The 124,665-nt window shown below is 42.0% G+C and overlaps 1 protein-coding gene and 1 long non-coding RNA gene across 3 annotated transcripts; one reads left to right on the top strand and one right to left on the bottom strand.

Annotated features, from left to right (window-relative positions):
- Positions 1 to 5,699: 5,699 nt before the first annotated feature.
- On the bottom strand, positions 5,700 to 10,342 carry POLR2L (RNA polymerase II, I and III subunit L). The gene is made up of 3 exons (XM_082485193.1): positions 10,220 to 10,342; positions 9,649 to 9,756; positions 5,700 to 6,174 (listed from the first exon to the last, which is right to left on the bottom strand). The coding sequence occupies exons 2-3, from the start codon at positions 9,741 to 9,743 to the stop codon at positions 6,066 to 6,068; spliced, it is 204 nt and encodes a 67-aa protein (XP_082341319.1). The 5' UTR covers positions 9,744 to 9,756; positions 10,220 to 10,342; the 3' UTR covers positions 5,700 to 6,065.
- On the top strand, positions 6,209 to 79,918 carry LOC309673427. 2 transcript variants are annotated; one of them, XR_014269313.1, is made up of 4 exons: positions 6,209 to 6,235; positions 6,364 to 6,450; positions 39,535 to 39,566; positions 79,858 to 79,918. It is a non-coding gene; the product is annotated as an uncharacterized lncRNA (long non-coding RNA). The 2 variants fall into 2 exon arrangements; XR_014269314.1 differs by lacking the exon at positions 6,209 to 6,235 and having other exon boundaries at positions 6,298 to 6,450.
- Positions 79,919 to 124,665: the final 44,747 nt, after the last annotated feature.

Raw genomic sequence — 124,665 nt, 5'->3', positions numbered from 1 at the left:
ACTGTCCATCAGCAGTTCCTGCAGTGGGCTCTGCTCACAGTCAAAAAGCACTTTTTAAAAATCTGTTTAAAGGTATTCCATTAGGATTTGAGGGCAGTATATGATAGGGGGTCCTTGATAAGAGGGAAGCAAGAAGATACCTGGGGTTGAGTGAGATTAAGCTCCTCCTTGTTGCCCATCTCTGATGGTTTCTGAAGGATGGGATGAGTGCCATCTCGGAGTCACAAGCAGGGAAACTGAGGCACTGCACCAGTGGCTTGCCTGAGACTTGTGTAACAAGCCTATTTACTCTTGTCAAGGCCTGTCCCTAAATATACACCATAAGGTGAAGCATTTTTTTCTGCCTTTGAAAGACATGAGCAATGATACTGTATGGAGATGGACAAAGGGAGTCTTCCCTTGCTGATGTGACCAGCCTGGGGAGGGTGGAATGGGATGGACTCAAAGTACACCAGTGTGGGAGGAAAGATTCCCGTTGAGCTTCATGCACTTGGATTGGGTCTCTGGAGAGATGTTGGTAAGGACAGTGACGTTTATGTTAATCTCTGAAGTAATTCAAAGCTTGTAGATGCTACTGTGGTGAACCACTAGAAAATGTGGAAAGCAGGAGCTCAAGGACAGTCAGCACCTAAAGGTGGGCGCTGAGCACAGCTGTCCTACTGTTGCACCAAGGTATTTCATATATTTTTTAAAAGCAGTTCATTTCTTGGAGTGCTGTAAGTGGCCCTGTTTTTAAAAAAAGAAGGTCTGACTCCTAAGGAGGTGGTATTCGGTATTCATTCTTCCTAGCTCCAAATCCAGCCCTCAGGGTGGATCATTAGTGCCTACAGAAAGTCTTGACCACAGCCATTGTCACTCGCATTGAAGTTTGCTGTTAACTGCCGGTTTCTTGTGCTCCCCAAAGTATACGGGCTTTTAGCTTTTTGTCTGCTGTTCCATGCCTTTCTTTGATCACTATTTGTTCAGCTCCTGAACACAGGAAATAATGAACCCATTTTATTAAAACACTTCCTTTGTATTTGGGAGGGATAAATGAAGGACTTTCCTGCATGAACTTTCTAGCTTGGCTGTTACAAGACATAATGTTCGATGCAGGAGCAGATGCATCAGGAAGGAAATTGTGGGGAAACTCGTGTGGTGCTTGGGAGCTCCATGCCTTCACACCAGCTATGTGTGACATACAAGCATGAGACAAGGTGTGTGTCACCAAAACAGGTGTCTGTCAAAGTTTGGAAGACATACATTTGTGTAGAAGGAGAAATAAAATCGGGGGTAGGAAACCTACTACTTTCTGCATGTCTTGGCTCTACATCCCCTACATTTCTGCAAGGAGTGTCAAGGAGAAAGATATGAGGGTTTAAGGGAGACCTACTCCCATGTAAATATTGTGCTGTTTCCAAGCACTAGCCCAAAGCGAAGCTGGTTGCCTTGCAGCTCCACCTAGGTGGCTGGAGATGCTAAAGCCAAAGATAACTTCTTACCGTTTTGGTTTTTTTTTTTTTTTTCAGGGCCTTATGTGCTGGAGGTGCACATGGCTGAGGTCTGCAGCAAGATCTGAAAGCTCTTTGAGTATCTAAGGCTTGGGCACCTCAAACAGCTTTTCTTAGCGGAACTTAACAAAACGAATTAATCCTGGACGCTCAAGTGGTGTAAGGCACCACATGCCACCAGACCATTTTAACTCACATTGAATTTAATGAAAAGACTCCCACAGACTTCAGTGGGCGACACATCAAACCGTGCAGCACGGCAAAGCCGAAGTCTCAGCCATGTGCTTCCTGTCCTTGGTTTTCAAACATCTCTATTGTGCTGTCCCTATTGAACAATTAAAAATGCTTCCTCACTAGCTGGAGGAATTGAATAAAAATTGGATCTGAAAACAAAGCCACAATGTAAATCATGGTTCCCCCACTGAAGGGGAAATCAAAGCTGTGTTCATCATCTGGTCAGTCAGAGCCAGGTGGAAACATTATTTTGGAGATGCCTCAACCGGGCAGTTCCAGGAGTAAGAAAATCTTGCTGGCTAATTAAGCTCAAATGGATGTACATGGGTCTGCTTAGAGACAGGACTAAGTAGAAGTGCTGTTTTCTTACTAGGATCAGTACTGAAGTTAGAAATTATTTGGAATTAAACTGCTTTAAGAGGAAAATGGCTATTTGGTTTTGGGTTGTTTTTTTTTTTTTTTGGTGGGGGAAAAATTGTTATTTCCTATAGAGCTATTTGCAGGGAAAGAGGTAGCTTGTGTTCTGGATCCTCACAATTTATTACCAATGAAACGTAGATTTGTAGCCACAGGGCTAGTTAGGCATCTCTATGGAAACATACATCTACAGGGTTTGTGCTCTGGTTGTAATCAGGGTTTTCAGAGTTTTTCTTCATATAGACAAGAAGCATAGATAAAGTCAGACTTTAGTATCCAATTCCAGGCTGCATTTGGGGAAAGGTCATGGGAAGAACAAAAACCCAACACGCATCTCTCAGTAGATCAGCCTGGGGTGAGACCCTTATAAGAGGTTGTTTTTCAGAGCAAAACTCCTTTTGAAATATAAGGCTTGAGGCTCGTTATGGATAGGCACAAAAGCATTTCACTTCCATCCTGCAGATGGACTCAGAATCGTGATCAAGAGGGTTGTTTTTTTTTTTTGTTTAAAACTGTAATTTTAAGAAAAAGAAAGCTTTCCAAGCACACACATACCTTGGTGCCAATGCTCTGGGTAGAAGCAGGACGCTGGACTCCACAAGCAGATTCCTCTGTACTTTCATGAGGTCATCTTCCATCCTGTGCTTCTCAGGAACTACTTCATTATTTTTATATGATGGTGACGTGTAAAAGTCCAGCCTGAGGCCACCCTGCCCAGGCAGGCTGCAGCCTGGGTGACGGTGGTTCTTCGGTGACACTTCTGATTGCGCTTGCTTACTTCTCCAATACCAGGTTAGCGTGATCCCTGCAATGGACTTGGAAAAATGTCTGAAATGCTTTATATATAAAGTGAATAAAGGACTGCAGACAAGTGGTGAGATTTTTGGTTTGTTTTTTTTTTTTTTTTCATCAATCTTCCAATTGACAGATTTCTGCATGTAATTAAGGGCTGCATATTCAGTACAATTTATCTTTTTTTTGCCACTTCTGCCTATCTGTTGATAAGGGCTTCTTTTTATTAAGATTCAGGAAAAACTGAGGCACTTTTTTTTTTTTCCCCCTGTGTATATGCATGTCTTTTACATTGGCTTTAAAAAGTACAGTTGTAGTAAGTATATTTAATGGTTCTTCTCAAAGAGATCTAGCAGGTTAGAAAGCAGATCCAATATGCTTATGTTATTAACAGCTGCAGATGCCAGTGCAGGAGAAATGACAGCAAAAAGGGAATTACTTTCCTAGTTACCAAAGAGCAGGGGTGAAAGCTGGGATTTATAGAAATCCATGGAAAAATTCACTGACTCTTTATGGAACAGGATTTAAGCTCTACTTCTGCTCCTAACCCTCCGAAGGACAAAACTCTTAAGACAACCTTTTGTATGAATGCATTAAACTGTTCTCTTCGCCACGTTACAGAAATGGCTTTTTTGGTCAATGCTGCGTTTGCAAACTCCTGAGGAAAAGCTGTGATGCAGACAGGTTGTCATGTGCTGCATGAGCTAATATTAATGCCTGCTGTGACAGTCTTGCTACTCAGTTTTTTGTTTTGCTGCTCCTTGTGTAACATCTGTCTGACAGAGCGATACCAGACTGTCCTTGCCTTCCATTGCACCCCGTTTTCTACCTGAGAAACAGTAATGAGAGCGACCAAGGTGTTTTTTCTTTTCCCTTTGAATTTTTTGAATGAGGCCTGCTGTGTTTTTGCAAATTGCATCTTCGTTGTAAGTACTTAAGAGCCATAGCTTTTCATATCAGACAACTTGGCATCAGCTTTGAAAAGAAACATGTTATTCTAAAACAGAAAACTAGATTAGAAAATTGCTTTTGCAGATAGAAACGAAGTCCTGTCAGCTCGTCTAATCCAGTTCTTTGGCAACGGTGCAGGGCAGCTTTCCGCATGGCATTATGCACGGCTGCCTCTGCCAGACGTGCCAGCCTGGGCGGCTGCGCTTTCTCAGTACAGCTCACAGAACGAGCGCTGGGCCCAGCGTTTTGATCTTTTTGAGAACAAGCTGGCACGTATCTCCATGTAACGCTCCACTGTAACATGGAAAAGTGTCCTACAGGAGTTCAGTTTGGAAAGGTCATCTTATATTTCATAGTGTCCCTTTTAAAAAATAGCCTGAAAGAGAAGAAAAGTTGGTTTTTTTTTTTTGAGTGCATTAGGCTAGCTAATACAGCAAGCATGCAGAACATAAGATATCCAACCAACTATGAAATAAGTGCTAGAATTAATTGCTTAATTCTCTTTGCATTAGGATAAAGCATATGGTTTTAAAACGCCTTCAGTAAAGAACTGCTGAATATGGGAAACATCTACTATTGCCTTGTACTAAATTGAAAAGCAAGTTCAAGTGTAAAGATTGGTGGGGTGATAGCTAAAGGCAAGCTGTCCTGCAACTTATTTTGTGAGACAATCTAGTTTTAATGTTTGTACATACAAGTTTGACCCAGTAAGCACATTAAATAATTACCATTTCTGGAAACACAGATTTTGTTCAAACCAACTTCTTTCTAGTTCTTCAACTATGAAAAAGAAGCCACAGAGATACTTCTTACCCAGCAGCTGATACGTGAGTGCCAAAAGTTTAACTGTACCGAGGAATAACAGACTGCAAGCTAAGGGATTATCATCTGTTCCAGCCTGTTTTCCTATAAGGCTGCTGTAATGATGATTTGTCCTATGTTTGCATAAGGGCTAATGCTGCATTTGAACAGAATCCTGAGCATGCAGAGATACAGGAATTGGCCTCCTTCATTTTCAGGTAAGGTGGGTGTGTCTGCCTGTGCACAATCCCCCCCCCCCCCCCCCCCTTTCCCCTGCAGAATGATGCATTTTTGGGGTGCCAGAGAACAGCATGAAACATGGTCTGTTTTTCAAGCTGATAGTGCGACAGGAAGGTGAGACCTTTTGGCAGGGCCAGTGCTGGTCTCTCAGTGTAGGTAACCTTCATGAGCCCCGCATGTACAGCTGACCTCTCGGTGTTTCATTCCACCAGGAAAGCACAGAGCACTCTCTCTTTGGCCAGGCAGTACCACAGCACACGCATAGCACAATGTGAAGGCAATTAAATGAGTAACAAGTGGAAAGCTTGCATGCGTACCAGCTACAGAGTGGTGCAGGTGCTTGGCAAGATCGAGACTTTGATCCTGTTCACACCAGCATGTGTAAATTCTCACATCCAGTGCTTTCCGTGGGAATACTCAGACATGTTTTTACCTAAATGAAGGGCACAGCACCATCTGATTCACTGTTTTTTATAATACAGCAGCCCCAGTGTTTTATAAGAATTTGGGTAGAGACCGCAAGTTGACTTTAACTGCAGCGGAAAGCGTGCTCCACTAGCTCCAGAAACTTTCAGGAGTAACGCCACATTCTTACAAACTTACCCAATTCCCTGTTGCTGGAACCCTGAACTTCAGTCCCACGTTTCTAACCCCCTCACCTGCCTAGCACAAACCACTGAACTGATTACTTCACATCACTCCTAACCTCAAAGTAACCAGCATGAACAAATGGCAAGACCCAAGCACACAATAAACTCTACCCAGAAACTGGAGGAAAGCTACAGGGAAAGACTGCCTTTATTTCAACATTTTTATGAAATATATCAATTTTTCTACATGAAGAAACATTTATTTTTGCTGGCAGAAGCATCTAAAAGTTCACAAAACAACTCCACAGATTTAAAAAGAAGCATCCACACTTTTAATTTAATCTCTAAATCTTGGTTAAATGGACTTCATCTCTTTCCTTTGTTTCCTTGAAAGAGGTTAGTGGCTCGGGGCAGTATTTTCTCCAGAAGGTAAACATCTCTCAATGGTTGCACTACAGGTGGCTTTCATTCTTTACTGCCTGAAGTCCAGTTTCAAGTTTAGAATTAGAGATATGTTCCACATGGCTTGCAGCACTGTACTGTTTTCATCTCATTTCTCCAGGGGTGCATAATTCAAAAGCTTCTCAATCAGATCCACGTGGGCTAGGAGCATTCTGCGGCAGCAGTATCTCTTCAAACCAAGGGCATCCAGGGCATCTCTATTAATGAACAAGAACAACAGTAAAATAAAATAATGGATGAAGTGAGTCAGAACCACTTGTAAGTGTTCCTAAGCAACATACTGATTACTTTGAGCTTAGTCATAGAGAAAAACTTGTTTGCAGTTCAAAGAAATAGAAATTTAGCATGTGCTGTTAATGTTCTTTTCCATTTACTGCTGTTGACAGGGTGTTTGCCTGTTCTCCAGCCTGCAAGAGCACACGATCTTCTGTTGAAGATGGTGTCTAGCTGACACAACTACTGAACTTTCAGAGGTGAGTCTGCAGAACTCCCATAGGAACAGAACTGTAACAGACTAATTCTTACGAATTTCCTCTTCTGAACTACTCCACTTGTAACTCAGTCTTCCTTTTACCAACACCAGTCTGCAGAAAAGAGAGGAGCTGGTCTGGTTAAAAATCTGATCAATCAGGAGGTATGAATGTGGTAACAGGAAGACAGTTCAGAAACATAGGAAGTCATTCATTTCCACTCCTCTTAAAATCCTGGACAGTCCCTAATTACCTGTGCTGGCTACAGCTCCTGCTGGTTGTATGGTAGAAAGCAGCATGAAGGCACTAGATAGTCTCCTGACACAAGAACAAGGAATAGCATCTCTAACCATTGTTATCCATGCTATTGTTAGTATCTCTAAGCACTGTTGTAACACAATGTTTTTGTAAATTGAGGATGATACTTGCCTACTTCACAAGCCACATTAAAAGGCTAAGTCATATACAGAAACTAAAATAACACAAAATGCAAACTAACCTACATATGGATGGGATGCTAATTCTAAGGAAGGCTAAAAATCCTTTCCGGTTCCCATATAAGAAATCATTCAGTTATAAAACCTGTTCCCCACAAATATACAAGTAAGGATGTGCAGACTACTCAACAAGAAATTTGTATTTTACACTCTTTCCACTTAATTCCTTCTGAGTGACAGTACGAGATTCTTACAGTTGGGCAGAGATGCATGAGTCATCCTAGCTTAAACCACTGCGTGTGTCTTTAATGGCTATCTCTATCAGACCTCTTGAAGATACGTGAAAGTATCCAAGCTCTTTAGCACCAACCTATTAACCATATAGCCAGTCTGACACTCCTTCAGAATTTGAAATTCATGAAATACAACTGATCTCACCCCTTTAGATCTATATGATAAAGTGCAATGATCCAGCATTTGCTTAAAACAAATGTATTTTCCTGAAACCTGTAATTCTCCTGTAGGAAGAAGCTGATAGATACTTTTCTAAAGTACAAATGACTAAAAGGAAGCCTCTGCATAAGCTAGAGCATGGTAAAAGGTTGTTCGGTCTCAAGTAGTACAGTCTAACTGTATAGAGTCAAACTCCAGCAGCTTCTCTGATGACGTCAATTAGTCCTTGTACCTATTAACAGTTCTTCAAGGGCTTAAATAGCAGGACTATTCATTTTAAATAACTTTTGCAAGTGCTAGTCCTAAGGGAAGTATATGAACAGTGTATTTTTTTTAAAAAGAATGTTTATAAATAACATCACATGACATCTAAACTTTCCAAAACACTTGAGAACAAATGAATTTAGTGTCTGTTGGTATGTAAGTTTTAAGAGCTATCTGGAAAGTTCTGAACTTTCAAATGCAGTTAGAGATGCAAAATGCTGACATTAATCACAACTTTAGAAATCATACTGTACATTTCAGCTAGAACAACTTCAGCTGTATTTCCCTTTTCCTCTAGCTTCCAAGAACTTATGTAAAAAGAGTAATTTTAAGGAACAAACAGAATGGTGTGGGTCTTTTTTAACTACAAATTCTTTAGACAAGTTTATTTTCCATTTTGTCCATCCATTTCTTAAGCCACCATTAACAGTGATTCTGACACTGCATTGTAAGATTTTAACTGTTTGATATTTGTAAATTCTGCTTCTGATTTTACAAAACCATAACTGCATTAGTTTGAAGAGGCATCCAAGAATCACACCAGTGACCATTGCATTCGTTTTCAAGTGAGCATTTATCAATAACAATGTACATCTTCCTGTCCCATACAAAAGCAGAGGAATAATGAAGACAAGAAAAATATTAAAATGTAATACTTGGTAAATAAGTCAGAAGTGCTACCAGAATAGCTCTGATAAATTTCAGTATTAGTGAGAAATTATTAGCAATCCATACTATTTTAATGTTTTTAACTCCATAAATGAAAGAAAAAAACCCACCACCTTGTTTTGTAGGAGCTTTTCAAATACCTTTAGTTTAGCAGCTGCAATAGTCTACTCAGCTATGTTTGACAGGTTCTGGGATGTAAATGCACTCTAAAAAGGCCACTCACAAAAGTAATAAGATTTAGGAAAAGTATTGAATGATTTTCACTGGACACTTTTAAATGAAGTTGATAAACGGTGGGGGGACAGGATATCTTTTCCCTGCAAACTCCACATCAAGCAGTGAGAAACAGAATAATTAGGACTTCCTACAAGTTTAGATAAGGCTCAAAACCAAAGCTTTCCTTCCCTGTTTATTCTGTGCTCCACTGTTTAACATTTGACAAAACAGTATCCAAAACCGTAAGAATGTTTTCAGATTTACTTTAGAGAAAAGGCAATGAAATCTGTGTTGTTACTATACATTCTTCTGACAGTTCACAGACATAAGTCCATTAAAAAACCTATTAGTAATCCTAAACATTTGAATGCAAAGCAAATACTCTTTTCTTTCTACTTAACAGTTTCAACATCACTTCAGGAAGTCTCCCAAACTTCTAACATTTTTTTTCCCCACTCTTTTGAATTGCAAAAATTCCATGTTTGTTTTTTTTTTTCCTTCATACTTGATGACAATGTAAATATTTCTCAGGAGTTACCTTCTCAAACCCTTCTGAAGTAGTCCCACGACAACTAGACCCCCCTCAAACTATTAAAAGAAAATTCTGACTATGCAAAGCATGCATAGACTTCTTAAAATGGAAGTGTTAGGACTATCAGTCAGGTATCTAGAGCAGTTAAACTTCCCCTTCGCCCCAGCAAACCAGTGCTTTCAAATAAGGTTAGCAATTCTGGGGAGTGAAGATGAAAAGCTTTTAAGAAAACCTAAAAGAGGTATACGTTGTTAACGTTAGTTACTTCTTACACTTGTAACTTCTTTCTTGCCCCTTTAAAAAAACCCAAACATTGGTGAAGTTGACTGTACTGCTTGTTTCTTTCGTTCCCATTCCATCCAGAGTTAAATATTTAAGACTGTTTTGGGTGTAAAGGTTACGACTTGGCAACTTCCATACTACTACCCAGACAGATTCAGTAGGGAAGCAAGTACCTTCTTACCTACTATAATTTTTAACCTCTGGTTAAATAGCTAGCCTCAGAATGTATCTGTAGTTTTTAGCCTCTTTACAGCTACTTTGTAATGCCACGATCCTGCACTTATATACCTTATGCACTGTGCAATCACATCTAAAACCTAAGTCAAAGAACACAGAAATAATACCCACCCTTCTGTATATTCTGCTTGCAGAAGGCCAAGATAGGCTTCCCACTTGTTTCCAACTATTTTGCCACATGTGAAACATCTGACTGGGATGATCATTTTTGCACTGAATCTGTAACATTAAAAAATACAGTATCGCACCTCTACAAAATGACTAAATACCACATTCAAACATAAGAAAGAAAACTCAGAACTTGTACAAGTCTCAAACGGCAGCTCAACAGGCGACGTGAGAGCAGGCAAGAGAAGAGGCCGCGTTACCGAGGTGCTCAATGCCAGCGGCATTGATAACATCTCGCCACCGTCGGTCCAGCCCGCACCAACTCCCCCCCCCCCCGCCCAAGCCCGGGAGCGGGTTATCCCTACCCCGCGGCCGGCAGAGACAGGCCTAGAGGTGGCGTAAGAGACGGTTGTCGGGCGGAGGGACCCCGAAGCTGAGGCCTCTCTCAACAGGCCGGGCCTCCCCGAAGGAGACCGGCCCCGGTTCGCCCGCGAACCCCCACCCTAAAGCGGCGAGGAAGCGCCTAGCCCCACCAGAGCACTGAGAGAACCGCAGCCCATGAGGCTACTCCTACCGTCACGGCTGCCCCGCGCGCCGCTAACGGCTACCGGGGCGCTACCAGTGCGGCGAGGCGGGGGAAAGCGTTCCGGCGCACCCCTGCTTCTGCGCGGAGGGGCGGGATGGTAGCGGCCGAGCGTACGGTGTCTCGGGCGGCTCAAGAAAGTGCGCTCGTGGGGCGGGCTCGTTTTCGCGTTTCGCGTGTGGCGCTCTGAGTGGCAGCTGGGGCGCCGGGAGCGCAGAGCGGCGGCACCGGCGGTGCGAGCGACCGAGCGAGCACGGCGCCCGCCCCTGATCCTCCTGCTCCTCGTTCCCAGGTGGGTGGGTACTTGTTGCATTGCGAGAGGGCTTTTTCGGCGACGGGACTTCTCATCCCATCCTGGCTGAGGTACCGGAGCCGTCCGGGGCGGGAAGCGCAACTGGTGGCTGCAGCCCAGCACCCTCCCGCCCAGTCCGGCGGGGGGGCGGTGGGCGCGATGGGAACACCGGCGGGCAGGGCTGTGGGACGGAGTCGGGGTACCCTGTGACAGCCAGCTCGCTGGTCCGCTCCCTTACGGGCAGGGGCCCCGCAGCGGGCAGAGACCCCCGCCGCCTGACTGAGGAGCGGCCGGCCGGGGGAGGCCGTGAGGGCATCCGCGAGGGAAGAGGGGGCGGCGGTTGGGACCCCCCCCAACGGGCGGCTCCTGGCGGTTGGGACCCCCCAACGGGCGGCTCGCGGCGTCGCTCGTCGCCGTGTCGCCTGTCTGGAAGCGCGGCGCCGTGGCCCCTCTGCGGGCTGTTTCGCTGCTGCTGTTGGCGCTCCCTCAGGCGGGAGAAGGCAGGAGCGGCTGCCGCCCGCCTTTATAACCCGCTCCCGTTCCCACCGCCCGTCCCGAGGGGTTATTGTTTTTTTTTTTCTCGTTGATCGGCAGAGCCCGGACAGTGTTTATTTCTTCGGCGGTAAACCCGCCGTCGAGTCCCCAGTGAAGTTGTGGGCTCTGTCAGGGCCGCAGGTTTGCTGAGAGTTTTTTAAACTCGGGGGTCGATGGGACTCGACGCTGTCCCGTTTAACTTTTCAAGTTGCTCCGTCTTGCTGTGACCTGTGCGTGGCTAAAACAAGAACGGAGCGGTTCAACAGAGCTGCCCTTGAGGTACTGCCTGCTGTTCAGGGGCAGTGCCATGCATGAAACGGAGCGTTTTCCCCGGAATCTCAGGGAGGAGGGAAGCTCCCCTTGCTCGGGAGGCAACGGCTGGCTTCAGGCAAAGCAACCGCTTTTATTGGGTACCCCACGCCGGGGAGGCTGGGTAGGAGAGGATAATGCATCTTGAAACTGTTTACTTGTATTTCATTGATCTTAAGGGTTGGGGGAAGCATTAGGCATAGACTATGTCTGCTTAGCAAAGGGAAGCACGTTGTGATGGCTACAAACTTTGGGGACAGACACTGCTGTTCTGGAGACTCTGCGATGAAGCATTAGTCTGAACACTGTCAGTCCTTATTGTTTTCTTGTTACAGTGTTAGCTTTATGCTAATTGTCCTTGGGCAGAGCAGAAATTCTCCAAAAGTGTTTTATTTTCCTGCGAAAGTATCTGTGAGTTGATACAGTGCACGGCGCAGAGTCATTACTGTCAGGCATATAAATAATTGTGTCTTAATGCACAGCTTATGTTAATACGTCTTTCGTGACTATTTTTTGAATGACTGGATTATTGACCCTCTGCACAGAAATGCCAGACCTAACTTGAAACGTAAAAGAGCAAATAGTTTTGTTTTAACAAATAAAGATTTGAGGTTGTTTGAAAGCATTTTTACAATTCTGATTGCTAGTGAAAAGACAGTAATTTTTGCAGTCCCAGAAACAATTATACACAGTTGTGAATGGAGCCAATTGACTTGGCATGCAGGGTAGATGAACCTCCTGTGATCTCTAGATTATTATTGTTATCGTTGACCAGTGGGAGTCTTTTCTTTTTGTCCTTTGATTTCTTTTATTTTTTTGGGGGGGGGCTGAGAATTTGGAGATTGTGCTTTGATGTGTTTTCAGCACCAGGGCTCCAAAGTAATTTTCTTACTGAACTGTGCACTGAAAGACATTTGTGTTTGGACATGGAAATTTGCAATTGGGATTGAGAAAGAGGGGCTGTCACAGGGGCTTCATGGCAGAGCCACATGATTATATGTAGGTTAGTGTCTTATATCTGCCTTGCAGAAATGTGCTTGCTTATTTCTTAAAAACAAAACTGAATTTTAACTTTCAGACCTAGTTCTCATATCTGACTTTGCTTAGCATCTTTTTTTCAAACATAAATTTACTCAGTTTGTTCTCACAGTATTACTTTAACTTTGTTATGCCTTTTCTAGATAACCTGCTTTGGCTGGGTGATGGGCTTAGTGAACTAATAGGTCTTTTATGGCTGTAGCTTCTTTGATCATAGAAAATATATGGATTTTTATGATCTATGACCTGGAGAGACCGCTACATACTGAGAACATTCTCTGCTCAACTTCATGTATCCTCTGTTTAGTCTGACCGTTTGCCAAACTGCAGAAGTCTGTTTAAAAGTGTTGGGGGGGGTGTGCGCACACATGTGACTGTTAGGAATCAGTCATGTTTTATGTGCTGTAGCTCATAGGGGTGACTCTGCATAGTGAGCCATTTGTGGCATGCCACCTTTCAACTCCTTTTTTTCAGGTGAGCTGGGTACTGCTGAAACTCAGCTGTTGCAGTTTAGTATTTAGTCAAATTTGGTCTCTTCATCCTTCTGAAGACTGGAAGAATCAGGTCTCTTTAAGCATCCCTTGAAGAAGGATTGTAAGAATCGGAGACCTATCTCCTAGAACTAATCCTAGAACTGTATGAGTCACACAGTCACAGGAAGTTCTTGTCCTGTTTCTGGTTTCTTGCCACCTTCAACAAGCAGTAGTCCCCAAACTGCTGATTCTTTGGGCCTTCAGGCAGCCTGGTGGCTAGGAAAGCCATCGGGACACTCTTTAGTGCTGAGCAGAAGAGACTTCCCTAGAACTAATCGAGTTGAAGTAAGTTTGAGAACTGTGGACTGCTTTTCTGATATGCTTCTGGAGCAGCTTGTGTCACGTGAGGTTTTGTTGTGGGGCACTGCAGATAATGTATCCCGCTTCTTGGTTAATGCAGTACAGGACTTCATGTGATATGAACAACTTTTGAAACCTGACAGTGTTCTGTCCCACCATCAGTGTTGAGTTGAGGCTTGTTCTTGGCATTTTTTTGTGGAGTTAGACCTACAAAATGCAGATAGGTATGACAGCTCCATGGCATTGTTAGTGATGAGTACTGAAATCATAGATAGGTGACTAAGGAGTACATCCTGCTTCCTATTCTCCCATCCACAAAATATAAGGGAAAATATTGCTGCTTGTTTAAAAAACAACCCCCCAAAAAAGTCAGTGAAGTGACCTGACTGACTGAACTATGCTTAAAATACTTTTATAGCTTAAGTGGCCGTATGACCTCCTGCAGCTCATGTTGGCAGATTGTGTCTTTTGTGACCTTGTCTCTGTAATTAGGGCTGTAGGAAGGAGTCATGGGATCTCTGCTCTTGTACTGGTAGCGTGAGAAACCAGTGGCTGAGAAATCTTTTATTTTTTTTTTTAATTTTTTTTTTTTTTTTACTTTGTGGGTTGCAATAGATCAAGTTTAGGTGTGCACTCTCATGAGTCTGGAAACTTTTCACCTTTCACTGCTTTTCACCATCTGCGCTTATTCCCCTTCTTCTGACTTTGCTTGTTTCTGCATGTGTGTAGTTAATCACCAGAACTGAAGATTTGAATCTTTAAAGATCTGATTTCCCAGTTAGGTAGCAGTTGTGTTCAAGGGTAGTGAATTGTTACTTAAATTTAGGACTTTTTAGAAGAACTTTTCAGTGAAGGATTGTTTTGGTACTATTAATCATGACTTGCAATCTTCTATAAACCTGTGGATACCCCTGTTGGCTCTGCCTGGAGTTAAAAGCTCTGTTTGGTGTTGCTTTCTGTGGTCATTTAGAGAAAGAATGTTATCAGTTTTCACTCCATCTCTGACTAACACCTCAGAATCAGGTACATGATTGCGAAAGTTCGTGGTACCATATTCAGTGTTGTACGCCTGGGATCTCAAAGCCAGAGAGAGAAGAATCCTAAGAGAAAAAGACTTGCATGAATCTTGAAATCAGTGATTAAATAAGACATTAGTCAGGAACTGAAATGTGACATGGAAAACTTAAATATGTAGCAGTAAAGAGCCAGAGTGAGAGGGGAAGATTAAAAAAAAAAAAAAGGCAAGCAAGATGAAGCTTGGCTGCTGTTTTCTCAGGCACATTCTCCACGTCTCCAAGTCTATTAAATCCTGCAGATTTACTGTTGGGCTTTCTCTTGTCCTGGTTAACTACTCAAAAGTGTGTCATTCATCCCGTTCCACAACAGGGAAAGAAAAGTGGCTCCCTCTGGAGCTGGCTAATGTGACTTTGGAATGACTTCCCTCCTTTCCCTCTAAAGCTTGCAGGCTCAAGGAGCAAAGACTAAGCTGGATTCTTGATTTGTTTTCTCCTTGATTTTTTTTGAGTGGGTGGCTTTCTGCCTCGTTATGTGCCCCACCCCAATTGGATATAGCTTTACACGTGATGGTAGGGAAGTGGAGAAAGACAAGAAGGAGAGGTAGAAATGATGGAAGGAGGAAACGCTTGTCTACTCTGTAGAGCTTTGCATTGTTTAGTTGCCCTGCATGCTGTTTAGTAGCTGCTCAGGCCCCTGGATTTCGTGAAACAAATACAGAAGCTGCTAAGTAAGTAGAAATGAAGAGAAACCTCTCTAAGCTGGGGATGTGACTGCAGCTTCACTGTAATACCAGACAAGCCTGATGCTGCTGATTTCATTAAAAGCAACATTTGGGGCCTCAAAGCAGGGTTTAATACTTGCTATATATTTCTTTTAAATATGCTGACCTTATCTGGTAAGCCTGTAATATTTGTTGCAATGAAGAGCAGCTGCTGCATAAATACATATATAATATCAGTTGCCAATTCTGAAAGCTGTGCTGAGACTGTGACTTGTTTGAAGTGGGGTTGTTATTAAGAGGCAGGTGGCAGGATGTTTATTTTACACCTTGTTAATTGCTTGTTTTTCCTGCTGTAATTGGCTTCCTAATGGGGGCAGAATGCACTTGGTTTTGCACACAAAGCTTCATTAGTGACAACCGATGGAAAGGATTCAGAGGGTGGGATTTATATGAAATATATATATTGAGTAACAGATGTCTCTGCTAAATAGAGCATGTGAGGAAGTCCCATAGATACGTCCAAAAATACAAATGTTTTTCCATAAAACAATTTAAGGTGTCCTTGTGTTAGATGTAAAGATCACTGCCTATTACTTGAGAAGGGGGCAGAGACTTTATCTTGCTATTTTTGTGGGGCAGAGACTTTGCTCTGCTTTACTGGACAGCAGTTAGGATGCTGAGATGGTGCTCTGTATTTGGGACTCTGACAGAGTACATGTACTTATAAAGATATCTTTAATGATCTCTGTGACATATCTAGCGATTGCTCCTGGTCACGAACTGGGAGGAGATGGTGAGCAGTGGTGGTGTTTAGCAGCTTTCTAATATGTATGGAACCTTTCCTGCTGCTTGTGTATGTTGGTGCTATTTTGGGTGTCCTCCCATTCACACTGGGCCCTTGGAGGCAGGACACTGCTATGGAGAAACACAGCTGGAGCATCTGTATTTTCAGGGTGATCCTGGTTGTGCTTAGAAGTGAGAGCTGAGGTGTTGTTCTGGCTAGGGATGGGTACTCCACAAAGGCAGTTCTTGTTTTAATAATGACCTTTTTTATGTGGTGTAAGGTTCCTTTGTATAAGAACCTGGTCTAAGAATTGTCTGTTGATGGTCATGTCATCATGATGATCATTGGACACCATTGTGTCTGATGCCATGAACAGAATTTTGTGCTGTTTGGTTTAATATGCAATCGTACCTGTAGAGGTTACTGTAGGTGGTGGGTGAGTGTAGTTTTGTATATGTGTACATACATGTATATACTTGTACATACATATAAAATGCAAAGGTAAGATCGCCCTTCATGGAAATGGCTTATCATCCTTAACTCCCCCTACCCCTACTTTTTTTTTTTTTATTTTATTTAAAAAGCACTGAGATGGGATTGGAAAAAACAGTTGTCTATTCCCCTGCTTCTCTGCTTCCTCAGATGTCAGTATTTAACTAGTTTGGAACTGGTTTTATCTGTCATGTTTGTTCTGAGTAAGGTCACTTCAAGGCAAAAGTATAAAGTTTGCCAGTCTTGGATTGACATATTTTATAAGAAAAAGCCTTTATTACGTAAATATATCACAGCCTAATTGACTGTTTCATGTTGGGGGGGGGGAGGGAAGAGTAATATCCTGAGGCAGCATTTTAATCAGAAAGATCACAGGAGCTGCCCATCAGCTCTGCTTTTCCATGCAAGTGTCCTCAGATGACAAAATAATCCCCTTTCTTGGGATAATGCTTTTCATTTATGTAGAATCTTTCCTTCCAGAGTAAAGGATAGATTGTGAAGTTGAGAGGAGGCCAGGGCTTGTCAATTAAAGGGAGGAGCCCGAAGGTCTTGTCCTTCCATGGTGAAAGCAGTATGTGTGTTCCCATTGAGCTCATGGATGTGCTTTTGTCTCTGATGTACTTCCTGTCTTTTTAAATAGAAATAAGTCTTGATGGGAGAAGTCTGCAGCAAGCTGGTCCTCTTGTAGTAGTTTGCCCTGGCATCTATGAATCTCTGAACTCCAATGAAAAGGAATGGGGGGATTTTCTAACTTATTTTTGAAGTCTTATCTCTGAGACTTTCAGAAGTGATGATGGATGTATTTGGAACAAAGAATTAAAGAGCAGGCTCTGCTGAAGGCTATCCTTTGGGCCCTTTGGGAATGCTTATGTCTGCATTTAAACTTGATGCTTGGACTTTTCCTTCCATCTGTCTTATGGCCGGCCTTGCATCTTGCAAGCCTTCATGGGAGTGGGAATAAAAGATGGTGGTTATAAGTAGGAGCAAAGATCCATCTTGCTGAGTAGCTTGTCTCTGACAGTGGCCAGTAGTGGCTACTTAAGGAAGCAGGTAAGCTTAAAGCAAGCATGCAGTAGTAATACAGTGGTATACTGGCACTTTGTTTCATGAAAGTCTGTAGCTGTAGTCTTGTTCCAGAACTGACCAGTCGGGAAAGAAAATGCAGGTTTTTCTGATTAAAACCACTTACTCAGCTTGGGCATGTTAGCCCGTTGTGTCCAGATTAAGGTTCTGTATGGAAGCTGCATGTCCTAAACCAGCTTCAAAGCTGCCCCCTGCTATGTGCAGCATCCTGGTGAAAGACAGCTATTTCTGGAATAGTCTGTGTTAGTGTGCAGAGCCTCAGACCTCCCAGCGTACAGTGCTTCCAGTGAGGACGTGGGGACGAGGATAGAGTCGATGCATAGGATATCATGTTATCACTTGGATGAGTGGGCTGCTGCGCACCTAGCGTTGTGCCATCCACAGGGAACATTCAATTGCTTTGTTTATTGAGCTGCTGTTTTTAAAATTAAAAACAGCCAAATGTTTCATAAAATATTAAGAGGCACTGCTTTAGCGTCTCTCATCAGATTAAGTATGTCACTTTGTGTGTCCTTAGGGTGATAAAGCCAATCAGCTTGGTTATTCTCTCACCTTGAGGATGCATTAAGGTGACATGCTTCATCTCACAAGAGATGCTGAAGCTATCATGCTGCAGAACTGGTAACCGTAGGGGTCCTGCACTTTAACGGTGGACACTCAAATGAAATTTTGCAGAAGCAATACAGTTTGCTTTGTACGAGTGAATTCCTTTTTGTTAGAGAAGCACTTCTTGAAAAAAATATTGAGGTAATACAGTGGTAGACACATGCACAGTGACTGCTCTGCAGGAAAGGAAGAAATTGCAGCATGTTTTGTATGAAGGACCAAGAACTGTTATGTTTCAGTGGGTAATGGGGGAGAAGCCTCTACCTTCTTCAAATGTTCTTTATGAATATGGATTTTGAAGCCGTTTTCCTTGCAGGTGATTTTCTTTTTCATTCAGGAGCCAGTTCCAGCATTTTAATCACAACACAGTGGCACTGGAGTAGCAGAGGGTTGGGAAACTGTGGGGTGTAGTAGCCTCAGGACTAGAAAGCTGAGGAAGGGTCTCCAGCTTGCAGCAGAGAAGCCCTGAGGCACCAGGGCATACTGGTGAAACACAGTATGTTAGAGCTGGGACCAAGCTGTAGAGAGCTGGCTTTTGCTGAGTTTTCCGTCATCTCTTGCCTCTACCTGTCAGTTCTAGCAGTTTTCAGCACGTGTATAGTACTTGGGAATGCTGGAACATACCAGGTTAAATAATCATGGAGTTTTAACAAACTCGAGATACAAGACCAACTTGACTTCTGAATGTCCTGGTTGTTTTCGGTTATGTTGCCTCTTTAAACTCAGTAAGTAATGGCACATGTGGCATGTTACTCTTGCATTCCCACTGCACACAGCTAAATCACACACACGTGCACATCAGGGAGCCGTTATTCAGGAGTCTGTTCTGAAGGGCAGCAGTTCTTTTGTCTGATCTGATACGCTGCTGCTGCTTTGCTTGGTGGTGGTGTGAGGGAATAATAAAGTAAAGCCTTCAATCATATGACCTGATCAGAGAGGGTTGTCTGTAGTGATTGATAAGTCCTGTTGGAACAATAGGCTGCTTGAGCTGTGCCCAGGGACTGCTGGGTTTGGTTGGGGTTTTGCATTCATTTTTGGCTTGAATAAAAAGAACATTGAGATCAAGGTTGCAGTTTTGTTTGCAGCTTGCCTTCAAATCCCTGCCTGATCTAAAATGGTACTTAACTGTATATACCTCTGCTCTCCCCAAAACTATTTAGAGACCACTTTCCCCATCTCCTTTAGGATATGCTGAGTATTTTGAGGACTCCCAAATTATTTTGTTTCCTTAAATAGGTACTCTCTCAAGGAAGCATAAACCAAAGACATCTTCCCACCCTGCACCCCCCTGACCTGATAAGCGGCATGCTGAGCAAATGGACATGGGTTCTCTTCCCTGGGACAACCCCCAGCCAGGGCTTTTTCCCACAGGCCTCTTGTATGACCTTGTGAAGCTACTTCACTTATTTTCTTGATTTATGACATTTGCCATTCTCTGTAGAGAAGCTAAAAAGCTTAATATTAAAGAAAATGCTTTTATTCTGTGAAAGATAGCTTTTTCTGTTTGTATTGAAAAACCTCTGAAGATCAATGTGTGTATGTATGTGCGTGGATTCTGCTTAGCTCTGTAATAACTGAATTGTGCAGTGGTTTATCTGTCATGTGGGTGAATGTTAGCCATGTGTGGTGTTACATGAAGGGTGTTACCTGTTTGCCTCTGGGCCAGAGGTATATTTGGATGTATTTGCATTTCTGCAAAGGAGGTGTATTTTTCTTCTTCTCTGAGTTACGTGTCCAGTGTGTGGGGTCAGTTTAAAGCAGAGATGCTCAGTCGTCTTAAAATGCATGCTGAAAAAATACACTTTCCCTTCTATCCTGAAGAACAAAATGATATGTGGGTGAAAGAATGGCTTTCCCCCCAGCATATGTGCAGACACTTTACGGATCAAGGAGGAGTTTGTGGAGCACAGAAGAGCTGTTGCTGCTGTAGAGAAGTGCTAGTTCGATGCACTCTTTCAAGGATTCCTAGCTTCAGCCACAGTGGTAGTGGGCTAAGGCTGTACTGCAGTGCTCTGCCTGTACTGCTACTGCTGCTTAGGCATTCTGCCTTTGTCAGAGTGAATCAGGACATCTGGAGAAAAGGGACCGTGGGATGACTAGGACTTTTCTGTCACACACAAAAGAAAATTTCTTACTTGGAGAATGGATAATAGAATAATATTTCTTTATACCAGAAAGCAAGAACTGCCCAGAAGATCCTGCTCCTCTGCTAGAGGTGAGGACACAGAGTGCTATGCTGAGAAGTAGAAGAGATTTCTTCATCTAGATGCAGTGGTAGGCTTAAGAAACATTTGTTTTCTGAAAGTTGTCTGTGATCTCTTACTGTTCTATTGGGGTTTTATGTTTCTTTGCTCTCTCTGTCAGTAAATGACCATTTCATTTTGGCAGTGCCCTACTGTTTAAATTATGGTCAGGGCCAGTTTGTTGCGGACCTGTTTAGCATCAATTTTATTGCTTTCTTGCATTCCTGCTCTGCTGCAGGAATGTCATTGCAGTGCCTTTTGGGTATCCTCTTTGCTGTCAACTGGCCCGACTCCTAGGGCTTGAAAAGCTTTTTGGGGATTCCTTTGGGAGCCTAAGGGAGTTATTGGAAGGAAGTCAAATTCTCATAAGTTCCTGAGAAAGCTGTCATAAGCCTTGTGGCTGCTGGGTTATTGCCAAATCCTTTATTCATGGAACCCATGATGAGCCATTGCTAGACAATAATGGTTTCAGGTTCCTTTGTACTGTATTATGAAAGGAGAAGCAGTTGTGGGCCATTGTTTTGTCCAATATAAGAACACACAAGATTCTCTGTATCAAAGCATTTACAGTTTAATAAGCCTTGTTTTCTGGCCTTTTTTGCCCTACTATGGTTCTTTCTCCATGCACCCACTTTACCTGTTGCAGATTCAGTCCTAGCAATGATTCATCTACAGTCAGACTGCTTTTGCACCCTGTGGCTTTTGGCACCTGAAAGTCCCATTTACTGTGCACAGTACTGATTCTGGTGGTGAGTGCTGCTGTGAACGAGCCAATTGTCCTTTACTGCTGCCTAAGTTACTTGTTACAGTGAGGAAAATGGTTTTGAAGACCCCTCATGGTATTTCCTTAGTGTATGTGTAACTATATATGCGCATACACACACCAAGTGTATGTATTAACCCTGCTTTGCCTGCTGGTGACTAGTTCTGTTGGGCAGGCGTTTGTATAAGTTGCAGAGTTAGCTCTGACCCTGTGTGTTTGCCCCACATCCTCAAAGCATTTGGCAGTTTGTTGTCCCCTTATTTGCCTCTGCAGTGAAAGGGGTCAAAGTCACCAGAAGAACTACAGAAAGTCACTAGAAAGTCACAATAAGAACTAGCTTATTTGACCCATGGTGTTTTCTTTTTTTTTTTTTCTTTTTTTTTTTTTTTTTTTTTGCTGCTGGCTTGTGACTTTGTCCTGCTTCACGGTGGACAGTGTTTGATAAAAACAAATTTTGAATAGCTAATGGCTATGGAAAGGTGCTACTCCACCCAAGCAGCTTTCATTCTGTGGATGTCTATCTTGGTGCAGTCTTCTGTTTTTACTTTAGTCCAATTGCACTATACTCTAACCACTTAGTAAAAAATGGGTGGATTAAAAATTTATCCAGAATAGTATTGAAATGTCAAGAATGTCCATTCAAAGTCATTTCAAATACTTAAATTTAAAATGAGATGTATTGGTGCATTGAAATTGTTTGATGCATCTCTGTGTTCGGGACTGAGCTGGGATGGAATCCAAACCAAACTATGTGAGATCCCTGGAGGGAGAAGTGCAATGCAAATTGGAGGTAGAAAAGTCAGTCTGAGCTTTGGTTTGGCTTTGTCTTTGCAGTCTCTGAATGTGTGCCAGCTATGGATGAACAGCAGTAGGACAAATATTTAGGTGCTGCTGTATAGCCTATGGAAGCTTTTATTCAGTGGCATGCATTACAGATTTCATACCAGATCTGAAAAATTGCGTTTCTGTCAGAACCAACGCTACTTAATTTCAGCACAGTGTTCTGCCAGCCCTGAAACGTGTCTGCAGTTGCTTGCAGAGAGCTTGCTCGGATGGTTCCGTCTATTTCTCTCTTTTCTTGGCTTGCCTTCTGCAGATATAATAATAGTAATAATAAAAAGCCCCAGAAAAATCCTCTCCAAAATGTTGCTATTGCAGCTGATATATTGATGATTTTAGCAGTCATTTAAGTTGTTTGTGTTTGGTGCTTGTTTGTTTGTTTTTAATTTGGGACTTCTAATTTTGATTTGAAGTATATGAAGAATCACATATGATAGGAGTACAGTAGACCCAAGCATGTGGTCAGCTGAGTGGATATTGGCAAACAAGTCATGGGAGATGTTTCTGAGCCACAGTTTGGAAGAGCTGTAGCGTAAGGGACTGACTGAAAGCTGGAAGTATTGGGGGGAAAAAGAAGCTTTTCTGAAATCTGGTATGCCAAGCTGCCTCATTGTTTATTAACTCTGAAGGGTTAGAGTGGACACAACAGATTTGAGGGACTGGGAAAGGAAGAAGTCACAAAGGATGCAAAAAGCCAGGCTGGTATTTAGCACCTCTGTGTGCAAATGCATGTGTGTGTGCAGATGATGAGAGCAGTGCGTGACTGTTAGTAGTTTCTAGATTTACTGTGGAACAGTTTGCATCACTGTAGATGCACAGAAAGTTGCTGCTTACTAGCCTGGTCTTGACTTTTAATAGCTGCCCATGAGCCTTAATGTCAGCAAGGATCACTGATGTGCGATGGATCTGGTACTGTTCACCCAGGACTTGGCCTGCAGCTTGAGCTGAGTGGCATGTACTGTACTGGGTGTAACAGCAGCAGAGGAGATAATGTCAACAGGGTGGGAAAATCCTTTTGTGACTTTATAGGGCAGACTGCTGTGGAAATACGAGGGAATGGGGAGTTGAAAGTCATGACGAAAGCAAAACCAAGGTTTTACTTTGATGTAGCAGCACATGAATGATGGGAATCGAAGGCTGAAGATTCGGACTGTAGATGTGTCCATTTATCTTCGGAAATCAAAGGTCTCCCTTGGAAGGTTTCCTTCTAAGACAGGGTGTGTGTAACGTGCACACTGTGTTATGACTGTATGATGTACACATGTAAAATTGCCTTTCACAGTGTCCTGCTGCTGCAGAGTGGATCAGACTGGCTGTCCTTCTCTGCTTATGCCAATGAAAATAAATTGCCCCATCATACTTGAGAGGAAAGCAACGTTCTGTAATCCTGTTTATAAGGCCACTGGCCAGCAGTGTCAAAAACAAAGCCAGTCCTTCCTGTGGTGTTGGATGCTGCTTCTAGGCAGGTCGCAGAGCCAGCTGGGCAGGGAGGCAGCAAAGCTGTCACTTCTGCAACTTTCTTACTTATGGCTGCTGAACGGGGCTCTTCTCTGAAGCGTGGACAATGTGTTTTTCTTCCCCTTTCCTCTCCCCTCATCCACTGATTACTTAAGATAGCCCTGTTGCTTCTGTCAGGGGAGGTGCTGTTTTCTTTTGCAGTTCACAGAACAGGAGAAGAGGCATTGCACATATGGTATTTTGTTCCAGACTCTTTACACCCCTCCCATTTCATTTCAGATCTGTTTTCTCATTTTAAAAGCTTCGCAGAGCAAAAGATGAGGCTCTAATGACGCAGGAGGAGGGAGGGAGGAGGAACCTTCCCTCTTAATTTTTTGCTGCTTATATATGTCACTGACGAAATAGAACATAGTGTGAGTGTCAGTGTCTCTGTACGCACAGTGGTGTGGAGCAAGTGCCTCAAATTTGAGTCATATGGGGGAGAGCTGAAAGGGGATTGCATGAGCAGGGCTGAAGGAGAGAGGCAAATACTGGAAGCTGGAGCTCTGAGCAGCTGAGAGAAGGGAGCTGACCTAGCTCTGTCCCTTGCCTGTTTCTTCTTTTATTTTCTTTTTTTGGCAATTCTGATAGCAGAGCACAAGAACAGATAGAGTGTGATTTAAGGGGGCAAACACGATCCTGAATGCTGCCCTGTGCTTGAGAGAAGACCTCAGGCCTTCCAAGCTTGTTTGCGCTCTCTCATTTCACATTAGTCATGTGCTGTTCTTGGTGATCAGCCTTGCCTGCTCTCTGTTTTCTCAGGTTTATACAGCTGCTTTGTCTGTGAGTTTTCCTGCAATATTTGGGATGTTTCCCTCGCTTCCTTTCTGTGTATGTGTATTAGGGTTGGGAGATGTTGGAACCTGAAATCTCCTCGTACTGTTTTCTTTGTCACCAGTATGCCACAATCAGCTTGTATTCTGAGAACACCTACTGGTTGTCAGTAATGTTCACCTGTAGGTCAAACCTCTGCTAAAAGAGGGCTTATTTTGAGATGTGAGAAGTGAGGTGCACAGCAACTCAGTGAAATGAGCTATGGCTTGAGTCCAGCTTGTGCTGCCATATTGCATCCACTTAGCTAGCCTGTGACCTGTTTGCCTTCGTTGTTTCCCCTGAGCATCTGAGTTGATACTTGGTTGAACACAAGTGAGTCACCGTAGTGTTTCTGAGTTACTGGTGTTGCTGTATTTCTGAGCTTTCTCTCAGGGAACTAAACTATTCTTAAGTCTCTTACGGTAGAATGATCACAGTAAGGTTACCCATTCATGCACTTGACCTATTACTTTTCCCTGATGTTTGTCCCTTGCTATGATATAGTTGCTATTTCCAAAAAGCACCGTTTCCTTAGAAAAATGATAATTCAATTCTAGAAAAGAGTTTGATGGAACTTGACTGAAGGTTGCATTTGTCTTTATGCATGTGGTATGGGTTGTAAACAGTTTTCCCTGCTGCTTTCAGAAGGAGCCACAAAGAAGCTTAAAATATGCATTTCTGTCTCTGGAGATTACTGGGCTTTCACCACTTACTGTCATCCGAATTGAGCTTTGCCTCTCAGATTTAACAATAGTGCAGGCCGAGTAAGGGAGCATGATATTAATCCTGTTGAGTTGGCCCTCTGTAATCTAGTTGTTCCTAATATACTTTGGCTTGGATTTATGCCACTTAATTGAATGGTCTAAAATAAGAGGTGCAGAGATCCTTTTGTCTAGATGATGACTTCCACCTTATTTGGAGGAGGTGTCTGTCTCTATCTGTTGACCTTAGGGGAAGCTGACTGATGATCTGCTTAACTTGGGTATTTCATGAATGCCTAAAGCTGGGTTGCATGGAGTCAAGCCTAATGTTGGAGAGCCCATGCAATGCATGGGAGATCCACTGTGCATGCCACCTTTTGCAGCTTCGCTGCTAGTTGGGTTTAAATGAAACTCTTGCTTATAGTTTTGTAGAGCTGCTAAAAGCTTGTTTCAAGTTTGATCTATTTTCCTTCTCTCTTTTTCTAGTATACAGTCTGGTCCTATTCTGCTAGTAATGTGAAGGGTGGTGCCTTACTTTTGTTTTGCTACAAATCTTTTTGTAGATTTGTTTCTATCTTGATCTTGAGTTGTTGTATGTCATTAAGTCTTCTTTAAGCCAGGAAGCATAGCTGCTGCTGGCAAGGGTAGTAGTTCAACAAGGAGCATTTAGATGCCATTTGACCTTCAGTGCAGCATACCACTTGCCTTATCGAAGACTACTAGTAATGGTTACCCAAACTCAGCCAGAGACCTCAAATAAAGCAGAGCCTTAACTGCAGGGACTTCCTGAGGAATGGCAGAGCACAGGAAGGGCCAGAGGATGTCAGTGACATCTACAGGCACAACATAAAGCTTGGTGTGAAACATTGCAGATTCCTCCTTTCTCTGAACTTTCTTGCCATTTGTCACTCATTCAGAATCAGGTCTCTTTCCAAGACCTCCCTATCCATTCCCACCCCCCGTCTGAAAGCAGAGGTGAGCAGAGCAGCATCATGTAAATCTGAGATTGTACTAAATAAATGAACTAGGAGGTTGCGCTCCCTAACGTTCTCCTTAATTATACATGCTTGTGATGTAACGATTCAACCACTGGGTGTCTCTGGGCCATGTGGAGCTCCAGGCAACATCTAGTCCTTAGAAAGCTGGCACTTGGGCTATGTTTGTTTTAGGCCGCAGTTTGTGGCTGTAGTTTTGTTATTGTTTTGAAGGGCATTGTGTTCCCTTCTAGGTTCGATGCTCAGAATGGCTTCCCCACTCTTACAAATGGAGGGGGGAGGCACTGTGGGTTGTGAGTAGTACCTGTCTTGTCCCCTTTAAAGGGCAGTGAATTCGTCAGCCTGATCTGGCTTTATTGCTGTTTCTGAACACCGTACCTCTCTTGTTGCGCTGAGCTGTGCAGAAGGTTTAAGGGAGGAGAACATTAGCATAGCAACTTTGCTACCTTTCCCTAAATGATTGGCTTTTTTCTTTTTTCCCTTAGCTGTGACAAGCTTACTCTTGCATGCACACTCAGGTAGATAATTAATCTGTCCCTCAACAGGGCTCTGCTAGCCACAGTATTTTCTTCAATTCCATGGCAAAAGTTACTTTTTCATTATGATGCTGTGAGGGTGTAAGGTAGCCTATTCTCTATTTCAAAAATGCCGTGATAGAAGGTAAAGCTTTCATTAAACATGTCTGGCTGAATTTATACACTTAAGTATCTGAACTGTGGCTAATATCTTTTGAATGAGAAGGAAAGAACACAGCTGTAATAGCCAGCCCTTTTTTTTTTGAATGGTTAATCAGTAGTATTTTCAGTAGTACAAAAAATAATTGAATTAATTACTTCATAGATCTAGGCCAGAAAAAAAAAAAAAAACAACAAAATATGAATGTCTGTTTCTGTAGGGTATTTCTATCCTTCTTTCCATCTTACAACCACTTAGGAGTGTTGACATCTCAGTGGTTCACAAGTGATGGTATCAGTGTTGTAGCTTTCTTCGCTGTTACTAACTTACCTGATGGAAGATTTGCAGTGTAATAGCTGGTGAAACAGCTGACTCGTACCAGGAGCTCTTTCCTGCTGATTTGGCTTTGAGTGGGTACATGGTTATGCTGAACGGTGTTTTGTCATTAAATAGGTAAACTTGCTAGCAGCCAGACACGTTGTTTGGTCCCATCACTTGCTTGTTTGCTGTTTGTCGCAGACTTCAGTGCACTTTTATGGTGCATAAATGGTGAGATAGAATTTTGCTGGACTCAAGCTGTGATTTGAGCCTACCTGAGGTGGTATTGGTAAGTTTTGGGAGTGGTCAGGGTATTACTAACTCAGTGCTTAGCTGAGAGATGTCTGGTGGAACAAGCCCCAGGCCTGGGATTAACTGATTTTATAGATTTCCGACAGTGATTGTAGTAAGATGAGTGAAGGTGGGTGTGTCATGTTCAAGACTGAATAATAGTAGTAAATTTTTTTTTTTTCCTGAATTGCTTTGGTGGCAGCACTCAACTCCTGCAACGGATAGAAAAAATACACTGCAAATCAGCTGCTGGATAATAATTTTCTATACTGTGCAGAGCAGCATGCTTTACAGGTATATGGGAGCTGAAAGTTTTCTCACTGTACCACCAAAATAATTTTGATCAGTTGCTTAGTGGCTTGTGTACAGGGCTTAGGGGCTTAGTAACATAAACTAGGGTTCTGTTCATAAATTAAGCATTTAGCTGTGTGTGAACAAGTGTAATGTTCATAGCTGGCCCTGCCAAAAATTCATTACAAACTCGGTTACAAGTTGATGTGTAGAGACAGACAGAGTGTTTGGCTTGGATAAATACACCAGTTCTGGATACATGGGAGGGGTGGTTCTGTGCTTGCCCAGACCATTTGGATGTAGGATAGAGGTTCACAGTCTGTGGCAGAAGACCAGGATCTGGGAATCACGTCAATGACAGCATTTCCATACTACGGATGTCTGATCAAATAAGATGGGGAACCCAGGACTCTTGGAACAGTTAGGGTTGAAAACCACAAGTCTGGCAATTGTGTTGCAGTTTCAAAAAGATGTTTTTAAATCTGCCCCTTGTCTTGCCTTGGAAACTTTCAACACTCAACCACATGCAGGTACTAATATGAGGTACAAGACCTGACCTTGGTTTCTGTTTATTCCTTCTTCATTTTCAGTCTATGGAGGTTATTTTACTTCCATGAAAGCAGAAGCTTATATTTTACTGGCACCAACCCACGTGGCTGCCTGCAGCTGTAATTGGGGAGGAAGGGTTACGCTGCTGAAGTTTCTTGTCACCACTGTGTCTCAAATAAAGGCCTGATTTGGCTGTTTGAAGGTGCAGTATAAACTTTTTTGTTTAGGTAGTTGAAAATATCACAACAACAAAACATTCCTTGTATCACCTGCCAAACCCATAGAGTAGGAGCTGAACTGAACAGGTCTGTGTGAATGTAACCAGATAAATAGCCACTGCTGAGGGGGTGAAAGACAGGGGCACTGTGAAGGAATTTTCAAGGTACAGAAAATAAAGATCCCGTATCGTTTGTTCTCCTGTAATCTGGGTCCCTACTCAACAAAGTACTGACAAATCCCTATTCAGCTAAGTATTCAGAGTTGTGTTTCCAAAGGGTTTTCAAATCTATGAAGGCACAGAGAGCAGCACTTCAAAGGGATTTCAAAACGCGTGTCCTATAGATGCCCTTTACCCACAGAGTCCATGGAGAATTTCCTCCTAGGTCCTTGCTAGTCTCTTTCCTTGAACACCTTGGCTCCAAGATATGTCTTGCATTGGTCTGGCTTAGCCAAGGCAGAGCAGCACATGTCAAAGTATTTCTCTGAACTGAGGCCTTTATGATATAACAGATCAAAAAAAAAAAAAGAAAAGGGGTGAAACAGTGGCCAGAACAGGGTTGTTAGTAGGCCCAAATGACTGTGTAACCATGCAGATAAATAAGGAGGCCTGCTGTACCAGAGGCCCAAGCTCACTGCTGTCTAGTGGCAAGATTGCCCAGGATTTCAGCAGCTCAGGAGTTTGCACTGGGCTGGTGGAGGCAGACGCACGAGGCTGCTTTACTTTGTGCAGATGTTCTGCATGAAATACATCATAGAGATTTGAAGGTGTTACAGTGATTAACTAAATGAGAACTTGAATAACAAAATGATCCTGTTACGCTGCTTAGACTTGGCAGAAGGAGAGGTGTCGGGGTGCTGCTGCAGTGCGTTTCAGAGCTGTGGGAGTTTGTGACAGAGCAGAGCAGGTGTGAACACTCCAGATCATGACTAAGTGATGTCTAGGCTGATGAGTGCTGTGTTATTCCTTTCCCTTCAATGTTTTCTTCCAAATCTAATTTGCCTCAATTATGTATTTTTCTATCTTATTTACCGTTACGGATGGCTTGCAGTCTTGTGTCAGCCTGTTCCTGTTGCAGGCATGAAGAGGAAGGAATTAGACTTTGCTCTGCTGGTTATTGGAGGCCCTGTAGCATTAAGGCACTGCACAAGGAAAGAAAGCTTGGATCCTCGGGAACATGTGCTCTGAATGGAGGAAGACGGGCAGGGAGTGTCTGTAGCATACTGGGAGCTGGGAATGGAGCCTGGGTCTCTGGAGCATTTAGTCCAGCCTCCCAGCTACTGATGGGTACACAGGCTTGTGTGGCACTCTTTGGTCTGCTGATTTTTGGTCTTTGGTGTGTTATATGTTTTAGCTGCTGTTCTCTGGAAATAGCTGTTCTGCTATGTCTATTCAGCTGGAGAATTTTTGAACTTGGGTGTGCAAATAAATGGAATGAAAATAAGCAAGACCCCAGGTTTCTAGTAGAAGCTGGGATTCTCTTCCTGATGTTTTTGGAAACCTGTGGATTGACACAAAGTCTGGAGGAGGGAGGTTTACAAATGTCTTGCTTAGGTTTCCAAAATTGTCCCAGGCTGCAGATTTGACTTTTTTTTTTTTTTTTTTTAAAAAAAGTATTTCAGTACTGAATTCCCATACAAAGGGGCATTAATGCAGCTGACATCTATTTTCCTTATACAGTTTAATAGTTAGGGAAAACCAGAAAAGAGTAGGGTGAGGAAGACCTCATAAAGGATTTCTCTTGCCTTTTTGGCTTACAACCACTTCTTTTGAAAAGTACCAACAATGGTTTCCTTAATCTATGTAGGTTTACTGACCACTTCTTAATGGACTGGGTCAAGGCATTTGAAACAGCTAGCCCAAGTCATTAAGAATAGATGCTCCTTCATTACGCTTAGAATTGGGATCTCATACTGCCTCTCTCAAAGGTATGCATGTATCCATAGAGAGGAGATAAGCTTGACTTCTGGATAAAAAGGACGATACTTATTAAAAGAGGCTTTTTAGTCATTCTTATTTTCCTCATCTGAAAATATATACATAAAACCAATCACTTGCCTTTTTGAGGCATTTAGATTTTCAAAGATGGATGTTCTTATTCGAGTGTGTAACTTAAGCACTCTGTTCTGGATCTAGCTGTTGTAGAAAGTCTGTCCAGTAGAGAGTGAGAATTCTTGAAGACCTGACCTTTGAGGATGGAAATACGTACCTGATTTTCAGTTGATTGTATAACATCCAATGCTATACATGTGAGCACAAACACTGCCACCCATATGTATATATAAAAATATTTTTCCTGCTAACCTTAGGCTTTGGATAGTTAGGAAAGTGTATGTTAATGTTCATTTTTTCTATAGTCAGAATGCACACAGAAAACACTAATATTGGCCTTAGAGTCCTTTTTGGCAGAATTTGCTGTAAAGAACCCCAGCAAGATATCTGGTTGGAGGACAGGGCATTGTATATTAGCATATACATTTTTGTGCTTGCTGAAGTGTTACCTAATGCTGCAATTAAAACACTGGACTGGTAGCCAAAGATTTATCTTTATTGAGCCTGACTTCTACTTAGTGTGTCTTCTTATTTCTAACCTGCTTGTGTCCTTTAATGTGTTTTAAGAACAAGTACTTCCATGTCTTAACAATGAAAATAATTCAGATGCCACTGAGGTAGAAAAATTAAAATATGCTACTTGGTATAATTTCTTTCAGTCACTTTTAAACAAGTATTTTGGAAAAGATACCAAGCCTTTTGTGTTTTGGGGGTTTTGAACAGATACCAAACTTCTGGGAATTACTACAAGAGTATTTTGTGTTCAGGTTGGCCTACATTGCTTTCTGCAGAGCGCGTTGCATCTTCCAAGTGTGTAGTACTGGCCATTTGCAACAAATGGAGTGTGAATTAGACAATGGGTTTCTGTGTTTGCACTGATGTTGGACAGTTAATTTGCATTAGGAATGCATGTTGTGAAGCTAATTCTCGTGATTGTCCCACCTTACTGGACTTGAATAATGGAGTAGCTTCAGAGTGTGTATTTGATTCTTATTTGGATAAAACTAAACTGGAAGCTGTGTTCCAGGAGCACATATGATACTTACAGTCTAGGCCAAAGTACTGCATCCCAAAATGCTAGTGATGTGGGTGATGCGGGCCCTTAGGAACAGCTTATTTGCTTTACAAGTTTGTTCCTATTGGGCTGCATTTAGATAGCTTGCATCTGCTTGTGGTTAATGGGAATAACTTGGATAAGGCTAGCAGTGCTCATCTGGGCTGTATGTGTGATGGGCTAGTTGAGGGGATAGAAAGCACTGTGAACAAGCGTATAGAGCAGAAGTGGAAGGCGTTCTGCTTACATATATACTTAAACCAAGGAAAGTTGGGGATATGAAGGCTAGGCACAGCCTTGGCTGCAGTCACCATGAGTTGGAGCTCAGGATCCTGAGTGGCAGAAACAAAACAAAAAGCAGGATTGCAATCCTAGACTTGAAATGAAGTGCCAGTAAACCTTCCTGGAGCTAAGCAAGGTTTTGGTTATATATATTGAGTGCTCGGAGAACACTAGACTAAAAACTAAATCAGCAAAACCTTTAATCTACTGGAATATAATCTGCCTTTTTAATATGTTGATATTCGTGTGTAGTTCATAATTTTCTTGGGAACACTGTTCTTTTACTACTTGCTGCCAAGAAAACCTGTTAGGATCTGGGACAAAAGATGTGCTTTATTGGGGTCAGATGCATGTGAAGGAGGGTACAGACTCTGGCTGTTGCTAGGTTACGTTTTTGTGCTCACATAGGACAAGAAATCCTTATATGTTGGGAGTGTCATATGACGGGGCAAAATATTTCTCTTGCTATATGGTGTCAGTCACTGCTATTGTGTAATGTGTCGATCCTATGGTTAATTTTTCGTGTGATTGGCATTAGTTGAACTCGCTTCTGAGTCAATCTAATATATGCAAATCTTGCTTGATTCACACATTGAAAGTGAATAATGCATTTTTCTTCTGGGAATTTGCATTTCTTACAAACTACAATAGGAATAGCAGCAGTTCTGAATAAAGCAGATCTATTTTTATTAAAAGAAATGTAAATTGGAAGTCTTGTTCAAAACTTTTGAAATATGCTGTATAGATCATGTGTCATTCTCTGTCCTAGCTTCAATATGAATCAGCATAGGAATCCTGTTTTTAAGCATATGCCTGTACTACTGCTATTTGCGTCTCTGTTCCGGAATTCAGAAGGCAATGGCCAGCTTGCCTTTACCCTGGCAAGAAGACGCAACAGCACATAGAAGGCAAAAAGTCTTACATATCTTGTCTCTGAATATTCTTCCATCACGTGCTATTGTCCTTGAGAGTATATACTGTATAATCACTGGAAGACTTGCTAGAGGTTAATCTTTAACATATGGGATATTCGGGAGTAACTGAGCAGTCCTGCTCACCCAGTTGAAATGCACTGCTGTTGTCTCAGTACAAGTGTCCTGCTTGCACTGTGGAGGGATAACTTGAATGTCTTCCAAACATAACTTTTCTTTGTCCATGTGTCTGTCCTGAGTGATGTCCTGTGAAAAGCCTGTGATTCCTCTGTGCCATCTTACAGATTTTTATTTTTGGTTTCAGCCCTGCGATGGTGCCAGTTATTGCATGTTTAAGTTTAAAGCTGCATTAAGAAGTACCTATAGGTTATGCCACTGATAAAACAGTAGGTTTTACCTCCTCTGAGACTTCTGGGCTTTTATTCTGTTTATGGGCTTGATGTCTGTCTGGAATAACTTCTGGTGTTGGGACAACAGTAATACAGCAGGCACAAAACCATTAAGTAACGTGGTTTTGTCTTACAAGGGGGTGTTTTAACTTTCATAGGATGCACATCTTTTACTTCCTGTCCACTTCTAAATCAGGTATTGTTTTCTTGCTCTCAGTAGTAGTGTTTGGCTTTGAAATTCACCTGCTGCAAGGCTGAAGCTGTAAGTGAATCTCTTTGGAAACTATCATGCTTCTCTCGTTCTTGCTTAATGCACCTATTAAAATAGGAAATAAAACCCTGTCTAGGGAGCTGTGTGTGCTGTGGCTCTTGATCGTGAAATTTCTGCTTTTGCTTGTTGGACTCAGCTGAGCCTTGATGTGACCAGCATGGCTGAATTGAGATCTGCTAGTCAAACTAAAAGCCAAAAAGGAAATACACAGTGCAAGCAGGGACAGGTGTCCTGGGAGGAGTATAGGGACACTGCTCAGTTGTGTAGGGATGAGGTCAGGAAGGCCAAAGCACAGCTGGACCTGAACTTGGCAGGGGATGCAAAGGATAATAACAAGGTATGACATACAGGTATGTCAGCCAGAAAAGGAAGGTCAAAGAAAGCGTACCCCCCTAATGAGCAAGACTGGCAAACTGGTAACAACAGACGAGGAGAAGGCTGAGGTACTCAGCTTTTTTGCCTCAGTCTTCACTGGCAACTTCTCTTCCCGTGCATCGCAAGTGGATGGGCCTCAAGGCAGGGACTGGGGGAGCAAAGTTCGTCCCACTGTAAGAGAAGATCAGGTTTGTGACCACTTGAGGAACCTGAAGATACAAGAAGTCTATGGGACCTGATGAGAATGCATCGCAGAGTCCTGAGGGAATTGGCTGATGGAGTTGCGAAGCCATTCTCCATGATATTTGAGAAGTCCTGGCAGTCATGTGAAGTCCCCGGTGAGTGGGAAAAGGGAAACATTGTACCCCTTTTTAAAAAGGGTAGAAAGGAGGAGCCTGTCAGCCTCACCTCTCTGCCTGGGAAGATCATGGAACAGATGCTCCTAGAAGCTGTGTTAAGGTAATACGGAGGCCAGGGAGGTGATTTGAGACAGCCAGCATGGCTTCATCAAAGGCAAGTCCTGCCTGACCAACCTAGTGGCCTTCTATGATGGAGTGACTACATCAGTGGACAAGGGAAGAGCTATGGATGTCATCTATCTGGACTTCTGTAAGGCCTTTGACATGGTCCCCACACTACCTTCTCTCTAAAGAAAGAGATTGGAAAGATATAGATTTGGACAGACTATTTGGTGGATAAGGAATTGGTTGGTTGGTCACATCAGAGGGTAGTGGTCAATGGCTCAGTGTCGAGATGGAGATTGGTGACAAGTGGTGTCCCTCAGGGGTCTGTATTGGGATGAGTACTGTTCAATACATTCATCAGTGACATAGTGGGATGGAGTGCACCCTCAGCAAGTTTGCTGATGCCACCAAGCTGAGTGGTGTCGTTGACATGCCTGATGAGATGCCATCCAGAGGAACCTGGACAAGCTCAAGAAGTGGACCCATGTGAACCTCGTAAGGCTCAACAAGAGCAAATGCAGGGTCCTTCCTCTGGGTCAGGGCAACCCCTGGTATTAGTGCAGGCTGGGGGTTGAGGGGATTGAGAGCAGCTTTGCTGAGATTTAGGGGTACGGGATGATGAAAATCTGGACACGAGCTGGCAATGTGCGCTCGCAGCCCAGGCAACCAGCTGTGTCCTGGGTTGCATCAAAAGAATTGTGGCCAGCAGGTTGAGGGAGATGATTCTGCTCTTCTACTTTGACAGTTGGGGTTGTTCAGCCTGGAGAAGAGAAGGCTTCAGGAACACCTTATTGCGGCCTTTCAGTACTTGAAGGGGGCCTACAGGAAAGATGGGGACAAAGTTTTTAACAGGGCCTGTTGTGATAGGACAAGGGGTAATGGTTTTAAACTAAAAGAGGGTAGATTCAGACTAGATGTATAGAAGAAACTTTTTACAATGAGGGTGGTGAAACACTGGAGAGGTTGTCCGGAGAGGTGGTAGATGCCCCATTCCTGGAAACATTGAAGGTCAGGCTGGATGGGGCTCTGAGCAACCTGCTCTAGTTGAAGATGTCCCTGCTCTTTGCAGTGGAGGTTGGACTAGATGACCTTTTAATATGCCTTCCAATCCAAAGTATTCTATGATTCTGTGATCTAGAAGATGCTTAAAGCCTTTCAGCTGAAAAATACGGTACTGCTGTGTTTGCCAATGAAGGCTCTTAGGGAGGTAATGAAGGACTGTTAGATGCTCTGAGTGCTCTGTGGCAAAATAGCAATGCCTCCTGCGCTTGAAGAACATGTAACCTAGAAGATCAAGTCTTTGCTGCCCCTGCATTTTTAAGGAGGACAATGAGCAGGAAATCCCTTAGAAGTTTAACATCATGAAGGAAGAAATTCCAGTCCTTTCCCAATCACTTTTGAGGGTGATTGTTTTGGGGTTTTACTTTTTAAAAGCTAGCAAGAACACTTTAGGGGTGTGATATCTAAACTATAGCTATTCTTGGTAAATAAGTATTTTAATCTTTAATTCAGTTTTCTCTAATTATCTCCTTTTGGTATGGATAGAGGAAGAGTAAATTGACAGCTGTAGGAACTTGGGTAAAAGTGACATTTCAAGTAAATTTTGCCTATGAGGATTGCTAACAGCTTTATCCTCATGCATTGCTTGAGAGATAATGGGACTGTCACAATGTTAATATCTACTACCATTTGTTTTCATTGTTTAATGTGCATGGTCACTGAAGCTCGTAATTAGAAAATAAGTTCCTTTTAGGAATATGCCTTATAAAGTAGAACTCAAAAATTAGTATTCATTATGAATGCCACTGTGTGTGTTATTCAAACAAATATGAGCACCTAGCCATTGTTTGCTTTTTTTTCATTTGCAATCGTATTATTCCCCTTGTGGCCCTTAAATGTTGGCCTGATTTTGACTTCTGTAGATAATTGTCTAATACAATTCCTTGGGAAGGGAAGCTAGCCACCAAGTTAATTTCGCTCTCTGAAGTGTTCTGCTTCTTAGGCAGATCTATCTTTACAGGCTTAGGTTCTTGCTGTAATGACTAAACCATTGGGGAATATTGCACACACAGAAGTGAAAACGTTCACCCTCTTACTTGTTCAGGTTAACCTCCTGTGTAAAGATGGACTTCAGAATGCAGCTTGTTGGTGGCTTTCGTCATCCACTTTTGTTTAGCATTTTACAGTACTGATTTGTGCTTTTATGTGGGCTAGACAACTTGGTAGTCTAATCTGTGTGTCTGTGTGTCAGCTCACTGGTTTTGTGTGTGGATTTTGCTGGAAATTCTCTTTGTACACGCATTCAAATCTTCTGCCTTTCTTGCAATTACTATATTGGCTCTTTTGATGAGAACAAAAGGTGTCCCATGGGAAAAGTGTTGGCAGAGGAGGACTTTGGATGCCTGCAGCAGGACTGTTTGTAGCCTGACTCTTCTCACTTCCATTTGATGGCACAGTACCAGGCTTGTTTGAAGACTTTGGTCAATTAATTTGTTCTTTTCTGTTCTTGAATTAGAAACTAATTGACTACTTGTGAAAGGTGCCAGATTAAACTCTATTTTTTCTTGGAGTGCCAGTGAAAATGCCTTTCCCTCCCATGTTTCCTTAGGAAACTATACTTGAAAAAATTGAGCTTACACAATCATGTTATGTGTGAGGTTGTCAGGCACATGCAGACAGTCACCCCATGCTGATGATGTTTGACTCTGTCAGCCAATTTTAATAAAATTTGTCAGAAAGTGGAGGTCCCACCTTCCCACCCAAGTCCTCTTTTTGTGTCTAGCTTTGTGAAAGAGCTGTCTTTAGTGCACTGATGCTACCATAGGAAACCTAATAGGTGTGACCGTCCTTGTCTGTTTTTGATAGGAGAGACTCAAAGTTTGGCCACTCCTTCAGACAGATCAGAACCATCTTCTGTGAATGTGTGGTGTGACTTTGTCCCCCTTCTCTTCTTCCCCTTTTCAAACTACAGTCCTGGCTGTAGGGAAGAGGTTGCCGTTACTTGAAGCTCTCGAGCAACATTTTTGTCAGCATTTTAACTTCGTTTTCTTTCTGCTGTGGTAAAGATGAGTAATTTTAGCCTGTGGTCTGGCATAAAATTTTCTTACTTAAACATTTTCTTATTCAAAACTCACACCAGCATCAGACTGTGTTCCTTAATGAAGTTTGTAAGCTATTTTGGTGAGTGACAATGACTCTCTTGCACTGCCTTGAATAAAGTTCTCCCTCGTTTCTTGAGATAAAGAATGTTCTCTGATTTTCATGGATGTCAACCACCACTTTCCTTTCTTCCAGACTACTGGCTGGTATGGCCATGGAACAACAGGCAACATATGTAGTCCAACACTGAGGCCAGATCAGTGAGGCCAATCAAAGAGTTCAGGAATTGCAGGATCTGCATGTTTCCTTATGTAGACAGGTCTGCTCCTTTGCAAGCTTCATGGGACACACAGGAGTACAGAATCTAAGATGGGACTCTTTGTTATTCTTTGCTTTGGCAGAGCGTGGGGTTTTGGTTTGGTTTTGGTGTTTTGGGATGAGAAGAGCCTAATAAACTGCCAGGTGTGTTATTATCATAGAATCATAGAATGGTTTAGGTTGGAAAGGACCTTGAAGATCATCGAGTTCCATCCCCCCTGCTATAGGCAGGGACACCTCCCACTAGACCAGGCTGCCCAAGGCCACGTCCAGCCTGGCCTTGAACACCTCCAGGGATGGGACCTCAACAACTTCTCTGGGCAACCTGTTCCAGTGCCTTATCACCCTCAAAGTGAAAAATTTCTTCCTAATGTTTAATCTAAACCTGCCCTCTTCCAGTTTAAAGCCATTCCCCCTCGTCCTATCACTACATGCCCTAGTAAAAAGTCCTTCCCCAGCTTTCCTGTAGGCCCCCTTTAGGTACTGGAAGGCTGCAATAAGGTCTCCCTGGAGCCTTCTCTTCTCCAGGCTGAACAGCCCCAACTCTCTCAGCCTGTCCTTGTAGGAGAGGTGCTCCAGCCCTCTGATCATCCTCGTGGCCCTCCTCTGGACACACTCCAGCAGGTCCATGTCCTTCTTATGTTGGGGACTCCAGAGCTGGATGCAGTAGTCCAAGTGGGGTCTCATGAGAGTGGAGTAGAGGGGCAGAATCACCTCCTTTGACCTACTGGCCACACTTCTTTTGATGCAGCCCAGGATACAGTTGGCCTTCTGGTCTGCGATTGCTCATTGCTGGCTCATGTTGAGCTTCTTGTCAGTCAACACCCCCAAGTCCTCCTCCTCAGGGCTGCTCTCCAGCCATTCCCCGCCCAGCCTGTATTTGTGCTTGGGATTGCCCTGACCCAGATGTAGGACCTTGCACTTGGCCTTGTTGAACTGCATGAGGTATTTGTAGAATTGGAATACAGTCCCACTGGAAAAGGAAATGCAGCCTTTATAGAGGTCAATGGGGTGTTGTGGTGTGGACCGCCCCTTCCATCACAGAGGGAAATGGTTAGGAAAGGAGGGAAGGAAGATGGTTAGGCTTTAAGAATCTGATGGGTTTACAAATAAAAAAATCTTGTACTCCATTAAATATGCAATAGTTTTTCTTCTTTGTAGTATGTGACATCCCATTTCTTGCCATCCCCCCCACCCCCTTGCTTGCACACTTTAATCTTTTTGCTAGGAAATCCAGGCTGTTTTTTTTTTTTTTTTTTTTTTTTTCATTTAATGTAAACCAGCTTTGTTACCTAGATATTTTATTATTATTACTTTCTGAAATGCTTGAAAAATGTCTAATGTTCCTGTTTGCCTAGGATTAAATGAATAAGCTGGAATAAAGAGGGTAAGTACTGTCTTCCTGCTTTCTGAAGAGCACTGATATATTTTGGTACCTTGTCACTCCATCACCAATACATGAATTCTACATCAGTTGTCCAAAGAAACCCATTGAAATTTTTTTGCACTAGTATGTTCCTTCAGTTTCTGGGCTCCTCTTCTTGTGAGAAAACAAGATCCTTTGTACAATTTTGTAACAGGAAAATGTAGAGGAACCTGAGAACTATGAGAAGAGGAAGATGTTTGTTAGATTTGGGGATATCTGTGTGTGGCTGCTGACTTGAAGACTTGCACTTCAGCTTTAGAAAATTCTTCATGGGGGGAGATTTGTCCCTCCCACCCCTATCAGACTGTCCTGTGCTAATGACTGACTGTTTCTTTACCAAGGCCCTTTTGTGTGGAGTTTTGTTCTGGGGAAGATGCTTATTTTAACAAAACACTAACACACAAACAGCCATGCGAGGGAGAGGTTCTGGAGCAGGAGTGAGGTGCAGTAAAGGCAGGAAGGGTCTTTGCTATGGATAGCAGTGCTGGCTTGCATTGGTACCTGGAACCTGCCACAGCCATGTCTGAGTGGGATGTGTCTCTCATGAGGAGCTGGCAAAAGGGATCCAGGCTCCAGTAGTAGTAGCAGCAGCTGTCTAGCACTAGCTATGGTCCCTTTCCTATAGGATTAACTACAGGGAGCTCCAAGTGAGGGTGCGTCTTGCTTCTCTTGACCTTTGAGGTTGTTTATTTCCTTGACACCCACAGGCAAATGTAATGCTTGCTTTTTTTTCTTTTTAAAGGAGGAGAGCAAGGAGTGGAAGCTACTGTGGAGGTATTGCAATATAACTTTGAGAAAGAAAGTGCCAAGGGAGTATGTACTATTTCCCCCCTGCCCCCTTTCTCTGTTTCAGAGGTGATGTTACCTGGCCTGCCTGCTGGGTAGCTGGTATGGGATGGAGCGAGTGCAGAATAGAGCAGGTTCTGTGGGAGCACTGACAGCTGGTGTCAAACACAGAAAACAAGCAGTGATGCGGGAACAACCTTTCTGTTCTGTCGTGCATTTCTCTTGAATGTTGTAATGCTAATGCCATTTGTTCCTAATTCATGTGGTCTTCTGTCAGGCAATGCATGACATGACAAATGAAGCCGTAGGAATTTCCTTGAGCAGTGTTTATTTTGGTGACTAACATGCCTTTACAAACTCATTAACATGCTTTCAGATCTTGCTCTCTAACTGCATTGAATTAGTCTGTGGTCATACAAAGTTGCACGGTATTCTGATTTAAATGAGAAAATCCCAGCGATGTGAGTAGGACTGTGGCGGTGTAACTGAGGAGACCCTGGTCCTGTCTTATCTGATGGTAAGTCTGCTTTGGGCCATCATGACTGTAGTGAGGACAGAGAGCAGCAGCAGACTGGCTATTTTTTATACAAGTGTTATACTGCTAGTTTTCCGGTCATTCCCCGAGGCAGACAGGATGTTGCATGTGCACTCTGACCGCTAGTTCTTCAGGGGCAACTGGCCCAGTGTCAATTGTTAAAAGCTGTGGTAAAAGTTTAAAGGAAGAAGAATCTGATACTTGATGTATGAAAAGTTGCCCCTAGGCAGGTAGAACTGAACACCCAAGTTGAGTGTACATAATCTATGCATGACTTATCACTAATACAACAGGCGTAATAATGAAACTGTGAGGGTATTTCAGTGTAATAGTTAGGATGTGAAGCAGGAGCCGATGAATTCTAATAAGTAAAGCATTTTGATCCATTAAAGCCTTTGCCTTCCCTGGAAATATTTGTAATCTTAAATTCTTTGTTGGATTAGGGTAATACCCACTAAATAACCTGGCTGAAAGAACAAAGGAAGGGAACTTTAGGAAAGTATAAGTATCAGCAGAAATTGGATTTTTTTTTTCAATTTGCTTCTGAGGTTAAAATAACAGGAACCAGATGTAAAATAGCAGATATGATGAGGGCTTGAATTCACTTTGTGAATTACCATGTCGTGGCTCAGAGAGAGAGGGAGGCAGAAAGAGGCCTGTGCTCTGCCAAATGGGCAGGAATTTTAAATTTTCTTTGGTTTTTCACTTCTGAGAAACTGAATCAAAAATACCTGTTGCTTGCGTAAGTATCTTTGGCTCATCTACTTGAAGATAGTTTCCCAAAGGAAGCGTAGTGTTCATAGTAATTTTCATTGGATAGTGTGCATTGTTTTTATCTACAAGTAATTGAAGTTCTATAAATGTTAAGTAGAACAACTGTAGAAAATGATAGACAAACCCCCCCTTATTTTCAGCATAGAATCATAGAATACTTTGGATTGGAAGGCATATTAAAAGGTCATCTAGTCCAACCTCCACTGCAAAGAGCAGGGACATCTTCAACTAGAGCAGGTTGCTCAGAGCCCCATCCAGCCTGACCTTCAATGTTTCCAGGAATGGGGCATCTACCACCTCTCCGGACAACCTCTCCAGTGTTTCACCACCCTCATTGTAAAAAGTTTCTTCTATACATCTAGTCTGAATCTACCCTCTTTTAGTTTAAAACCATTACCCCTTGTCCTATCACAACAGGCCCTGTTAAAAACTTTGTCCCCATCTTTCCTGTAGGCCCCCTTCAAGTACTGAAAGGCCGCAATAAGGTGTTCCTGAAGCCTTCTCTTCTCCAGGCTGAACAACCCTGACTGTTCTCACAGCAGAGGTGCTCCAGCCCTCTGATCATTTTTGCGGCACTCCTCTGGATTTACTCCAACAGGTTCATGTCTTTCCTGTACTGAGTGGTCCAGAGCTGGATGGAGTATTCTAGGTGGGGTCTCACCAGAGCAAAGTAGAGGGGCAGCATCATCTCCCTCAACCTGCTGGCCACATTTCTTTTGATGCAGCCCAGGATACGGCTGGCTGCCTGGGCTGGGGGTGCTCATTGCCGGCTCGTGTCCAGCTTTTCATCCACCAGTATCCCCAAGTGCTCCTCAGCAAGGCTGCTCTCAATCCCCTCAACCCCCAGCCTGTATTGATACCAGGCGTTGCCCTGACCCAGAGGCAGGACCCTGCACTTGCCCTTGTTGAACCTTATGAGGTCCCCCTGGATGGCGTCCTGTCTCTCAGACATGTAGCAGAAGCCTTAAATAAAAGCTGTATAAACTTCTAGGCTACTGTCATTTTAATGATACTATAATTCATTTGCTATATCCTGCCTCTTTTCTAGAAGTTGGAAGCTCAACCAAAATAATGTTTGGAAGATGAACAAAAGGATTTGATTTGCTGAGAGACATAAACTCTTTTGGGGCAAAGAGTGAACCATCGCTTTCTGGTATTTCCCCTGAAAAACACTTCCTTCTCATTGCTGTAGGTCTCACTCAAACTACTTTCCTGCCTCTCTCTGTCTTGCCAGAGTCTGAGTTTGTAATGTATGACACTAATAAATTGCAGTGGGCTGGAAAGGAGAGACACTAATGGAGTTGTGTCAGTCAGTGGAATGTTGTGAAAGTGTCTCTTCTAGGGCTGTTTATCTGAATTTTTAAGGGGTGTTGCCTGAAAGGGATGATAAATATTCCTTACACAAAGAGATCTTTTTGCATTAAAAATCTGTGATCCCTGTCATAGTGTGTACCCCACAGAGGTCAGAAAATTACTGACAACCAAAATATGGAGTTTTGTTTTGTTTTTAAATCAGCTCCCTTTCTTGGGGATCTCTGAGTACTGATTAGACCAAGTCCTGCATGAAATGCAGTTGCTAGCAGGTAGAAATGAGAAAGACGTGGACTTTTTTTGTGTGTGGCAGTGAACAGCACGGTGATGTGGTGGAACAGTAGTGCTGCCTCATTGCTTGCAGTCTAGTCATTACTGCTCCATCTTCTCAAGCTGATGAAGCAGGAGAGATGTATTTCATTCCCTTGCTCCTGAATCAGAGTGTGCTGCAGGAGCATGATGTTGTGTCATCTTGCAGCAGCTTCGACTGGCCAATTAAGAAAAATCATTAGTGAGGGAGCTGAAACTGTGAGATGAGGCATGCCCTTGGAAAAGGGAATTTGGTGCTATATGAGTGATGCCTTTGCTTTCAGGAGTGGAGTCATCTGTATGGCAAAGGAAGGAGAGGAGGGGACTTTCCCTGGGCTCACTACACTGCAGTGTTTCCTAGAGCAGCTAGCTCTCCAACTGACTGAAAAATATGCAGAGCTTTATTTCTTGTCTTCCTTGGGCTTCCACCAACCCAACTAGAGAAATTACAAAGCAGGGTCTTGCTGAGGAACAAAAAGCTCCTAGTGAAATGATGTAAGTACATGTGTTACAGTTAGACTGCGTTGGGGTGTTGAGGGAAGAGGGTAGCAAGGGTCAGTTCCTAAAGAGAAGTGTGTGCTCTTGTCTTGGAGATGACATGAGAGCTAAATCCTGTTCCTAAGGGAAAGAAATGTTGTCTTCCTGAATCCTGTTAGCTGAAAGGAGGGTAGCATTGTGGAAAGACTCCCTACATTGAATCAAGTTTGTGTTCTGTCTCTTCAACTGCAAAGCTACGGACACATCCCTTCCAATCTTGTGTGTGTGCAAGATGGCTCTCTGGAGACCTTAATGTTGTGGTTACCAGGGGAGCCAATTCAAAGTGGATTGTCATGCCATCAGAACTAAAAGATTTGTGTAAATTCTGTTGTACCATTTTGCAGAGGCTTGGGATTTTTAATATTTCTTGCAAGAAAAGCATTTCTATTACTTACATGGGGATATAACTTTTTGTTGAGCATTTCTGAAATCAAACAGGCTCTCTGATCGAAAGGACAGCATGGCAAAACAAGTCGGACAGCCTGAAGTGGGTACAGGTAGAAGAATTTTAACTTGGCATACAAGTTTCCCCTGGGAATTGATGTTCTGTTTGGTTGTAGTGTTTTTAAGTTACCTTGATATTCATATAGTACACTCATCAAAATCCAAGAAGAATATTTTTTCCTTACATATTTATTTTTCCATCCTTTCCATTGCCCTGCTTGTGTTGGCTGATACTTTTTTCTGCTGCAATACTTGAGAAAAGTCCTCAGCTGAGACTTAGAGGTGTTCATTTTAGAGAAGGCCACTGTGGTGAGAGAAATGTGCTGTGCACCTTGCACTTGTTCTATGTTGTTTTTTTTTCTTTTTTTTTTTTAATCCATGAAAATCAGGTGGTTATTCATGCTGCACTCCCACAGTTTAAAGCATCTGTTTGTCGCCAGAACTTTTTCAGTGACTTTGGACTTAACAGCTTGGGGGCTGAGCTCTAGACCTCCAGGACCCCTAGGTTCCTGTGCTGACAGTGCTTCAAGCACTCACAGCATCTCAGTCCACCAGCACAGTGGAGATGGCAGATGTGCTTCTTTGGAAACTTTTTTGTGTGAAGCTAAATCAAATCTGTAAATTTTAATTGCTAATTTATTTTAGAAAGAACAGTTTGTCTCTGACCTACATATGGGACTCAAATGTGACTTTCTGGCTCTTAGAAGACTTTTTTTATTGTTGAAAATCTGAAATAGTATTAAGACTACAGGGATGCTGTTGTCTCTTTTCTTGTAACTTTTTTTTTTTTTCCCTTTTCTTTTCTTTTGTGCTGGTAGTGTGGACTCTAATTCTTCCTGGAGAAGAAAGCTACATCAACAGGTGGATAGTTAGGGATTGTTTTATGGATTGCTGTTTGTAGGTCTGGTGGGGAATTATAGGAAAGCTGGTTTTGAGCAGAACTGATTATTTTTTTTCTTATGCTGTCTCTGTAGGAATCTTTTTTTAATTGCTCTTGTTTTTTGTCTTTTTCTCAATACAGAAAACATTCTGGTCTGTTAACAAGAATATTTTAATATTAAGGCCTGTAGATTTTGATGACTTGTCAAAAAATAGTAACAAAACCCTCAAACACCTCTGGAAACCATTCCTGTCTTGTGCTAAAGTTCTGCATTGAAAAATCTAATTCTTTGTTCCAGTGTTATTGGAATTGTTTAATCTGTTTTACTCATTTCTAAGGAGGAAGTGTTTTCTGTCCATCAAATGCACAATCTATTAAGAAAACTGAACTGTATCATTTCCTAGAGATATGGCATTTTCATAATAACATTACTATTCAGGCAATTTCATTCAGATTTTTTCAAATATTCTAGGCAGGCCTGTTTCAGGAACAGAACATTCCTGTAAGGATAAAGATGTGCCCAGCTGAAGGAAGCCAAATGAGAGTGGTAAGTACAGTATTGCCAAGGAACTGGAAAAGACTTGTTTTAGTTCAAAGAGCTAAGAGGTGCAGGTGACATGAAAATGAGAGTCTGCAAAACAGAGAGGAAACAAAGGCTGGTATCCTGTACCAGGTAAGAAATGTGTACTTTCTCTTATTCGGGGATTCCAAAATACTTTACAAGCATCAGTGAATGATTTGGTTGTACAGTCATGGTGTACTTCAGCACTAGTGTGTGCCATAAAAACTTCCATGGATGTAGGACAGTGGTTGATGATTTGGCTTTCTATTCAGTAGAACATTGTTCTAAAAGGATAAAGCCATTCTTTGCAGAAGAGACTGTTTTAAGGGAAGGGAGAGGAGGATATTGGTGCAAGTCTGTGAATTGAACTTTTATTGTGCGTGATGTGTCTGAGCACCTTTCATTCAGGGCATATGCTTTTAGCTTCAAAAAGAAACTGTTTGTACCTGTTTAAAACCTATATGCTCTCAAAACAATTCGTACTGTGGTGCATATATTTCTCCCTCAGGGAAGACAGAGAATAAACTGAACATCAGATATTAGCTGCAGCACTTAGTGCAGTGCTGGGAGGCACTTGGATACGACAGTGATACAGGCAGTGTCAGAAGCGATGTAGCACAGAAGAGAAAGTGTCTGTGCCAGCAGATTGTTTGATGTTCACTACAGTATTTCTCTAGAGCACACCTATGTTTAAGCACCTAAGCCAAAAGCATTTTTGTTTCACAGCCCCCAACTACTCTGTAAATATAGCTAGAGCACCTTGTGGCTCTAGCAAATGCAAGAAAGTTGGGAGGTAGCTCTTTTTAAGATGGAGGCAAGCCATCTCTGCCAGGAAAAGTCACCTCAGCATAGTTGGCAAGCTCCTCCCATCCCTGTGCTGTTTGCTAATCAAAGAAAGCATAAGTCTGTGAACTAATACAATACAAGTTCTTGATTGATTTTTATGGACAGGATTTTTCCAAAACTTTCTTTGGGATTTAGGAACCTACTTGTCACTGACTTTCCTTGGGGCATGAACATTGATTCTCTAAGGCTATCTGGAGAGCATCTGGATGCTGTTACAGCATCCTTCTGAAGATGCTGGCAATGCTGTATAGGCAATTCATGAGGCCTTGTAGGCAAGGGAGAGAAATGGTTTTCTTATATATCAACTGTGTACCTGGGTGTGTGTGGGGGACTGCTGTCTGCACAATCCCTACAGAGTAGGCTATAGCAAGGGTTTGGGACTTGCAGTGGAAAGTGCGGCCAACTGAAGAAAGTATGTTGATATTGCAAGGTGTGCTGGTGTCAGAGAGTACATGCTTTATATAGCGGGTTCTTGGTCATTACTTTTATGTAAAATTCATGTTTACTCTGAAGTCAACTGCAGGTATCTAGATTTTGGGCAGCAATAGAGATGTTAAAAGGCTATGGCTTTTCCATCTTTTTTTTTTTTTTTTACTATAACAAAGCTACTAGGTTCAATCTAGGCTTTTGATTTTTTTAATTCATTTCTAAAAAGGCTTCCTGATAGAGACTTTATATTCCTAGCTGTGAAAGATTCAGCTTTAGAAACACTGTTTTAATTTAAGAAACTTGATCTTTAAAAATGCTATGTCTGCACGGGCAGTGTATGTTAGCACTTTGGACACGTTCCTGTGCTGATTTCTTGTCAAAGACAGGCTTCTCCCTATATCTTGCTCAAAGAGACTTTTACTTCTTTAAGACGCCTGAAGCCAGTACTGTCATAAAATATGATAATGTCTTCAAACTGACAATTACCTGGAGATATTTTTTCTTGGATAAAATTTTCTGCCTTTATTTTCCTGTCTTGTGTGCAGAAACAAGACAGCAGTATAATTCTTACCTGCTTTCTGGTTTGTCTGACCCTGTTTTATGGAAATCCTTCTTCAAGGGTCACAGTCATGCATTTGAATTGGGACACCGTATGATGTTCTCTGCTGTGCTGGAAGGGCAACATAAAAATGACAGAAGCAACGAGACAAAGTGCAGTGTGAACAAGCTCCAGTAGCTTAGTTTTGAAAAGCTTTGTTCAAAGCATCACATAAATATGACAGAAGATAGTTTTATGGTTTAAAAAATGAAAAGAGAATTACGTAGGTAATCTTTGCAACCAAGTAAAAATATCATAGTACGCAGAAACTGAAGTGTTACATCTTCCTGTCATCTAAATTGGTATCTAATCTTAGTCAGTAGGTGAAACAACGCTTGAGGATGTTGTTCATAGTGATTGCTTTTTTTACCACTTAAGAACAAAGTGGTGTTTTGAAAACCTTCATTATGTGAATCAGGCAAATAAGGCATTTCACATAATAAGTAAAATATCTGAAGATCAAGGAAACTCCATGCTTTACATCATATTTATAATTGGCCCAGACCTTTATTTTAATATTCTGAATTGAAGTCTGAAAACAGCATTGGGGGAGGAGGGGAGAAGTAGTCTGGTTATTAAGAGCAAAATCTCTTTCTGTTTAGAGCTTAAAACTGTTTTTTGCCTATTTTCCACGGTTGTTGTTTGTTTGTTCTGGGGATTCTTATTGTTGTTGGTTTGTTGTGGTTTTTTTGTTTGTTTGTTTTTTTTTTTTCCAAATCAACAAGTTGCTTTTCCTGCAAAGGAGATGCTTGGCTGCTAGAGGGAGTGCTCCAGCTGTGGAGCAATTCTTTACTGGTCAAGAGTAAAACCTTCAACTTATGTTAATTCTGTGTAACTAAAGCTGTCTAAGAATTAAACATCTAACCATTCATTTAGGGCTTCCTCCTGCATATGGAAGGGGAGAAGAAAGAGAAAGGGAACTTGGAGAGGGAGATACATCCCACCTCAAATAGGGCTTTCCTCAAGATGGGCTATATTGGAGTTGCTGTTTCTTTCCTTTGGCTGTACAGGTAGTCAACGTGTCCCTCTGAGACTGCATCTGGCAGTTAAATGGCTCAAGTTTTGTGCAGGTGTTTGTGCGTGTGATTTGAATCCCAAGCATAGTCCTTAGAGCAATAACTGACTTTGTTACAGATGGTGTATCTTGAGATCAAGCATCATTTGGAACCAGGGACATTTTACTTTGGAGGCTGGTGCTCAATTTGTGGGGTTCTCATGCTGGTAGCTTACATGTATTTAGTTGAGTGTGATGGTAACTGTGTGAAGGAGACCCAGCTTCAGAACCTGCTTCTCCTTTTGGACAGACAGAGTCTATGTGCAAAGACTTCACAAAGTGCTTGGAAGAAGCTCGGTCTGTTTGCTTGGACAGTTAACTGCTTAGTGTGGTAATGAAGAAGACAGGTGGATTTTGTCAGCATGGTACAACAAAATTTTCGTATAAAACAGAGTGACCGCATCTTAAATGGAAATAGGCCTTTTTGAAATAGGAGCTTATGTTACATAGAATCAAAAGTTGCGGAGCTGGGAGTCAACTCTGGGTTTTAGAGTGTGTTTTCCTCCCCTGAATTCACTAAGTAATTCAATTGTTGTCCAAGTTTTACAGACTTTTCAGGGTCCAGCTGGCATTCCTTCTGGTAGCTTGTCACTCATTTGGCAGCTCAGCTACGGGAGTTAGTAGTTATCCAGCTGTTCTACCATTTTTTGTCAATGTGGGTATATTTTCACTTCCAGTCTTGTGTCCTGGAGCTGGTTAAACAGTGCATGAGGGGCCCTGCTGTAAAGGCTCCAGTTCAGAAGGGTTTTTTAGCCTCTCGTGTGTGGGCTCTTTCTTCTTCTGTAACAGTGTGGTTTTCCTTTCTTCTCATCCAACTTTTTTTTTTCCTCAAATGAATTAAAAAATGCTAAAACTGATAGATAAACAAAAGCAAAACTTAGTCTCATGCACTTCAGTGGTGAGCTGCAGACTCACTGTTTGACTTTGATTAAGCCAGCTTGTCTGTCAGACCACTTACCTGTCTGTGAAATGAAGATAGCTGTCTCCAAGGGGCTTCTGAAGGTAAGTACAGTCAGGATTTTGAGTTCATATACTGACTGCCCGTAGGAGGATGGAGAAGGGGAAGGTATTGCATGTTTCTACATAACCAGAACACTTAGTGAAAAGCTGCATACAGCCAGTCTTGCTTTTTTTTCTTCTCTCTCACTTCAGTGTTTTAGCTTGAAAGTTCTGAAAACATTTCACTGACAAATTGTAACTTTGAATAGAGATGAGATTTCATTTGTTTTGCTTTTTCTGTGAAATTTCAGAGCATCACAGCATCGTAGGCTGCTAAGCTGACAAAAGAAAGATCAGTAGGAGAGTGAGTTTCTCCAGGCAAATTTCCTGACCCAAGACAAAGGCAGCAAAGAACTGTCAGGATATGTTTTTGTCACAGGAACAGAAGAAGAAAACTGGACACCTCTCAATTGGTCTTCACAAGTGAATTGCTCTGAAGAAGCATGGCTCATTCCAGCTGGAGCCTGGGGTTCTGTGCTAGGCCTGGAGTGATACTGGTAAAAAGGATTGCTTTCAGGGACTGTCATATCATCCTTGCTGTGCTAGGTGCTGGCAGTGTGGTGTCTTGATGGAGGACAGAGAAACCTCAGCTTTGCACTGAAATGACCAACGAATATGATCTCTTTTCTAAGAGAACAGTGCCTTTCTCTTCTCCTGCGTTTTTCATGGATGAATTGAATCTCTACAGAGCCTCTCCACTGTGGCCTGTGACTGTCCAGGCCAATCACTTGCACATTCATGTTGCTACAGAGCTAATTCTGCTTCAGCTATGGATGAGGAGTTCTGCTGAACCTGTGGTTGATTACCAGCTCTGTTTACCACAAGGGAGCAGTTATTAACGTGCTCTCATTTTAAGCCTATTATAACCCCTTCACTTTGATTAATCTCATTGTGGAGCGCTCTATTCTTTTAGCCTGCATAAGATGTAAGGCTGGTGGTAGAAGTGCTTCCATTTTTTCCCTCCCAGCAGGCAAAAGGGCTATTGATTTTTATATAAAAATGAGTTTAATGAGAATTGGAGGTTGGGCTTGATCAAAGGCTTACTGGAGTTGGTGATCAGTCATTAGATTTCAGTGGATTTCAGGCTCTGGTATCTGACTTGCTGCCATGGTGTTCAGCTGTCTGTGGAGTAGGGGGTTTGCAGGTCTTCATCAGTTGTTCAAAAGCAGCAAACTATCATGGTGAGGGAGTGCAAGGGGAAGCAAGCTGACCAGATACTTAACAGCTGCTTCTTTAATTCTTGTGGTCCTGTTGTCTCATCTTTCTGCACGTTTCAACCTTGAATATGTGGTCATGGTGCATGTGATAACAGTTCATGATGAAGCACACAAATCCAGACAATGCAGCAGAGCTTTAGCAACAAGCTTTCAGAGGGAAGAGGTTAATATCTCGAATTCTGAGATGAGTTGTAATTTGGTAGGTATTAGTACATATATTTTAAAAAATGAATATTGTAATGTGAAGACCAGGGAATCAGATAGAGATAGGAAGGGTGTAACAAACATAGGTGTGAACTAGTGATGCAATTCAGAGGTTCAACTGTGTCAGCAATTGTGCCAGATGTGGCCTATGGGCCAGTTCTGTTTTTCTTGTACACATGTTGATGCTTTGCCTATGAGCTGCTGCCTTTTTCTTTAAGAAGCAAAGATTTCTGTGACATGGAACAGAGGATGGCCCACAGCACTGCCCCCAGCCAGCTTGTGGTAGGCATCCCCAAAAGATCAGACCTTCTTCTCAGCCATAATTCTCTCTGCAAATGACTGCTGCAGCTCAAGCTTCATTTCCCCCCTCTCCCTCTGCTTTTTCTCTACTGACTTTTGATTGACTGGTACTCTAGGTCAACCAAATGCCATCAGTTTCCCTTGACAGAAAAGTATGTGAACAGTGCATCACTCTTACCTCTTCAACTCCCGGAAGCTTGTTCTGTACAGAAGCAGACTTTTTCTATGCCTTGTTCTTGCAGATGTCATTTTTTTAGGCTTCTTCACTATGCATTGTTAGGTAATGTATTTTCAGCTGGAACAAGTTGGTATGGCTGTCCATTAAAGTTAAGAATAAATGTATTATATCACCACAAGATGCCATTCATAGAAATGGGGAGAAGAGAAAGTTATCCATGCATCTGTCTTTGAAGGAATGCAGCTATTTCTAAGGTCTTTGTAAAGACAGATTCAATCTTTATGTCTAAAATGTAGTAAACCTAAAGTAAACAGCAAAATGGAGTATCTCTTCTTGGAGCTTATTCTTTTCTGTCAAGCATGTGGAAGGAAGACAGTTGTTTTTTGTGAGAGAGAAGGATCATGAAGTATTGTTTATCTGCTGTGTTTACCATTAGCAGTGGAACTGTACAAATGAAAGGAACAGAGTTCATGTACCCTGTTAATCCTAAATGGGAGTAGGATCTATATAATAGCTATTGTAAAATTCATCTATTACCTTTGCTAAAAAGCTGCTGGGTGCCCTCTCAGATACATCATTCAATTTAGTGATAATGAGCATCTATTTAAACTAACAGCTTTAAAACTCAGGACAGAACTAGTACTTTGTCCTTGACTCTCTTATTTGTTGCTGTAACACCCAGTGAGTCCCCCTGGTCTTTTCTCCCTGTTGTCATCAGGTGGCACGTGCAACGCCATTAATGGACAATGCAGCCAGCAGGTTTCTCTGAGACTATAGGCCTTTCTGCAGAGGCTGTAGTTACTCTGTATCTCAGTTTGATTTAGCCTGAAGTGTTACGTAGCTGCCCAGAAATGTACTGGCTGTTGTGCTCATATGGAGCTGTTGAATCTCTTCAGGCAGTCTGATAACTTGTACACACAGATTTGTGTTTGAGTGAAATGACAATGTGAAGAGAGCTCCTTTTCTGTTGAGAGTAAACTTGCTGAGGTGGGAATTTCAAAACCTCACACCTGAGCTTTTCAGTTTTGTCATGCAGGATTTCAACATGGTGCTATGTGCCTAGTAACTCTTTCTTACCATTTGTTGTTCCCAGTTTACAGGTGCAGTAACTCAGACTAGAGGTCAAACTGGAGGAGAGGAGTGAGGCAGTGGTCTACCAAGGCCTGCTTGTGAAATAAACTTCACGCACACCTCATGAGAGTGAGATGAACGAGGCAGCTCTAAACTTTTTGCACACTCCAGAGGGTGCAGCACTTATGTTTGCTTGTCATTTTGAGGCTTGCTTGAGTGTCATACATTTTTGTGTAGAGTCTGTATATACCCTACCTCCTCACCTCCAAAGGAAAAGAAGGTAAAAAGATTGTAGAACTGAAGAACGGAGAAAGGGGGAGGGGAGAATGCTAGTTCCTTGTGTGTGGTTTTTTTTGTTGGTTTTTGTTTTGTTTTTTTCTTTGAGTAGAAGACCCTGACTGGGACGAGTAGAGGGCATCTGAGGGCACAGAGATTTTGTATACATGTTGAGGATGTGTACATGCTAAAGGCCAATACCCAGCATATATATAAGTAGTTGTGTGCTGGTCGTTTGAGGGATGACTCTCCACATAACTGAGTGCTGTTGTCAAGACTCTATATATTTTCCTGTGGGTGCAAAGGCCAGCAAACCTGAGTGTACATTTGATTTGTTCTGGCTGCTGAGCCTTCATTGAGAACTCAAGCTGCAATTGTTCTGTGAGTGAGAGGGGAAGGAGGCTATAAATGCATATTATTTCATAGCTTTTCTGCACTTCACAAAGATATTTCCTTTTCCAGTATTGGTGTAACACTTATAACTGCATTAAAAAAAAAAAATCCCACTCAAAACCCCCGTCTATAAAACACCACAAGAATTGATTTCATTGGTATATAGAAAGAAGAGTGATTAAATGTGTGTGTTTAAAGGGAGAACTAAATGTCTCCTACTGATTAGGAGCTTAATTGGAGTACTGTGATAGCTATTAAGTTTTACTGATGTCTTGAGTATGTGATAAAATAGAAAAGGTTGCTTTTTATATTAAGGGCAGATGTATTTGAAGAAAATGAAGACATTGGATGAAATGGTAGCTCTGAAGTTCATGTTTCTGGGATTTCCCCTATAATTTTACATTTAAAGTAATTGCATTATTGTTTGGTATGTCTTCCATGTCAGTGTAGTATCTGAACACCCACTAGCATGTTAAGTGACATGATTTTAACATGCATCTTGGTTCAGTTTGTTCTCTTTTTCCTCTGTGTGTGTTTTAGTTAACAAACAAGCAAATTGATCTTATGCCAAATGCTAATGGTTGGCAGCCCCTCTAAAATCAAAATGTCTTCTTGCAACTCATTGGGAAGCATTTGCTACTAGGGAAGCAGGGCTTTTAGGGGAGTAATATCGGAATTCCCAATAAGGAGTACAAATATGGAAGTGTATCTTATAAACATCTTAGGTCATGTAGAGAAATAGTAAACATCAGAGATTATATTGTTTTCTCTTCTAAGACTAGTGTGGCTTTATTTCAGCTGACATATTTAAGAGATTTTTTTTGACCTAAGAAGAAAATGAGGGGTCAGCTGCTTAAGTGGTGTAAACAGCCAGAGCTCCAGAGAAGACAGGGACGCTCTTGGTTTAGCCAAGCAGATAACTACAAATTTTGTGTTGAGTGTGTATATTCCCCTATTGGCTCAAGTGAGTATGCTTCAATATTTTTTTCTTGTATGTGAAGATTTGGCACTGCAAATTCAATTTATATTCTAATGGGAGCATGACTAGAGCTGCATAGATGATATCTGCTTCTGCATTAGAGTCGTCATCTATGGCAAAGATTGCAACGTGGATTTTTACCTTGCAAATGAACATCCTGATGGCTGGCCACATGCTAATATTCTTCTTTCTTTCCTGTTGCCTCTGGACACCAAGTGTGGACTTTTTAGGCTAAATAGCACAATTTCTCTGGGAGCAGTTGAGAGACTTGCTCCAAATTGCCTAGTTGTTAATGTACTCTACTAGATTGTGGGAGACTCTCGGGCTCAAATCCTTGCTCTGTGTTGATATGGGAAGGATTTGACCTAGATGTTATGACTGTCCTGGCTGTGGGAAAAGCATCAGCTCAAGCTCAGTCTTTGAGATACTTGAGAATCAAACTACAAGGCACAGCAGGGACAGAGAGGGAGGCTCTATTGCCCAGGGCTTGTTTTTTCTAAGCCAACAAAGCCTGGCAAATTTAACCTAAATGCATCAATAGTTTTGGGTCAGTCAGATGATTTTTCACCACCTTATTTTGGTGGAAGCATTGTTTGCCTGAAACTTAAGAGTTTATGCTGTTTCTGGAGAGAGCTTCCAAGAAGACAAGCACAAGGAGAATTAGTAGTAATAACAAAGATTCTCATCCTTAGCTTCTGACGAGAATCCTCTGAGATAATTTCCTTTCTTCAGGAGAGAAAAGTCCAAAGTTACCTTTTCCAGGCAAGTAAAGAGACTGACAAATGTGCACACAGATGTTAGAGATAATACAAATGTAAACTTATGAATGTATGTATTGTATTTCATTACTGATATGTATGTATTAGAAAATACTAGAAGAGGTTTCTTATTTCTCCGCAAGTACTCTTCTTTTTTTATTATCTAAAAATGAACTTCTACAAATTTATATGAAATACAGCCCCATCTAATGAACTAATCAAGCCTCTAGTTAGAGACTATATTTTCATCTTTTGTAAACTGTGGAAAATATTTATACTTTCAGGAGTCAATGCCTGATAATAAAGTTATATAGTTTGGTCAGCCATATTGACCTATAGCTGAAAACTTTGAGCTGCACAGACATTACCTCTGTATGTCCTGTTTCTCTCTCCACCTGATCTGGCCAACTAGCATGATGAATCATCTTCCACTCCTTGCAAATCATAAGGTATTTGTGAAGACCTATATGTGTGCATGTGATATGTTGGGAGATATACAGATTATTTCTGACACATACACCCCCCAACATTTACAAGGAATCAGTCACACGTCAGAAAACTTTCTGTTAGATTACACCAGACTGAAAAGAGCATTACAGCATTTGTGGAAGGGCAGGTCCTAGGGAACAAATTTTGGAAGTGACTGTTGTCTCCTGTTGAGAACAGGAGCAGAAGTTGGTGTCTTGGCTATGTATAGTTCAATGAATTGCAGTGAATTCCTTCACCATGCTGAGGGATCTAATTAAATGCATACAGCTAGTGGGAAGACGGAAGTGTTTGCAGCAACATGGAAAATGAGAGACTTCCCCTGCTGTCATTTTGGTGTAAACTGATGTCATTGGGAATCTGCCAGTAACCTCCCTATAATTCACATAACAGGATCTGGCCTACGCTGGATCTATGCACAAAGGGCCGTATGCCTCCTAGAGATTATGTAGCTTCTCTTTGCAGAAACAGAGTTTTTAATTGCTTTGATTGGATCTATCTACTGGACAGTAGATATCTGATTCTACTAGTTTGTCTGCTGCTAATGAAATCTGTGGTAGGGAATCGTTATTTAGAAGTAGTCTATTTTTAATAGTGCTGCTGTAACAATAATTTAAATGCTCTGAGCCGTATGTACAGGGCATAGACACTGGTGGGCTTTTTGTGTGTGTTTATTAGATGGGAACAGCTGGGTATTTGAGAACACAATTTCTTACAAGGGTAAGAAAAGGTGGTAAAAGGCTGTGGCTGTTCCCCCTGGCTCCTCTGAAGTTTGTTATGAAACCAGACCCTGTTGTATGCTTTTCCTAAGAAAATCTGAAGAGGAGAATATTGTTCCTGGCTCACTAGCCATCTCGGCCACTGCTCCTTTTACAGGTTGACCCGACATTGAGGGTTGGAGAGGATACCCTGAAGCAGGTGCCTGCTTATTGGTCTGTCTTCTATTTGTAGGTAATCTGTCAGGTTTGTCCAGAGCAAGGAACCTTAAGACATTGTTTCCTGAAGAATTATGAATTCTCTGCTGTGCTAGTTGTCCTTTGCACAGGGCTGTTGCCTGCCTTTCGTTCTGTTTCTGTGAACAACGTGTTGAAATTGCAAGGTTGAAAAGCCATGTTTGTAGATTCTCTTCTTGTCCTGATGTCAGTGCAGGGCACTGTCTCCTTGTGTCATTGTGCAGATCTGGTGATAGTAAATGGGTCAGAATTAGTGCTTTGTAACACAGCTTGACTAAAAAGTACAGCTGTCTAGTGTTAACTTGTAGCACGTGATTTGTAGGGACATGGGGGAAGTGGCAATATCTTCTAACCTTTTCATCTGGGAACTGTGTAACCATTTTCCCTTACTACTACCAGAGCTGATCCTCCTACACCCGCCTGGTGGAAGCAGGTGCTACTGCAGGGCTGCTTTCCCAACCATTCTTCTCGTCTTCATGTGAGTTCAGGAATAAGAGCACCCTGTCCAGAGTGTGTGACAAACCCTGGGGCCCAAGTAAGCATGTACAGGATAGAGTATCCCAATGCAGGTGGGATGCGTGTGTTATGCATTGTCTTGAATTCAAGAGTGCGATAGGCTCTCAGATGCTTCACTCAGTATTTTGTTGTGTGCTTGCAACAAGCGTACAGAAATGTAATGGTTGAAATTACTTTGGCCTTTGTCAGGATTTTGACTGTTCTATTACTACAGGATTTCTTGTGCTGGGTTTTGTGCTAAGATGCATCAGCACAAAGGTCCTGACTGAAAAGCTGTCATTGCCATCCAAAGGCCTGTGTAGGCTACGTTGTGAACAGTTATTGTTGCACCCAAGTTTTGGACTGGTAACCGCAGAAGCTCAGAAGCAGTAAAATACTTCAAACTTTTTTTTTTTCATTTTAAAAAACACTCAATCCAAACAAAATCAACCACGGTAAACTTCTCTAAGAGAACTGAGAAATAAAACATGTAGAATGCAGTTGATTTTCTCCATCTTGCTCCAAGACTTATATGATCATCATGTCCTCAAAGTTCTTTTAAAAATGCTGGCTGTTATTTAAGGATGTTATTAAAGTCCTTGCTTTGGAGACTTTGGATAAATGTAGAATTTAATTTAATTAACCTTCAGCAGTCTTTCTGCATGAAAAGGTGACCTTTATAAAATGCCAATTACATGCCCAAGAGCCTGCTGCTTGCATTCTTCTATGTCTATATATATTAAAAAAACCCCAAATGTGTATATATGTATATAAAGAAAGGGCCATTAAACCATGTTTAAACATGTTTTAGGTATTTAAGGACCCTTTCATTTGAACAGTGGTGTATTATACAGAGATACATGGGAAAACTGTAGGCAGTGGTAGGCACAGGCTGTTCTAACCATTATGTGGTTAACCAGATTCCCATCAGAAAATGGGTCTAGGCCTGGGGAGGTTGAGGTCTGTCATCTAGAAATCAGGTTGGATGTATCAGAATTATAGCAGTGCTTAGAGACCTTGATAGAGGTCACGATGGCTGTGGACTAAGCCCTGTACAGGTATATAGTAAGAGACATTCTCTGATCCAAAAAGAAGTGTGTAAACTCACTAGGCTGAACAATGTTGTGAAGACTGCAGCTCAGAGTGGGGAAACAACTGTGCAGGTCACATTGCATGACTGCATTTCTTCTGAACCTCTGATAAGTGTGCTGTCCCCTAGACTGACTGTCTATTCTCGTTCTTAGATTAATCACTCATTCACATGCACAATTTTTCCTTTTTTTTTTTTTTTTTTTTTTTCATGCCAGGCAGTCTAGAAGAGTGATATCTGAAAAGCTTTCCTCAACCAAGACAAGTGTGAATAAACACGTTTTTTGGAGAATATGAAGTCTAATATGCTTGTTAAGTTCTCCAGAATGAATTTGCCTTTAATATGCTCTTGGGGTTGGATTTCAAATATATTTAAGTTTCTAAAGATGTGAACAGGTGCTTAGTAAGATTTTCAAAGGCTTTTAACTTGCTTAAGTGCATTTGAAAATCTGTTTAGGTGTCTGTGTGCCTTTAACCTACTCAATAAATTTGCAAATCCTTAGAGCCTGTTGTTTAGCATTCAGTACTTGAACAAGGTCTGGAGTCTCTGCCTTTTGTCCATATTCCTGCGGGTATATTTATTGCAGCTGGGAGACTTGCATGCTGACTATAACTGTGTAAATGCAAATGAGTCTCAGTTTTAAATCTGACCCTCAATAGTGCAGGTGTATGATGTTCTCGGAATAATTGTTTTAGACACAGAGGTATTGTCAATTTTGTAGTTGGCATCCATTCTGTTGCAAAGAGGGGATTCTGCTCTCATTCTTTGAGAAAATCCCCTCTTCAAACAAAGTTTCTATAAAAGAGGGGTTACTTGAATGTTAAAATATACTAACACTGATTTATAGCATCATACAGCTTGCACACAATTGCACACAACCTCACTTTCTCCTGCCAATGGAAACATGATTGTGAACTAATGTGTATTTTAGGGGGAGGGATTCACCTTGGTGTTTGTATTGCTCTGTTTCTTGCCAGCTCACTGACTAACTTACAGTGGAGATGGATGGCAGACCTAGTGCAAAAAAAATGTACTAATTTATCCTTGAAATCCAGCATACTTACTGAGATTACTCAGAAATGTTCCTCCATGGTTCAGAGCTGAAATCAGTCCCATTGTGATGATAGGTCAGTGGTGGAGGGAAAGAGCTCTTAAGTTTCAGGCAGAACAAAAAAATGATGGATTTCTTTCCCACAGTGTGCTTGGTTTGAATAACTTGCATTTGGGCTGCTCATTTTAGGACCCGACTCCATTTTAGAACTTGATTTTGAAGCCCATTAGCTCCACTAAGCTTTGGAAGAGATTGCCAGAATATGCAAGAAATACTGCGTGCCAGGCAATGAGTGTAATGAGGTTTGGTGTGATAGCTGGGTACTGGCCCATTGCTTTAGGGAAGCTGCATCTCGTGTTAGAAGCAGTCTCCAGTGTTTCTTACAGCCAAATTATTTTTTTTGTCCTTTGGTAAATGAGTATGAGGATGATGTCAGTTAGGATCATGCAGGAAATTTTAGCAAATTTACTAATTTAGTAAATAGGGTAAAGGATATCCACTTGCCTGCAGTGTGAATTTTTATTTTTAAGTGGAAATGTTAAGGACTTCAGTGTCAAATGGAAGCAGTGTGTGGATAAGTCTCCTTAAGAAAGCTAATCTGCCAATTAAGTTTTGTTTTGAGAACCAGTTAGTTTGTTACTTTTCCCAGTGATAATTTTTTCTTTTTTCATTTTGCAGGGCTCTGTTTATGTAATTAAAAAAAATGACTATTAACCCAATGCAATAAAACCTTGCAAATGATGAAATGATTGCTGGGAAATCATTGTCTCTGAAATTTGTACCATACACTACTTATTTTGTTCCATCATGTCTTGTGGGTGCTCCTTGTAGAAAATGAAGTTACAGTAAAAAGTAATGCATCCTTGTCTAGAGTATGCACTAGATGATTAAAGAAGGGACCTTTGGAGGCTGAATTTAGTCATGCTGTAGCCTATTTTACTTCTGAAGTTCTTGGTCTGTCTTCCTCTGAGATAATGCAGTATATTAATTTCTCCACTTCCATTATTGCGTAATGGTTCTTATCTCTAGTATCCAACACTGGGACTTTTTGAGAGTTGGTGACAGTTTATTTTGACAGCTTTTGGGGGGGGGAAGAAAAGATCAAAGTGCCTAAGTCAACTGGAACTTTCCATTGACCCCTGTCTCTGCTGTGTTTTGCATTATACCCTGGAAGGGGCCTGTGATGGGACTACTGTACTTGTTCCTAAATTGTTGTGCAAGTTGGGATTAAGTCCTGGCACTGAAAGGACTCTGTGCCGCTTAGACTTGTGCTGTCTCAGCTTGGTCTTGGGAGCCTTGTTACCCTTAACTGAAGGCAAGCGACTGTTCTATAGTATGGTGAGGAACCATGATGGAAAAATGTTTGTCTGATTGCAAGGGCCAGTAGATGTAGGTCAGTGGAGGGAGAGAAAAGAGCCTATGGGAACGTTGAGCCAGTTCAGTCAGATCTGTTGATTTTGAGTGGATATTTGTATCTTAAGGGTGATGTAGTATTTGAATAAAGTCTCAGCTGATTTCTGTGTAATGTCAGTTTGCTTGTAGCTATTGCTGTTCCTGAGACATAGATAAGCAGGTTGCTCTGGTACACGTGTAAAGGTATTACTTTCTCTGGGAGCTCACTCTTGCATAGAGAAGAGCTGTTCAGATCCTTCTACTTAATGGATCCCATGTTTCCTGTAACCTTTCTGGTGAAAAAGGGCGTTTTGTGCCCCCCCCGTTTTCTCCCCCTTTCCCTTCCCCCATCCCCCATCTTGGTGGAATCCACTTCCTTCTACTTCAGACTATTCTGCAGAGATGCCTTGACTTCAGATCCTGGTGTCAGGAATACAACTCTGGGATACTGCAGGCTGTCTCTAGTCCCTCATCGCTACTACATCAGCACCTTGCTGAAGAGGTCTTGCCGATTAAGAGCTGCTATTCTAGTTCATCTGCCTGCCAGTGCAGTGTCCCTCCGTCCAGGGTCATTCTTGGCCATCTGCAGTAGTAACTCAAGATCTGCACGCCATCTGGATGACACTTCCCACAATATAACCTAGCAATGATTTTTGTTGTTTATTGGGTCATGTTGTAAACACATATGGCTGTGCTTATCTTTTGCATAACTGCAGCTGCAGCAGTGAGAATGGTGGTTTGTGGGGCTGAGGAGACTAACCTCTGCTGCTACCTTGCTCTGTGAACTAAGGTGTCTCTTTGAATATAAATTTTTTTTAAGGCTTGATTTGAAAACTCTTAAATCAGTGTCTTTTTTAAAGTCTTTAAATAAATTTTGAAAATGGGGCCCTCTGATAGCGTTCCTCTTATGCTACCTGTCTTCATATTGATGATAAGTCTTTAGATGTGACTGCATAATATGTTCATAGTATGCTCAGAAATTCTGCTTGTGGCCTGCAACACCAGCAAGAGTTTTGTATATCTTAATCCAGCTGCAGATCAGGGCTCCAGCTGAAAAGATGGAAGTGTTTCATCCCAGGTGGGGTGATAGATTTACTGTTGGCAATGCTATCAGTCATATTCATGGCAGAGGCTCTCCAAAGCTGGCAGAGAGTGTTGGTCACTGCATGTTTTACTGCAAGACACATAAAAGCTAAAATGCTTGTATTGCCATTTATTAAGCTGTCTGTGTAGCGCCCTTGTTTTTCTGTTGTGCTAGGTTACATCCCAGAACACTTGGGAAACATGTGGTGCTCATTAAGTATTTCTCAATAGGTCAACAGCAATCCCAAACTAGTGGAGGTCTGTGGTAACAGACAGAGATTGCCAAATTGCTAGTGTCTGACAAAGCCAGACTGCTTGCAGGGTGAGAGCCAGTTCACCTACCGTAGTCCTCTCAATTGCCAGTCTTGGAGACGACACTTGCTCCCTGTTATTTTGAGAATTTGCATTGGTTTTCTCATCTCTTGGTGTCCAGCTTGGGAATGCTGTCAGATGTTAGCAGCAGCAGGGAAATCACAGGGAAGCAGAGGTCCACTTGCATGTAGTTATGCAACCATGGAATGAGTGCATGATTTTTTAAAAAGATAACTGTGTCTGATCCTTGAAAGACACTTGGTTGTCCGTTTTAACGTGAAACACATGAATACATTTGAATGGAGACTGAAATGACATCCATATAATACTTTAATTTTAGTTTCACTTTAACTTATTTTCCCTGCACCTCCACCTTTCATATTTTGAACGAGGGTTAAGAAGAGGGGACTGGGAGGAAGATTGATTTATTATAACATGTCCAGCATATAACATTAACTAAATTTTTAAACAGAGCCATTACTAGGTGATTGTTTCTGGTCACAAGGAGCTTGACTTTCAAAAATATTTTGACGCTATAAGATGCAGTGAGGCACTAATTTAAAGAAAAGACAGGTCCTATGACATGTAGGCTTCTAGAACAAGTAAATTTCTGACTTTTCCACCTTGTTTGTAGCTGTAGAGCAGGAGAGAGAAACAAACTGTCCTGATTTTTGAACTCTCTATTTTTCAAGTGAAGTATTGACATTTTGGGAAAATGCAAATAGGAGCATTCACTCTTTGGTACTTACTGAAAGCAGTACTTGACACTGTGCTATATTTATAAAGCTTGAGATAACCTCAAAAGTCAAAGCTGTATTATGCGTGCAACTTTAAAAAGAACCTTCTGACACTGAAATTTGGGGTGGGCATTGTTCTCTGGAGTACTTGAAAGGTTATTTGAATGAAGTAGAATATCAAAGAATTAGGCTATTACAATTCTTTTTAAAAAATCCTCTTAAATTTAAAGCTAGGTTTTCATTCTAAAAATAAGAATTAAGTAAGGATACTTCATGTTGCTTTAAGGAAATAAACTGACTGCTTTTTACTGGTCTTACAGTGAAGACCAGTGTTGTTTGTTTGTGTTTTAGTACAAGCTTGGAGGAGAAGGAATAACAAATGCCTCTGTCATGGCTTCACTCTAATAAGATATATGAAATCAACATTAAAAGCCAGTGCATCAGTGCCTGTCACTGGCACACTGCTCTGCCGCTGTATGGCCATGAGGGGAAGATGAATTAGCTGAGTGAGGAAACAGGTTTCTAGGATATTTTTCTGCTGTCAGCAAAGTTAAGCAAGATGACAACACTCAGCTTGGTTTGCTGTATTTTACTCATGTATATTACTGAGGTACCTAGAGTTTGAAATACTCAACACCCAAATAAGCTTGGGAAAAGCTGATTTGTATTTTTCAGGCTCTGCTAAAGTGTGTAGGGGAAAATCAAAGCCACACTGAGTAAAAGGTCCTCAGCAGGGACAAATGTTTCCTTGTAATATACTTAGAGCACTTCATGCTCAATGGCTGTAATCTGCATAAGTATCTCGCACTGCTCCAGTTCTGTAGGTTTCTTAAATTTTTTTTTTGCTTGCATCACAAAATCTTACCCTTAACATGCCAGTGGTGTGGCTTGGGATTTTAAGTAATTCTGAGCTCTCTGAGATGTTGGGCCTGGTTACAGAAAAATCTCCATCAGAATGATCCTGTTTGCTCCTTTGCATAACTGATGTCTGCTTAGTAAAAATTATTTTTCCTTTTTTTCTGCATATGTTAACTGGAGATTCTGAACCTGCCTTTTGGCATTAGCAATGCATAGTAATAAAAAGGAAGGTTGAGAGAGGCTTTGGAAAAAAACCCCAGGCCCTTCCTCTTGTACCAGCACACAAAGCAGCAGAATTTATTTTTAAGACTTACTATCCAGATTGTGTTTGAAAGAAAATTTTCATTCACCAGCTGCATAAAATTGTACCAAATGAATTTAATTTGCTGCTTTCGATTATCAGGGTCTTTGATCCAGTGTGTCAAAATCTAACCTTTGCACCCCTCTTCTCAGAAATGTTCATGTGTTAAGGAAGCGGTAGTAGGCAGAGATGCAGAAAGACTGATCTGCCTCAATCAGACACAGGTAGCACAGAGAGTGCAGCAAGATCCGGATCTACCTGCAAGGTGTTGCATGCGCTCAGCTGCCTTTGTCGGAAGCAGTTTCTCTTGGCATGGAATGGATTTGATTATGTTAAGTTTAACAGTATGTGATCTTGCCTTAAGAGTAAGTCGCTTATCATTTTAAACCTAAGACATGAGGTGCAGGAATCGGCTGGAGTAGCCAACCTGGAAGAGCGGGCTCCTGCCAGAAGGACTGTTGGGCACTGCATAGGCTATGATTGTGCTGTGCTTGCTCTGGAGTTACTAATGTTTTGGATTATAAATTACCCATTCTGGGAACATTGGTGAGCCCCAGCAATGTGCTCCATTAGCCATATACAGCTCATAAACTGTGGGTTATACTTATAATTCATTCATTTTTCTAATGGCTTTTAAGTTCTTGTCATTTGAATTGCAGGAGTGCTTAACAGGTCTGAACTGCCACATGTAGAAGGGCCAGTCCCTTCCCCAAGACAATGTACAATTTAAACAGAGAAAAGGGATGGAAAATGAGACATAATTTATCCACAGTATATGAAAAAAATGTGAAGAATGGGACCAAGGCATTAGTAGTGAGATTTGCAAAGGTGCCGGGTTGGTGGGGTACTTGGCTTTGCAGCACCAGAGGGAGTTAGACAGCAAAGAGATCACAGAGTATATTTTCCATGCATGGGTACGGATTTCGGTCTCCCTTCTGACAGCTCATGTGTAAGAACTTGGAAGGCACGCAGTGGTCTCTGTGTACCACATATGATAATGAAATTATTAATGGAAGCGAAGACCACAAGAGTTGAACCCAGGCTGTGTATATTATTCATAGCCTTCTAAGGAAGGGCTTCCTCATTTTCTGGATTAATTGAAGACGCATTTTTCTCCCATTTCACTTCAGCTTTTATTTTGTTTTTGGGAGGTCTTATTTTGCATGGTATTTTAAGGCTTAGGTGAAACAAAATTTTTATTCTATTCCCTTTTTACCTGCCCGACAGTCCCATTTTCTTACAGTTCAATTGTAAAATTTAGTGTAGGAAAAGCCAGTAATATTTCAAGATTGTGATTATCAATTGATATGTTTAATATTGAGTTGCAAAGGGAAATTTTTTTAGCTGAATTAATGACCAATGGCACTATTAATGTTAAATCAGTCCATCAAGATCTTGTTGTTATAAATGTCAGGAATTAAACATGATTAGGCTATTAATTTACAGTTGCTACTGTCTAGTAGTGATTGATGTTGATTAAAAGGGACGCTGGTAGGGCTGGCAGGTGAAAAGCTTGACCCAATTCTCAAATTTTTAAGTTGTTCAAAAACATTTGGCAAATTCCTGAAGACAGAGTTTGAGTGCAAACTTGAATTTTTTTAAATCTCAAGTAGTGGCAATGACAAAAACAAAACACAGTCTAGTACCAACTTTGAATCTGAGGTAATTCTTTGACTTATAGTTTAGGTAGTCAGTTTGTCTTCAACTGTTAGTCTTCACTGAACACTTCTATGATCTTATGTTTGCATGCTTGGGTTGTAACCTTTATATATTAGGGATTGTGATTATTTTTCTTTATTAGGTAAGGTATAGGTGTGTTAACCCAGGCATAAGAGCCTGATTTGAAGTTTCAGATATGCTCTGTCTAGGATTTACTGTGTGACACTTGAAAATTTGCTTGGATTATAGCTCCAGGGATTGCTTTTTGTAAGGAACTTAAAATGCTTTTGCAATGTAGATCTAGAGTACTGCAGAAAGGGATGGTCCTGAATTCCTCTTGCCTGTGGCTGTGTGGTGTGTGTGTGTGTTTTTTTTTTTTTTTTTTTTTTTTTTTCCCCCCCCCCCCGAGTTACCAACTTCACAGCTGATTTTGAACGCTAGTGTCAGCATGAGAGAGGAGATGGGTAAAGAGCAGGTAGGCAGTGGGTAGTGTGAGCCAGATTGCCTTTCAGCAGCATCCTACACATCGATTAAAGTGATGATGGAACTACCTCAGAGCCAGGCTCTTCTGACTGTGTCTGTATGCTCTTAGCTGTACCCAGGTACAACTGAGCTTGTTGGAGTACGTGGTGCAGACTAGTTTTTGTGCTGATTGAGTTTGCACCAGCAAGCTAGTGTTGCAAACCAGCATCAGAGGCAGTGTAAGTAATCAGAGTGGGTGGTCTACTCTAAGGCCGAACCTTGAGGCAATGTGAATATATCAATATACCTGTATTTTCTGGTCTTCATAATGGTGAGAACCTATGTCTCACAGATGAGAAAATGTGTAGTAAAGACTAAGATGTACAAGAATTATATCTTGTGGCCGAGGCATGTATAAACTAAGGCATGCATTTTAAAGGTGGACAGGTACGGTGCCTTGTGTAAAGGAGTCATGTTCTTTCCTGATGCTCGTCTTCTACATAGTACATGTAATAAAGAAGCGATTATAATAATGTGTATGTACAAGTATACACATGAACATGCACCCTATCAGTTCACATTTCCACACTGTTGTGCCTGCTTTCTTCACTGCTGTATGAAATAACTGAAGTATTGTAGACTGAGGATTGGTCTGTGGTAGAAGCTGGTCTCGTTGGAGCATGTTGCACCCCACATACAGAAAAGAGTTGTCCTGTTATCCAGCAAATGTCTTTAATTGCTGGTTTTCCAGAACTTTGCTTCTCCTGAGGTGAAAGTTTTGTTCAGTAGAGAGCCTCTCTGGTACTCCTAAGCAGGGCTACCTCTGCTTGGAAGAATGTGCTGATGACTAGTGCAACAGGCATGGAAAATGTGCTGTGATGCACCTAAAGGGGGGAGCAAAGCTGAAGCTACATGGATAGTGTCACAGAATCAGCCTGGCTGCCTTGTGACCTGGTCTAAATCTCCTTAGCATTGACAGGCGTTAGAGGATAGATGTTATCCTTGGCATGTGCTCCTGTAATCTATGTGTATTCAACATAAAAATGTCACTGGGTGGCTGTGCTGTATAATGTGTGCTTTATGCTGTCTGCAGGGCTTGCAGATATATTTATAATGCTAGGGGAATCGGAGAAGCCACCCACATAATTTAAATGTTTTCAGGAGATAAAGGCTATTAAACTGCTTGAAAAGACCAGTTGGGTCTCTAGAGGGTGAAAAGCCAGTTTTGACATTATGGAAACTTTACTTGCTGATCTTACAAAGGAAGCGTTAGTAGAAGAGAGAGATAAATCTATAATGGAATTACTTTCTGCCTTAAAAAATGTGTCCAGTAGCAAGATCCACAAAAGTTTTGTGCTCCTTAAAAAAGAAAATGGGAATTGAAGGGTAAAGCATGCTTTCTTCTCTTCCCCAATGGCCACTCCTTTTGTAGAATCCAGCTCTTCACATCCACACTGTTTAGCATTCCCTTGTCTGGCAATGAGACCATCCCAAAATATGTGATGATGTTTACATCTGTGATTTGAAAGGGAGGGCGAATACTTTACTCAATAGATTATAACATTTACTATCCCTGTTAAAGGAGTATGAATGTACTTGCTCTAACTGTATTTTGTAGCAGTACAAACTATACCAGTATCAGGCATTCTTATTCTGGGATAATAACCTTAGTGGCTATGAACTGGAAAGCCGTTTCAGTAAAATGTTATTTCTCTGTACTTGGACTGGTTCCATTACTGCAAGATTACCACCTTGATTAAACATTGCTTATTTCTTATCGGAAGAGAAGTACTGCAGTGTATTTGCTTTTATTAAGCTAGTATCTTTATTTAAACATATTGATGCTTTTCTGAAAAGGCTATTCTTGCACCCATTGCAACCCTTTTGTTTCTTTCCTGTCACTGTCCTTATTGAAGAGAAGAGAATCTTTTGTGTGCATTTACTGGTACAGTGGTAGATGGGTACAACTAATAGGGAGAGGGAAGTGTTCATTCAGAAAATATCCTTGTTACTTGATAAATTGGCCAAAACAATGCTTGCTTTTGTATTAATACCCTGACGGATGCTGCTGACCAATGTAAATATAGTTCCATTTAGCAAGTGAGAGATGAGAGGAACTTGATGAACTTGTTTTTTATGTTGTCTCTCTGTCTTTGCTCTGGCTTTTAAACTGGAGTTGTTGACATGGGGGTAGAACTGAAGCATGTGAAGCACCTCCAGTTGGTGACTTAGGGGGGGTGTGCGTGTGTGGATTGTTATTCTCACAAAGACTCTAAAAAAAGGAAAGACTCTGAAAAAGCACATTATGATTTTTACATAGTGCAGTAGATGCTAACCGTGAGGTTATAGAAATTGTCCTCAAGTTTGCTAATTTGCTAACTTCATTCTCATTTCAAAAGTGCCTGTCATGTTCTCTGTAGAAGTTTATATGTAATTATGGCCAGCTAGAGTTGCTGAGAGGCTCCTGGGTATGAAGATGGAGAATGTACTACCTCGTCTGGCTAGTTCAGAATACAAAGTGGAGTGGCTTTTGGGTACTATGGCAAAGGCATGACTGGTAAAGTGGATTCCTTAAACTTGACTTTCTTGAAGGTGCAGGACTGAAGGGATCAGAGCTGTAGTTGGAATCACTTCCTCTTCCTTGTAGCGTGTGGCATTGCAACTTTAGGTTTATGGCATGGCATTTATGCTGTTACAGTGGGGATTAGGGTGTGGAGGCATGAACCATTGCATGCGTCTTATGAAGTTGTTTTTATGCTATGAGAACACAAGATGGGAAGAGTTGTACTGAGCTGGTGAGACCAGCCTCCTCCTGCATTCAGTCAGCGTTATAACAAAGAGTCAGTGAGCTTCACTCTCCTGTTATTTTCTTGCTTGCTTGAATCTTCTACTCAAAAAGGTATCAGCCCTGGGCTCCCTTCAGGTAGCTTCCATGAGGGAATAAATGCAGGGCTTTGTCAGTTTGTTTTGCTGTATTCTTTTCCCACTTGCCCACCTTCCCTCCCCTGTTGGTTAGTTTTTTTTCTTCACCCCAGGACCTGTAGACCGTTAGTTTATTTTATCTTGCAGACACAATTGAAGGAGGTTCCAAGAGGAATGGGTCTGCAGGAATTATTTTTGCCAGTCGTCCTTCTTATGTGGGCCTAACATTCCATATATTGCTATACATTCAAACCTGTTAATTTACAAGGCAAAGAGTTGGGCAAATGAGCCTGGGACTCCACTGGGGTGTTTTTGTGGGGGAATTTCTTACAGTACTCCAGTGTCCTGGTTCCGGCAGGGATGGGGTTAATTTTCCCAAGGAGCTGGCAGGGGAGGCAGGTATTCCATTGCACATGACCCATGCCCGGCCTATAAGAGGAGCTAGCCAGAGAGGGGGGGCAGTTGCCACTCAGGGGTGGGCTGTGGTGGTCCAGGTCCGGTCGGTGTGCAGCGGTACTGTAATTGTGTCTTTATATCCCTGTTACTGTTTTTTCTCTTCCCTTTTGCTGTTCTGTTAAACTGCACTACCTCAACCCACGGGTTTTGCCTTTTTCTGCCAATTTTTCCCACGGCTGTGGGAGTTGAGTGAGCGGCCGCATGGTTCTTTGTTGCTGACTGAGGCCAAACCACAACAGTCCTTTTTGGTGCCCAACGTGGGGCATGGAGGGTTGCAATAACGACAGATCTGACCAGAGCTTGTTAAAACGAATTTCTTATATGCATTTCTCATATTACTCAGATTGACGCCGGTTACAATGTTGCTTTGTTTGTTTGCGTGGCTGTGTTATGTAAATTCTTATATGCTCTATGTACTCCCTGTGATGCTGTTTGTTATCTCAGGGAGAGGGATCAGGATTATCATTTTCCTGTCCTGTGCAATATCAGCTTATGATATGATAACATCACTATTCAGGTGGCTTTGTTGGGGTCTCTATGCAGTATTGCTGTCCTGTCCATACCTTGGTTACTGTCTCTCAGAAGTTATCAATAATCACACCCAATCTATGGGAGAAACAGGGGGAGATAATTTCCCCAGCTCTTTTGCCTCCCTTTTCTCCTTTGGGCCAGGTATGGTACCTCTTGAGAATTTCGAATATCCTTGGGATGCTCAAACCAACATGTTCCTATTGCTATGTCTCCTGAATGTTTTTCAAGTCTTGTTCAGGGTTAAACAACTGTTTAAGACTACCACCCAGAGATCTGCCCCAAGGCTGGGTAGTCAGGGGTGGCATGGGATGTGGGAGAATATGTGCAGGTATCTAGAGAACTTCTCACCACCAATGGTTTAGGACTTCACCCTTGAACAACTACAGGACCCTGATAAAGTGATAGAATATTTGAAAGGAAAATGCTGTGGCTACTCCAGAGATGCACAACTTATGGCACTGTGCTGGGCCCTGGCCAGTATCTACCAAACACTGCTCAGTATTATGCAGGACCCTCAGGGAAAAGAGGGGGAAATCAGACTGGCAGGAAATGCGGCCACTCCAGCCCTGGTGGCAGGCACTGCAGCTGAACCAGACAACCAACCTGTGCCAGTATCAGCTGCTCCTATACAGAAGGAGAAATACACCAAGAAATCAGTTCACTTAGTAAGGGATGATGATGAACCAGGGCCATCAAAAGAACAGGAAGAAGAGATGGAACCAGAGATCATCACCTGATCCCTATCCCTGAGTGAGCTGCGAGATAAGTGACAAGATTTCAGTTGAGCACATTGTCACCTGGCTGCTCCAATGGATGCTGGGATAACGGGGCCAGTAGCTTGGAATTAAGAGGGCAGGGAAGCCAAGCAGGTGGGATCCCTGTCTAAGGAAGCGGACATTGACAAGCCGATTGGGAAAAAGACACAAGCCCTCAGCCTCTGGAGGCGACTCCTGTCAGGTGTAAGGGAAAGGTATCCTTTCAGTGAAGACGTTGTATGTCGTCCAAGCAAGTGGACCACTGTGGAAAAGGGTATCCAGTACCTGAGGGAATTAGCTGTATGGGAGATAATTTACTTCGACCCGGATAATGCACAGTTACCCACAGATCCTGATGAAGTCCAGTGCACAAGGCCCATATGGCGGAAGTTTGTACGGAGTGCACCATCATCATATGCCAACTCCTTGGCAGTGATAGAATGGAGAGGTGAAGAGGGACCAATGGTGGATGAGGTGGTTGGATAACTCCGTCAATATGAAGAAAGCCTATCTTCCCCCCTCGTTTCAGCTGTGGAGAAACTGTCCCAGAAGTTCCAGCAACTTGAAGAGAGTATGTCCTACTCCCCACCTGTACAGGCCAGCATCTCAGCTTTAGGAGCAGGCGTTTCCTTACTCAAGAGGGAGAGTACAGGGGGTACACACCACAAGGCACCCTGTGGTTTTACCTGCGTGGCCACGGAGAGGACATGAGGAGGTGGGATGGACAACCTACCTCCGGGCATGGGTACATGAGCTGCAAGGAAGAACTATCACAAAAGGGGATCCCTCTAGGAAAAGTGTTGCTCCTGTTTATAGCAGACAGCTCCCCAGACTGAGTGGAAGGCCTGATCTCGCCTCTGATCCTCTTGTAGGGACTTCAAAATCATTTCTGCAACAAGTGAGTAATGGATACTATGATCAGGATTAGAGAAGCCCTGCCCCCAGCCAGGTGGGGGAAAGGGACAACTGGGTTTATTGGAAATTATTGGAAGTATTTCCAATAAATTGGAAATATTATTGTGTGGATTTGATGGCCTGGCACATCTGAGGCACAGGAGTATAAGGCTCTAGTGGACACTGGTGTGCAGTGTACCTTAATACCATCAAATTATAGAGGAGCAGAACCCATTTGTATTTCTGGAGTGACAGGGGGATCACAAGAGTTGACTGTACTGGAAGCTGAAGTGAGCCTAACTGGAAATGAGTGGCAAAAGCATCCCACTGTGACTGGCCCAGAGGCTCCATGCATCTCAGGAGAGGATACTTCAAGGACCCAAAAGGATACCGGTGGGCTTTTGGCATAGCTGCCTTGGAGATGGAAGAAATTGAACAGTTATCCACCTTGCCTGGTCTCTCGGAGGACCCATCTGTGGTAGGGTTGTTGAGGGTTGAAGAACAGCAGGTGCTGATTGCTACCACAATGGTGCATCGGTGGCAATATCACACTAACCGAGACTCTAATTCCCGTCCATAAATTGATTCATCAATAGAGACTCAGGGAATGATCAGCAAGACTTGCTCACCCTTTAACAGTCCCATATGGCCAGTGCGAAAATCTAATGGAGAGTGGAGGCTAACAGTGGACTATCGTGGCCTGAATGAAGTCATGCCAACACTGAGCGCTGCTGTGCCGGACATGCTAGAGCTTCAATACGAACTGGAGTCGAAGGCAGCCAAGTGGTACGCAACAGTTGATATCACCAATGCATTCTTCTTAATCCCTTTGGCGGCAGAGTGCAGGCCACAGTTTGCTTTCACTTGACCAAAGAACTGTTACCATCAGTATGAACAGGACACACCTCATTTGTTGCAGATAGAGCTGTAACTGTTTGTGTGTGACATTTACCTGTGCATTCAAGTCATGAAGTCCAGGAAAACATGATCACTTCTCCTCAGGTGGGGGAGAATGAGAGAAAAAAAGTCTGTCTGTGACCAAAGTCCTTCCTGACCTCTTATGGTAAGAAATGACTGAACACACTGCTCTTGAAAAGAAGTGTGTTATTGGAGTCATACTAATGAATGGAGATTAAGACTTCAGTTCTTTCTTACTTCTGCCAATAACTTCTTTGTGTGATCATGAGCAAGATTCTTAGTCTCCTGAAAACCTATAAATGAGGTAAATTTGTTTTTCTTTTCTCCCAGCCTCATCTGTTTAAATTGTGATGTCTGTGAGGCAAGGACAGTACATGTTGCACAAATTTACAAGAAATAAAAGGGCCCAAGCTATCCTGTCCTGTCTGCTCCATTGTACCAACTGTTTTGTGGTAAGTACAGCAGCAAGGGCATGGGAGAGACTGGAAGAAATGGAGAGGTGGAGTGACACTTTGAGGACTGTAAAGAGGTATTAGTGTAGAAGGGCATAAGAGAATATCTTTAAGTATTTAGAATTTAAGAGATTGTGAAAGGTGTAGAAAAACTTTTTTGTTGTTGTTTCCTCATGAATCCAGGCTGTCTTTACTCACGTGCCTTTAAAAAGTGAGATAAATGCAATATTTTAAAGGTGAAAAGGAGAACTGGATGGTTCATGGAGGAGGGAGGGAGGGAGGATGTCAGGCTTTACTTTGGGATCATGAGGAGAGGAGAGTGCTTTTGAGTTTATTTTTACTGGAAGCGGTACATGTGAATTTGTGTTAGCAAAACCTTTACAGTATGTGAGTTGCTGCTTTGTAAATGCTGGCAAGTAACACTGTTATAGATTGCTGGACAACGCACAGGGTGCTGATCTATAGATGTTTTTTTCCTAGTAAGGGACATCTTCAATGCTAGCTGTATTTAAAGGCATAGAAAAGAGTTTTGAAAAGTTACACACAGCAGCTGTCACAATGTACCGTAATATCCTGCTGATGCACTCATCCTAATGAGTGCATCAGTTCCTTGGGTATGTTGAGCCAGGCCACTGGTCGGTATAAACTGGCCTTGCTTCATGGAACTGGGAGGAGTTTCAGGCATTTCACCCCACCTGAGAACCTGTGTCCTAACAAGCATGGCAGGGCTGTGAAGGGCTGAGGGGAATCTTGAGATACATTGTAGCTTTGTTAATATGCTGGACTGGCACAGATGAATCTTCAGGGTAATCTGTGCTTTCTTTGCTTGGAAGGAGGATGGCTTCCAAGTTCTTTAAGTCTCATCCTCCTCTTTTCCCACACTCTTCCTCCTTGCCTCCCCCAGTGGTTGGGTTTCCCTCCTCCAGGTGCAGGGAGGACACAGCTATACATGTGTGTGTGGTGAAGAGATATCACCAGTTCCTTGTATCAGGAACTGTCATGTAGTTGTAGCTATCTTAATCATATTTGTAGGGAAGCAGAAGTAAGTGGGAATAGGTGATGGTTGATACGAGTCACCTACATTGAGAGATTAAGGTATAGAAAGGAGATAGTATGGAACTGCTGTCTGCGTTTGCGTTGACTGGAGATGAAGTTGTGTACCTGGCTTAGTGTTGGGAATATTAAGGCATTGGTGTATCATGGAAAGCATGGACGAGGTACAAGAAATAACTTGTATTTCTAAATTTAGGTGTTGTTTCTTAAGTCTCTCCCCTGCTGTGTAGAACACGAGCAACTTTTATCAGCTTACACTTCAACAGCCTGCCCATAATGAGGAATTACTTTCTTCCAGCCAGTTCTAGACTTTGCTTTACTTCCTGTGGCTGACTTACGGCTCTTGTTCCCATCCAGCTGTGAGGTATCATCCCTCTGCCTTATCCTCCCATGGACTGCCTAATGTTAAAGCAGACCAGAAGCGAAAGGATGTTATCTTCACAGCAGGAGTTTACTTATATCTTAAGTGATACAAAGTTTTGATACAGCCACAGCGTAATTCTTAAGTATAGTCTCACTGTAGGTAGCAACAGCAGCATTTCTCATAGCTGAAAATTTAATATGTGCTTTGGTTGGCCATCTGCTCAGGGCAGGGACCAGTTAACTCATGGGCTTCAGACAACCCCAGTGCATCAGTGATGCTTACAGCGCTGTACGAGCAGGCATTTCCGTAAGAGGCCTGTTTGCTGTTGGGTTCTAGATTTAGAGGTGTTTTGTCTTTGTTGGAGTAGTGCGTGCTAGTTATAATGGATGGGCATCAGCCAAGCATTGTGTTTGCAAGAACTTGTTACTGGGCCTGCTTGTGAGTGTTACCCAAGGCATCCAAATTTTTGCAGGACTTAAAAAGGATAGGGCAGCAGGTTGTGAATTTCTGGGGATGCTCTGTGACAAGACAAGGGAATAAGTGTTTCAATAAGGGTTTGGCTGGAAGCCAACTGAATGCGAGTGCCTCAGACAGATGGAGACATGGGCCTGGGAGTCTGTGGGGAAATCCAGCAGTTAAGACTATCAGAAAGTTGCTCAGAGCAACACTTGTCAAAGTGAAGAACTCTTTGGACAATGTGACTGGCTGCTGTCCTGGCCCAGATAGAACTGTGCTTTATTTCGCCCACTAGGTTGCATCCAGTGCTCGCACCATTGCCAAAGACCAGTGCTCTTAAATTACTGCACAGCAGCTTGTCATTTACTACAAAGTGCCTGCCATTGCTGCAGCAATTCTGGCCCAGCAAGAGAGTGTTATTTTATAATAGCTGGCTGATGTGCTTACAGCCGATGCTACGTTGCTCTGCCAGCACAGGGGCCTGTGGCCAGATTCGGTTACTCTGTGGTCAGATGGAGGATCAGAGCAGAGAGAATTGCTACAACCCAAGATGGAAAACTTATTTGATTTGTGTGTTTTGGATGGCTGGTTTAGGAGAGCAAAAGATCTAGATTTGCCTCAAAATTGGGAATGTATTGCTTTAACTCTGTGAAGTTATCACAAAGGGCAAAGATAGGATAGATGTGTCTTTTCCCTGAAAATACTGGGGTAAAAATGGTATCATATAGTTTACTGCCTTGGAGACTTACTGGGAGCAAAATGTGTGTCTTGGTGTATCCACAGCAACAAAACTAAGATAAGTCATTTAAAGTCACTAGCTTAAAAGGAAAAGCTGAAAAGCTGAAAAGCTTTAAAAGAATAAAAAAAAAAAAAAAAAAGAGGAATGAGTACCTTGCAGAAATTACAGCACTAGAAAACTTAGTGCTGTGTCCTTAAGTGATTCAGTTGATTGATTGGGATAGGAAATTAAATGACATGTAAACTGCTGGTAACACCAAAATTTCCTTTGCCTACACTGACCATCTACCTTGCTTCTCCATGGGTGATTTTGAGTGTTTGCTCAGGGCATGCTTGTGGAATGGCATCTACCTGGCTGTTGCTCCCTGTGGAGCTGGATGTTCACTGGGAGTGTGGGAGTACTTGGTTCATCTCCCAGCTCTGCAGCAGACTCCTTGGGAAGGTCACTTCTGTCTTCCTGCATGATGTCAAGTGTTGTGGATGATCTCAAGGTGGCTTGCAACGTTGCTGCGATTCAATGTCATGCCACAATATTAGGTGGGTGTCTGAAAGAGTGTGGTGTGACCCTGGACCTAGCTAGTAAACCATCAGTTAGCTCAGCCAGTGCTACATTCCCCTTGCTCTGAGAGAGCTTGGAGAGTGGGGAGGATCCTGCTGTTGCTGGTGTTGCCTTCCTCACGGTGTCTCAGGTTCATGCCCATCGCAGCATGGAAGGATAGTCCTTCTTGTGCTTATAAGGGTGACAGAGGGACAAATGCATGCAATATTGTGGTACTATAAGAGATGTATCAGCTCTCTGGGAATCAGAGTAACTCCTTTAGAAAATATGTATGATCTCTACTTAAAGGCTTATGAAGTTGGCTATGTTTACTGACGATATATTTTGGGAACTAAGTACCTGTCATATTTTAAAACCACCTTATGTTTCTGAAAGCCCTGGAACAGTTTTAAGAATGAGTATTGGAATCAATGTATTTAAGCAGTGCTATGTCTATATTTGTGTGTGTATACAATTGTATATGTGAAATTAAATGTATTCTCTGAAAAAAAACCTCTTCAATGGTGAATTTGAAATAATGACAAATCAGGTTAAGATTTAAACTTTCCCTAACCATTTAATAGCACTTAAATTAAAAAGTATTACCAGTGCAGGTTTGGCTAGGGCATTAAAGGAAAATGAAAATGCTCAAACTGCAGGAAATCAATGGTTTAATTGTGTGGAAAAAGAGTTCACTGCAGTGCCAGGATAACCTGAGAGCAGTACCCTATTCTGCAGGTGTAGGGACCATATTTGTAATTTAAGTTTTACAGCAATATCAATTCCATGATGGGCAACTTGTGAAGTTGTGAGACTGATCGGGAATTAAAAATGTCATATAGCTTGGGTTGGGGAGGGATCGAACAAAGTCTAAATGAAGGACGATGAGATATTCTCTTTATTCTGGTAGAGTCAGTTATACTGCCTTACTTTCTGTCACTATAGACAATACTGTTTTAAAAACAATTTATAATTTAAAGTTTGTTAAACCTACTTTCTTCTCTTCATGAGCCATCAAGTCTGGTGCAGTTTAGGTAGTAAATAAAGGCTGTTTCTACAGATTTTAGTTGGGTTTCAATTTTTCTCCAAGGACATCTTGACATAAAGTAAAAGTTAAACAAAAAAAACCAAAATAAAACAAAAGAAACAAGCAAACAAAAACCCCACCCCAACTTTAGTAAAAAGGAAATCCGTCATTCATTCATCTAAAAATTGCAGAAATTGAAACTTGACTAAATGTATTATTTATTGCATAACTGCTTAGTTAAATGGATGGTGATGTATCTTCCTTAACAAATTTGCATGCTGAACTTCAGTGCATGGGGTGTTTTAATCTAAATGTCTATCTAGTTACACTAGATACAAAAGCAGACGTTGCGAGTTAGATGACAATGATGGAAAGCAAAGCCTGATGCAGAGAGGCTTTCAGGAGTCTGCTGTGTTTCAGCATCCCTTGTAGGTTTACCTGCTTTGAGGAGTAACTGCCTGCTCAGGCCGCACTGGGACAGTTTCATCCTATGCCAGTGATGGGTTGTTCATGTTGCTGATCCCATCCAGAGTGCCCAGGGTACATAAGAACTTTAAGCCTCATGTTTCTGCTCTGTATTTGGGAATAAAAATGATAAAAGTGAAAGCTCCTCTGCAGGAGAAGAAGGAACTTTCTCATGGGTGATACTGATACTTGGGAACAGTGAAAGGAGGATCACTGATCTTGCAGCTTTCTGTGCTAAGGGCTGAGCACAGATGCCTTTGTGAGCAGAAACACAAGGTGCAAATATTTAACAAAACCTTGTCAAGCTCACATACAGGATGCAGAGTGCAAGTGGATATTTAAGGGCAGAGTGCTTGTGCTCATCAGTTTAAAAGTTGATACGCAACTGTGCTACAGTCCCAGATTCTGGACTTTGTAAAGAATAACTCCAAAGAGTGAAATTAATCCAGTGGTTTTCAGAGACAAGAGTGAAACGTGTTGCAGGAGTATGGTTGGAAGAGTTAGTGCTGATATAAGGAAGATAGGCACGACATCCTTGTCTCTAACTTGGAGAGACATAGATTTGACAGACGAACCATTCAGTGGATAAGGAACTGGATGGATGGCTGCAGTAAGAGTTGCAGTCAACAGCTCGATGTCCAAGTGTCGACCAGTGACAAGTGGCATTCTTCAGCAGTCATTAGTGGGACCGCTGCTGTTTAACATCTTTGTTGGTGACATGGAAAATGGGATTGAGTGCACCCTCAGCAAGTTTGCCGACGACACCAAGGTGGGTGGTGTGATTGATAATCTAGAGGGAAGGGATGCCATCCATAGGGACCTGGACAGGCTGGAGAGGTGGGCCTGAGCAAAACTCATGAAGTTCAACAAGGCCAAGTGCAAGGTCCTGCACCTGGGTTGAGGTGATCCCAAGCACAAATACAGGCTGGGCAGAGAATGAATTGAGAGCAGCCCTGAGGAGAAGGGTTTGGGGGTGTTGGTTGATGAGAAGCTCAACATGGCCCAACCATGTGCACTTGGAGGCCGGAAAGCCAACTGTATCCTGGGCTGCATCAAAAGAAGTGTGGCCAGTAGGTCAAAGGAGGTGATTCTGCCCCTCTACTCCACTCTGGTGAGACCCCACCTGGAGTACTGCATCCAGCTCTGGGGGTCCCAACATAAGAAGGACATGGATGTGTTGGAGCGGGTCCAGAGGAGGGCCACAAAGGTGGTCAGGGCTGGAGCACCTCTGCTATGAAGACAGGCTGTGAGAGAGTTGAGGTTGTTCAGCCTGGAGAAGAGAAGGCTCTGGGGAGACCTTATAGCAGCCTTCCAGTACCTAAAGGGTGTCTGCAGGAAAGATGGGGAGGGACGAGGAGTGTAGTGATAGTATGAGGGGTAGCGGTTTTAAACTGAAAGGGTGTAGATTTAGATTCGATATTAGGAAAAATTCTTTACTGTGAGGGTGGTGAGACACTGGAAGAGTTTGCCCAGGGAAGTTGTGGATACCCCATCCCTAGGTATGTGTTCAAAGGCAGGTTGACTGGGGCTTTGGGCAACCTAGTCTAGTGGAAGATGTCCCTGCCCATGGCAGGGTGGGTGGAACCAGGTGATCTTTAAGGTTCCTTCCAACCCAAACCATTCTATGAAGTAGCAGCAAGCTCTGGGCATATTAGGTCACTGAAAGATGTCCTGCATCTAGAAACCAGATTCCTTGACCAATGTGCAGAGAAATGTAAGCCCCAAGGAACAGCCGTCCTGGGTCACAGCAGAAAGTCACCTTGATCGCTGTCTGACCGCAGTGCCAAGGGAAGAATGCAAGTACAGGTGTTTCAAAGCAAGAAAATCAGCAGGACTCTTGTCTAGTTCAGGGTGTCCAAGTTCCTGGAAAGCTGAGCTGTCTGTGACATGTCTATAATTAGAGAGTTTGCATTTAGGCGTTAGGACTCAGTTCAGTATCTCTTGCTAAGCTGTAGTTTTCCCCCTTAAGAACCTGTAATAATAGCCTGAAAAAATATCCTTAACGGTTGGGAATTGTCAGAGACTTGTCTTTAGATGGACTCCAGGTTGTGTGGTGCATGCCAGAGATCCGGGAAGCATTTGGCACAGTCCAGGACAGAAATATTAAACACATGCCTCTGGCCTCTGGAGCAGGATGTCTGGTGTAGCTGGGTTTGAGAGGAGCCTTGTAGCACTAATTGGAGTTACACTGCAGCTGACATTCCTGTTTTTATTAAAGTTAATACATAGAAGCCCTGTTGTGTTCAGCAACACGTGATAAATAGACATAAACATCTTGCAAAAGAAGGTCCCTGGTCAAAAGAGGAGATGAAAACAAACAAACAAACAAACAAAAACAACACCAAAAAAGGAACCTGAGAATGAAAATGGGACACAAGCAGACAGAATGTTTTGCCTGGGGTTATACAGCAGGTGATTTGTGGAGAGGGAAGTGGAGCCCTAGTCTCTCTGTTTGTAGTGCCAGCACCTTCTTTGCTGAAACTGTAGTTGCCTGGGCTTGTGTGTTGGACAGGTCAAGGGAAGTCTGTGCAACGATTATGATACTCAAAGAGGAGGATTTTGATTGTCTTCTAGACTTGAAGACTAGATTTAGATACAGCATACTGAGATTGCATCCTGTCATTAGTTTAATGCCATCACTTCTGATAGCAGTGACAACCTCTGTTTCAGGAGGCAGGATTGCAGTCTGAATAAGCTGTATGTGACCTAGCTTTTGTTGACATTGTTTTAACAGGCATGATAAAGATGTGGTGGTACTGGGTTATATATGACTACACAGGCTTACTGGAGGCAGTGTTCTGTGCATGCATCTGCATCTTCTCTGCTTTGTCTCTTGAGCTCGTTGTCAACTGTGTTGAAAGCATGTGTGACTCCAGCATAGATACAGTTTCAGATACATGGTTCCTCCAGCATTCCTATGGAAAAGATAAGACATGAAATGTGTTCCTGTACATCTGTGCTTGTGCTTACTGTACTGTACTCTCTAGGGATGCAAACGAATGGTGGGTCAGGGCAGTAGTCTGTCTAGCTTATTTTCTTTTTTGTAGGAGCCAAGAGCACCTGCTGAACCAGCCAACACCAGACCACAAAAGTCACGGGGAAAGAAGGATTTGTTTGCATTGTTATTACAAAGGCTTCTAGCTTGTTTTTGCTTCATGATTGAATTTGTTTTTTTAGGAAGAATCTTTGCTGTTATGAGTCACTCTGGCTTAAAAGAAGGATTTTGCGTTCAGCTGGCTTTTGCCTTAAAAGGTGATGTTGCTTCTGGTATTTGTCAAGTTTAGGAAAAAAACCCCAAATCTAAAAATCATCAGGCAGCTCTCTCTTCTCGGGAAACAGTTGATATCTGTTTCCTTAGTTCTTTATTTTAGAAAAACCAAAACAAAGCAATGTTTAGGGACTTGCTAATTCTCCTTTGGGGCCTGCTTGATTTATGTGGCAGTGAAATGTCAGACAGCAACACTCCTGCACGTAACAGGGATATAACCTGCTTTCTGTTGTGCTAGATCTCTAGACCACCTGGAAATTAGTGGCATTAAGCACCTGAAATAGCAAGATTTAAAACAAACAAACAAACAAACAACGAAACAACCAAAAACAAACACAAAAAGCCAATCAAACAACAACAGGAAAACCCAACCCCAAACTAGGAGTTACACTATGGCAAATGAGGCACAGTTGATCTACAGACCAAATGTCTTTCAAGTGGGTAGATAAACTGCAGTTTTGGTTATCTGTGGTCAGTAAGGATATCATAGTCCTTTTGTAGGGGTTGGCTTTTTAACCCCAAGTAATTTACAGTGGGACTAACTGCAATATGCTTAACTAAAATCCTTCTGCAGTTCCAAACTTAATGCTAAGGAGATGTATACACTAGCAAAAACCTGGTGACACAAAACAGTGGTGTAATTCATTATCCACTGTAATGTTAAAGCTGCAATGGAAAAGGTAAGAGATGTTTTTTTCCGAGAAGGTTTGTCTACAGTACAGACCTTACTGCTGCTTCACTAGGTAGATCTAAACTGTTGGTTGATTATGGATTTGAATGTTGCTATGCATTTGACTATAGCTATAACCTTACTTTTCCAGCATCACTTTGTGCAATTTTACCACTCCTAGCAGAAGATAGTTTTCATTTGTGGTTATTTGCATAAACTGCTTCCACCAGCTGAGCTTGGTTTGTTGGCAGTTTTCAGTCTCAGAAACTCAAATGATTAGAAATATTTATCAATTTTACTCTCCCTTGCCGTGACCTTCTCTCTGCATAGGAAACATAAGCTTGTGCTCTCTTCTGAATGCTTTTTGTGTGTTGTTACCAGGGAACAACAAAGCTTGTTTCTTGGAATGCTGGTGACCCATAAATTAGTGTGCTGCTCTGTAGGCACTCTTTACCTGAACTCTCTTCTGCATGCCCAGCATGCCTTAGTCTCTTGCCATTGCATGTTCACTCTCACTTTATTAGTTTGTCCGTGGATTCAATGAGAAAAATTGAAATTTTTTGTCTTTCGTCTTGAAATGTCTTAAATGTTTTTTTAATTTTGTGTTGGAAACATGCAAGAAGATATTTCCTCCAATAAGTCAGTCTTTATTTGGTGACTTGAGTTTCATTTTAGTAACTAACTTCATTGTGGTTGAAGACTGTGTGGGGAAGTACAGAGGGGAGGAGAAGGGGATTGTAAAGGAGAGAGCTTTAATCCTAGATTGAAAAATCTGTTCCTGAAGTGACTCCTGATCACCACCTGCCTGTTTTACTCATGAATGTGTTGTTTTGTGTCTTGCAGTGGCATCCCTGAAGGGCTGGCTGTTATTGCTGTGGGAGATCAAAAGCTACTTCCAACTGCATCTTGTGTCATCTGCAAAACAACCAGTCACAGTGAGTTTCTCCTACACACACTGTTTTCCCCAGTGAGGATTTGTTAGCTGTAATCTGTGATAATAATCTTTTTCTCTATTTACACTTTGCAAGTTCACTTACTACTACAAAAAGATTTGATTTACCACTCCCAAGATACATACCTCCTGTCCCCAAAAGCTCATACTAGAAGCTCAGCATTGCAAACATTCTTTTCTGGCCACCTGCACATCTTGTGGTGGGAGGACAATGGAAGTCTATGCACTTCGAGTGTGTGTTCTGGTTATTCATCTAATGGCCAGGATGAGAATTGGACAAAATATTTTGTTCCTGAAAACAGCTTCAGAAAGAAAAAAATTAAAAAAAGAACGAAAACTATTGCTTGGGCAAAGAAGATTAAACTTCCCTACTCATTCAGAGTTCCAGAAGCAAACACTTAATACATGTATGGCATCTAGTCATAGGCAGTGGCAGGTGAAAGGAGGAGGTGTCTTAGTGCTGGAATATTCTTGAGTCTGTTCCTAGGTGTACTCTTAAAATGAGAGGCTGGAATTTTCTGAGCAGTGTAAGAGAGCTAGCTAATTCAGTGCTATTTGGATACCAAAAGAAAACTCTTGAAAATCCTTATACCCTCAAACTTTTTAATTTCTACCTGAAAGAAATACAGTGAAGAAAATGCTTCCCTACTCCTACTAGCTACCTGTGAATGTCCTTGTAACTTGCCTGTGATTCTTTTGTAAATAATTCTCTTCTGCCAATAACTCAGTAAAATGTAGTCAGGTGATTTTGATATTTCGCACTCTTTAACATGATGGCATAATAATTGCTCGCAAAGCCATCGCTGGTTTTCAGACAATTATTTACCTGTGTTGTGCTGTTTGGGAGAGCTGAATATTTCAGTCGTGTCTCCTGTGTGGAATCCATCTGCAAGACTAGAGGGGCAGGAGCAAATCTATGCGTGTGCAAGTCTTTGCTTTGAGGAAAACTTGAGGACTCAACAAAAAAAATGGTAAGTGCTTAAGGTAGCATAGGACACTTGTACAGTTAAATGGCATTGAATGTTGACATGGTGTACGTTTTGGGTTATGGGGTTGGGCAAAAGGGAAGTAATTGTGCTTAGGTAACCGATTCTCCTAAGAACTAACAGCAATAGCAGGAGGAAGCAACACTTTAAAAGTAAAATGCCCCAAAATCTCTGTTGAAAGGTTATAGGCAAGAGAATTGGACAAAATGCATATTTCTAGCCTTTGTCAATATTATGGATGCATAAATTATATATGACTTGTAAAAATAAGAAAGGTTGCTTCTAGTGAGCTGTTGTGTTTTGCCTGGAAGGATAGAGCCAGCTTGTAGCCTATGTAGAGAATAATACCTGTCAGAAATTGAATATTGAGTGAAAGTAATTGTTTTAATCAAAAGTAGTTAAAAGTGAGGCTGAGTTGAAAGAAAAAACAACTGCTCAGCTGGAAGACTGCTTCCAGTGCTGCAGACATGCCCTGAGACGCGTATTTTATGTATTAGGAATATTGATCAAGACCGTAGTTGTACCTTGCATTACCACTATTCTTCCTGATCAAGATTTCTTAACTCTTTGAATTCCACTCCTTTCTCTGTGACTAAGTACAAAGCACTTGGTGCTGGTGTGATGGGGACCTTAGCATTGTATGAGATGGTTAGCTTGGCCCTTCTTTCCTTCTGAATTAATATTGTGCAGAAGTGACTGTTTTAATCACAAAAAAAAAAAAAACTAAAAAGCCATGGAGAGCTTAGTCTCTGTACTCTCTTCTGAGGTTCTCTAGTAAACCTGCAAGTGACCTTTGCCTCTGCCGAAGGTAGCATGATCTTGTCACAGAGGTTGCCTGTGATTTCCCTCTACACACCCTCTTCCCCTGTTAACCACTTAGATCTTTGATCCTGCCTGCAGACATTTTCCCCGATACATGGATCTTGCTGTGGGCAGTGAATTTTGGCTGGGTAAAATGCAGGTGGGAGAAAAGGTTTAAGTGAGATCTGTCCTGTGTCAGCTGACAGAGAACACTGCTCAGAGGAGAAGCTTCTTGGTGTATGGACAGGTATTTGGCTGAATCTACTGGCTGTGGCAAAGACGTGCCAGTTTATCTCAATTAGAATTCCTGACAAATCATCTGTAGCGATTGGATGTTTTCCTAAGAGTAATTTTAAAGGGGTGTCACTGGGAACAGTGACTGTATGCACAATCTGAGATACACTGAGCTGAGTGCTGTGAAGGAGCCCTAGATTTGTGTTTCTACAAAGATACAGCCTAGGCTGCTTTTTGAGGTTATTGGCTTTCAGATCAAAAGCAGGATTGCTTCCACATGCTTAAGCCTGCTTTCTATTTCTCTTGAGTCAATGTCCTTTTGCTTCTGATTCTTTACAGTGCCCTGGGATAGCTGAATCCCAGTTGAACCCATGGAAGCCACCTGTACCTGCATCTGTTAAAACTAGCTGGCAGAAAAGGCTGAGGTTGCGGATGAGTGATGTCAAAGGCCTTTTCTGTGCTATAACATTTGGCTACCGCACCTTTGAGAAGGCAGGAGTCTGCAGTTGTACCTGCTTGAGCTCCCTGGGGAGCAAGTCAGCTGTGGTGTGATGCTGGATGCATAGTAGATGCTGCACTGGCAGCCCTGCTGATGCAGTTGCTTCTAACCTTGACCCGCACCACCCTTGACTTTCTGGTCTGACTTGCTTTGTTCTTTTGTTTAGTCACCAGACTTTGAGTGTGCCGCACAAGTGCGTGCTGGCTGGTATGCCTGGTGAAAGGAGAATGATCTGGTAGCTAACTTAGAGCTCTGCAAGTCTAGTTTTAGCTCCCTGGTCTGCTTGCAGATTCCTTCTGAGAATTCAGTAGCATGACAGTCTATGTGTCAATTTCCTTTCTGTTAAAGGACACTTTCCACCCTGGATGGGTACTGAGGGTAAACATAGAGGCAGCGGATGCTCCAGTATAGTGGTTGAAGAAGTAACATAAGTATTAACCAGGATATCTTTCTCTAATATTTCTGCACAGCTCAAATAGTATCCCTGAAGTCTGTTTTGCAGTCAAAATGAGATGATGAGCACAGTGTATGGATGGGAAATGCAGGATTGTATACCATACCAGTGATAGTGAGGTGTAAGCATGAGATCCCAGCATCCACTGTTCTGCTCTGATCACTGAGTGCACTTCATCTCTCCAAGTGAAAGTGCTTGCTTGGACCTGGGACACCAGAGGTTGCGAACAGCTTGGGTTCACGTTCCTCACTTAGGGTTCCAGTAGAAGATGCTGCTTTGTTCCTCATGTGTCTTTGCCTTGTGTAATCACATCTGCTTAACTCAGCTGGCCTGCTTGTTGTGTGTTGGCTTTAAGCATTTACTTTAGGGTTGCAGGAAGGTCTTTTACCTTGCTTTCCAAATGTCACCAGGTGAAGTTCTTTTCAGATCCTGGCTATTTCATGGCTGCACAGCCTACCTCAAAATAGTTGCTGTCCCTGGTGTGTCAGTGAATAGGACCTTGATAGGATTGACAGCTATAAAACATTCCCTCTGAACTCTGAGATGAAAGTGAGGCATTTCCTTTCTCCTTCCAGAGGGCACATCTGTGGTAAGAGGAGGGAGGTGGTTTTCTTTTTTAAAATGTAATTTGTATCAGGTATCTCAGCAGTGTCTATAGGATTCCAGGGCAGCATGCTGTGATGCCTCATGCTATGGGAAACTGGGAGTATAGAATGAAAGGCAACTCTGCCAAGAGGCTTCTATCTGCACTGATAGTACACGTGACTCTTACAGCATTACCTGAATTTCACTGGTGATACAGTGGAAAAGGAATATGGTAAAATTAAGTTAGGGTTCAAATATTCAGATTGCAAGTACAGTCCGTGGGTTTTGATCTGCTTGCTTGCTAATAGTGTAGCAGAGGGAACAGAATAGATTAAAGAAGTATGTTTGGCTCTGCACGACAAATATATAAGCCAACCTTGCTTTGGCTCCCAGCCCAGGGTGAAAAGGATGGCTGATCACCCTGCTCTTTCAGTGTTGACAGCTATTGCTGTCAGGGACAGATGTGACTTGAGTCTAAGATAGGGATAACAGTGCGAGAGCTTTTTTCAGTGGGAAGGTAGATTTTAGGAGATAATGCAGTTTGTCTGTTCCACAGTGAAGGGGAACAGCAGAAATGTTTTTATGTTTTCTTGGTGCTTTTTTCTTAATTTTTTTCATATTAGTTCCCAGGATGCAAGGATATTGCTCAAATAGTCTAGCAGTTAACAATCTTGGATTGTATCTTCGATCTTCGGTTCATCCAGTCTCATAACCTGTTCCTCCTCATGCCAAAACCAGTTGCTGTACTTGCGAGGAAGTGGGCAGTTCTGGGATACCACTGGCTCTGCAGAAGTAAGTCTGTGTGTTTGATCCTTATGAAAATGTTTTGAAGAACTGAACAAGAAAGCAGTGTAGGAATTTGGTGGGCAGATTAATTGCATTCCTGTTTCAGGCTGTTTATTCATAACCTTAACTTTTTTAAGGCAAAAAGGAGGCTATTTTTAGCTTGCTTTTTTCCCTTCCCTATTAACCCAAACAAATTTACCTCTTGGAGGAGAGGGTGGAGTTGGGAGGAAGGAAGGGTGGAATTGAAACTGCTTCATTGAATCAGTTTCAAGATCATCAACACACAATTTAGTTTTCACGTTACAGTTCTGAGCACTCAAAAGTCTCTTTACACTTTCCAAAGAGGAGAGGCTTTGTGTACAGAGGGGGAGAGTGAGGGCCTCTGTGACAATGATGTGTTTATGGAAAGCTTATGACTTTTGCTTGCTGAATATTTTTTTTTATAGCTACTTCTGTTAGGGTTAGTCTGTTATTTCTAAGGAATGATGTGGCTTGGTGATAGTTTGCTCTCACAGCTTCCAACTCCCAGTAAATGCCTCGTATTGCAAGATGAAGGGAAGGATTCTTGTATAAGCAGGAAGGTTGTTTAGATGTTGCTAAGCCACTAATGGTAGATATTCTCCATGACATCCCTGTGTATATCTGGTAAGAGATGGAACCTGACCTAAAGAGATGAGACTAAGGGTAGGAGGTGAATTGTCAGAAGGGTAACCAAGCTCTCCTGAGTCCTAATATATATGTTTTGATGGTTTTATGGTAAATTGCTTCTGAAGTGGAGAGAGCAACAGCAACTCTAACACCTTCCTTACTAGGTGGATGTGACTTTGGCTTTAACTTTCATATGATTACTGACCTCGGTGTGCTGCAGAAAGGGTTGCTGAATCCAGGTCCCATGTATCTAGTCTGTAGAAAGAAGGATACATACTTTGAGATTGACAACCCAGGTGCTGCCTGGCCACTGCAGAGCGCTGCTGCTTTCTCTGTTTCTCTGAATCTCTTGGGCTTCAATGTTGGTTCTTCAGTTCCTGTTAGTTTCCCTTCCCTCTGTTGATAAGAGCTAAAGAATACATCTGTGAGGTCCATCTCTCGTGGTGAGGGAGTGTAGAACTACTCGTGCTGTCCTGTCTGCGCAGGCTACTCAAGGTTGGATCCTAAATTATCTCTTCTTGCCATGTGTTGCTCCTGCTGTGTGTTCTCCTGAGGTGTTGGAGAACTGATGAAAAACAGATGTTACATTTGTGTCTAAAGAAAATAAAAACTTTTCTGTTCTAGAAATAAACAGCAAAAACCCCCACCCCAAGTAAATCCTTCTCTTCCAGTAATAACTGGTTACCAAATTATTGTACTCTGTTTATGAATTCAGAGCTGGAAAGGACAATCTGACTTTCCAAGCCTCAGTCCCAGGGAAGACTCCCCACTGCTGAGGGATCAACATGGGGCAGGAGCCCTTTCTGTGGACTCTCGGGTTCTCTTTTTATCTGCTTACTTTTCCCCCTGGGAGGCAGCTCCAGATCACAACTGCTCCATACTCAGATTTTTCTGACCTCTAGCCTGGAAGCATTCATGGTTGGTTTATCTAATTTTTGCAGCAAGATAATCCTATGGTTTGAATGGCTCTTCTTGTTTCTTGCTGCTCCCCCTCCTCAAGTGTATTTGCAGGCAGTGATCCTGTCCCTTATCAAGCTGTGTTTTGCCAGCTTAAACAAGCCAGGTTTTCCTGAGATAGGCCTCTTGTCCTTACCAGCACTTCTGTGCACCTATTGTTGATTCAGTTAATCATCTTTGAATTTTGGTGTGACCAGAACTGATCACAGTGAGAGTGTCTGGGAAAGGGCTGCTTTCATTAACACCAATTTCAGCATCTAACCATTAAATGTGGCTTAGGCTAGATCATATATTTGAGAAAGATCCTCTAGTCTTGCTTTGAAGATATCAAGTAATGGTGACTTTTTCTGCCCTAGGGGAGTTCTGTCAATGGTTGGTTACTTTGATGTTTAAATAGGTACCTTAATTTGAATAGGCTGCCTTTAGCCACTGCATCTTGAAATGACTTTCTTTGATAGTTTACGAAGGCTTTTGTTATCACAAATCTGATTTTTCTTGAAAGTGCTCTTATACTTGTAGACTGTGTAAAGCAATTAGTAAATCACTAGAGTCTGAATTTCAGAAACTGGACACTCCTACTCCAAGAAAAGGTCCCTTTTAAGGTATGTTTGAGTACACAAAAATAGCTCACTATCGGCTTACATCTCCAGATGACACTGGGCACTGCACCCAGCAAGAGTATATGCAAAGAATGAAAATAAAGTGCGTTATTTATGACCCTCTCTCTGAGCTTCCCTGGCTTGTGTTAGGAAAGTGGAACTACTTGGAAATACTTTGCCTCCCCCTGGATTTCTGGCTTCTTTGAAGGTTGTCTTGATCTTTGTGAATAATCTTTGGCTTATACATTTGATTTCATGCCAGCAAACTAAATCTTTCCATAATGTGTGTTCCTTCAGGCTTTGTATATCATGAAGATTTGAGGGATTTCTCCCACTGTTTGGTGTAGTGCCGTTTTCCTTCTACTGGCACTGAAGAATAGCAGGATGTAGTTGTGAGCAAGGCACATCCTGCCATGTGCAAAATCAGGGTTTGTTACCTGGCTGTGCTGCAGATGCTCTGCCTGTCCGTGAGTGAACTGCACAATCCCTTCCTGTATCTGTCCTTAAACTGGGGGCAATGACACTTTGCATGACCCAGCTGAGCTCTTGTGCTTTCCTAAACCCTTCTGATGACACACTCTCTGACTGCTTAGCCATTGGGCTTACAGTGATGGTAGCACAGGGCTGCTAGTGAGGATCAGGTTGTGGTCCCCAAAGCCCACCTGAAACGATGATCTAGCTGAGCTTGACACTCTCACTGTCAGGAGTGCGCATGATAGGGTGCTAGTCAGGCTGGTTGTGGTTTTCTTTTTTGTTACTTGTGCTTTCGCAGTCTCTGTGGTTTGTTCCACACTATCTCTGTCTCTTGTAATATACTCTAATTCAGTGGCTTCTAACCTTTTGGAACAATGGATTGTTGCCAAACACGAAGTTTCTGGCAGACTGAGCTCCTCGTTTATCATACATCACTGTTCTCATATTCAGGATGCACTTAATTTTGCCTATTGGAGAGGCTACAAACATTTATTGTGGCCCTGTGAACTGGTGCTGGGGAACAATTGTGTTACTCCTAGCATAAGGACTGTTTTTTCTTCTGCTTCACGGTGCCTTACACTAAAGCCTTGATTAAGGTGTAGTAATACACCTTGTCCTAACATCGGTTGAATAAATGCCTCATACCCCTCTTAAAAAACAACCACAAAACAACCAACACCCAAATACCAATGTATATAAGTTGCCTTGTGGATTTTAACTGAAATATTACCATGAGAAAATGAATTGCTCTTTCCTTCATCTTGGAGTTTTATTCCAGACCTAAATGATCTTGGCAAAATACTTTCAGGCATTTAACTTCCATGATCATAATTTTATTTATAATAATTAATAAATCCTTTCACAATGACAAGCTTTTGCCTTTAGAAAATGCCTGTGAGCCCCTCCTGCTAGATTATGCTGCCAGTATATGTATATAATTTATCAGACATGTATGTTAAGAAAGCATGTGCGTTCAATCTATTCTAAGATGGCAGCCATCCTTATGCTCTGGGCATCCTTTACATCGTTTAAAGTGTATCATAAACTCAGCAATTAAAATAACTCACCATACATTCCATTGTACTTGAATAATTTTTCACATGTGCAATTATAGTGCCTTCTACCTTCTGTTTTCAAGTTTTTTGGGGGAAGAAAGTGCTCTTCTGCTTTTAAAAGTATTTTCCTGCCCTGTCACATGTAGTGTTAGTTCATTGTGCATTTCTCTTCTAGTCACTTGCTATAGTCCTTTAAAAGTTCAATTACATAATTTATATAAATTTAGCAAGGGAAAGATGAAGATCTCTGTACCAGTCTATTTTTTTTATTCTCTGTGGAAGCTAGGAAAAATTCAGATGAGTATTCTGGAAAGTAATTAGCATTTGAAATGGAGGTTAAGATTGGACAGTTTTTCATGTGTGCTGGAGGAGATGTTTCTGGAGTCCCCTTGCCTTTCATTGGTAGGAGTAATCTCTCAGTTTTAATAAATGACTACTTTGGAGTCCTGAAGCAGCTTCCCCATAGCTATTTGTCCTTGCCAAAGGAGAAGGTCAGTGTCTTGTTTACTTTGAATTGAGGGGTTAGCCCAGCCCTCTGTATTCAGTCTGGAATGTGGGCAAGCAAACAGCCGCTGCTTTGGAATTTGGTCTGAATAAGGCTGATTTTATTTGTTTGTACCACAGCAGTGTTCACGAGCCCCAACTGGCAACTTATGCTATGTAAGCACTGTACAACTGCAGGATAAGAAAACGGTCCCTAATCAGAGAGGTTTCAGCCCATGTGGAATAAATGGCTATTGCATTAGTAAACGCTCCTGCCTGAATAGAGACTTCATCCTAGCTGTGCCCAACCCTTCCAGATAGAGGGAACATACAGTTCATACTACAGGCTGGTGAGAGCTGTACTTCTTGCATACACGGTACAGTTTCTTGGTCTATAGTAGTTGTCTAATGTTTTCCAGATATGAACATGCACACAGGATGCATCTCTTCCTGAGTAGTATGTTTTGAAAGATGGTGACCAGCAGTGGGCTGCTGGCATCCTGGTGAATGTGACCCAGTGCTGCCTGTGCTTTTCCCAGAGAACCCCTTGTAAGTGAACAGGGAGAGGAGCTGTAGGCTGTGTGGATTGTTGTTGCAACCTGCTCCCAGCTGCCTGTGTTATGGGACAAAACAGCACCTGGCAGGAGAGGGATAAGGGAACAACTTAGAGTTCCCCTTTTATCAGGGGCTGTTCAGTAAGGGCTATATGAGCTTTCTGCCAGGTCATGAATTTGGTCACTTGCAGTCTACATCATTAAGTTATATTTTACGACTCATTTGGCTTGTTCACCAACAAAAATAAATGTTGTTTTAACAGAAGAAAGTGGATTCATTTTCGCAAACACCGTGTCTGTACTTGAGTCTCAAGTGAGGTGCTGCAGTCATTTTGATGCTTGGTGAAATGAGTCCACCATTAACTTCAGATGCCTACTAACCAGGTGTCTGCATCTGACTGAGTTATATGGACTCTTCTTCCAGATATTTTAGGACACAGTTCATCTGACCCTGTTTTAGACAACTGCTTGAGAAACAGATGAATACTGCCCTGCAGGTGCCTGTTTCTCTCCATTGACTCTAGTCGCAGTCTGGATAACTAGCGCAGACATTGATGTCAACATTTGCTCGTATGAATCCCATATGAAATATTTTCAGTTTTAAATTTAACTGATTAGGCATTTTTTACTTCAGTAAAGCATACTCTCCAACCAGCAAACTTGTCCTGGTATCCAGGGAGCCGGTTGTGTGCTATAACTTTTTCTACTTTTATTCTCCAGCTCTTTATCTAGAGAATGAAAATTATTCCATCATGACAGGCACACTGGCCTTTAGAAAGCTACTTTTATCTACACAAATACTTTCTGTGGTATTTTTCCACTAGTGTTGGCCTTTTGCTTATCCATCTTAGAGCTAGATTAACTTCAGAAAGGCAGAAGTGCCTTGTATGGAACTCTGAGGCACATTTATTTCTTTGACCAGTAAATCAGTATTATGCTTTCCTGGGGACTGGAAAAGAGGGTATTATTATGGAGTTATACTTCTAAGTCCACTTTCCGAATGCTGAATTTCCAAGGAAAAGATATAAATCTCCTTTGTGAAGGAGAAGCTATATGAAACAGACTTCAGGGGCCTTACTCTCTTTGTGTTTATGCTTGCTCGCCTCTCTTTTCTACTTTCTTCCCTTTCCTCAGGTGCTACGGTATATTACTTAATCTGCTTTGAGGTAAGTATAGCTTCTTTGTCACTGTATGGAACACATTGGTATTCAGAAGAGCTCTTTCCTGTGTCAGAGCCAATATTTTGTTTCTTTGTAACACTAACCTCCTTGGAACTCTCTAGCTAATATTTTTCTTTTCTCCTGTCTTTTATTGACTGTGCTACATTGGGTATTGCTTCCCTCCCCAGTAATTTTTTCGTTTTTATTCATGACTAATACGTCCATTTTATGAAGCCATGAAACCTATTTACAAAGGAAAGCGAAGCTGCTTGCAGGGGCTTGATGGAAGTGACAATAGGAAGCACACACTCTTGAGTCGTGCTTGCTGTATAGGTGAGATCTAGTATGCAGCAGAGAGGCACAAATTCTGTGGCTCTCCAGGATCCTTCTGGCTGTGTTTAGATGTTCTTTTCTACAGTCCATCTGGGAAGGGTTGTGATGAGGCTAGCTGGAAAGGATTTAGTTGAGCAGAGAGGGTGACAAACTGTGGTCCTGTTATCCCCGTTGGTGCTAGAGCAGTGGAAATCCCAGCTGCTTTGTGACCTCTGCGTGTCTCTTCCCTCACCATTCCTTGTCTGCTTGCACTGCAACTATTTCAAGAAGAAATTCTATTCCTGCAACGCCAGTACAAAAGATAGTGCATGGATTCTGCCCCCTCCTTTTTTTTTTTTTTTTTCCTTCCCTCTATGTTATGCAGTCATTTTAGGAGACACTGTTGGAGTTCCAGTAACGGAATCTAGTTTTCATGTTACTTTTCTCCCTTTCCCTCCCCTCATCACCTTAGTCATGTAGTCTTCATGCAGTCTTATTGTATGCATGTTTTAGAAGGCTAGGATTTCATCTGGCGTGCAAGGGAGGAAGGATGACTTACCTGCATTGCAAGTATTCATCAGTATGTTCACGTGTGGAAGCTCTTATTTCATTTCTGCCAGGATCTCATCCACTGCAGATTTTTGGACTACAGAACTGACACCTATGGGGTGTAATGTGCAGGAGCACCTGGGTAGTTTGCTGGGGTGGAGAGGGGATCTTACCTGCCGCTTTGGTTCTGGTCTGCACCCCCTGAAGTTCTAGGGAGATAATATGCTGGGTTGTCTAGGTATCATGGTAGTGAATGACTAAGAAAAGTGGACAGCTGATTGTGGCTGTCAAAAGAAACATTAATTTTTGTTTGTCTAGGGATATTATTCCAGTGTGCCCTTGCTTTTGTCATAGATAAAATGTGAATATAGCTTCTCTGGGTTTCATCTCATGTGCATGGGGCCTGGATGAAATGTTCACCTGTGATTCAGAGTTGAGAACCAGTGTTGTAAGTGTCTGTTCTGGCATCTTGTATGCAGAGTTGTCTTGTTCACAACGGGTCTCTTCAAGGATACAGCTAACTTTTCATATCCATGGTTATTTGCAGTGGGGTACAAAGCCACACCTTCAGATAACATTTTTCAGTAATCCACATTTTGATAACTCTCAGCCTTCTCTTTAATTAGTAGATAATCCAGTCTCAGTTTTGCACCTCCGTGTTGGTTCTCTCCCAGCCTTATAAGTATGCTGTCCGACCAAAATTGGAAACAGTGGCTCTTTGTGACCAGTAAGCTGTTCAGAAAGTTTTGATTCTCTGCTTTGAAAGAGCTGGAAATCTAGTACGTAGATGGCAAATCTGGCCACCTAAGCAAACAAACAAAAAAACCTAAACGCACCAGGGTTTTTCAAGATGACGTAAAGCTCTGACAGGAAGAGAGCGGTAGGAGAGAGTTGTAGTGGGGAAATCTGACAAGTTAATTTATTTTTGATGTTTTAATTGGAGAGGTAGGGAGACAGGAAAAGAAAAGATGCTGCTGGAGACAAGAGTCACAGAGTCCTGGGAAAGGGGGAGGGAAAGTAATTGTAAACATAACCAGCAAAATAATCTACTTCATGTGCAAAGTCCATTTAAATGTAAATTACCCAAAGTGATTTTTTTAGTGGCATTTTTAGCAGCATGGTTTAGAAAGACAGAAGTATTTTTCCTCTTGTTTAAATATGTGATGCAGACAGCTGTAGAGAGTTATAAACATCCCCCATCTCTCTACCTCCTCACACCCACTTCTTTCCTTTAGCCTGCTTGGAGCTGTTCCCTGCAGCAATGCTTCCAGGTAGTGACAGTTAGGATGTTCACTTCAGTAACCAGAGCCCTGTCAGGGCCAATTAGCATCCTAATGACTGGCATGTACCATCTTGATAACATTCAGTCTGTGCTCTGTACCAAGGGACCTAGCCTCTTAAGAACCCATCTTGTCTCATCTGGCCCATACTAAACCTTTTTTTTTTTTTTTAAAAAAAAAAAAAAGGCAAGAAGAAGAAAAATTTCCATTTCATCTTGTCTTTTGAGTCCCAGGGGTTTCAGCACAGAACAAATATACTGTCCTTTCCTTTAGCTGGAAATGATGAATCTTGGCTTGGGGGAGGGGACTTAAATCAAACTGCTTCTCTTACAGGTACTGAGGACTTTGGGACAAGTCTGAGGCTAAGCAATGCAGGACTAATTCTGTGTTGAATAAGACCAATCAAAGACCCAGCCACATAATCTTTGAATATTCAGTACCTGGCCAGTATGAGGACTTTTCTGAAATTACTGCTACCTGTTGCTGTTTGGCTGTCTGCTGCAAAATCCACTTGATGGTAGACTATCATCTGTGATCAAAACTATGCTTTCGTCGTTCAATCAAACCAGGGCTGAATGCTCTGCAGAGATGTTTTCTGTAGCACAGACCAGGGCATGCAGGTGACCACATTTATGGGAGGTTTCACAGCTGCTCAGCAAGGTCTGAGCGTGGTGGAGTGTCCAGGGTGTAAACCTGCCACTTGGGCACTCTCTATCAGTGTGGAGATTCTTGAGGCTTTGTACTATACTGTGCCAGGCTGGAGGGGGAACAGACGCTCTGGTAGTGGCAGAGTTAAATACTGCAGCATGAAATCACCCCATTTCTGTGCTGTGTTTTATTGTTTAGTGACAATATACTTTCCAGAGAAACCTATGCATCTATCTTGATTTCCAGCCCTAAAAGTTAGTGTTCCTTCTTATTAACATGGCATTGCTGTCTAATCCTGCCATGTCCTAGCTGTTCAATGTCTTTAATGAATTGCTGTGATGCCAAGGCCAGCTGGTTGGCACATTGTGTTTCAGCTGGCATAGCCACACTGGGTCATCTGGAGAGAGAGGTCAACAGTTTAATGGTCCTTAGGAGGAGCCAAATTACCTGTGAAGCTAAATCAGGCCAGAGAGTGGCTGAAGGTTAACATATTGCAGTGGTTGGACTGAAGCTGCAGTAGGGAGGATTTCAGTTTATGGTGCTGTGGAGGTGGCACCTTTCAGTGGTAGCATGACAACCTTAACATTGTATTATTTGAAATGGCATTGCTAAGATTCTGAGGCCACAAAAAGTTCTGTTCCCCATTAGAGACAGCAAATCTTAAGTGTGAACTCTGGAGAGCGACTGAGCAAGAATTATTTTTAAGGTCATAACTATTCTTGAAATACACAGAAAAAAATACCCATGCTGTCCTCCAGCTCAGCCTGTGAGTCTGAAAGACAGCACGTTAGCATATCCACATGGTGCACATGTTATTTTTAACAGTGCCATGAGAGTTTTGTCTTTTCCTGAATTTTTTGAATGGCCTTTGCATTACTATCACAATGCTGTCATACTGCTACCATGACTATTTTAATTCTAATCTTAATGTTTTGATGTGATCTTCTGCGATGTCACAAGCACTTGATGGCTAAGAAGGCTGCAGGTACACAGACAGGAGCACTGACATTTGTTCAAGTATTTGCATGTATCTCTTGCCTCTGCTGGACTTGTCACCAGCAGACCTAAGCCTGTGTCCTGGAGCCCCTTTTCAGAAGTGCCGCTTTGAATGTCACGGTATCTGTTACAGTCTGGTTTATATGCACTGAGCCTGCTGACATTGTGCACGAGGTGTAGTAAACCAGAAAGGCTGACTTACTGTCTGCACACAAAGTACCCAAGAGTAGAAGCTCTCCTAAAATGGCCCAGTGGTTTGAACTCTGCCTCTCTTGTTTTCTTATGTGCATGACTTTGTAGATACCCATGAGGCTGAATCCCTCTGTCCCACCCTTGTGGTCCCTGAGCATCCCCAAATCTGATGTTATAGGCCTCACAAAATCACAATATGCTGCTTTCTCCAGGTCTTTGTGCATTAAATGCTACTCAAGGTCACACTTAATTTTTCTTTACAAACATGAAAGCAAAAAACTTAATCTAAAACATAACCTCCTATAAAAGAGTGATCATTGTATAATTATCTCTCTTGAGAAGCTTAGGTGATTAGTCAAGTGTCAAGTATAGATAAAATGGGGATAGTATTTCCCCACATTAGTCTGCCTATATGCCTAATCCTGACCTAGAGCTGTTCTGCTTCCCCCTTCAGAGTAAGGAAGTAGCTAGGTTTCTGTGGCCTGTTTAACAAATTAATAGTGCCCTGCAGCTTTTCAAAATGTGTGTTAAAAGAGAGCATGTAAGGCAAAGGAGCTGATACAGATTTTGGCAATTATGCACATATATCACCTGAAAGCCAGGGACTGGTTAGTTGTCTATGCTGTGGAGAGCGGCAGACCCGTAGCATGAGCCAGTCCTCTGGTCCTCCTGTACTGGTGGAGCTTCCCAGCCTTCAGAGCCATCCAGTTTTTAAGATTTAATTAAGATAGAAGCCAGAGACTGAGAGTTAGGGCTTCAGGTCTGAGGCTGGAGGGTGATTCCCAACTGCTCAGGAAAACATAAATCTTGTTGGTGTGACTGTGGACATATCTTTTGAGGCCAAATCTGCAAAAATCATGTAGATCTCTAGTTCCCACTGATCTCAAGAGGATTGGGCGTCTACATGGCTCTATATATCAAAACTCTACCTGCTTCAGTTCTCCTTTTGCAAAATCAGTAAAATATTACCTTTTCTTTTCACCTCCTAACTTGGCTGTGTAGATTTATCCTGGCCAAGGATTTATCCTGAGGATTTGTTTTTAAAACAGTGGGGACATGCTCTCGGTTGGAGCTCTCATCACAGGGTAGTTATTGCCTTATGTCAGAATACAGAGCTGTCACTCAAAGATTTCTGCTCAAGCACATAGTCAAAAGTCAGAGTCTGCAGCTCAAAGTAATGTGTGGTCAAATCAATAATCTCTGTGGTTTTCTGTAGTCTAGGGCAATTCCCAGAGATTAATGTAAATGTAAAAGCCTTTCTAGTGGAAGCAAACTGCAGGACTGTGTGATTGCATTAGACATTTAAAATGGTTGTGTAAAGGCTTGGCAACTACATATTTTTGAAACACATTTATTCTTGGTGCAGCTCAGATCCTAGCTCAGTGATGAATTACTTTAAACTTGAAAATGAACTCCTTGTCCTGGTGTCAGGATGGATTATAATCTTAAAGGTGACTTGTAAGAGAAAACAAATATTTATTTGGCTTGTGAAGTTCTTTTGTCATATAATGGGTAAAGAGTGCATGAAGAGCAGATAATTCTTGAGTCAGTGATGGCTGAAGGACTACTAAAATAATGACTCTTCCCCAGCATTTCTAAATATCAGATCCATGCAGTTCTTTGAGACTTGTAAAATCTGCTTCTGAGTCAAGTTTCTTTTCTTTCATGTCTGCTTTAGTTAAGCATTCTAGAAAAAAACCTTTAATTTGTTTCAGAGTTTGTCCTTTCCAGATAAGGTGCAGGAGCTTGCAACATCTATTCCCAGGATGCTTGTGGAGGAGACTTGCAGTTGGCTTTGCTGTTTACTAAAGCTGGCTGCTAAAGAGGTAGGAAGTGGAGAGCTTTGGAAAAATGTATCTTGTGCTTATTAGGGCAAATGTTTTGTCATCAATAACCTTAGATATCAATAGTGAATTAGTAACTTATGCTCATATCTTTTATTGAATTTGTGGTCCACGTGATTCCTGGTGTGGCATTGTTGTGTGGTATTTAGACAAAGCCTTTTGAGAAGTGAAATGCAGTCTCAGTCTGACTTCAGCCTTTGGCATGTTGTGGGGAGAGCTGTGATAACAAATTTCTTGGTCTGCCCAGCTCTAAGAGACCATAGCTACATGGCTGAAATCTCCTGTGGTTGCAGCAGGTTGAGAGGACATGTGAAAAACTACTGTTAGGTACTATGACTCAGCTAGGACACTGCAACCTGCTTAATGTGCTGATGGATCTGACACCCTGACATATATCCCTTGGCCACTCATATCTGTATTCTGTTGCAAGCTCTGGGAGTACTGTGGAAACTACTAGTTCTGCAGTGGCTCTGCATGAAGTAGAGAACATAACTGCATTTGGTTGGGTATGGAGTAAGCATCAAGTTCCAGTGGGTAGAATTGCTTTTCTATTAAAATATATTCACGCTCTGTTTTGAGTATTTTCAATTGGCTACGGATTTGTTGTGAAACAGTATGACTTACTTGTGGCCAGCAAGGAGAGGACTTCTGAGCTTGGTATTGGGATCAGTGCATAAGCTGGAGGTCTCCGTGCCAGGGTTCTGGAGCAGGATTGGTAGCAGGACTGCCATGCAGCTTGTGGTCTGCTGATCTCTGGATGAAGACCTGCCAAGATATGGTAGTCATGTTGCTGATGAACAGCAGGAAAGACTGTACTTCTGGTGTTCTTATGCTTCTTGAGCTGTCTCTCATCCTGACCAAGGACTCTTCAGTTTAGAGTCAGATGGACTAGTTCCTAAGCCTGTGCAACTCTGGGTGGCTTGGGAAACGAATGGGGAGCATGGAGGAATAGTGGCTAGAACATGAGCTTTGAGGACCATACTCTATTGTTGTAAATTAGACGAAAGTAGGTTAGTTTCTTTTCTGTGTCTGGGAGGGACAACAAAGAACTGAAATGCTGTCACTGGCTGCCTGGAAGGCAGCTGTGCCCTTCTGGTCCATTGTGGCTGGCTGGCTCCAAGCTCAGACATAACTTAAAATGCAGTCCTCCTAGGTTTTTCAAAGTTAAGGCTCCAGGGCACAGTTCTACAACAGTGATCTGCAAAATTTCTATCTGTGCAGTTCATTCTAGGCTGTGTGGCTCCTGAGACAGTTCATTGTCTGTCAGAGCTGCATGTTTTTTCCCTGTTCCAAGAGTGTGGTTACAAATACTGTATTTCTGGCTTATTGCTTTGGACATTTTTTCTGCCACCTCACAGGGCTTCCTTTTCCACCACCCAAGTGCAAAACACTCATCTTCATTGTCAGCTCTTCATATCCTACCCCTGCTCTGCATATCTCATCCAATGTAGCACTGAGACATCACCCCCCGTTTGCTCTGTCAGTCTCGAGTGCTCATTTGTCATGTGTTTTCACAAAGCGTCCTTCATGTTTTCTTCCATGTCACATCTGGCAACCAAGAGGAGTCCTAGTTAAAGGTCAGCTTTGTTGACAACTTTTCTAATTCTTAGTCTTCCCTTAGCTCTCTCCTCTGCCAGCAACAAGCTAGGAGATGATGAGCCAGCTGCTGCATGGGGAATACCTGCAGAGCCAGCTCCAGATATGGCCCTGGAAGCAGTTGCTCAAGGAAGCAGCTGCTGAGAGTGATAGAAGTCGTCCACGTTCCCCTTTCTTTTCCCATGGCAGTACCCTGTTGCTGACCAGGGAGGAGAGGGTTTGGAGGGTGGGAGAGCACTGTCTGCTGGGGCTGGCATGATCCCTGCTGAGACACTTTGCTCCTGTTCCTCCCAGCAGCAGCAAGGCTGCCCCTGCTCAGCTCTCCTCAGTGTTCAGTAAGGACTGCCCTGCTAAGAAGCTTTGAGCTAGCAAGTGATGCCATCATGACAGTCTTCATACGCCTCCCTCACAGCTGTCTGAATCTGTTCCTCTCCTGGGGACTTAGATGACAAGCCCTTTGGAGAAGGGATGATGTCCCCGTAACTGTGTACCCACTGTGTTTGGCAAGGTGCTTAGCAAAATATGCAGGAACCCTGAGGTACTGCTGTGGTTTAAATGCTCAACAGTTCTTTCAGTACTTCCACTGCTGGTCACTGTATGTTGATTCAGCTCTGTCCTCCTCGCTTGCCCTCAAAAAGCACAGTGAAATTTAAATTTTGCATAAGAGGGAGTGCACGTTTCCTCGTTAATGAGAGAAATAGTGCCAGCTGTGGTTTCAGCAACCAAAGGCTCCCTAAAAGAAAATTCTTCTCCCTTCCTCTCCATTGGCAGACAATTTTATGGACTTATTTTTATCTCATTATGTTTTATATGCCTCAGTTGTTTGTATACTTTATAAAGCCTCTAAAGTAGAATTATTGAATAAACAGCATAATGTTGGACCCATGTGTTTCTCATGGCTGGCTTCACACGGAGGTTTTTTTTTTTTAATCTTTGTTTACAGGACACAGTGTATTATACCCCCTCCCAATGCTTTCACTCCCCCAGAAGAGCCAGAATCTGCTTCTAATTCTTTTTGTTTAGCTGACTGTAGTTCTGTTCTAACCTGGGATTTATTTCCTTTTAGTGTGGCAAAATAATATATCCAGCTCTGTTATTGATACGTGTACATCACAACTAAGGGTCTGATTGAGAATCTTCATGGGACTGTGAATCTTTCAATTGATTTTTCAATAGGTTTTGACTGTACCTCTAATTGCCTATCATTCCCAGTGAATCTGTGCTGCTCTGTTTACTTTGCTTGATGAAATAAGGATCGTTCTTTTCCTTGGTGAGATGTATTCCCAGCAGTCTTCCTTTTTTTTTCACCTGTACAATGATCACTTTATATTTTAGCAACCTGATGCTAATAAGTGCTGCAGCATTAGCTGTGCCTTGGAGACAAAGCTGCTGTAGCGCAGAACCTTTGTGCCCATGGGTCTTGCATGTTCTTCTTGGCCAGGGTGTAAATGTGTGACTGTGGCTGCCCTCAATCTACATCAAAACTCCCACAATATTACTTTTGTGAAGGGACGACGTCACTTTGCCCTTTGCTTACCTTGCCCATCTTTTGTTGTCCTTCCTTGTCAATTCCTAGTTACTATTTTGGGTTTTCTCTGTGCTGCTCTTTACCTTATGTCCCATTGATATTTTTGCAACTTCTTTTTGTGTGTGTTTGGCTTTTCTGTCCACATTTTTTCCCAGTGGTTTCTACTCACAACTGTGTGAATGTCACTTTCTGTATTGCTCCTTGGTGTTTTATGACTTGTTTTTATCTCCTGTAGAACTGGACAGGCAGCTGGCTCTCCTTTGTGGAGCTGAGTGAGTGCTTTGGGTGTGTATCCAGATAGACAAAGATCATCAGCCATCTTTCCTCACAACGAGGGGGAAGATTAGAGGAGCAGGATTTGTATCAGGGTGGTTCACTGGTAGTCACAATTCAGGCACTTGTTTAGGTGAGTGTTCACAGGAGCAGACTACAGCCTGGTGAGCCTGAGGAACCAAGCAGCTGGACCAAAAGCAATGATGCAGAACCAAGATGCATCACATGTGCTTTGTGACCTTGTTGCAAGGTCCTTGATCCTGTTTTGAACACCAGGCATACTCATGTAACCCTCTACTTCTAGTTAACAGTCTAGGTTGTGAAATTTTAAGTATTGAAAGCAACTAGCTATGTGCTGACATGGGCTGTGTGACTGCTTGCTGGAGCTCTGCAAATCTTCTGTCCCGATTGCTGAAGAAATGCCTCTACATGAACAACAAATGGTCTTCAGATGCCTTAGCACGCTGCTCATGGTGGAAGGGGAATGACTGAGGCCATTATATCTTCCAAATCTGCCCTTGTGATTCCCCTGTACTGGCAAGCCTGCCCATCAATGTCTGATGTGACTGCCCCAAATCATGAACATAGCCTTAGTGATATCTGATCCTCACTATCTCCACTAGTGACATCATCACCTTCTGGAAGGGCTGAACACATGCCTGTGTGTCCATTTTCTGTGTTTGTGTCTAGGGGAACAACACCGCATTGTTTGATGCTTGGATTGTGTCGGGAAGATATTTCTGTGCATCTCAGGGAGTAGCTAAGAAATCTTTATTTCTTGAGAAAGTTTAGCTTCTGCAGAATCTGAATCTTATCTGTAGCCCACATTAATTTATTGCATTTATGTATTGAGCAGGCTGCATTCAGTATGTCGATTGAATGGAGAGATGATTTAAAAACATGAAGTGTTCTGGAGAGAGATTAAACTGTTTTCTTGTTCAGTATTTCATATCTCTCTGCCTGCTGTGAAAATTGAAACTGCAAATATTAATAAATTAATTGACACATTTGCTAATCTCATTGTTATGATACAGCCAATCCACAAGCAGTCAAATGAGTCACACCTTCAAAAGCAGGAGATATTTTTTTAAATCATGAGGTTATTTCACAGTGTTGGGTTTTGTTTTTCATTTATCCTCTGCTTTATGAACATTTAGGGTTAGTATTGCCAGGCTTTCTTCTGCAATCAGGAGGAGGAGAAACTTAGTTTTGTACTTTTTTTAAAGACCAGGGCACTTATGCTTAAGAGGAGACTTATAACAGTAAAAGTTGATGCATGTACAACTTTGTGTGTATCCTTTCAGTTGTTATTTAAAGCCCCTTAAAGAAACGGCTCCCTGTAACAAGTAATGAATAATGTTAATTGAGGATTCTTGAAACAGATACATAGTTGACACTTTTTCTCCCATCTTTCACCTTTTTTTTTTTTTTTTTTTTCCTTTTATTAAACTCAGAAGTTGTTATAATAACATTGGCCACCACTTCCTCAGTGTACATGCACCAGGACCACAGCACTTTGGACAGGAAACCTGAGTAGGCTAAATTTATTAATCTTCCTTAAAGACCCTGTTGCAATTTTTTATCTTTGTTTGATCCTAGCCATTTGTGTGGGAGAACTATTTTCCTAATGTTTTGATGGCTATGTTAGAGCTGTAGTACTGTGCTAGAGTCTGGTACTAATAAAACATGATGGTGTTATAAAAATAATCAGCGGTATCCAGATTTAAAAGCAGTTTAAAGTTTTGCAGAGGTTCTCTCAATACTGGGTGACCAAGTGATAAAATGACAGTTATAATGTATTGTCAGTGAATGCAAAATATTGCATGTAAAAAGAAAACAACCTTCTCCCCTTCTCTACCGAAACTGCCCCAGAGTACTCAAGGGTAGTATTGATGAGTCATACCTCAACTAACACTGCTTTGTGAAAGTTGGTCCTAATAAGTCTTTGGAAGCATTAGCTCCACGTTCAGAGATGATTAAAGAGGCAAATAAAATGATTTTTTTTTTCTACTGTTCATGAATTCAAGAATTTCTAGACTCCTTAGCCTGCAAAAGAGGTAAATGAGAGGTTGCGGGAGAAGGCTAATGAAACCACAAAGAAGGAAGAAAAGATAAATTAGTGAATGATTGTTCACTGCCTCGTAAATCAGGTATTAGAAACCATCCAATGAAATAAGTAGCTTTAAATAAATGAAAATATATTTTCCTGCAACACAGAATGGAGCTGTGGAATTCATTGCTACATCATGTTGTTTAACCTAAAAGCATACGCGGACTAGAGAAATTCATGGAGGAGAGATTAATGGGCTATTAAACAGGGTAGTTCAATCCCAGCCTCTGGCTGAGAAGCCACAAGCTTGTAGTAGTCAGCTGGAACGCTTTAAGGAAAGGGATGCACCAGGAGGAAGGTCGTGCTACTTTCTCCTAACTTCTGACTCATTCCATCTTCACTCCCACCTATTAATTATTTGGGAGTGGATAGTGGGCTGGTTACACTTGTGTTTTCCTGTGAGGATGGCTTCTTCTGTTTCTAGTTACTTGTTTTGTCTTAAATCTATGTATCTGAGCAGCTTTACCAGGTTGGGAAGAAACAACTTAGAGTCACTTGAGCACATTCACATTCTTCATGTCTTCACATATGAGTACACAAATTTTCCTGGAAATCTTTTCTATGTAATTGGACTGCATCTGTTTTATTTCAATGAAATAGGATCTTGATTCAGATTATGTTGTGCAGAGAAATAAATCCACGGAGATGCACTTACGAAAATCTCCACTAGTTGTCACTCGATCCCTATTTTAAAGCTGACTTCAAGACCAATTCGAGCTCTTTTTAGCTTCTGTAAAAATGATGTCCTCGGCCCCAAATAACAAATATCTGTGACAAATTTTGCCATGGAGTCTTTCTGAAACGTTGAGGTAGGAATCGGTTTAAATCCAAGAGATGGCAGCCTCTGTAAGTGTTGTTCTGTGGGTTTTGTCTTTCTGAATAATTATTCTTAACAGCGCATTGTCCGAGATCCAAGCTAGTCTGGGACCTGGTGTGTCAGCTGCTATATGCATACTGCGTGATAACTCCTCTCCCTGGAGAGGTGATGCTCTCAATGGACTTGTTCCCTCCAGGAACAGACGAAGTTATGGAAGAATGAAAAGGCTATGGCAATGCCTCTGTCAGCTTGGGTTTAGTTTTGATCAAGGTTTTGTTGGGTGGAAGTTAGCAGGATTGAAAAGGAGTGTGGTGAAAGGGTGCCGGCAATGATGAGGAGGAAGGAAGGTCCTCTGGAGAGGTGTTAATGCAGCTTATTCCCAGAATGGCTTCCTTTCTCTGGTTTCTTTCAGCTAAAAATCCAGGTACTTGTTCACTGTGAAAGTAAACTGTTTTACAGGTGCATGTTTTGCCTGCTTTTATTTCTTTTGTACTTGTATTCAAAGCCGGTGTGAGAAAAATAATAAATTTCATAGACTTGGTAAACATCTTATTTCTTTTTCCATCTCTAGCTCTGACTGTAACAGGTTCATATTCAGAGCACATCTTTTATTGTTTGTGTTTAGAGGTAGTGTTGTGTTGAACAAATCATGCTCTGTACCAGTTGGTGCTTGATGCTGTGAAGGTAGGAAGGGAGAGATGCTGACTGTCTTGAGTTTGCAGACTGAGTAAATCACAGGAAAATGCAAACATGTCACAATTCAGGCTTTTAATTTCTCATTATTTTAGCAAAATTCTCTTGTCCTCCTTTGTTATGATGGCTGGCAAAATCTGTCTTGTGATTTTTCTTTTCTACTAGAATTGTGTTTGACCTGCCCCATTCCACAAAGAGGTGCAAATGTAAACCTGGCTAATAATACCTGTTGATGATGCAGATCATCCCTGTCAGGAGAGCTGTATCATCAGTGTAGGCAGTACTGGCTCCCTTTGCTCTGTGGAAGAAGATGGACAAGGAATTGCCTGCTTGGAAGGCTTATTAAGGAAAAAGCATTCCTGTCTGTACATGCTTTGGCTTCAGTGAATGTGTATTATTTGAGTTAGTCGTCAGTGATGGAATCAGGGAGCAAGAGCAATTAGGATGTCCTCTACCCTCCTCTTAGATGCTCACTTTGATGCTAAGTACCATTATGCGCTCTACCACATATACTTCAGGAGCAAGGACGGAATACAGAGCAAAGCAGCCTGCACTACGTGGCTGGGAATGTCTGGCATACACTTGTTCCTACAAATCAATTGCTGTTTTGAGTATCTCAGTATTTAAGTAGTAGGCAAAGCTGTGTTTTAAAACAAACCAACCCCCCTACCACAAAACCCCAAAACAAACCCAAACCAAAACTAAACAAAAACTGAAAACAAACAAAAAAACCCACCCCAAACCCATCCACAAAACAAAACCCCTCCTATTTTTCAGGATTTAAAGAAAAGCATTTTATTTTTTATCAAAAGTCCCTTTTTAATGTAATGAAACTGAAAAGATTTGCTTTTCAATGACTTGTTCATTGTAACAGCAAAAGTGTTGTGCTGAGTTGTTGCTATAAAATTTAATAGAAAGTATTATTCAATCCCTTTTCTCTTCTCCTGAGAAGGAAGAAAGAAAATCAGCTCAAACTGAATTGCTCTCAAGGTGTTTCTTCAAGGTTAGAGAATGTTTCCTGCTCCAGCTACCCATTTCCTTTGAAATAATTATGTTTTGGAAATGCTGTGAGCCCAGGCCATCAAAATGAGTATCAAGGGAATAAGGGATTGTTTGAAACCAACAGGCAGGGCGTTTACGCATTTACATCCCAGGACTTACTATGATTCATTCATATACTGAAATAAGTGAGATAGGGATTTTTATTTGCATGAGAAACATGTGTCTCTATCTCTTTTATATCAGTCCATAATTTGATTGCTTTGTTGAAACCTTTATTATACATCTTTGTCTAACATTTTCTGTGTTCTTTCATTTTCTAAAAGACATTTGAAAACCATGGAGATTTGGCAATCCCCTCCCCCATATCTTACATTTTAAATGTAGGGGAAAATGATCAGAAACTTCTTATTGCTCTTAATTGCCTTTTAATTATTTTACACTTTAATTAAGTCTCACAGTTCCTCATTAAGGGTATTGTTCAGGAATTGTTTAGTAATCCTGCACAAGCAGCATCTGTGAAAGCTTTTGGTAGCTGCTGCCTTGGCAAGGAGGATTTTCACTAATGTAAGCAAATAGCAGATGATGAGCTTTGCTGCTCTGCTGTCACCTGGGGCAGCTTTGGGGAAGCTGTGGGGCAAAAGATAGAAACCCAGGTTCCTGAGGCTGGAGCAGTCTAGCCCGGAGATAATCATTACACTCATAAAGTGACCATTTTCATGGTTTATGCTGCACAGCTCAGAATCTTTATTAGCCAATTTGATGGCTTCCTTGATCCAAGCCATTTTGTAATAAAGTCAGAGGTGCCAGACAGTGACTTCTTAGGTGCTTACGTCATGTCTCCTGTGGTGGCAAGAAGTCTGAGGCAGGGATCAATACATTGCTATGCATGAGACAACTTACACCAGCCTGCCTGCATGCATATGAGAGGAGGAAGGTGCTGCTGCCAAGACCAGAACTTCAGGAGCTGAGTTAGTACCCTGTGTGACATAGGTGTAATTTGGCCTGGAGGGGTCCTTCAGCTCAGTTGCTAACTCTTCATTTTAACAGTGGCGCAAAACTTGATTCTACCACAACCAGACTTTGAGCTCAAGTGAAAAAATCCTGAACAACGACAGCTGAGAGTACATCTGAAGTGAAGCTACTTAATTTAAAACTTAAGGATCACTTTGAAGAGAGGTGTGAGGAGCAGTTAAGCCTTCCAAACAAAGTCCGTGCAGAGACAGTATCTAGATAACTTGATAGCAAGGTGAGAGAAGCCTGGGAAGTTGCAGTAGCATTGAGGGAGGTTTTACCAGCTTGTCCAGTACACTGGATGTTTATTTAGTTTGATAGGACACCACTGCGGGATTAGTCAAATGGAAGTGCATCTTCATATATTGTAGTTAAACTATCAGTAGAATGAGCCTGTGTCTCCTTGATTGACACACCTAAAGCATTCTACTTTTGCAAAGGTTAGCATTAGCCATAAAAGCCATGTAAGTAGCTTAGCTCAAGGCATTGCTATAAGCATGATATAATTTGGTTGAGTACCTCATGGTGATCAATCTCGTATGAGGTCACTTTTCTCTGTTGCACATAGAAGCAGAGATGATCTGCTGTCTTTGTATGTGTGTCTGCAAAAAAACCCTAGAGTAGCACACTTCAGGTTGTGTACAACACTGTCTCAACCCTAGTTGACATTTTGGGTATTCAGCTGTGAATAAATGAGAGTCTGCCTATCAGTTCATCAGGGAGTCTAGCAAATGAAGAACTGCAGTAATTAAAATCTTGCTGGTGTGAAATCCTACTGAAAATACTTAGCATCTGCCATCTAGCAATTTTTAAATACTTAACAAGCTTTTGACTTTCTTATGAGGAGGTTAACATCAGTATCTTTACAGAGACTGGTATACAGAAGTGTCAAATGACTTTTCCTAGTCATATGTGATGAACCAAAGCAGAGTTCCTTCATCAGGTTTTTAGCATTAATGTTGGAGCTCTTTCCATACATGCAATCACAGTTATTACAACAGGTAGAGCAAAGTCTTACCTGCTGTAGGTGGAATATGAGTTTTAGGAACTTATCAATCAAGGACAGGTCAAGTGGCTTTCTCTGGAAGAACGGAAGAGTCTTACACTATTGTAAAGGAGAAGGAGCTATGGTTGTAAATTCACGTCTTCCTTTTTTTCATTAGTTAAAGAGCAGAATTGATGCAAGTTGATTCTTAAGGAAAGAATTTTCTCAATCAAGAGTACAAGGACACTTTAAAAATAAATGTTAGTGCCTTACTTAGCATGTAAACCATGTCAACATGCTGTATGAAATGGCTTATTGCAGCAACAGGATACTTCAAAGCAGTCAGATCAGTAATAAAGTATAGCTTGACCAAGATCTTGTTGAAAAGAACTGAATAATTCTTGCACATTGTAAGGTATTTCAAGTGGAACGTAAAACACTCCTTCACCTTCATGGAAATGTAATTGCATTTCACATAACCCCCTGGAAACTTGTAGCCAGAACCTGCCTTTAAGCTTAGGTGGAATGCCAGAGGGAGACATTAGACAGGAATTTGCAGTTTATATAGCCCACGTCTACATATTGATGTGGACTCTGAAAGACTTGATGAGGTTGAAGAGTGAAGAAAAAATGATGGAAGAACTGAAATAAATTTGAATTTAATCTTAACAGAAGTCCCTGCTACTTCAGTATTTTCTGGTATGCTTTTTATGGTAACATCCTGCTTACAAAGCTGTACCTGGAAAAATCAAATCAAGCTTAGAGAAGTAATCTGGAATTCTGCTGTGGTAAATGTATCTCTAATTTTGACTAAAACATTTGGTCAAAGCCCCTGTGACAAATATATGTATGGTTTTCCTTATTCTGAGCTCTAGGTTTGCAAAACTCCATTGCAACACCATTACAAGATTCATAGAATTGCCATATTTTAAACATTAAGTTGTTTTTTTTTCACAAGATAGTTCATCATGAAGTGACTGAAATGTAGTTTATTTCTAAGATGATATGTTGTGTGTTCCTAATCTGTAGATGGAAATCACTGATCACATACTGCAAGTATTAACATAACCTGAAACAAAATAAATACAAGCCAGTAAGATTTGCTTATCTTCTAGCTGAAATGTAGCTGGGGAGGGAGGCTGGGATAACCATTTTGGATGATACAATGCAAGTTTGAAAGGTGGGAAGAGGAAGTGGTAAGACTGTTCTGTGAAACTTCAGGAAGACTGTAAGCACAATGATTTTGGTGCCATGATGTGGAATTTGTTCAAGATACCTGCATGAAGACCCACACAATACACTTGTTATTATTTATGGCCTTTTATTTAAAGATTTCTAGGTGGCTGAGTTCCAAGATTTCTGTTGTCCTTAGAGAGTTCAGTCTGGCAGTCAGAAAGTGTGTGGTGATGATTCATCAGGTGTAGTGAGCACGAATACATTTTTGACAGATGCAATTAAGCTGTGAGTCTTAGCAACATTTTTCTTAGCCATAGGTCAATGTAGTTTCCATTTATTCAGGGCTTTCTCTTAAGTGACAAATGGTGCAAGACAGCTGTTTTAGAAATAGGACTTATTTCAGTGTCAGAGGTGAGAAAACAGTTTTTGTTGTGTGTAATGGAAAAGCCAACACCGGGGTCCCCACAGAGGGAGCTTTAGAAAGCACTGCAGCTTTATACTACACGGAAGAACTTTTTGTCTGTGAAAGCAAGAGGTAGGGAGCACTCCTGTTTCTACTACAGACTCTGTGTATAGCAGCTGCCAAGCACCCTGCTAGTATTCATGCAAATGCAGGAGTCTGACTGTTCCACGTTACCTGTGGGCACAGGGCCAATGTCATATAGCTCCTAACCTCTCTGCTCTGGGACGGTATCTACTGTTTATTCTAGCAAGTGACCTGCTTTTACACCTGGCAGCTCCCAGCCCTGCCTTCTCTCCCATTGTCCTCCTGTTGCCATATGTTGCCATACCTGTTTTCTGGTTGCTTGGTGAGCCACTGCTCTTACACCAGAGTATCTTAGGGTTGAAGTCCTCAGTATAGCCCTGAAAGCCCCAGTCTAATTTGGAAATGTGGAGATTTTTTTTTAAACCCCTTGGATACCAGACTTCCTCAGCGTTTCTCAAGTCTGGTTGCCTTACCTGCTTTGCACCCTGAACTGGAAAAAACAGTGGATTAGCCCAGTTCAGGGGCTGAGGTCTGCTTGAAACACTGGACTGGAAACATATGAAAAAGATATACACTAGAGTCTCTTGTGAACCATGGTAACAATTCCCAGACCTATAGGGAACCTTTTCTTTTTTTGGGGGAAAAAAAGAAAATCCTTCTTCCCTTAGTCCTTGATCTCTGGTAATAGAGGATAAAATAAAACCGGTATTCTTACAGCATGTGATCCCTTTATCAGGAGTTTATTTCCTGGCAAGGAATAGGAAGGAGAAGATTCTGTATGCAAGCTGCCTACTGAGAGTTGTATAAAGCAGATGACTTTGTATCTCACGATGGCTTTCAAGCAGTCTTCTGTGCTCTTTTGTAACAGTCCTGCAGATGAGTATTGGCATGCAGAAGATGGCAAGGAACAGATGAATGCATGTCCTCTCTGAGCCTCTGTGTCTCAGTAGACACATTCAGGGGTTAGCAATTGATGGATTGTCTCTAGTAGTTATATATGCAGCTATCTAAAGGCGCAAAACATGATTTGGTGTTGACAATTGGAGTTATTTAAAATAACGGTGTTTAAAACGTCAAGCCTGTGGGAACTGTGTTGATTAAGAGAGGAAAAAAGCCAGATGTTTCAGGTACAGTAGATGTCGAGAGGGATTAATTAATAGTTTGTATAAATATGTATTTTCTATGACTAAAGCTCATATACTGAGAAAAAGTGGTTAGTTCCATGTACTAAGGGTTGCTGAAGAAAAGTTGTTGAAAAAGTGATTAATGAGTTTTCACCGCACTAAATTTATGAATCACAAAACCACCGTGATAAGCACAGTGAATTCCAGCTTTCAAGGTCTCACGTTAGATTATTCCCACAATGCCTTTCCTGTTCTCTTTATGTATTTGTCTAAGAATATATATGTATTTATAAAAAATAAAACAGAGCAGCCTCATAGATGTGGATTTGTAGAATAACAAAACAGTGTGAAAGGACTCAACACCCACGTTTGTATATGTTTCAGGGATGTTTACTTTGGACTGGCTCTAGCTGTAGCTTTGCTGACTGCCAACACATTGCGCTGTCTTGCACTGTCTCCTGAGATCACTTGTCAATCTGCATGGCTATAATCCATGTCTGAATGGGAGCAGGGACTGTGTAGGTGTGGTGTTTTCAGACAGGCAGCTTGTGATAACACTGCCATATTTCTCTATGGGCATTTATATAATGTGTATCTGGACAAAACGACAGCTGCTGAGATGCTCGTTACTAGCTGCGTTCCTAATTACTCTACAGCTGATGCAAACAGTCATCTCTGAGACAGACCAATTGCAATGTAACACAAAACTTTAAATTTAGATTAACTTTACTGTTGGGGTTTTTATTTAAATTTTTCTTCTTGAATGTGAAGCATTCTCATTTCACAGTTGCCAGCTTTGTTTATTTTGTTCAATGTGGCATTTCCCCTTGGAGCTTTCATGGGCTGCTCAATTCAAGAAAACTGCACACTCCATCTCTGAGTCTTGGATGCTACTCTTCAGTATGAAGTGTCTTTGTAGTGTTGTCTGTGTGAGTTCAGTTATAGCATTAGGTAAAAAAAAAAATAAAATCTTTTTATTATGGATTTCTGGAATTCCTCCTTAATTATCTTTGGAAACTGGCCCACCTTTCTTTCTCTTGATCCTCGTTTAAAATCTGTTGATGCAAAGGGATGTGGAAATAGCCATGTGGAGGGTGGAAGGCCAATTTCTTCTGGCATTTGGAAATTTGTTAAGGATTCTGCTTCCTACTGACTTGGATAAAAACCTAAAAATGTTGAAAGACTCCACAAAGGAAAACTCCATAGCCTAACACGTGTGTAGAGGGAGAGATTTGACTTAGTCTGTATTTTTTTTTTTTTCTTCAAATTTCAAAACTGAAATACTTCATTTAGATTCTGACATCTGAAGTATAAATGTAATATGCAGAAAAAACATATGGAATTTAAAATAAAGGAAAGAAATTTAAAAATGAAAAGTGAGCAAAATCCTCTTCTGGAAATGTTGTGGGGTGGAATGACTTGCATCCTGTATTTTCATTTTTTTTAATCTTGTCAACATTGGTTTGATTTCATCAAACACAAAAACTTCAGCAGAAATGCTTGTTCTGATGAGTTGTGGATCTTTTGAAATGCTGTATTTTTCTGTTGTTGCTGTTGCTACCACTGTGGTGCGCAGAGGCAGAATTTAGATTAGATTTCCACAGGGCTAACTGGAATCCTTACAATGAAGAGGATCCCAATAAGGTTAGTGTATTTCAACACAGAGAAACTAATCCTGACCCTGTTGATGTCATTGGCAAAACCACAGTGAACTTTGTCCAGGTGAGGATTTCATTTGAATGATTCAAGGTTTTGCTTTCTCTGCTAAGATGAAGACCTTTGTTTTTGAGGCACTTGATGAAGTGATTTTCACAGAATCACAGAATAGTCAGGGTTGGAAGGGACCTCTAGAGATCATCTAGTCCAACCCCCCTGCCAGAGCAGGGTCACCTACAACAGGTTGCACAGGACAGCGTCCGGGCGGGTTTTGAATGTCTCCAGAGTGGGAGACTCCACAACCTCTCTGAGCAGCCTGTTCCAGTGCTCCACTACCCTCAAAGTGAAGAAGTTCCTCCTCATGTTAAGATGGAACTTCCTATGTTCAAGCTTGTGCCTGTTACCCCTCGTCCTATCAATGGGCACCACTGAAAAAAGACTCCTCTCATCCCTCTGGCATCCTCCCTTTAAGTATTTGAAAGCATTGATAAGATCCCCCCTCATTCTTCTTTTCTCTAGACTAAAGAGACCCAAGTTCCTCAGCCTTTCCTCATATGAAAGATGTTATAATCGCCTAATCATCTTCGTAGCCCTTTGCTGGACCCTCTCCAGCAGATCCCTCTCTTTCTTGAACTGGGGAGCCCAGAACTGGACACACTACTCCAGATGCAGCCTCACCAGGGCAGAGTAGAGGGGGAGGATGACCTCCCTCGACCTGCTGGCCACACTCTTCTTGATGCACCCCAGGATGCCATTGGCCCTCTTGGCCTCCAGGGCACATTGCTGGCTCATGGTCATCCTGTTGTCCACCAGGACTCCCAGGTCCCTTACCACAGAGCTGCTCTCCAGGAGGTCAGCCCCCAACCTGTACTGATGCATGGGGTTATTCCTCCCCAGATGCAGTACCCTACATTTACCCTTGTTTAATTTCATTAGATTCCTCCCTCCCCAACTCTCTAGCCTGTCCAGGTCACGCTGTAAAGCAGCACAGCCTTCTGGCGTGTCAGCCACTCCTCCCAGTTTCGTGTCATCAGCAAACTTGCTGATGCTACACTCTGTGCCTTCGTCCAGATCATCGATAAATATATTGAACAGGACTGGACCCAGTACTGACCCTTGAGGGACACCACTTGTTACTGACCTCCAACTAGACTCTGCACCACTAACCACAACCCTCTGAGCTCTATCTGTCAGCCAGTTCTCAATCCACCCCACTGTCCATTCATCTAGCCCACACTTCCTAAGCTTGCATGCGAGGATGATGTGGGAGACAGTGTCGAAAGCCTTGCCGAAGTCAAGATAGACAACATCCACTGCCCTCCCCTCATCCACCCATCTAGTCACTTCATCATAGAATGCTATCAGATTAGTCAGACACAACTTCCCCTTAGTGAATCCATGTTGACTACTTCTGATAACCTTCTTTTCATCCAGGTGCTTTGAGATGACACCCAGAACAAGCTGTTCCATCATCTTTCCAGGGATGGAGGTGAGGCTGACCGGCCTGTAGTTTCCTGGGTCATCCTTCTTGCCCTTTTTGAAGACTGGAGTGACACTGGCTTTCCTCCAGTCCCCAGGCACCTCACCTGTTCTCCAGGACCTTTCAAAGGTGATGGAGAGCGGCCCAGCAATGACCTCTGCCAGCTCCCTCAGCACTCGAGGGTGCATCCCATCAGGCCCCATGGATTTGTGGATATCCAGTTTATCTAACTGATCTCTAACTTGCTCCTCGTCAACCAAAGGAAAGTCTTGCTCCCTTCAGACTTTCTCTGTTACCTGCAAAGTCTGGGTTTCCCAAGGAGTGGCCTGAACAGTGAAGACAGAAGCGAAGAATGCATTTAGCAACTCCGCCTTCTCTGCATCATCTGTCACCACGGCACCCGTCTCGTTCAACAGCGGGCCCACATTTTCCCTAGTTTTCCTTTTGTCTCCTATATACTTAAAGAAGCCCTTCCTGTTGGCCTTGACAACCCTCGCCAGGTTCAATTCCAAGGCTGCCTTGGCTTTCCTTGTTTCCTCCCTGCATACCCTGACAGCATTCTTGTATTCCTCCCAAGCAGTCAGCCCCTTCTTCCACCTATTGTAAACTCCCTTCTTCCACCTGAGCTTTTTCAGAAGGTCCCTGCTCAGCCATGCAGGTCTCCTTCTTCCCTTGCCTGATTTCTTTCTCTTTGGGGTGCACTGATCCTGAGCTTGGAGGAAGTGACGCTTAAATAGCAGCCAGCTCTCTTGAGCCCCCTTACCCTCTAGAGCCCTCTCCCATGGGATTTCTTCAAGGAACTCCTTGAAACAATCAAAGTTAGCCCTCCTGAATTTTAAGGTTTCAACTCTACTTGTCATTTTATCTGAGTTTGTTTATGTTTTGCTTTAAATCCCAGTTTCTCACTTCTGTTACGTTTCTTTTTTCTCTTTCCCATTCTGTTGGGCTTTGTTCCTTCACTACGGAGTCCAAATGCTATGTGTGTAAGTCAAGAGGAGGCACGAATGACATCTGGTTTAGAAATAAGTGAAAATGAACCACCCACTCAAGTCCACTAATTTCATTCACTTCCTTAGCCTCATGGCAGAATTAAGAGTCTGAAGCCTCTTCAAAGATGCTCTCCTCTACAATGGCAGTTTTCAGCCCCACTAGACTGTACTTAAAATAAATTAAAAGTCTCTGGGTATTATTTCTGTATAGCCAAACACTGTGGAGCTTTTTAGGAGGAGTCCCTTTCACGCAAGGTTAACCATTTCAATGTCTTTAGTGCCTAAATACTAATAAATAAATTAATAAATAAATCTGTTGTTTTTTATAGTTCGTGTTAGTTTTGGACTTAAGTCATTTTAGCCTTGTGGTACCAGCTGAGGCTCTCTGGAAGAGAGTAGGCTTTCTTCTATCCCAGAGTTCATTTTTCACATAGATTTTGCCAGTAAAGGGGAGCTCTGTTGTATGTTTCAGTTCTTTTTCTTTTTCCAGTGTGTTCATTGTGTTCAAGGAAAGGACAGAATTAAAGCACAATTTTATTAAGGCCAGACCATGAGTTCTGCATCTAAAACTGTGGCACAAAACTAAGCTGATGCTGGCTGAAGTAGTCACATCATGATATTGGTGTGGCTGTGTCTTTACTGAAGTGGATTAGCATGTCCCGCAAAAAGGTGGTGGTTTCCTAAGACTGTCTAGCTGTGTACATGACAGATCTGGGGACAAGGGTCTTTGCTAGGTGAGTGTGCCTGCACTCCTCTTCTGCATGGCACAGGGATCTCTTGCGTAGCCTGTGGAAGTTTCTCTGGCTACAGTATTATATGCTGGAGAGGATTCATGACCCTTGTAATTTTTGCAGCAGTTTCTCTTGTAAGTGTATGTATTCTGTGCTGGCAACAATGTTATGCTTATCATAAATACGTATATGAGGCAGTTGTTGCCTGTTATACAGTCACGCAGTTACGAATTTTTGAGTAAATACTCATGGTTCCTAATTTCTAACTCAGCTCTGTGAAGAGTCTGCTTATAAGAAGTGACTTTATTGTGTTTCTTGAGACTTGCTTAGAAAACTTCTATTAGAAGTATACTGCTAGCTAGTGTTCAGCAAGTTACATGCAGTTGCTGGCTCTTATTACCAGAGGCACAGTTTTCTGGGAACAGTTAGAAGAGGCCTGATTGTACCAATGTCTTGCACGTTACCCATGCTTGCTCCCTGCAAATGCCAGTTTCCTCTTGAAAAGTGCCGTAACATTTCATAGCACTCGTACATGGTCTTAATGGGAGTGCAGGCAGGGCTGTCTTAATGCAGTGCTTATAATTAACCTTAAGATGTTTGGGCAAACACCTGGACTGTACAAATACACTGCAAACTGTAATTATGCACCTATGTAGTTGTGAGAACTGGGTGATTCTACTGTCACTTTGACTTAAAGGCTTTATCACACTTGTCATGACACGGCTTGATGGCTTTATTCCTGGTCACAATCTCATTGCACTGTACTTCCTACGAGCACACTGTAAGTGATGTTGAAGGATTTAGCATCTAGCTGGGCAAGACAGAAAGGAAATATCATTATACTCTTTTGAGAAATAGGACTCTAAATGGTAGGCTCAGTCAGGTCTATGGCAACGTGGCGAATAGACCCAGCTCTAAGTCTTAGGTCAAGGGCTGAGGGTCAAGGCTCTCCATCCTTTGCACAGTGCTCTTGGCTGTTCTGAGATAAGCATTTCCCCAGTGTGTTGTTTCAGTGATTATTTGCTTTTTCATCTTGTTACATAGCTTCAAAAAGTACTCAGCCAGATGGGCTGTTTGATTTGCTGGAAGTTTCACTCTTTTATGTTTAGTCAATATATGTCAATTTTTCATCTGTGTAGCAGAGCTAAAACTTTGCTATTTAATACTGTGTTGTAAGGATAAATTAAGAGGTTCATTTCATTTTTGCTATGTCAGGAAGAGAGTTAATATGGTTTAAAGATGAAAATAAATATTTCAGATCCTGTCTTTCCTTCTTCCCTCTCTCCCAGTATTATTTTGTGTCTGAAGTTTTTGCTCACACCTAACTGTTTATTATTTAAGTAACACACATTTTAAATGCATTACCCCTTTTGGATTGCAAAGATAACACTTGCTTATTCCAACTTTCTTTGACCTTGTTTTGTAAATGTAAGAAGTGATGTTGGTCTTTGGAGGCAGCTCATTCATACCACTTCTTAATTATCAGGAGAGTCTGTTAAGTATGATGTTGGGTGACGTGAGATCAGGAGTCAGGCTGTAGGTCCAAAAGGGAGAAAACATAATTTTGTGGTTAAGATCAAAGGCTGCAGATCTTGCATTTGGTCCCTCTCTTTGCACATCGTTCAGTATCCCAAAGTCATTAAGTGAGGGAGCTTAAATTTTCCTCTCTAGCCTAGGTGTTGTAAGAATAAGTTGTTGTAGATGAGTCACTTGAATGCTCTGGGACTATGGGTTATTAAAAAAACTAAATTTATCACTGAGGCCAGACTTTTCTAAAGGGCTCAGCTTGGCTTTTAAGCTCATGCCAGTAGTTGTCTTACCACTGTCATTTAGGATTTGTATCACAGTTGTGCCTAGAAGCCCACATGGACATCAATAATGTATTACAAAGGCTTATTATCAAGGAGTCCTTGCCCTAAAGAACTTGCAATCAAGTCAGGGGCAATAAATGGATATGAAGAAGACAAGAGAATAGGGAAAACATGGCAATGGAGTACTATATATATATATATATATATATATATATGTATGTATAGCTGCCCAACCACTCACAGGTTGCTGTTTGTGATTACTTTTTGGCCTTTCTACCTGATGAGATCTCTGACGCCAGAAGGAGGCCGTGAGGATTTTTAACAGGTATTTATACGTACAGGCACTGCCAGGGGAGAGAAGAGGACAAAACTGTTTCCTGAAAAGCTTTGCAGATGAATGATACAGACTGATTTTGATATAGTGGAGCTGTGAGGTCAGTGTGTGATAGAGGGTGAGTGTGGTGAGAAGCCAGGAAGGATCCTCAGTATTAAAACAAGTTAACAGAGAACAAGCGGAAGAAATCATCAGAGTTACTGTGATTGTAGTTTTAAGTTAGGGAGGAATCTCTACAGCAGCATTTTAAACAAATGTAGCACATTTAAAATGTACACATCAAGTAGCACAAGACCGCATTTATCAGGAGAGGAGAGGAAGAGGTTTCAGTAGCAAATTTCCTAGCAAGATCGTTGCCAGATTAGTGTGCAGAGACCAGTCTGTCTGTGCACTGCAAGGTGTATTTCAGCCCTAAATTGAATTATTTTAGCTGTCAGCAAATGTGTGATAATATAGTGATCTGTGCTTGGGAGATTCGCTCTTTATATTAGTGTCGTATTGCATTCAGTGTTGAGGCTAGACAGAGCCACTCATTTTTACCTCATGGTCCCATGTGAACTCACTTAACTTAGTCATGAGTGGGCAATTAAATAAGAAGAGAGACCTTGTCAGCTCCAGGCATTAATATAAATCTTGGTGCTTGTAATACATTTACATGTCTCCCCCAGATCTATCTGGACTTATAATCGTCTCTCATTCACAGATCTTCTGGGATATTGACTGATCACTTTTGCTTTGTAGTTCTTCGAATCAGAATTTGGCCCAGGAGATAATCAGCAGTAGGTTTTTCTGACAGGCACTCAGTAGGCACAGGCATTTGCCCACATTGGTGTGCATAGGCATTGCCTCAAGTAACGCTAAACACTCTGCTGGGGAATCAGGGGCTTGTGCTTAGCAGGCAGCAGATTTTATGCTCAAATTTCTCTTGTTCAGGTGCATTTTACCTTTAAATGGTTTAGAATTATCAATTCCCGATGGCTGATACAAGGCCTTCATGAACAGATTTGGTGATCTTTTTATTTAGAAATTGCACGTGTCTGCATCATAGGGCCCTGAATAAATGAATGAGTGGTCAATATGTTTGTTTTTCACAGGGATTTCAGTAAGAAGCACTTCCTAACTTCTTTACCTTAATCACCTGGAAATGTGTTAAGGATATAACTAGTAGTATCATGGTCTTAAGCAGGCATGATCTACTAGTTAAGATGGCTCATGTTAAGCATAAGCTTTTACTGATGATCTTGTGGAAGATTCATGGGCTGAATGGAGCTTGGAGTTTGATTTACCCTGGAGAAGCATCTTACAGAAGGAAAGACAAGATGCAGACATGCTGGAACAGAATAGCAAAGAGAAGCTGTGCTCTGTTTTGCTGTACAACAAGCAGTTTTCTGTATTCAAGTTGGTGAGCTACTGCCTCAACACCACCAGCACATTTATACAAAATCACATACAAGTAGGGAAGGGTGCATGGCTAGAGTCTGGTATGTGTAGTTTGAGGTTTTTTCCCCTTCTGGTACATTAGAAAATGCTTTTTTGATCACAGAGTTAGGCAGAACTCTTCCACTTGTTTCTGTTTTAGCACTCTCATATTACTACAAATAAATAAATAAATGCCAGGGCATAAGTTTCTCAGTAGTCTGTACTGGGAGGTGGAGACTTGACCCTTCATTCTTCCAGGTAGGTGCATGTTTTAGTGGCTTTTATCAGGAAGATTGCCTGACTGCTGCAGAGCCTTAAAGCAAATGTAATTTCTGGGACTTCTTTCCTTCCTCCCTTTCCTCCAAAGAAAGTACCAAGGTAGCGTCCACCAGAAGAGCTGATAATGTTGCTAGGTACTTGCATTTCTAGTGTAGATGTGTTGTGAAATCCAAAATAAGAAATAATGTTAGCAGAATCAAATATTGTCAGAGGCTGATGTCTCTGTAGCTATATAAAGGGCATTCAGACTGTCAGTGTTTATTTTGACAGCAAGAGACATGGATGCTGTGACAAAGCTTTATTAAGGTGACTCAATTATACAAAATGACTGGTGCGTGTTTCCTTGCTTCAGCTGATGAATGTTGGTGCAGAGACAGAAGCTGCCCCACTCTGTATCTTCATTGATCTTCCATTTTCAGATGTGTATTGAGAGCCGAGTCATGGCAGGCTGCAACCAGTTACAGACCAGCTGATCAGCTGGGACAGTATGGGACTGGATGGATGATGGCAGCTAGGTCTGGGTGGCCAATGTTTTTCAAATGGAGCTTTCAGCACTATGTGGCTTTTCTTCAAGTGTCTGCAACAGCTGTTCTGTATCGCTGTGGGCTCAATTTTGTCCTCATGTGCATGTGAACTGTTCACAGTGAAGATGTTGTGTATGTATGACTGCAAAGGCAGAATTTAGTTCAGTGTTGTGCTAAAGCTGAATGGCAGCAGTTGGTGAGAGAGTCAAATGGCCTCAGTTGTTTTCTATTTTATTACCTAAACCACTGTGGGCTTGCTATGCTACTTGCCGTCTTTCCCTTACCACCTTCCCCTTCTGTTCATTCCAGGTGGGTGCTAATACAAGCGCTGCACAATCTGTTAGAGCTTTGGGGTAACTCGAAGAGAGAGAAACTGCAATGTTAATTCAAGACACAGCATCAAAAGCTGGAAACATTCCCAATTGATGAAAGATTTAAGTGTGTGCATGTTTGTGTGTATATGTATGTAGCCTAACTGGTTGATTTTTTTTTTTTTTTAATTCAATTTGGATGATGAATACAAAACATCTTCTGTTTCTGCTACCGCAGAGACAGTATTTACAGCTGAAACTTTTATGGTAACAGTCCCTCAGTAGTGTATGTTTCAGAGTATTGCTGCGCTGCTGACTATGACCTTTCAAGTCTTTGTGGTAACAACCAGAGTCATATTTTTCCCTTCCTTTGCTTAGGTCCATTGTGCTTGAGGTCAGCTACAACCTTGTCAGCAGGTCACAAGTACTTTGCTTTTCTTGTACTTTTGCACGGTGCTAATTGTCTGCCACTAGTAAATGGATACAAATTAATTAAGCCTTTGCTGTTTATTTTGTTGTTTCCTAAAGGAAAGTTTATGCTGAATAATCAGGCTCAGAGCTGCTTTTCCAGCACTGTTTTGTTACTGAGCAATTCTGAATCCCAGACAAAAAGTTTGCAGACCAGATACCACAGCAGCAGTTCAAAGGGAAGGCCCGCTGAACCAGAGCTCCTCACTCCATTTCTGGACATGAGGTTGTAGCCAGCTATCTTTCTTTGGAGAGGGAAGTTTCAATACTTACACTGCAGGTGTGAGTCTGTATGAGATACTGATCTTCAAGACTATACCTCTGTACTTGTTTTGTCATGCAATTGCTTGGTCCAGGTTCCCCAGGACTCATCCTTTTTTCCTCAGCTAAGCTTCAATATGCTCCATGCTCACGGGTGTGGTTTCCCTTCATGAGCAGTCCTGTTAATGGCCGTAGAGGATCTTGACATTAAGCAAGCATATGAATGTGTGGAGGGCAGGGACTCTCTGTGTTGATGCTCCAGTGTTAAATTGCCGCACCTTTTCGTAAGGGATGATTTCCAGTGAAGATGCTATCATGTTGATGCTGGGTAAATGGGATTTTTGCGCCTGACCCGTAAGTGAGTTGTCCCTTATTTCAACGGAGCTGCAAGTAAGTAATGTAAGTTATAGCTAAAATCTGCAGGGAATATTTAACGTATTTAATTAATGTGTAATGTAATTTGAAGAGTTAAAGATACTTTGCTGCCTTCGTATTCCTTCTGAAGATTTACAGCAAAAGAGGCTTGGTTACCTGCTGTCCTCCAAATATTGGGCTTTGAATATTCATCCAGCAGATCTTCCCGATTGACTGACGGCCCAGGTGGCTGCATATACACTAACACCAACTCCTGCAGCAGGTTTCCTAAAGGCTGATGCTGCCTGCCTTTATCTGCAGCTACATCACAGTATCACAGTATGCTAGGGATTGGAAGGGACCTCAAAAGATCATCTAGTCCAATCCCCCTGTCGGAGCAGGAACACCTAGATGAGGTTGCACAGGAAGGCGTCCAGGCGAGTTTTGAATGTCTCCAGAGAAGGAGACTCCACAACCTCCCTGGGCAGCCTGTTCCAGTGCTCTGTCACCCTCACTGAGAAGAAGTTTCTTCTCAAATTTAAGTGGAACCTCTTGTGTTCCAGCTTGAATCCATTACCCCTTGTCCTATCATTGGTCGCTACTGAGAAGAGCCTGGCTCCATCCTCATGACATTCCCCCTTTATATATTTATAAACGCTAATAAGATCACCCCTCAGTCTCCTCTTCTCCAAACTAAAGAGACCCAGCTCCCTCAGTCTTTCCTCATAAGGGAGATGCTCCACTCCCTTAATCATCTTAGTTGCCCTACGCTGGACTCTCTCCAGCAGCTCTCTGTCCTTCTTGAACTGAGGGGCCCAGAACTGGACACAATATTCCAGATGCGGTCTCACCAGGGCAGAGTAGAGGGGAAGGAGGACTTCTCTCGATCTGCTAACCACCCCCCTTCTAATACAGCCCAGGATGCCATTGGTCTTCTTGGCCACAAGGGCACAGTGCTGGCTCATGGTCATCCTGCTGTCCACCAGGACCCCCAGGTCCCTTTCCTCTACACTGCTCTCTAACAGGTAGCTCCCCATCCTATACTGGAACCTGGGGTTGTTTCTGCCCAGATGTAGGACCCTACACTTTCCCTTGTTGTATTTTACATAGCTACTCATCTCCTGGTAGACATGGAGGCCCACATGAGTGACTTCACGTCAGCAAAAGTATAAGACACAAATTCTGTCATTTCTTCATTTTTATATAACTGAGTGCTCTTTTTGAGATGCTTTGCCAGCAGGTTGCACATGAGTTTGTTGACAGCAGAGAAGCAATAAGACTGAGGAAGCATTTATGCATGTGCCTGTTTTCCCGAGAGTGACCTCTTTTGCCTCTCTTTCTAGATTATTCTTGTTCCAAGCCTGTCTTTTCCCAGCGCGGCCCTACAGCCAGTGTCAGGCCCCTTCCCTAATTCTGCTTCACTCCCTGTGCCCTTGATCACTTCACAACTTTTGTGTTCCTTCATCCTACAGTTTCTTTCCTGACCCTATCAAATACAGTATTTTCTTATCAGTTGCCCTGCCTTTACCCAGCCAGTTGCAATTTCCTGCATCCCCATTTATTCTTAAATCTTAGTTTGTTTTTCCCCCAGTCCTCACTGCCCTGTACAAACTTTTAAAAATGCTTGTGTCTTCATTCACCTCTCTCCATGGCTGGTGCTCGACTTCTTTCCCTGATTCAATGTGCTGCTTTCTCTGCCTTAGTGACAGCAGGGAGAGCTCAGAATACTCCCATATGCTTCTCTCACCTTTGCAGTGTTGAGACCCAGGTATGACTCAACCTGGAGCTGCTGTTGTAGAGCATCCTGCCCAATTCCTCAGCCTGGTGCAAGCTCACTGCAACTGGACTCTTCATAGGTGTGAGATATCTTAAAACCTAATGAACATTTGCAGAGCTTGTGCTGACTGCGGCACACAGTTGCAGGTGCAAAGCTGCAGTATAGCAGCTGGATTATTCCAGAGTGTGTAAATTGGTCATATTTGGGTGGTTTCTGGCTGCACACTATTCCTTTTAAAAAGAAGAACAAGCTGAAATGCGGCATGTATGTAAGAGATGCTACCGCCTTCTGAGGTAATGCAGCACTCTGGTGTGTGCGTAGGCATATTGTCTTGTTAACACTGAAGTTCTTTCTCTCCCCCTGCCATTTGAAGACAGAGGGCCTATGATAGAGTAAAATGGTGCTTAAAATCATCTTTTCCTTCTTTGTTAAATAAGATGATGACATGATAGCAATTCTTTGAACAAGAAGGAAGATAATGCAAGGCTGAGTAGTGAAATTAGCTGGTATTAATGTAGTGGACAGAGCTTTGAGAACTATCCTAAAAGAAGGAAAAAGGTCAGAAACCAACAAGAAGGCTATTCCCAAGAAAAAAAATAGGGAATTTTCCTCATCTGTGACAACAAACAGGAGGGTCCTGTGACCCTTCCTTAGCCCATGCACAGAAAGATGAAAGTTTAGAGATTTCAGGTTGAGATTTGATAATGGCTGATTTATGCCTTGGGGATGACGAGTCAGATATCCAAGTTGCTGTAGGTATCTGTGGGCACGTATAAGTCAAGGAACTTGCTAGCACACTTTGTTCTGGAGTGAGATGTAAATGATTGAGGATAAATTTGTGATTGAAGAGCAGCTGCGATCAATCTGCATCCTGTCTTAGTGGCTGTGCGCTTCAGTCAGGAGTGCTATTGCCATGGGAAGTCCCGCAGAAGAGCATCATGAAGCCTTGACAGGCATTTTAGGGATTAGAGGGTCTTCTGAGACAAAGTCAGTTTCTTGTTATTATAATCAAAAGTACTTTCCCCACTGTTTCCTCAGCTGAGTGAGTCAACAGTGACCCTTGGTGGTTAGAAAAACTCAGCATCTGCTGTCATGCATACCCTTCTATTCAACCTGTATATCTGTCTCCTGAGATCCTGAATAATGCAGGCATTGGCTAAAGCATTGAGCATCTTATTTCATAACTGATCAGACTAATGTTTTAAGACAAAAATTTCTTCTAGCCAGTCCAGTTTGCATGGAATCTTAGTTTTTAACTGAAGGATTTTGGCAGAACACTTAAATCTCACTCTTGGATCAGGTCATCGCTTTGGCATACAAATTCCCCCACTGCTAATCTTACCATAGATCCATAGCATTGTCCTGTTTGAAGAAAAGCACAGGCACTGGACCGCCATCCCTCCCTCCTTTCTCCATCCCTCCTTCCCTGGCCATTGGTAAGGAAAAAACACGCAAAGAGTTTTGGAAAGAGGTATTCTTTAAGGCCCATTTGAATTCATGAAGATACCAGCTCAGTGAAATTTAGCATTAGGCCACAACCTGTCATTGTCTGTGATTTTCTTTATAGACGTGTCTGCTGCAACAGACTTCGCATCACCAAGTCTGGGTGTAACTATAAGGCGAAGATTCACAGTGAGCTGTTACTCTGATGGGTATAACTGATGACGATGATGATGCTATGTTTTTACAGTTCAGCAATCATTTCTATTCATTCTTGAACCTGAGCTGTGCTTCAAAGCAGAATTTAAGTGAAGTCACCACCTGTTCATTTTTCAGCCAGACAATCTGCTTTTTTAATCTTTT

This window comes from Vanellus vanellus, assembly GCF_965231255.1.
Source record: "Vanellus vanellus genome assembly, chromosome: 6".
Classification (NCBI taxonomy): domain Eukaryota; kingdom Metazoa; phylum Chordata; class Aves; order Charadriiformes; family Charadriidae; genus Vanellus; species Vanellus vanellus.
The sequence above is the reverse complement of the archived record's forward strand: the minus strand, read 5'-3'. Positions and strand labels throughout refer to the sequence as shown.

Excerpts from the sequence above, each read along its gene's own strand:
- POLR2L (XM_082485193.1), bottom strand. The coding sequence starts at position 9,743 with ATGATCATCCCAGTCAGATGTTTCACATGTGGCAAAATAGTTGGAAAC. Across the intron at positions 6,175-9,648 it reads CAAGCAGAATATACAGAAGG|AGATGCCCTGGATGCCCTTG; the intron begins GTGGGTATTATT and ends GTTCATTAATAG.